Genomic DNA, 119,613 nt, shown 5'->3' with positions numbered 1-119,613 from the left:
ATGTAAGGGGCACTCTGATGTAAGGAGCACTCTGATGTAAGGAGCACTCTGATGTAAGGAGCACTCTGATGTAAGGGGTCTCTGATGTAAGGGGTCTCTGATGTAAGGGGTCTCCTGATGTAAGGAGCACTCTGATGTAAGGGGTCTCTGATGTAAGGGGACTCTGATGTAAGGGGAGATTCTGATGTAAGGGGGCTCTGATGTAAGGGGCACTCTGATGTAAGGGGCACTCTGATGTAAGGGGTCTCTGATGTAAGGGGTCTCCTGATGTAAGGAGCACTCTGATGTAAGGGGTCTCTGATGTAAGGGGACTCTGATGTAAGGGGAGATTCTGATGTAAGGGGGCTCTGATGTAAGGGGGCTCTGATGTAAGGGGCACTCTGATGTAAGGAGCACTCTGATGTAAGGAGCACTCTGATGTAAGGAGCACTCTGATGTAAGGGGTCTCTGATGTAAGGGGTCTCTGATGTAAGGGGGCTCTGATGTAAGGGGCACTCTGATGTAAGGAGCACTCTGATGTAAGGAGCACTCTGATGTAAGGAGCACTCTGATGTAAGGGGTCTCTGATGTAAGGGGTCTCTGATGTAGGGCACTCTGATGTAAGGGGGCACTCTGATGTAAGGAGCACTCTGATGTAAGGAGCACTCTGATGTAAGGAGCACTCTGATGTAAGGGGTCTCTGATGTAAGGGGTCTCTGATGTAAGGGGTCTCCTGATGTAAGGAGCACTCTGATGTAAGGGGTCTCTAATGTAAGGGGGCTCTGATGTAAGGGGGCTCTGATGTAAGGGGGCTCTGATGTAAGGGGAGACTCTGATGTAAGGGGTCTCTGATGTAAGGGGTCTCTGATGTAAGGGGAGATTCTGATGTATGGGGGCTCCTAAGGGACCTCAGATGAAAGGGGAGACTCTGATGTAAGAACCTGAAGATTATTTCAAGGGTTTCCCAGGGGTATAAAGGTAGAGAGGAGCCGCAATTATATATATATATATACAGTTGTGCTCAAAAGTTTGCATACCCTGGTAGAAATTGTGACATTTTGGCATTAATATTGAAAATATGACTGATAAAAAAACGGTCTTTTATTTAAGGATAACAATCACAGGAAGCCATTCATTATCACATCTTTTTTTGTATCCTTTTTAAATCATAATGATAACAGAAATCACCCAAATGGCCCTGATCAAAAGTTTACATACCCTGGAATGTTTGGCCTTGGTACAGATCTGCTGTGGGGGATTTTTCAGGATGTAGTGTGTCATTTAGCGGCCCCTTCCTTTTGTGAATGAACACAGCGAGTGATTGGTACCAAACTGTGTTTACTACGCTTCAGTTTATGAATGTCCAGGAAGCGGCTCAGCACAGAGCACTTCCCATTCATCCGCTGTCCGGTGGAGCTTACGCTGCAGAGAAAGGGACTGGGGAATCTCTGTCCTCAGTCCCAAAAGTGAGACATCAGGGGTCTTGTTAGACCCCTGATTTTTCACCAAAGCCCCCCAACGGGGCTTTTATTTATAAAAAAAAATATTTTTAAAAATAATAAAAATTAAAAACGACTGACACCATCCACTGCCCTACTGACACTGACCTCACCTCAAAGCGGAGTTCCACCCAAAAGTGGAAGCTCCGCTTATCTGTCTCCCCCCCGCACCATATTTTGAACCTGACCTTCGGGGGGGGAGCGGGGCGGGTACCTGTTCCCACTCCTATCGGACCTTGTAACAGCAAGGTACATCAAAAGCCTGGCCCCCCTCCTCCTTCCCCCTCATTGAACAATGATCTATAAAATACTGGGGGCCAGATTCTTGTACATCCGCGTATCTCTGCGGCGGCGTAACGTATCCGCTTTACGTTACGCCTCCGCAACTTACACGGGCAGGTGCTGTATTCTCAAAGCACTTGCTCCGTAAGTTGCGGCGGCGTAGCGTAAATCGGTCGGCGTAAGCCCGCCTAATTTAAATGTGGAACAGGGGGGCGTGTTTTATGTAAATGTTCTGTGACATTGACGTTTTTCAGGAACGGCGCATGCGCCGTCCGTGGAAATCTCCCAGTGTGCATTGCTCCTAATACGCCGCAAGGACGTATTGGTTTTGACGTGAACGTAAATTATGTCCAGCCCCATTCACGGACGAGTTACGCAAACGACGTAAAATTTTCAAATTTCGTCACGGGAACGACGGCCATACTTAACATTGGTCTGGTCTCCCCAGGACTCTGCATTCACTATATCTGGTCTCCCCAGGACTCTGCATTCACTATATCTGGTCTGGCCAGGACTCTGCACTCACTATATCTGGTCTCCCCAGGACTCTGCACTCACTATATCTGGTCTCCCCAGGACTCTGCATTCACTATATCTGGTCTCCCCAGGACTCTGCATTCACTATATCTGGTCTCGCCAGGACTCTGCATTCACTATATCTGGTCTCCCCAGGACTCTGCATTCACTATATCTGGTCTCCCCAGGACTCTGCATTCACTATATCTGGTCTCCCCAGCACTCTGCATTCACTATATCTGGTCTCCCCAGGACTCTGCATTCACTATATCTGGTCTCCCCAGGACTCTGCATTCACTATATCTGGACTCCCCAGGACTCTGCACTCACTATATCTGGTCTCCCCAGGACCCTGCACTCACTATATCTGGTCTCCCCAGGACCCTGCATTCATTATATCTGGTCTCCCCAGGACCCTGCATTCACTATATCTGGTCTCCCCAGGACTCTGCATTCACTATATCTGGTCTCCCCAGGACCCTGCATTCACTATATCTGGTCTCCCCAGGACTCTGCAGTCACTATATCTGGTCTCCCCAGGACCCTGCAATCACTATATCTAGTCTCCCCAGGACTCTGCATTCACGATATCTGGTCTCCCCAGGACCCTGCATTCACTATATCTGGTCTCCCCAGGACCCTGCACTCACTATATCTGGTCTCCCCAGGACCCTGCACTCACTATATCTGGTCTCCCCAGGACTCTGCATTCACTATATCTGGTCTCCCCAGGACTCTGCATTCACTATATCTGGTCTCCCCAGGACCCTGCACTCACTATATCTGGTCTCCCCAGGACCCTGCATTCATTATATCTGGTCTCCCCAGGACCCTGCATTCACTATATCTGGTCTCCCCAGGACTCTGCATTCACTATATCTGGTCTCCCCAGGACCCTGCATTCACTATATCTGGTCTCCCCAGGACTCTGCAGTCACTATATCTGGTCTCCCCAGGACCCTGCAATCACTATATCTAGTCTCCCCAGGACTCTGCATTCACGATATCTGGTCTCCCCAGGACCCTGCATTCACTATATCTGGTCTCCCCAGGACCCTGCACTCACTATATCTGGTCTCCCCAGGACCCTGCACTCACTATATCTGGTCTCCCCAGGACTCTGCATTCACTATATCTGGTCTCCCCAGGACTCTGCATTCACTATATCTGGTCTCCCTAGGACCCTGTATTCACTATATCTGGTCTCCCCAGGACTCTGCATTCACTATATCTGGTCTCCCCAGGACTCTGCATTCACTATATCTGGTCTCCCCAGGACCCTGCATCCACTATATCTGGTCTCCCCAGGACTCTGCATTCACTATATCTGGTCTCCCCAGGACCCTGCAGTCACTATACCTGGTCTCCCCAGGACTCTGCATTCACTATATCTGGTCTCCCCAGGACCCTGCATCCACTATATCTGGTCTCCCCAGGACTCTGCATTCACTATATCTGGTCTCCCCAGGACCCTGCATCCACTATATCTGGTCTCCCCAGGACTCTGCATTCACTATATCTGGTCTCCCCAGGACCCTGCAGTCACTATACCTGGTCTTCCCAGGACCCTGCATTCAATATATCTGGTCTCCCCAGGACTCTGCATTGACTATATCTGGTCTCCCCAGGACCCTGCATCCACTATATCTGGTCTCCCCAGGACTCTGCATTCACTATATCTGGTCTTCCCAGGACCCTGCAGTCACTATACCTGGTCTTCCCAGGACCCTGCATTCAATATATCTGGTCTCCCCAGGACTCTGCATTGACTATATCTGGTCTCCCCAGGACCCTGCATTCACTATATCTGGTCTCCCCAGGACCCTGCATCCACTATATCTGATCTCCCCAGGACCCTGCAGTCACTATACCTGGTCTTCCCAGGACCCTGCAGTCACTATACCTGGTCTTCCCAGGACTCTGCATTCACTATATCTGGTCTCCCCAGGACCCTGCATTCACTATATCTGGTCTCCCCAGGACTCTGCATTCACTATATCTGGTTTCCCAGGACCCTGCATTCACTATATCTGGTCTCCCTAGGACCCTGCATCCACTATATCTGGTCTCCCCAGGACTCTGCATTCACTATATCTGGTCTCCCCAGGACTCTGCATTCACTATATCTGGTCTCCCAGGACCCAGCATTCACTATATCTGGTCTCCCCAGGACCCTGCAGTCACTATACCTGGTCTCCCCAGGACTCTGCATTCACTATATCTGGTCTCCCCAGGACCCTGCATCCACTATATCTGATCTCCCCAGGACCCTGCACTCACTATATCTGGTCTCCTCAGGACCCTGCATTCACTATATCTGGTCTCCCCAGGACCCTGCATCCACTATATCTGGTCTCCTCAGGACCCTGCATTCACTATATCTGGTCTCCCCAGGACCCTGCATCCACTATATCTGGTCTCCCCAGGACCCTGCATTCACTATATATGGTCTCCCCAGGACTCTGCATCCACTATATTTGGTCTTCCCAGGAGCCTGAATCCACTATATCTGGTCTCCCCAGGAGCCTGCATTCACTATATCTGCTCTCCCCAGGACCCTGCATCCACTATATCTGGTCTCCCCAGGACCCTGCATTCACTATATCTGGTCTCCCCAGGACTCTGCATTCACTATATCTGCTCTCCCCAGGACTCTGCATTCACTATATCTGCTCTCCCACAGTACACAGAACATGGAAATGCAATTATTTTAGTAACTATAAACTGCTAAATACCTTTTCTCATCAGCAATATTTAGCAGTCGTGTGTCTTATATCAGTGTCTGGTTAAAGCTTGTCCTATGAGGCTGCAGGCTGCAGGCCCCCTGACCCTCTGTCTGGACAGTGCTTATTGGCCCTGTGCTGATCACATGCACCCTCCCAAGAAAAAAAAAAAAAATTCTCTAGCAATACACACCAAACTGAGCATGTGCAGAGTGCCCACAAGGCTCTGTCTTATCAGGAGATGGATTGGGGACTGTAGAATAAGGGGAGGATCAGAGAAGACAGGATCAAACAGCCTTTTTTACTCAATGTAGAGGATTAACCCCTTAGGTTCCACCGTGCTTATAACAAGCATGCTTTACTGCAGGGGTCTCAAACTGGTGACATGGACATTCACTGTGTTGTTCATTTAAGCACAAGAGACTCCATCTTTTTCACGCTGTTGAAATGAATCAATGACTTGTATAGCGCTACTAGCTGCATGCGTGTTCCAGGACAGTGGAGCCATATAGTCACTTTAAAACACAGAAAACAAATTCTCCTGCGCACGAGAGGATAATTCAAAAGTCAATTGCCCATAGGGATGATACCAACAACTGATGGGCTCTGATGAAGAGGCTTAGAGCTTCGAAACACGTCAGCCGGTGGTGACCCCCTTCACTTTCTCTACAATCGATTGGAGTATGGTTCGAGGTCATCTCTTTGCAGCTTATGTCGATTTAAGCTTTACTGCGATTTTTTCCACTACATTTGTGAGTAGGCCCTGTATATATTTTAATTTTATTAAAATCGTTTAACGGTAATACACTAGGCTGGTGCGCTTTTGTTTCCTTTTCTCTGAGCCATATTATCAGCATGACAGCCAGTCAACTAGCATTTTTAAATGTTTAGTTATTGCAATCCCTCTTTTTTTCTTAAAGCGGATGTGCCATGGGGAAAATAATATTAAAAGCCAGCAGCTACAAATACTGCAGCTGCTGACTTTTAATATAAGGACACTTACCTGTCCTGGAGTCCAGCGACGTCCGCAGCAGAGGACGAGCGATCGCTCGTCTCTCTGCTGCTCCCCCCGCCATCCACGCTGAAGGAAACCTGGAAGTGAAGCGCTGCGGCTTCACTGCCCGGTTCCCTACGGCGCATGCGCGAGTCGCGCCGCGCCCGCCGATTGGCTCCCGCTGTGTGCTGGGAGCCGAGTGTTCCCAGCACACAACGGGGGGGGGGGTGACGGGAAGTGACGGAATGCCCGTCTTTTGCCCGAGAATGCCGGGCCGGAAGTGGGTGAAGATACCTGTCTTTAGACAGGTATCTGCACCCCCCTCCCCCCTGAAAGGTGTCAAATGTGACACCGGAGGGGGGAGGGTTCCGATCAGCGGGACTCCACTTTAGGGTGGAGAACCGCTTTAATGCTGACTTTCTTGAAAACGAATGGGGAAAAGTGACTTGGCAGATTTTTACAGATGATTTATATATATATACCATGGATAGCATTTGTCTCTGTACAGCTGATCTGTGAATGCCAGTATAGCAGTATAGGGCTCCCTCTGCTGGCACAAGACTGCTATGACAACTGGATGACGTTTGAACAGAAACAATCACATTTTTGTTTTAGCTACAGTGGCCCAGATTCAGGTAGGGGCGCGCACTGGTACGGCGGGGCAGCGTACCGTTTTTACGTTACGCCTCCGTAAATGACTGGAGCTACGCTTCATTCACAAAGCATTTGCTCCGTAATTTGGGGCGGCGTTTCGTAAAAGGGGCCGGCGCAAACGCGCGTAATTGAAATGATCCCGTAGGGGGCGTGGATCATTTAAATTAGGCGCATTCCCGCGCCGAACGTACTGCGCATGCTCCGTCGGGAAAATTTCCCGACGTGCATTGCGGTAAATGACGTCGCAAGGACGTCATTTGCTTCGACGTGAACGTAAATGGCGTCCAGCGCCATTCACGATCCACTTACGCAAACGACGCAAATTTCGAAAATCGTGACGCGGGAACGACGTCTATACTTACCATTGGCTGCGCCTCCTAGTAGCAGGAGCAGCCTTACGACGGAAGCAACGTACGCAAACGACGTAAAACTCGAACGCCGGGCGCGCGTACGTTTGTGAATCGGCGTGAGTATGCAATTTGCATACTCTACGCTGACCACTACGGGAACGCCACCTAGCGGCCAGCGTCAGATTGCACCCTAAGATACGATGGCATAAGAGACTTATGCCAGTCGTATCTTAGGCTACAGTCGGCGTATCTAGCTTTCTGAATACAGAAAATAGATACGCCGGCGTAGCGTTTGAATTAAGTGGGGTATCTATGGATACACCTGCGTAATTCTTTAGTGAATCTACCCCAGTATTTCTTGTCATTCCCGTGACCCATCACCAACAACCAGGGGCGGACTGACCATTCGGGCTCTCGGGCACTGCCCGAGGGCCCCATGCCATTTGGGGGCCCCATCAGAGTTGCCAGCCTCAGTAAAACCAGGGACAGTATGCCAAATTTTGTGTTTTTTTTACATCTGTCCCTTACCGACATCCTTTTGGTCTAAAAATCCCAAGATTATAGCTGCCCCGCCTCTCCAGTACCTATTCTGTGTATATATACTGTGTGTATACTGTATGTGTGTGTTTGTATACTGTGTGGCCCCATAATCTATTGCCTGGGGGCCCCATAATCTCCTATTGCCTGGGAGGCCCATAATCTCCTATTGCCCGGGGGCCCATAATCTCCTATTGCCTGGGGGCCCCATAATCTCCTATTGCCTGGGGGCCCCATAATCTCCTATTGCCCAGGGGCCCCATAATCTCCTATTGCCTGGGGGCCCCATAAACTCCTATTGCCCAGGGGCCCATAATCTCCTATTGCCTGGGAGCCTCATAATCTCCTATTGCCTGGGAGCCCCATAATCTCCTATTGCCCGGGTGCCCCATAATCTCCTATTGCCCGGGTGCCCCATAATCTCCTATTGCCCAGGGGCCCCATAATCTCCTATTGCCCAGGGGCCCCATAATCTCCTATTGCCCGGGGGGCCCATAATCTCCTATTGCCCTGGGACCCCATAATCTCCTATTGCCTGGGGGCCCCATGAGTTATCAGTCCGCTCCTGCCAACAACCCAAAATTAAACGTATAAATAGCTGGATTCAGGTAGGGCGGCTCACTTTTGAGGTGGCGTAGCGTATCGCATATACGCTACGCCGCCGTAAGTAAGAGAGGCAAGTGCTGTATTCACAAAGCACTTGCCTCCTAAGTTACGGCGGCATAGTGTGAATGGGCCGGCATAAGTGCGCCTAATTCAAATAAGGGTGAGGGGGGCGTGTTTTATGTAAATTACTGGTGACCCGACGTGATTGACGTTTTTTTTACGAACGGCACATGCGACATATCCCAGTGTGCGCAAACAATGTAAAATTTTAAAATTTCGACGCGGGAACGACGGCCATACTTAACATTGACTAGGCCAGCTATTTGTTCGACTAACTTTACGCCTGAAAACTCCTTACGTAAACGGCGTATCTTTAATGCGACGGGCAAGCGTACGTTCGTGAATCGGCGTATCTCGCTGATTTACGCATTCTAGGCGTAAATCAGCGTTCACGCCCCTAGCGGCCGGCGAAACTAGACAGCTAAGATCCGACGGCGCAGGCCGGCGTATCTTAGCTAGGTTTAAGTGTATCTCAGTTTGAGAATACACTTAAACATACGACGGCGCAGATTCCGAGTTACGACGGCGTATATACTGATACGCCGGCGTAACTCTTTGTGAATCTAGCTAAAAGTATGTAAAAAAATATAAAGTATGTGCGTTGTTTGTTGCTTGTAGCAATTGGAAAATAATCTAAACTGCTAAATAAATATTAATGTGTGTTGGCGGCTTTTTCATTAATGCGGCATAAATAGTTCCCGTCCAATAGGATGAGGGATGCTGATCATTACAGAGGAACGGGCAGGAATGAGAATGACTGTGAAAAGGTCAGATTTGCTGTCACTGCCTCTTTATGTCTAATTAGAGCTCCCATAGAAGTGTCTCTGTAATCAGGGTGATGAATATGTATATGGCGTCGGAGTGGTGTGCAAAGGCACCGTACGTACTGGAGTCACAGGGACATGTCGGAGCTCGTATGCACAGGGGCCGATTGTTGTTACAACATCAAGTAGAAAATGTGGAGGATGCTGACAACCGATAAGTCAATAATCACCCCGAGGTCCTCATCCCATAATATACAGTTGTGCTCATAAGTTTACATACCCTGGCAGAATTTATGATTTCTTGGCCATTTTTCAGAGAATATGTCGCTTTAACTGACAATTGCGCGGTCGTGCGACGCTGTACCCAAACAAAATTGACGTCCTTTTTTTCCCACAAATAGAGCTTTCTTTAGGTGGTATTTGATCACCTTTGCAGTTTTTTTTTTTTGCGCTATAAACAAAAAAAAGGGCGACAATTTTGAAATAAAAGCAATATTTTTTACTTTTTGCTATAATAAATATCCCCCAAAAAATATAAAACAACTAATTTCCTTCTCAGTTTAGGACCATACGTATTCTTCTACATATTTTTGCTGAAAAAAATCACAATAAGCGTATAGTGATTGGTTTGCGCAAAAGTTATAGTGTCTACAAAATAGGGGATAGTTTTATGGCATTCTTCTTATTTTTTTTTTATTACTACTAATGGCGGCGATCTGCGATTTTTCTCGTGACTGCGACATTATGGCGGACACATCGGACACTTTTGATGCTATTTTGCGACCATTGTCATTTATACAGCGATCAGCGCTATAAAAATGCATTGATTACTGTGTAATCCACCGGACCGTATCCGCGGATAAATCCTCTGCGGATTTTAATCCAATAGAGTGTACACACCGTCGGATCGAAATCCGCGCCGAATTCCCATCACGGTAACGTGTCGCGCCGTCGCCGCGATGATGACGCGGCGACGTGCGCGACGCTGTCATATAAGGATCTCCACGCATGCGTCGAATCATTACGACGCATGCGAGGGATGGGTTCGGACTGAACGATCCGGTGAGTCTGTACAGACCACCGGATCGATCCGCTGGTGCCGATTCCAGCGGATAGATTTGTAAGCATGTCTACAAATTTTTATCTGCTGGAATTCGGAAATATCCGCGGATAAATATCCGCTGGAAAGTACACACCAGGGGATCTATCCGCTGAAACCGATCCGCTGAGATTTTTCAGCGGATGGATCCTCTCGTGTGTACGGGGCCTAACTGTGTGGGGGCTGGGCTACCTGTGACACGACAGTGATCACTGGTCCCGATGACAGGGAGCAGTAGATCAGTGTCCTGTCACTAGGCAGAACAGGGAGATGCCTTGTTTACACAGACATCCCCCTGTTCTGCAGCTCCATGAAACGATCGCGGGACACCAGCGGACATTGAGTCCACAGGTTCAGCGTGCATGGTCACGGAGCTTGCGGCGGGCGTGGGCGGGCGTGCTCGCACGGCGGGAAATTCAAAGCGACACACGGATACGTTGCTTTGCCCAGCCAAGCCATTCTGCCGATGTATATAGGCGCGAAGCGGTCGGCAAGTGGTTAACATCAATGACAGCTTGAAGTCTTTTGTGGTATTTTGGATGAGGCTCTTTATCTTCTCAGATGGTAAAGCTGCCCGTTCCTCTTGACAATAATCCTCCAGTTCCTGTAAATTCTTGGGCTGTCTTGCATGAACGGCACGTCTGAGATCTCCCCAGAGGGGCTCAATGATATTGAGGTCAGGAGACTGAGATGGCCACTCCAGAACCTTCACTTTATTCTGCTGTAACCAATGACAGGTGGACTTGGCCTTGTGTTTTGGATCATTACCATGTCGGAATGTCCAAGTCCGTCCCATGCGCAGCTTCCTGGCTGATGAATGCAAATGTTCCTCCAGTATTTTTTGATAACATTCTGCATTCATCTTGCCATCAATTTTGACCAAATTTCCTGCGCCTTTGTAGCTCACACATCCACAAACATCAGCGATCCACCTCCATGTTTCACAGTAAGAATGGTGTACCTTTCATCATAGGCCTTGTTGACTCTTCTCCAAATGTAACATTTATGGTTGTGGCCAAAAAGTTCAATTTTGGTCTCATCACTCCAAATGACTTTGTGCCAGAAGGATTGAGGCTGGTCTCTGTGCTGTACAGGTCCTCTTAAATATGAGATCTGGAGTCAAAAAGACCTCACATCTCATATTTAGAGACCACCATTATCGTTAACTGGACCGCCGCCTAAAGAGATGGAACCTAATGGCTGCTGCCATTACCGAGATATCCCTCTTCAAAGTGCCGACGTATATAGTCGTACGGCGGTCGCTAAGTGGTTAAAAAATCTCCATAAGTCACGCTTAAAGTTTTACAGGTTACCAGTTTAGAGTGACAGAGGATGTCTAGTGCTAGAATTGTTGCTCTCAAATGTGTAGTGCGATTTCTGTTTACATATGCGGGCGCAGCCTATGTATGCGTAGAGGACAGGGGCACTTTAACCACTTCCGGACCGCCGCATGTACATTTACGTCGGCAGAATGGCACGGACAGGCACATTGGCGTACCTGTACGTGCCTGCCTAGACGTGGGTCGGGGGTCCGATCGGGACCCCCCCCCCGTACATGCGGTGGTTCCCGTGGCTTCAGGAGCGATCTGGGATGAGGGGGCGGCTATTCGTTTCTAGCCGCCCCCTCGCGATCGCTCCCCGGAGCTGAAGAACGGGGAGAGCCGTATATAAACACGGCTTCCCCGTGCTTCACTGTGGCGGCGTATCGATCGAGTGATCCCTTTTATAGAGAGACTCGATCGATGACATCAGACCTACAGCCACACCCCCCTACAGTTGTAAACACACACTAGGTGAACCCTAACTCCTACAGCGCCACCCTGTGGTTAACTCCCAAACTGCAACTGTCATTTTCACAATAAACAATGCAATTTAAATGCTGTGAAAATGACAATGGTCCCAAAAATGTGTCAAAATTGTCCGAAGTGTCCGCCATAATGTCGCAGTCACGAAAAAAATCGCTGATCGCCGCCCATTAGTAGTAAAAAAAAAAAAACTATCCCCTATTTTGTAAACGCTATAAATTTTGCGCAAACCAATCGATAAACGCTTATTGCGATTTTTTTACCAAAAATAGGTAGAAGAATACGTATCGGCCTAAACTGAGGAAAAAACATTATTTTATATATGTTTTTGGGGGATATTTATTATAGCAAAAAGTAAAAAATATTGCATTTTTTTCAAAATTGACGCTCTATTTTTGTTTATAGCGCAAAAAATAAAAACCGCAGAGATTATCAAATACCACCAAAAGAAAGCTCTATTTGTGGGGAAAAAAGGACGCCAATTTTGTTTGAGAGCCACGTCGCACAACCGCGCAATCGTCTGTTAAAGCGACGCAGTGCCGAATTGTAAAAACCCCTTGGGTCATTTAGCAGCATATTGGTCCGGTCCTTAAGTGGTTAAAAAAATAAAATGTTTGAATTTTTTTTTTTTTTTTTAGCTCTTTTATTTATTTTACAAGAAAATCAAACATCCCTTGTAATAGGGACAAGGCATGACAGGTCCTCTTAAAGCATTTTTATAGTCTCATGGTTTTTCACCTTAATGCATTCTATGAATTAAAGGGGTTGTAAAGGTTTGTTTTTTATTTTCTAAATAGGTTCCTTTAAGCTTGTGCATTGTTGGTTCACTTTCCTTTTCCTTCTATTTCCCTTCTAAATGTTTTTTTTCTTTGTCTGAATTTCTCACTTCCTGTTCCTCCTCAGTAAGCTTGCCCCCATCATCCGAGCCGTTCTGGCTGGGGGTTAGTCAGTGGGCTCGCCTCCTCCCTTGGGACTACATAAACATTCACAGCGTCTCCCCGCATGAATGGTGTCCTAAGGGAGGGGGCGAGCACACTGACTAACCCCCAGCCAGAACGGCTCGGATGATGGGGGCAAGCTTACTGAGGAGGAACAGGAAGTGAGAAATTCAGACAAAGAAAATAATGAAAAAATACATTTAGAAGGGAAATGGAAGGAAAAGGTAAGTGAACCAACAATGCACTAGCTTAAAGGAACCTATTTAGAAAATAAAAAACAAACCTTTACAACCCCTTTAAGGTGAAAAACCTTCTGTGCTGCCGCTTCCCCCCAGAGCCCTCCCTTTACTTACATGAACCCGATTGTTCCAGTGATGAGCACGAGCACACCAGCCACTGTCTCTGTCGTCATTGGATAGCTTGATAGCAAATCAAATCCAGTGAGATGGGAGTCAGGGACAGAGCCGAGTCCTGCTGTCTGTGTCAATGGACGCAGCAGTAGGACTCGGGAGCGCGCCCGCACGAGTGCCCCCATGGAAAGCGGCTCTCCATAGGGGGGAAATCGATAAGAGGAGGAGCCAGGAGCGCCACCGGTGGACCCCAGAAGAGAAGCATCAGGGCTTCTCTGTGCAAGGGTTTTGTATGACATGTTTGTTATTTAACCACTTAAGGACTGAACCTCTTTCTGAGCTCCCAACCCCCAAACATTATATATTTTTTTTCTAACACCCTAGAGAATAAAATGGCGATCGTTGCAATACTTTATGTCACACAGTATTTGCGCAGCGGTCTTACAAGCGCACTTTTTTGGAGTTAAGAAAATAAGACAAAGAAATAATGATTATTTCAAATAGAATTATTAAAATGTTATTTTAATAAATAAAAATAATTAAAAAAAAAAAAATTATTTAAATAGTAACTGAAAATAATTAAATAAAAAAAAAAACAAGTGTTTATGTGCTGTAAACTTCAGTGGGGTAGATTCAGGTACCGTTGCGCACTTCTTACGGAGGCGCAGCGTACCGTTTTTACCCTGCGCCTACGCAAATTATCTGCGCTACGCTTCATTCATGAAGCAGTAGCTACGTAATTTGCGCGGGCGCTCCTTAAAACTGCCCGGCGTAAGGGCGCGTAATTTAAATGATCCTGTAGGGGGCCTGGATCATTTAAATTAGGCGCGTTCCCGCGCCGAACGTAGTGCGCATGCTCCGTTGGGAAACTTTCTCGACGTGCATTGCGGCAAATGACGTCGCAAAGACGTAATTTGCTTCAAAGTGAACGTAAATGGCGTCCAGCGCCATTCACGATTCACTTACGCAAACAACGTTAAATTTTAAATTTGCGACGCGGGAACGACGGGTATACGTAGCATTGGCTGCCCCTGCTAATAGCAGGAGCAGCCTTACGCGGAACCCGACGAACGGAAACGACGTAAACTGCGTACGCAGGGCTCGCGTAGGGTTGTGAATCGGCGTTAGTATGCAATTTGCATACTCTACGCTGACCACTACGGGAACGCCACCTAGCGGCCTGCGTAAGAATGCAGCCTACGATACGACGGCATAAGCCAGTCATATCTTAGGCTGCAGTCGGCGTATTGAGGTTCCTGAATCAGGAGCATTCGAAACGCCGGCGCAAGTAAGCAATTGCGCTGCGTAACTATGGTTACGCAGACGCAATTGCTTTCTGAATCCACCCCAGTGTATTTTTTACTTAAATTTCGGGCTCAAAAACCTTTGGCCAATAATCGTGTTACATAAGAATTAAACATCCCGCTATTTTATTCTCCGGTGCCTCTGCTTGAAGAAAGTTAATACTATTTGGGGGGGGGGGTTTAACAAATCTTCAGGCCCAAAATGGTTTTGTAAATGTGTGCAAAAAAATAAATAAACGCCAAAACGAAAAGACACCATGCAGCCATGCTGTTACTCTTAATATTTCATGATTTATTGACTTTATTTGTAATTAAATGACTATCACACTATAATTAACAATCTCTGTGTCTCCTCCTATCCCAGCACATGAGTCATTGTCACCCCACCCCCGCCCAGACTCCTCTCCCACACACACCTGACCCAACCAGCTTGCGGAATTCAACACAGTGCCAGTAACAAACATGGCCGCCATACAGACGTAAACCTGTCACATGAGCAGCGCAGGTACGGGGGCATCCATGTTGACTGTGGGCACCGGGTCTCCAATCCCTTGTTCTTTCTTTGTTACAGACACAGCTTTTCACATTCTGCGCCGTCATTCTGAGGGCTGACGCACACCGGTCCCCCTCCGGGGGACTGCATTCCTGGGTACACATCCCAGAGCTCGCCTTTCCCGTCGGACACAGCGGAAGAAACATGTTTCCGGGCACACGCGTCACTTCCGCTCAGCTGACGCACCTTTCATAACAACAACATCCCAGCCGGGAGCCCCGGAGAGATGTCCGCGGGGGCCGGAGGTGCTGGGCGCTGACAGGGGACAGCAAAACCTGGGGGGTGAGAAGAGGAGGGGGGGACAGTGTCATCAGAGCCTGCGGGGTGACAGAAGGAGGAGGGGAGAGTGTCATTAGAGCCTGGGGGGTGACAGGAGAGTGCTATCAGAGCCTGGGGGGTGACAAGAGGAGGAGGGGAGAGTGTCATCAGAGCCTGGGGGGTGACAGGAGAGTGTCATCAGAGGGGGTGACAAGAGGAGGAGGGGAGAGTGTTATCAGAGCCTGGGGGGTGACAGGAGAGTGTTATCAGAGCCTGGGGGGTGACAGGAGAGTGTTATCAGAGCCTGGGGGGTGACAGGAGGAGGAGGGGAGAGTATCATCGGAGCCTGGGGGGTGACAGGAGAGTGTTATCAGAGCCTGGGGGAGTGACAGGAGAGTGTTATCAGAGCCTGGGGGGTGACAGGAGGAGGAGGGGAGCGTGTCATCGGAGCCTGGGGGGTGACAGGAGGAGGAGGGAAGAGTGTCATCAGAGCCTGGGGGGTGACAGGAGGAGGAGGGAAGAGTGTTATCAGAGCCTGGGGGGTGACAGGAGGAGGAGGGAAGAGTGTTATCAGAGCCTGGGGGGTGACAGGAGGAGGAGGGAAGAGTGTCATCAGAGCCTGGGGGGTGACAGGAGGAGGAGGGAAGAGTGTCATCAGAGCCTGGTGGGTGACAGGAGGAGGAGGGGAGAGTGTCATCGGAGCCTGGGGGGTGACAGGAGGGGAGCGTGTCATCAGAGCCTGGGGGGTGACAGGAGGAGGAGGAGGGGAGAGTGTCATCAGAGGGGGTGACAGGAGGAGGGTAGAGTGTCATCAGAGGGGTGAGAAGGGGAGAGTGTCATCAGTGGTGGTGAGGAGGGGAGAGTGTCATCAGAGCCTGGGGGGTGACAGGAGAAGGGAAGAGTGTCATCAGTGGGGGGGAGAGTGTCATCAGAGCCTGGGGGGTGAGGAGGGGAGCGTGTCATCAGAGGGGGGGGGGTGTCATCAGAGCCTGGGGGTGACAGGAGGAGGGTAGAGTGTCATCAGAGGGGGTGAGGAGGGTAGAGTGTCATCAGAGGGGGTGAGAGGAGGAGGGCAGAGTGTCATCAGAGGGGGTGAGAGGAGGAGGGCAGAGTGTCATCAGAGGTGGTGAGGAGGGGAGAGTGTCATCAGAGGGGGTGAGGAGGGGAGAGTGTCATCAGAGGGGGTGAGGAGGGTAGAGTGTCACCGGAGGGGGTGAGGAGGGTAGAGTGTCATCAGAGGGGGTGAGGAGGGGAGAGTGTCATCGGAGGGATCAGTCGTAGAATATACTTTTGATGAAGGATCTGCTATAAGGAGACACTTAAGTCATCACTGGGAAGTCCATTGTCCAGGAATCTACACTATAGAAGTCTCTATAAAGGGGGTTTCTAATATCAGAAAGATTTGGTGTTAGGGGAGGGGCCACTCGTAAGGTATAGTATTGGGATAGGCTGGCTAAGGTGGGACCTCGTCGCAGAATAGGAGGTGTATATTGTGGGATCTGGTGATTGAGGATCTACTACCAGGATAGGTTTAGGTTTGGAGAAATCGGATGGTCTTCACTCATTGGGCAAAGTGAGGCCACGCTGGAGGTTTGCAGGGCTGCAGTGTCAGGAATATAAATTTTAGGAAGAGATCCGGGAACATCGTAGGCTGGGTAGGTTTTCGCTTTTATAATTATTACAGCCAAAAAAAAAAAGAGGTCATGTTCTGGCGTGCTCAGGGCATAGGCCGGGTGTAATTATAGGTGGATTAAGGAATAATTGTTGTCAGTTATTAGAACTGTCGCATGTAAAGTAAGGGAAGGATTAGAAAAAAATAGATTATTTGAGGCTGGTAGATAAAAGTAAGTTCTGAGCCGGGCATACACATTAGGTTCAAAGGGAGAAACGTAGTGAATAATTTACCAAGCCAAGTTGTGGAGGTGCCAGCTATCTATCTGAGGGGATCGTGCAAACTGAACGCCTGCAACATTCGTTGACTTTTTTTGCGCTTCTGCCGGATCCGTTGTCGGTAGATCCAGGGAATGTTGCGGAGAGACTCGGGAGGAACCTTGCTGTATCTGAGTGCCGACTGCGTACCTTGGCTTGCGGAGTTGGAGGAACTACTAAGCAAAGTTTGATTTACAATTAAAACCATGAGTGGCGGCAATGGAGAGTCCTCGGCTACTTCAGCAAGAAGGATGCCTAGGGAGGACGTCGTCGTGGCGGGAGATCCATCGCAGAATGAAGAGGAGGACATGAGATACCTAGAGGCCGACCTGCATTGTAGACTGAATGAATGGGGACCTGTACTTATTGCGGGGCAGCGACTTCTGGTGTGGGAGAGACCCCTGCCTAGCCTAATAACAGCTGCTGCTGTCCATGGAGTGTTTTGGTAAGACTCTGGGAACCATAGAGGACATTATTAAGTGGGGTATTGTCTTTATTATACAAATCTGGCAGGTATCAGATGTGCGGTATTCTTACAACCTTTTTATTGTAAGGGCTTGTTTACTGTTCCTTCAAAATGTGGCTTTGGGCACGCTTTTTTAACTACTTGCTGCCCATGCTATAGCCGAAAGATGGCTACAGCGCGGGCCTTAAAGGGGTGGTTCACCCTAAAAACTACTTTTTCTTATTACAATGGTCCCCCACATTACAATACGATTAAGGCTCTTATTATTTTTTTGAAGCTGTACATACCTTTGTACAGCATATTCACCCGTTGCGAGTCCCGCGGGAGTGGGCGTTCCTCACATGTCTGTGATTGACATTTTGACCAAAAACGAGCTCCCCCCTGTCGCGTAAGCCGTGTCACGGTTGGCGAAAGGAGCCGAACGGCGAGTCGGCGCTATACTGTGCATGCGCATCGCCGTTCGGCTCCTTTCGCCAACCAGGACGCGGCTTACACGACAGGGGGGGAGCTCGTTTTTGGTCAAAATGTCAATCACAGACATGTGAGGAACGCCCACTCCCGCGGGACTCGCAACGGGTGAATATGCTGTACAAAGGTATGTACAGCTTCAAAAAAATAATAAGAGCCTTAATCGTATTGTAATGTGGGGGACCATTGTAATAAGAAAAAGTAGTTTTTAGGGTGAACCACCCCTTTAATTGCCGGTATAGCGTCCATGGACGTCCTCCTGAGCAAGCGATGTCTGGGTGTCCATGCAGGTCGCACGCGGTGCACTCTGTGATCACCAAGTCTACGAGACTCGGGTGATCACAGAACAGAGTAAGGAGTCGATCTCGGCCCCTTACCATGTAAACAGAAGCTTGGTAATTGGTATTTTTTTTCCCCTCACGCTATTAGCATGAGGGGGAAAAAAAAGCAGATCGCCGGCTTCTGTCAGAGGGACATCAGTCCCTCACACAGAAAGCTACAGCTGCAATTTCTGTGCCCACCAGTGTCAGCTGCCAGTGCCCACTGTGTCACCCATCAATGCCCACCAGTGCTGCCCATCAGTATCTCATCAGTGTTGCCTATCAGTGTCGCTACCAGTGCTGCCATAATCAGTAGGGGTGCAACGGATCGTCACCGATCCGTGACGGATCGGCACACCACGCGATTCGCAGAGCGCTCCGGAGCCTCGGCCGTAGGAAAGTCCCGGCTTCGGCCTAGCTCCAGAGCGGCGGCCATCTTGCTCCACCCCAACCAATCACAGATCGGCTGTGATTGGTTGGATGGGATGTCCCGTCTCTGCACCTAATTGGCCCGCGTGAATGAGCGCCCTCTCTGATTGGAGGGCTGCCCGGATTGGCTGGCTGTCTTGGCGCGCTCTGGGAATCAGGATGAAAGTGTGGAGCTTGAGGGGGAAAAGTGAGCGCCGCTATGAAGGACGGGGACTCAGTGTTCTTTACTAGTGTGGGGGCAATGTTGGAGTGGTCTGGAACAGTGATGGTGATGACGAGTTGGGGACAATCGTGGACATTACAGTGCAAGTACAGTGAGTTGGATGTTGGACTGGCTATTATATTACAGTGATTACTGGTGGGGGCAATGTTAAACTGGCTATTATTACAGTGTTTACTAGTGTGGGGGCAATGTTGGACTGGAACAGTGATAGTGATGACGAGTGGGGGACAATGGTGGACATTACAGTGACGAGTGGGGGGCAATGGTGGACATTACCATATAGAGCCATTGGCCCAGCTAGAGCCCAGACTTGAATCAGACTTTTTTTCATAAATAATTTTTTTTTTTTGATCCGAAAATGATCGGATCCGTGACTCCTGATCCGAGGATCGATCCGATCCGTGAGTTTTTTGATCCGTTGCACCCCTAATAATCAGTCACCTATCAGTGCCACCCATCAGTGATCATCAGTGCTGCTTATCAGTGGCACCTATTAGTGCCATCTATCAGTGCCACCTATCAGTGCCCATTAGTGGCTCCTTATCAGTGCCTATCAGCGCAGCCTATCAGTGGAGCCTCATCAGTGCACATCAACGAAAGAGAAACATTTTCAGTCCTTTTTTTTTTTGCAAAAAATAAAAAACCCAGCAGCAATTAAATACCACCAAACGAAAGCTCTATTTGTGTAAAAAAAATTATAAAAATTTCATTTGGGTACAATGTAGCATGACCGCGCAATTGTCATTCAAAGAGTGACAGTGCTGAAAATTGGTCTGGGCAGAAAGGGGGTTTATGTGCTCAGTAAGCAAGTGGTTAAAGCACTCTGAATGCCAATCAAAGCACCTGTCACAAGAAAAATATACAGTCCTCTTTACAAGTTGTGTTTGCTTCAAATATTATACCCATAGTCGCTTTCTTGGTGCTTCAAAGCGTCTCCAAAGCCTCCTCTACGTGAGCGGGGGATCAGCAGAGGTGGGGGTTACTTCTGAGCGGGGGATCAGCAGAGCTTCAAGTTACTGCTAAGTGGGGGATCAGCAGAGTTAGGGGTTACTTCTGAGCAGGGAATCTGCATAGCTGGTGGTATTACTGAGCGGGGGATCTGCAGAGCTGGGGGTACTAATAAGCTGGGGATCTGCTGAACAAGGGTACTAATAAGCTGGGGTTCTACTTGTCCCCTTTAAAGCAAATGGAAAATCAACACACACACAGGGCATTTGTCAAGCTTCATTAAAGCTTAAAAGAAAGCATCACAGAAGCATCATAAACACATCAAAAAAGCATGTTGAAGAGGTAGTCGCTTTAATGTGTGTTAAAATTGAAGCAAGTGTAAATGAGCTCTTGCATGCGATTTTGCAATATTGATATGTTTAAAGTGGAATTCCAGCCTAAACCTTACCAGTCTTAAGAATCCCCCCCCCAACACCTATGTTGACTAACTTGTGTGAGAAAGATGTATATACTGTCCTAGTTTTGTCCCAAACAAACTAAGTCAAGTATATCAAAAGGTGAGAGTTCAGCTTTCAGTGAATATTTAGTGACCACAGACACACAATGGGATATAAGTCACATACTATAGGTATGATACAAGAGATGGTCAGAGACTGAACACAACACACGACATGGTCAGAGACTGCAGACATGATACAGGAGATGGTTGGAGACTGCAGACATGCTACAAGAGATGGTCAAAGAATGAACACAACACAAGAGACGGTCAGAGACTGCAGACATGACGCAGGAGACGGTCAGAGACTGCAGACATGACGCAGGAGACGGTCAGAGACTGCAGACATGACGCAGGAGACGGTCAGAGACTGCAGACATGACGCAGGAGACGGTCAGAGACTGCAGACATGACGCAGGAGACGGTCAGAGACTGCAGACATGACGCAGGAGATGGTCAGAGACTGAACACAACACACGAGATGGTCAGAGACTGCAGACAGGGTGCAAGAGAATACTATAGACATACTATAGGCATGATACAAGAGATGGTCAGAGACTGAACACAACACACGAGATGGTCAGAGACTGCAGACATGATACAGGAGATGGTTAGAGACTGCAGACATGCTACAAGAGATGGTCAAAGAATGAACACAACACAAGAGACGGTCTGAGACTGCAGACATGACGCAGGAGATGGTCTGAGACTGCAGACATGACGCAGGAGATGGTCAGAGACTGCAGACATGACGCAGGAGACGGTCAGAGACTGCAGACATGACGCAGGAGATGTGGGTGTAACCTAGGGTGGTCTGCCTGGATATACATCCTCCGTAGCATCGCCCACTCCTCCTGACTGACACACCCCCCCCCCCCCCCCATCATGACATTTTTATATTTGCAGAACTCCTCCCAAGAGCCAGCCCACTTCTTGCTTTAATACATTTAGATCTTGCTTGAGCTAAATTGTGACAGGTTCTCATTATTATCCAGTTGCCGTACTTCAATATATTTGTGCTGGTAAATGGACGGGGACGGATAGGTGTTGACTTTGGTTCTCTTGTAATTGCAGGTTGTTCTCATACTTGTCCCCGCGACCTGTATTTCTGGTCAGCTTCTTCCTCCTGTGTATCCTGGGGGTGCAGCACTGGAAGATCTGGCTACTTCAGTACTGTAAAGGTAACACACCTCTGTCTGATCTTATATAATATCGGCTCGGGTGGAGTGGTTTATTTATTTTTTATCGTCTTTTTAATAGAGAAGCGAGAATAATAGCTGCATTAACTCATATTTAAATCTACATCCTGCTTTCAGTTACAAAATATCGAAAAGTTGCATTCAGATGCAATATAAAATCTGTTTCTATAGCAACAAGAGCATAGATGGGGGCAATATCTAAAGAGAATGGTTGGGGGGTTTATTTATATACTGTTATATTCAGCACTAAAAAATAAAATTGATACATTTTATTTTTTTATTTTATTGGGTAAAAATGTAATATTCCATATGTATACAGTAGTACCTTGGATTACGAGCATAATTTGTTCCAGAAGCTTGCTTGTAATCCAAAGCACTCGTATAGCAAAGCGAGTTTCCCCATAGGAATCAATGGGAACTCGGATCATTCGTTCCAGTGTCACTGCTAGTGTATGCAGTACCACATGTGGCCAGAGGTGGCGGGCGCCAGAGACACTCTGAAACACTTGGAGACACTCAGAAACCGAGAAACCCCCCCCCCCACACCTATGGCCACATGCGGTACTACACACCCCAGAGGCTTGAATCCTACTCGTCTTGCGAGACAATGCTCGCAAAATCGAGTCAGCATTTAAAAAAAAAAAGCTTGTTTTGCGAAACGCGTTACTCACAATCCAAGGTTTTACTGTATTTCCTATTATACCTGTTTCCAGCCAGCGCGTGCTGCTGTAGCCTGCTTCTTGCACACTTATATGGCTATTCCTACCGGCTTTGCTAAAAACAATTGTTTATGGAGATCAATAGCTTAAGCTCAGGTTAGGCACACAGCTGAGTAAGTGATTTGTCACCTCTCCTTCTGCTCATTATTGTTCCATTAAGCCAACCATACATGGATCAAAATTCGGCTGGTTCAGCAAGAACTGGCCGAGATTCAATCCATCTATGGGCAGGCTGATTGCTCCCAAGTCGATCCATCGTTCATCTTGGATACAACCTGTCGGATTTTTTACATGCAGCTATAGTGGCAGCAGTGATCATTGTATTTTGCCAGCCCGGAAGGCTCCCTGAGCCCAGCCCCCCCGCTAGAAGTGGAAAAAATATAAGCTGCGCTGTTAAAGTGACACGTAATCAAATAAGTGAACACAAAACAATAATAGGTAGATTCACGTACGGCGGCTTAACTTTGTGCGGGCATAACGTATGTTATTTACGTTACACCGCCGCAAGTTAGAGAGGCATGTGCAGTATTCACAAAGCACTCGCTCCGTAAGTTGCGGCGGCGTAGCGTAAATTGCCCGGCGTAAGCCCGCCTAATTCAAATGTGGAAGAGGTGGGCGTGTTTTATGGAAATTATTCGTGACCTCACGTAAATGACGCTTCGAACGAACGGCGCATGCGCCGTCCGTGGACGTATCCCAGCGCGCATGCTCCAAATCACGTAGCAAAAAGTCAATGCTTTCGACGTGAACGTAACTATCGTCCAGCCCCATTCACGGACGAGTTACGCAAACGATGTAAAACGTAAAAAATTGACGGCTGTCCGACGTCCATACTTAACATTGGCTGCACCATCTTTTTGGTGGTTTATCTTTACGCCTGAAAACGCCTTACGTAAACGGCATATCTTTACTGCGACGGCCGTGCATACGTTCGTGAATAGGCGTATCTTGCTTATTTACATATTCTAGGTGTAAATCAGCGTACACGCCCCTAGCGGTCAGCGTAAATGGACAGCTAAGATATGACGGCGTAGGAGACTTACGCCGGTCGTATCTTAGCAATATTTAAGCGTATCTCAGTTTGAGCATACGCTTAAATATACGACGGCACGGATTCAGAGTTACGACGGCGTATCTACTGATACGCCGTTGTAACTGTACCTGAATCTGGCTATAAGTGAATAAGATAAAAAATGCAAAAAACATGCTTGAGGGAGTCCCAACTATGGAATCTGCGATTTATGCAAAATCCTCCAATGGCTCTTAAGGATTCTAATAATTCCTTCGAAGAGGAACGAATCAACAGCAAAATGTTCAATGCAAATCTCTTGAGTTATTTAAACTGAGAATCCACCACCACTCAGAATCCACGCTTACCAGCTGTTTAGACACTCGTGGCTTATACCCAGCCAGGGCCTTTTCCTCCAAAGATTTCAGATGTTGATCTGGTCAGCAGCGGGCGTAACAAACCATCCAGTCAGGAAAGTAATAGACGGTTCAACTGAAGTTGAGGCGATAATGGCTCAAAAGAAAAGGCCATAGGTCAAACCAGGTGGATGTTTATTCAAAAATAAATTGAAACATTATCGCTTAAAAAGCGTATACATCTGCAGTAAAAAGTTTCCATAAAAGTGCGGCCGGCCGGCAGCAATACAAACGCCCGTGCAAACGGGACATATAATGCAGCGACATCAGTACGCCGCTCCTCTCGACGTGTTTCGTCACTAATCTGACGTCGTCCTGGGGCCTAGAGAGCAGCGAAGAACGGGGAGCTAAAAAGCATACACAACTGCCGTAAAAAGTTTCCATAAAAGTGCGACCGGCTGGCAGCAATACAAACGCCCATGGAAATGGGACGTATAAAGCAGTGACGTCAGCATGTCGCCCCTAACCGATGCGTTTCGTCACTAATCTGACGTCCTGGGGCCTAGAGAGTAGCGAAGAATAGGGAGATAATTACAATAGGGAATAATGGTTTCACCCTGCTGGCTGTGCTGTCTGACAAAGGAGTATGAATCAAAAGACTGGCTGAACAAAACTGCAAATATGTTTGTAAGGAAAATGGTTCTCATTTCTGCATTGGCCTTTATGGCTGGATATCTGTGTGTTTTTATTTATTTTTGACTGAACCTTCTTGTTTTACAGTTCAGACTCGGGCAGAACCATCTGGTGACAGGTGAGCACAAGCAAAATGTTCTCTGCAAGATAATAATACCATGTTTGTCTATAAAAGCTGTCAGAGGGGGTGAGGAGGGGAAAGAGGGTGAGAGGAGGTTGGGAGTGTGTTATCAGAGGAATGGAGAGAGGGTGAGAGGAGGTGGGGAGAGTGTCATCAGAGGAGGTGAGGAGTGGATAGGGGGTGAGAGGAGGAGGGGAGAGTGTCATCAGAGGGGGTGAGGAGGGGAGATAGGGTGAGAGAAGGTGGGGAGAGTGTCATCAGAGGGGGTGAGGAGGGGAGAGAGGGTGAGAGAAGGTGGGGAGAGTGTCATCAGAGGGGGTGAGGAGGGGAGAGAGGGTGAGAGAAGGTGGGGAGAGTGTCATCAGAGGGGGTGAGGAGGGGAGAGAGGGTGAGAGAAGGTGGGGAGAGTGTCATCAGAGGGGGTGAGGAGGGGAGAGAGGGTGAGAGGAGGTGGGGAGAGTGTCATCAGAGGGGGTGAGGAGGGGAGAGAGGAGGAGGGGAGGTGGGGAGAGTGTCATCAGAGGAGGTGAGGAGGGGAGATAGGGTGAGAGAAGGTGGGGAGAGTGTCATCAGAGGGGGTGAGGAGGGGAGAGAGGGTGAGAGGAGGTGGGGAGAGTGTCATCAGAGGGGGTGAGGAGGGGAGAGAGGGTGAGAGGAGGTGGGGAGAGTGTCATCAGAGGGGGTGAGGAGGGGAGAGAGGAGGAGGGGAGGTGGGGAGAGTGTCATCAGAGGAGGTGAGGAGTGGAGAGAGGGTGAGAGGAGGTGGGGAGAGGGTGAGAGGAGGTGGGGAGAGTTTTATCAGAGGGTGTGAGGAGGGGAGAGAGGGTGAGAGGAGGTGGGGAGAGTGTCATTAGAGGGGGTGAGAGGAGGTGGGGAGAGTGTCATCAGAGGGGGTGAGGAGGGGAGAGAGGGTGAGAGGAGGTGGGGATGAGGAGGGGAGAGAGGGTGAGAGGAGGTGGGGAGAAGGTGAGAGGAGGTGGGGTGAGTGTCATCCGAGGGGGTGAGGAGGGTGAGAGGAGGTGGGGAGAGTTTTATCGGAGGGGAGAGAGGGTGAGAGGAGGAGGGGAGAGTGTCATCAGAGGGTGAGAGGAGGTGGGGAGAGTGTCATCAGAGGGGGTGAGGAGGGGAGAGTGTCATCAGAGGGGGTGAGGAGGTGGGGAGAGTGTCATCAGAGGGGGTGAGAAGGGGAGAGTGTCATCAGAGGGGGTGAGAAGGTGGGGAGAGGGTGAGAGGAGGTGGGGGGAGGGTGAGAGGAGGTGGGGAGAGTGTCATCAGAGGGGGTGAGAAGGTGGGGAGAGGGTGAGAGGAGGTGGGGGGAGGGTGAGAGGAGGTGGGGAGAGTGTCATCAGAGGGGGTGAGAAGGTGGGGAGAGGGTGAGAGGAGGTGGGGGGAGGGTGAGAGGAGGTGGGGAGAGTGTCATCAGAGGGGGTGAGAAGGTGGGGAGAGGGTGAGAGGAGGTGGGGGGAGGGTGAGAGGAGGTGGGGAGAGTGTCATCAGAGGGGGTGAGAAGGTGGGGAGAGGGTGAGAGGAGGTGGGGGGAGGGTGAGAGGAGGTGGGGAGAGTGTCATCAGAGGGTGAGAGGAGGTGGGGAGAGTGTCATCAGAGGGGGTGAGAAGGGGAGAGTGTGATCAGAGGGGGTGAGGAGGTGGGGAGAGTGTCATCAGAGGGGGTGAGAAGGTGGGGAGAGGGTGAGAGGAGGTGGGGGGAGGGTGAGAGGAGGAGGGGAGAGTGTCATCAGAGGGGGTGAGGAGGGGAGAGTGTCATCAGACGGGAAAATGGTACAAATAACTAGTACCTTGTGTAACCTTCCCTCCGCTGTGTATTTGTAGTGAGACGCTGGTTTCTGCAGGAGGCTCGAGTCAGCATCGGCTGCTGAGTGTGCGTGAGCTGTGCCATTACCTGGCTGAGACTTGGCTCACCTGCCAGCAGTACAACCAGGAACTGCTACTCTACAAAAAGCAGAACCCGGGGAAGGTGAGTCAGAATTGCGGGTTATTCACATTTGGTCGGGGGGGGGGGTTCCTTGACATGATTTTAAAAGATCGATATTTGTGTTGGGATTTGCTGTTTCTGTGGGTTGCCTTTGTTAAAGACATGGGTGGAATACATTTTGCATTTATCCTTTTTGCCCCCCTATTCCTGACATACACTAACCCACCCTCCTCCCTCCACAGACGCATACTTACCCTGATCTGACGTCTGTGGTTCAGGTGTTTGTTTACATCCAGCCGTACGTTTTTATGGCTTTGCTTGTGTATAGCAGCCCCACAGACTTCTATGGGACAGTCTCTGACCATCTCAGACAAAGTGAGACTGAGCCAGAAATGATCAGAGATGGTCCCATAGTCTGTCTCTGATGGATGTAAACAAACAGCGGAACCACGGATGTCAGATTGAGGTAAGAATGCATTTGTCGAGGGGGAGGGTGGGTTAGGTCAGGGAAGGGGAAGGACGCAAAAAAAGGATAAATGCACATTGTTTAAAGTGCACGTTTTTACCCAAAGGGATACTAGTTGGGTCATCTTTAATTCTTTGTTCCTACGCTAGGTCTTTTTTTATGTGACCCAGTTTATCTTGTATGCAGTGGAACAGTATGGGCTGGCTCACACCAGATGTGGTGGGACTGCATTGGGCATCTATTCCAGCGCAGTTCTTCTACATGGACAAGGCAAAATGTCTTGTCTGCTATGTGCCGGGTTCACACCACTGTGGTGTGCAGGCACAATGTGCTGGAAAAAAAGGACTGCATGCAGTATGAGGCAATCCACTGATGAGAGTTCAGGAAGGAGGAGATTTTCACTACAGCCTGTATACACGCTCACATGTGTGATGTCAATATCATGTTACCTGGCTAGCTCTGAGAACAAGTAACTGTTCTCTCCAGCATAAAAGACACAACTGAGCATGTGCAGGTCGGCTACTCTGCCTGTGTTAGATGGCCTTCCCCAGGTAGACAGTGCAGGAGGGGGAGGATCTGTGCATACAGGATAAAACAGCCTTTTTACACAGTGTCAAAGATTAACCCCTTAAGTTCCACAGTGAGTATAACAAGCATGCTATTCTGCATATACAGACTGATGTTACTTTAGTAACGCTTGAAGTTTACTCCTTAGGGCAAACCTATGCTTTGCCGATACAAAGCATTCCATTTTCTTAAACTCCACACTCCCCATTGCGTCACTGACCTTCCAGGAGGAGAGAAAATGCCCAGTACTTCTGTTTGAAAATGTGACAGCACTGGGCCAATTACCAAGCACCAGCACCGTCACATGGGTGAAATCTATAGCTCTGTGGAGGCTACGACTTAGCAACTTGAGCAGAGTGCTGCTTGGGCAATATTTAAAGTGGAGCTCCACCCAAGAGGGGAAGCTCTGCTTGTCTGCCGCCTCCTCCTTCTGCTGCCACATTTGGTATCTTTTGGGTAGGAGGGGAGAGCGGGTACCTGGTTTTGACAGATACCCGCTCCCACTTCCGGCTCGGTCCGCTGCAGCGAACTGAGCCAGAAGTTTGGCCCCCTGTCCCTCTTTCCGACCGGCTCTGGCACGTCACGCTTCTCCGTAAATAGCCGAAATAGGACTTGGCGCTTCACGGCGCCTGCGCATAGTCTGTGCGCAGGCGCCGTATAGCGCCGTGAAGAGCCGAGACCTGTTCCGGCTGTCTTCGGGGAGCGTGACGTGCCAGAGCCGGCCGTCAATCACCTTCCCTCTCCATAGGAACGCCCATTCCCCGCGGGGAGTCGAAAAAGTCGTACTTTTTTTCAGATAGGGGGGGGGGGGGCATAAATACTGTGCAGCCCTGACTAAAGTTGAATAACGATGCTCTGAGGAAGGAGGACAGTCCTTCGAAACACGTCAGCCATCTGGGGCCTACACCTATAGCAAGGACATTACTCAACTTTAGTCAAAGCTGCACAGTTTTTTTTTTTATCTACAGACACCCCTGATCTGCATAGGCCTTTTTTTTGGTAAAGATGAACCAACCCTTTAAAGAGGGGGTTCACCCTATTAATAAAAAAAAATTTTTTTTTCCTCTAGCATAAAATTTGGCATAGTAGCGCGAGCTACAGTATGCCTGTCTTTATTTTTTTAGCCCCGTACTCACTGTGCAATCGTAGAGACAAGATTCCGACTCCCCGCGGGGAATGGGCGTTCCTATGGAGAGGGAAGGCGATTGACGGCCGGCTCTGGAACGTCACGATTCTCCGTAAATAGCCGAAATAGGACTTGGCGCTTCACGGCGCCTGCGCATAGTCTGTGCCCAGGCGCCGTATAGCGCCGTGAAGAGCCGAGACCTGTTCCGGCTGTCTTCGGGGAGCATGACGTGCCATAGCCGGCCGTCAATCACCTTCCCTCTCCATAGGAACGCCCATTCCCCGCGGGGAGTCGAAATCTTGTCTCTACGATTACACAGTGAGTACGGGGATAAAAAAATAAAGACAGGCATACTGTAGCTCGCGCTACTATGCCAAATTTTATGCTAAAATGTTGTCATGGAGGGTGAACCGCCGTATTAAATCATCCAAAATGAATATTCCCGGATCATTGCTCTTCTGTCTTGGAGATGGGGGTAGTGCAAAGGGCACATGCTTCATTAACAAACAGGCATGTTCACCTACTTCAAGCAATGATGCATGTTAACACCACAACTGTTTTGCCGAGCAAGGCCGATCTTCTGGGCTCAATCTCACATCTAGGTTAGCCTAACCCTTCCTTTTCTGCACTGGGACCTAGGGGCTGGTAACTTCATCTTTTGCATATCCGGTGTATTCATTTTCTTTTCTCTCTGCCTCAGTTCTGTGCCATGGTGTGTTCGTGCTGTGCAGTGCTGGCTGTTGTCGGACATTATGTTCCGGGCATTATGATTTCCTACATAATACGTAAGATCTCCCATAATTGTTATATCATTTGGTATACACATACAGACCTATACCTGTGACCGCAGCACTCTTTGTCTCCCTTACAGTACTCAGCGTCCTCTTGTGGCCACTAGTGGTATACCGGGAGCTGATCCAGAGGCTGTACACCACTCTAGAACCTGTTCTGATGAAGATAGATTATACTATGAAGGGGGAGGACCTGCCTCGCTCACACAAGAGTAAGTGATCCTCTCTCCGAAGGGTTTAAAAGAGAAGTGTGGGGGTTTTGAACCACTTCAGCCCCCTGGAAGGATTTACCTCCTTCATGACCAGGCCATTTTTTGCAATACTGTGTTACTTTAAAGCGGTAGTTCACCCCCCCCCGACACATTTTACCATCGAGACAGGCATTGTAGCGCGAGCTACAGTATGCCTGTCCCGATTTTTTTAACCCCGGACTCACCTTGTAATCGGAGATCGTATTTTTCGGCTCCCGCGGGGAATGGGCGTGCCTATGGAGAGGGAGGATGATTGACGGCCGGCCCTGGCACGTCACTCTCCCCGAAGACAGCCGGAGTAGGTCTCGGCTCTTCACGGCGCCTGCGCACAGGCTATGCGCACGCGTCGTGAAGACCAAGCCTTTTTCGGCTATTTCCGGAGAAGCGTGACGCGCCAGAGCCGGCCGTCAATCATCCTCCGTCTCCATAGGCACGCCCATTCCCCGGTATCTTCGATGGACGACTACAAGGTGAGTACGGGGGTAAAAAATTCGGGACAGGCATACTGTAGCTCGCGCTACAATGCCTGATTTTAAGGTAAAAGAAAAAAAAATTTTTTTTTTTCGTCGATAGGGTGAACCCCCGCTTTAACTGGCAATTGTGCAGGCGTGCGACGCTGTACCCTAAAAAAAAAAAAAATGTTCACCCTCAATACCCTTACAAATATATATATATATATATATATATTTTTTTTTTTTTTGTGGTATTCGATCACCTTTGCCATTTTTTTTTTTTTTTGCACTATAAAAAAAATATATATTTTTTACTTTCTGCTATAATACATATCCAAAACAAAAAATTTAAAAAATGAATTTCTTCATCAATTTGTGTATTCTGCAATATTTTTGGTAAACAAAAAATCCCTACAAGAGTACAGTATATTGATTTGTCCAAAAGTTACTATGGGATAGATTTAGGGGCTTTTTTTTTTTTTTTTTGCAGGACTTCGTCGTTGCGGCGGACAAATCTGACGCTAATAGCTGGATTCAAAAAGACGCGCCTGTTAGGCAGGCGTAGCGTATCTCATATAACCTACGCCGCCCTAAGTTAGAGAGTCAAGTGCTGTATTCACAAAGCACTTGCGTCCTAAGTTACGGCGGCGTAGCCTAAATGTGCCGGCGTAAGCGCGCCTAATTCAAATTGTGAAGAGGTGGGCGTGTTTTATGGAAATAAAGCATGACCCCACGTAAATGACGTTTTTATCGAACGGCGCATGCGCCGTCCGTGGACGTATCCCAGTGCGCATGCTCCAAATTACGCCGCAAAGACTCATTGGTTTCGACGTGAACGTAAATTACACCCAGCCCCATTCACGGACAATTTACGCAAACAACGTAAAAATTTTAAAATTAGACGCGGGACCGACGTCCATACTTAACATTGGCTGGGCCAGCTTTTTGGTGGACTAACTTTACGCCTGAAAACGCCTTAGGTAAACGGCGTATCTTTACTGCGACGGGCAAGTGTACGTTCGTGAATAGGCGTATCTCGCTGATTTACGCATTCTAGGCGTAAATCAGCGTACACGACCCTAGTGGCCGGCCTAAATAGACAGCTAAGATACGACGGCGCCCGCCGTCGTATCTTAGCTAGATTTAAGTGTATCTTAATTTGAGAATACACTTAAATTTATGACTGCGCAGATTCAGAGTTACGACGGCGTATCTACTGATACGCCGGCGTAAACCTCTCTGAATCTGGCTAATAACTGACACTTTTTAGGGACCAGTGACACCAATACAGTAATCAGTGCTAAAAGAAATGCACTGATCACTGTATAAAGACACTGGCAGGGGAAGGGTTAACAGGGGCGATCAAAGAGTTAATTGTGTTCCCTGCTAGTGTTTTCTAACTGTGTGGGGGATGGACTGACAGGAAGGACACAGATCTCTGTTGCTGATTACTAGGAACAGAAGATCTCTGTTCTCCCCTGTCAGAATGGGGATCTGCCTTGTTTACATAGATCCCTGTTCTGCCTCTGTGGAGCAATCGCGGGTGGCCGGTGGACATCAGACCTGCTGAGCCCACAGATTGGCTCAACCTCTATGCAGCACGCACGCCCACAGTATCTAGTGCATGAAACGACGTACAGGTTGTTTCGCGCAATAGAGCCGGCCTGCCGCAATATATATGCAGTGGAGGGTCTTTAAGTAATTATAAAGATAAAGCTTTATATTCCCCCCCCACCCCACTTACACCAATGATGGGACACTATTCATCCCACTGACACCAATGATGGGACACTATTCATCCCACTGACACCAATGATGGTATGCTATTCATCCCACTGACACCAATGATGGGACGCTATTCATCCCACTGACGCCAATGATGGGACGCTATTCATCCCACTGACGCCAATGATGGGACGCTATTCATCCCACTGACGCCAATGATGGTATGCTATTCATCCCACTGACGCCAATGATGGGACGCTATTCATCCCACTGACGCCAATGATGGGACGCTATTCATCCCACTGACGCCAATGATGGGACGCTATTCATCCCACTGACGCCAATGATGGGACGCTATTCATCCCACTGACACCAATGATGGGACGCTATTCATCCCACTGACACCAATGATGGGACACTATTCATCCCACTGACGCCAATGATGGGACACTATTCATTCCACTGACACCAATGATGGGACGCTATTCATCCCACTGACACCAATGATGGGACACTATTCATCCCACTGACGCCAATGATGGGACGCTATTCATCCCACTGACGCCAATGATGGGACGCTATTCATCCCACTGACGCCAATAATGGGACGCTATTCATCCCACTGACGCCAATGATGGGACGCTATTCATCCCACTGACACCAATGATGGGACGCTATTCATTCCACTGACACCAATGATGGGACGCTATTCATCCCAATGACACCAATGATGGGACGCTATTCATCCCACTGACACCAATGATGGGACGCTATTCATCCCACTGACACCAATGATGGGACGCTATTCATTCCACTGACGCCAATGATGGGACGCTATTCATCCCACTGACGCCAATGATGGGACGCTATTGATCCCACTGACGCCAATGATGGGACGCTATTGATCCCACTGACGCCAATGATGGGACGCTATTGATCCCACTGACGCCAATGATGGGACGCTATTGATCCCACTGACGCCAATGATGGGACGCTATTGATCCCACTGACGCCAATGATGGGACGCTATTGATCCCACTGACGCCAATGATGGGACGCTATTGATCCCACTGACGCCAATGATGGGACGCTATTGATCCCACTGACGCCAATGATGGGACGCTATTGATCCCACTGACGCCAATGATGGGACGCTATTGATCCCACTGACGCCAATGATGGGACGCTATTGATCCCACTGACGCCAATGATGGGACGCTATTGATCCCACTGACGCCAATGATGGGACGCTATTGATCCCACTGACGCCAATGATGGGACGCTATTGATCCCACTGACGCCAATGATGGGACGCTATTGATCCCACTGACGCCAATGATGGGACGCTATTGATCCCACTGACGCCAATGATGGGACGCTATTGATCCCACTGACGCCAATGATGGGACGCTATTGATCCCACTGACGCCAATGATGGGACGCTATTGATCCCACTGACGCCAATGATGGGACGCTATTGATCCCACTGACGCCAATGATGGGACGCTATTGATCCCACTGACGCCAATGATGGGACGCTATTGATCCCACTGACGCCAATGATGGGACGCTATTGATCCCACTGACGCCAATGATGGGACGCTATTGATCCCACTGACGCCAATGATGGGACGCTATTGATCCCACTGACGCCAATGATGGGACGCTATTGATCCCACTGACGCCAATGATGGGACGCTATTGATCCCACTGACGCCAATGATGGGACGCTATTGATCCCACTGACGCCAATGATGGGACGCTATTGATCCCACTGACGCCAATGATGGGACGCTATTGATCCCACTGACGCCAATGATGGGACGCTATTGATCCCACTGACGCCAATGATGGGACGCTATTGATCCCACTGACGCCAATGACTGGGCACTATTCCTTCCACTAAAATAAAAAAATGGGGCATTCCGCTGATATAAATGATGGGGCACTATTCCTCCCAGAAACAGTAACCGGTGTTTAGCTCTTGCAGTGAATTCCAGAGTTCCTGCTTGGCATGCCATTTGCAGTCAGCCTTTGTGATTCAGCAATATTGCCCTCTCACTCTTTCTCTCTCTCTCCTCTCTTAGGGAGACAAGTAAAAAAGGAACAGGAAGAAGGAGCGGAGCCTACAGCAGAGACAGACAGTGAGAGTGAGATTGAGCTCTCCGGCTTCTCTCCAGAGGTAAGTGATCCCATCATGGATTCCTGCTGCAGACAATCAAACATGAATCGGCTCATCTAAAATGATGAATGTCCATTGTGGTGTTCTGTGAGGCCTCTGAAGAGAAAAACAAGAACCGCTTTAGCTGACTTGTATTTAAAGTGCAGGTTCCTGGGCTTGCATCTCTTTGATGGAAGCAAAATAAATTATGTGGGGTAGATTCAGAGAGCAATTACGCCGGCGTATCCATAGATACGCCGCGTAATTGCTAAGTTGCGCCGGCGTATCTACTTTCTGTATTCAGAAAGCTAGATACGCCGACTTTAGCCTAAGATACGACTGGCATAAGTCTCTTACGCCGTCGTATCTTAGGGTGCATTCTGACGCTGGCCGCTAGGTGGCGCTCCCATAGTTGTCAGCGTAGAGTATGCAAATGACATACTTACGCCGATTCACGAACGTACGTGCGCCCGGCGGTAGTTTTTTACTTCGTTTGCGTAAGTCGTTTTAGTCGTAACGTTGCTCCTGCTATTAGGAGGTGTAGCCAATGTTAAGTATGGACGTCGTTCCCGCGTGGCGATTTGAACATTTTACGTTGTTTGCGTAAGTCGTCCGTGAATGGCACTGGACGCCATTTACGTTCACGTCAAAACCAATGACGTCCTTGCGACGTCATTTACCGCAATGCACGTCGAGAAATTTTAGGGATTTCTCTTTTCCCTTTTTTTAGGGCTGAAAATACCCCTCTCGGCTTATCCTCAAGTCAGTGTACCTGAGGGGCTGCGGGCGTCCATTTTTTAAAACTAGCGGCTTCCTCCTGGTCCCGTCCCGTTCCGTGATGGGCGTTTGACACTACCTATCCTCGGACTCAGTTTCCAAGCAGACACTGTGTTCAGTGTTCTGCCTATCATGGACCTTCTCTTGTCCGCGTCGCGATTTGAACATTTTACGTCGTTTGCGTAAGTTGTCCGTGAATGGCACTGGACGCCATTTACGTTCACGTCGAAACCAATGACGTCCTTGCGACGTCATTTACCGCAACGCACGTCGAGAAATTTTAGGGACGGCGCATGCGCAGTACGTTCGGCGCGGGAGCGCGCCTAATTTAAATGATCCACGCCATCTACCGGATCATTTGAATTACGCGCGCTTACGCCTGCCCCTTTTACGCTACGCCACCGCAAATTACGGAGCAAGTGCTTTCTGAATACAGCACTTGCTCCTGTAAGTTGCGGAGGCGTAGCGTAAATACACTACGCTGCGCCGCCGTAACTTTAGGCGGAGATACCTGAATCTACCCCTCTGTTGATAACTTCCTGTTTTCCCTGCCTTTGCTGACTGTTATCAGTGCCATTGTTCCAAGCTATCTCTGTGGACTACAGTACTTGACTCCCCAGGTATGGCGAGGAGGAGATGTTCTGTAGTCCTGACACACTTAAGTTCGAGGTTTATGAAGAGATGGGGCTCGCAGACGGTACTAGCACAGTTTTTATGGGGAATTGCTTCTCATGCCTTCGTCCTTCATTGAGGAGGGTTATTTTTTGTAGACACTGTATGAGTTGCCTAATTGAAATGTTTCTTTCCAGATGGATGTGCGGCTCACAGCCTTGGCTCTTTCTATTACTGACTCTGAGCTGTCAGATGAAGAGGCCTCTATACTGGAGAGTGGAGGGTTCTCCGTATCCAGAGCTACTACACCACAGCTGACCGACGTGTCAGAAGGTGAGATACTACATCTTACATAAGGGACTGGGCAAGTTCATGTGGGGGGGGTTAAAAATGATATATCGTATATACTCGAGTATAAGCCGAGTTTTTCAGCCCTTTTTTTAGGGCTGAAAATACCCCTCTCGGCTTATCCTCGAGTCAGTGTACTTGAGGGGCTGCGGGCGTCCATTTTTGAAAACTAGTGGCTTCCTCCTGGTCCCGTGCTGTTCCGTGGTAGGCGTTTGACACTGCCTATCCTCGGACTCAGTTTCCCAGCAGACAGTGGGGCAGATTCAGAAAGAGATACGACGGTGTATCTCCTGATACGCCGTCGTATCTCTGAGTCCGGCCGGTCGTATCTATGCACCTGATTCATAGAATCAGTTACGCATAGATATCCCTAAGATCCGACAGGTGTAAGTGACTTACACCGTCGGATCTTAGGCTGCAATCTCACGCTGGCCGCTAGGTGGCGCTTCCGTTTGTATACGCGAGGAATATGCAAATGAGCATTTATGTCGATTCAGAAACGAACGACCGCCCGGCGCTTTTTTTTTACGTCGTTTGCGTTAGGCTTTTTCCGGCGTATAGTTACCCCTGCTATATGAGGGGTATGTGCGGCGTATCCTATGTTAAGTATGGCCGTCGTTCCCGCGCCGAGTTTTGAATTTTTTACGTCGTTTGCGTAAGTCGTTCCTGAATACGGATGGACGTCCACGTTCACTTCGAAACCAATGACGTCCTAGCGACGTCATTTAGAGCAATGCACGCTGGGAAATTTTACGGACAGCGCATGCGCAGTTCGTTCGGCGTGGGGACGCGCCTGATTTAAATTTTACACGCCCCCTAGCCGCGGAATTTGATTTCCGCCGGGGGATTTACGATACGCCGCCACAAGTTTACAGGCAAGTGCTTTCTGAATAAAGCACTTGCCTCAAAAACTTGCGGCGGCGGATTGTAAATCAGATAGGTTACGCGGATCTAAAGATCCGCTCACCTATCTGAATCTAGCCCACTGTATTCAGTGTTCCGCCTATGATGGACCTTCTCTTGTCCGAGGATGAAAGAACGTCCGTGATAGGTGGAACACTGAACACAGTGTCTGCTGGGAAACTGAGTCCGAGGATGAAAGACCGTCTGTGATAGGCAAAACACTGAACATAGTGTCAAACGCCTATCACGGGACGGGACCAGGGGGAAGCCGCGAGTTTTAAAAAATGGACGCTCGCAGCGCAGCCTGTCAAGAATTTCAGGTATGCTGCAATGGGCACAGTGAGGTTGTAATGGGCACAGTGAGGTTGTAATGAGCACAGTGATGTTGTAATGGGCACAGTGAGGCGTGCAAATGGGTATTGTTGACCCTCTTTTCTGCTTACAGTAGCTGCTGCATTTCTCACCCTAGGCTTATACTCGAGTCAATACGTTTTCCCAGTTTTTTGTGGTAAAATTGGGTGCCTTGGGTTGGCTTATACTCGAGTATATACACTGGGCTAGATTCAGGTACAATTGCGCTTTTTTTACGGAGGCGCAGGGCAACGTTTTTGCCCTGCGCCCCCGCAAATTTACTGCGCTGCCCTTGATTCACGGAGCAGTAGCTCCGTAAATTGCGTGGGCGCGCCGGCAAAATGCCCGGCGTAAGCGCGCGCAATTTAAATGATCCCGTAGGGGGCGTGAAGTTAATTTAAATTAGGAGCGTTCCCGCGCCGATCGTAGAGCGCATGCTCCGTCGGGAAACTTTCCCGACGTGCATTGCGGCAAATGACGTCGCAAGGACGTCATTTGCTTCAAAGTGAACTTGAATGGCGTCCAGCGCCATTCACGAATCACTTACGCAAACTACGTAAATTTGAAATTTCGCGACGCGGGAACGATGGGTATACGTAACATTGGCTACCCCTGCTAATAGCAGGGGCAGCCTTACGCGAAAAACGCCGTACGGAAACGATGTAAACTGCGTACGCAGGGCTCGCGTAACGTTGTGAATCGGCGTTAGTATGCAATTTGCATACTATACGCTGAGCACAACGGGAACGCCACCTAGCGGCCATCGCAAGAATGCAGCCTAAGATATGCGGGCATAAGAGCCTTATGCCGCGCATATCTTAGGCTGCAGTCGGCGTAACGAGGTTCCTGAATCAGGAGCATTCGTTACGCCGGGGCAAGTAAGCAATTGCGCTGTGTAACTATGGTTACACAGGCGCAATTGCTTCTTGAATCCAGCCCAATATATATATATTCTAAATGTAGCTAGTATTAATACCTGTAGTTTTAGCAGCGCTCAGAACCAATATCTCGAGCTGGCTGGTAATTTGCAAATGGACAGCTTGTTCATATATATGCTCCTTTTTTTTTTTTTTTTTTTTTTACAGAAATGTTTTTATTTATCAATAAAGCATATCATCATTTATCAGATTATCATGCAATGAAGCACAATAGACAGTAGTAGGCATATATACTTATTAGAAGACATCTTGGAGTGCCAGCTCTTAGGTAGATCTTCGATCTTTTTTTTTTTTTTTTTAGATTTTTTTTTTTTACCTCCTTCATGACCAGGGCATTTTTTTACTATTTTAACTGCCAATTGTGCGGTCATGCAACCCTGTAGCCACAATACATTTATATCTTTTTTTTATTTTTTTTCACAAAAATAGAGCTTTGTTTTGGTGGTATTTTATCACCACTGCTTTTTTTTTATATTATATAAACTAAAAAAGACCCAAAATGTTTAAAACGAAAAACCCATATTATCTACTTTCTGTCATAAAACAGATCCAATAAAATCAAATTTCTTCACTAATTTAGACCAAATTAGCCCCCCCCCCCCCCGTTTTACCTACCTGATCCCGTTCACCTGCTCGGCTCGTCCCCGGCGTCCTCTTCTCCACGGAGTCTCGGCATTGATTAGATAGTTTAAAAGCACTGCAGCCATTGGCTCCTGCTGCTGTCAATCAGATCCAGTGACACGGCCGCCAGGTGGCAGGACCGAGTCATACACTCAGTGGCTATGGACGCCGAGTATATGACACAGGAGCGCACCCGCAAGGTAACCACCTCAGTAGAGAGATTCCCAGAGGGGGTTAGCTATTGTGGGGAGGATCCCAGGCAGCCGCCGTGGAACCCCATAACAGGAGGATCGGGGGCCACTCTGTGCAAAACAAACTGCACAGTGGAGGTACGTATGATATGTTTGTTATTTAAGAAAAAAATGAACTTTTACAACCCCTTTAATGTATCTGAAACATTTATTGTTTTCTTTGCTTTTAGATTTGGACCAGCCGAGCGCTGTGCCCGAAGACACTGTTCCTGCCACTGGTGCCACTGGTTCTCCACGCTGGTTGGGACACCATACAGGAGACGGGAAACGCTTGCCAACTGCTGAGACCTCCCTTTTACCGACTCAAACTCTGTCCCTGAGCCTAGAAGAGTTGTTGCCCACGCTGACCTCCCCGCTTCACTTTGTCAACACTCATTTCAATGGAAAGGGCCAACCTGTAGGACTGGAGCTTGAATTCCAGGCCCGGAGCAAGGAAGACACCCTGCAGAGCCCAGTAGCACCTCATGGTCGTCCGGCACTGTCACGTCCCGAAAGTCAAGAATCCGGAGACGGGGAAGATTTCGAGCTCCTGGAGCAGGGAGAGTTGGATCTGCTGGAAGAGGAAGCAGAGGAAGCTGAAAAGCACCTAGCTGCCATTAGTTCCTCTTCACCAGCTTCTTCTCATCTACAGCCAGAAGACACGGCTTCTGGGCCAGAGAAGCACTAGAGAAAGCTTTGTCTTATTTCCTCGTATTCTTCTCTGGCACTCAAAGTTTATACACCGCTGTACATGCTGCCCCCTGTGGGATGAAAGCGGTGTTTACACACACCGGGCATTGGCTAAAAGCACAGAATATCACCAGTTTTCTCTAAGGAGGAATGGTTTCTAATCCAAACAATCCACCTCTGCCTTTTTAATTTAACCCCATGAATTTGCATATAGTGTTATTACATGCCTGTTACATATGATTGTTCTGTTTTTTTTTTTTTTTTTTTTTTACAAAACCCACAATAATCCAGCCAGCCGGCTTCGTGACTGGGAACCTCACCAACCCATCAATTTGGTGATCTGACTTGGTTTCACGGTAGAGTGTTGTGCTGGCTCCATTGGGTTTTATTCTGGCTATTGATTATCAAGTTCTGTAGGTAGTGTCCATAAATTAATTCTCATAAATATTCCTCCTGTATTCAACTATTTAATGAGAAAAGAGGCCAAAAAAAACATGACCGCTGCATCAATGTACGTTGGCACTTCTTTACCCTTTTCTTTGTATTGTTAACCCGCCATTGGAGAAAGTAGAAATGCAGCTTCATAGGGCTCTGTGTTATGACTCCTTTTTTAGGAATAGTACAAGCTTCATTTTAGGTGCATTTCTGTCACATCAGTGAACGGAGAAGAGATGAAAGTTGAATGCAAGGCGTTACGGATGTGTGAATTTTAGTGCATTTGTCATTAATTCAGAATGTAAAGCTGAACTGAAATCTGAAAAACTCCATTTGCAGTGAGACTTTAATGGTTAAAGCGGATGTGCCACTAAAAAAATATATTAAAAGCCAGCAGCTACAAATACTGCAGCTGCTGACTTTTAATATTAGGACACTTACCTGTCCTGGAGTCCAGCGGCGTCCGCAGCAGATGGCGAGCGATCGCTCATCACTCTGCTGCTCCCCTCTCCATCCACGGTGAGGGAACCAGGAAGTGAAGTGCTCGGCTTCACTGCCCGGTACCCTACGGCGCATGCGCGAGTCGCGCTGCGCCCGCCGATTGGCTCCCGCTGTGTGCTGGGAGCCGAGTGTTCCCAGCATACAACGGGCGACGGACGGGATGCCAGGAAAAAACCCGTCTTTTGCCCGTATCGTGTGGCCGGAAGTGGGTGCAAATACCTGTCTGCCGATCAGCGCGACTTCACTTTAGGGTGGAGATCCACTTTAAATACTTGTTTTTGCCTCGGGTATCATCAAAAAGCGCTATTACTTAAAGCGGAAGTAAACCCATCCATAAAACTGTTTTCATTTCCGGCACGTACCGGAAATGTAACGCTCCCATTGGTTGCGCTCGCAACCAAACTGTCAAACCATCCAATGACTGGTGTCATAACTGATCACATGTGCCGCGTCATGGCAGTTGTAGATTAAAGCGGAGCTCCGCTGAAAAAAAAATATTAAAAGCCAGCAGCTACAAATACTGCTATTAGGACACTTACCTGTCCTGGAGTCCAGCGCCGTCCGCAGCAGAGGACGAGCGATCGCTCGTCACTCTGCTGCCCCCCTGCCATCCTCGGTGAGGGAACCAGGAAGTGAAGCGCTGCGGCTTCACTGCCCGGTTCCCGACGGCGCATGCGCGAGTCGTGCTATGCCTGCCGATTGGCTCCCGCTGTGTGCTGGGAGCCGAGTGTTCCCAGAACACAATGGGGGGGAGGAGGTGACGTCATGCCCGCAGTCTGCTTGAGACTGTGTGCCCGGAAGTGGGTGCAAATACCTGTCTATAGATGGGTATCTGCACCCCCCTCCCCCCTGAAAGGTGTCAAATGTGACTCCGGGGACTCCCAAGTCACCAGAACTAGTGTCCCCATTGGAAGATTTCTCTTTCTATTACTTTTCTGGTGACAACCTAACATTTTCTTCTTTCAATAATAATGAGAAAACAGGACAAATGGAGAGGGGGAATCTCCCTAACGGAAAAACAGACCACAATAAAAACTGACAGGGGTTCTAATCCCTCTCCACTCTATCCAAAACAAAAAAATAAGTTTTGCCTTTAAATTAGAGCTCTATTATTTATTACAAAATTATATTTGGTTATCTAAATTAACTTAATCTATTTTTTATTTTAGTTTCGCAACTGCTGTACCCACTTTTAATTAGAGACTGAAAAGGATTTAGACAATGTATCGTGTGTACAGAGATCACCAGGGTCTTGGCTCCAAGACTGCTTTGAAGGAAAATTCCACCTTTGCAAAAGAAGATAATAAATGCACCATTGTTACAAACAAGCTAAAATGTGTGTGTGTATATATATATATATATATATATATATATATATATATATATATATATATATATATATATATATATAGGGCCAGATTCACTAAGGACTTACGACGTCGTATCTCCACGTATGCCGTCGTAAGTCCGAATGTTATCCGTCGTATCTATGCGCCTGATTCTTAGAATCAGTTACGCATAGATTTGGCCAAGATACGAGCGGCGTACGTCTCCTACGCCGTCGTATCTTGGGTGCATATTTACGCTGGCCGCAAGGGGCGCTTCCGTAGATTTATGCGTCGAATATGTAAATTAGGTAGATACGCCGATTCACGGACGTACTTGCGCCCGCTACGCCGTTTACGTTCGGCTTACGTCCGGCGTAAAGTTACCCCTGCTATATGAGGCGCAGCCAATGCAAAGTATGGACGTCGGCAAGCGTATCTTTTTACGTCGTTTACGTAAGTCGTACGTAAATGGGGTTGTGCGTAGGTTACGTTCACGTCACAGGCATTGGGCCTGGCGTATCTTATGGAGTAAATTCGACGTGATACTGAGCATGCGCCGTTCGTTAGGCGCGTCATTTACGCGGGGTCACGATTCATTTACATACAACACGCCCCCTAACAGCCTATTTTGAATTAGGCGGGCTTACGCTGGCCAATTTACGCTACGCCGCCGCAACTTACGGAGCAAGTGCTTTGTGAATACTGCACTTGCCTGTCCAAGTTGCGGAGGCGTAGCGTAAATAGGATATGCTACGCCCGCACAAAGATACGGCCAGATACGTGAATCTGGCCCAAAATATATATATAATATAATTTTTTTTTGCATTTGAGCCTACAAAGCATTGCAACCACGATCAGTACATTGCGGGTGCAATGCTCAGGCTTCTGCAGAATATTCTTCCAGCTCCAGGCTGTACATTGGACCCTCAGCTATGGAGCTGGATGAAGTATCAATGGTCTGCCAGTGCGGTGCTGTTTCTCACTTGTGCTCCATTAAGAATGATGGCAGATGGGAATTGTAGTCTTTTCACAACTCTCCAAATATGAATGACATGACTGTGTGGGCCGAATCATTCACAGCCACTTTCAATTAAAAATTTGACAGGAGCCATCAGGGAGAAGAGCCCCCTGATCTCTAAGGGCGAATGGGAGCTGCTGACTCCCTTGTTTCATGTTACACCCTAAATATACCTTCAGAAAGGTGGAGTTGGCTTTTAATGTTCACCTCCAACCAAACTATTTATTTTAAAACATAACTCCATTCTAGGTAAAAAAAAAATGAAAAACTTCACCCCTAGCTTTGCTGTTGGGAGCTGGTAGGAGGGGCTCCTGATTACATGACCACTGTGACAGCCAATCATATCATCGGCAAGCCCAGGAAACATCTCTGGTATTAAGATCCCCTAAATGGCCCACCAACATAAAGAGGGTGAAAGGCCCTCAAAATGAACCCCTAACATGGAACTAACCCTTTATAAAAAGCAGGGAGACACATTAGGCCCCGTACACACGGTCGGACCAAACCGATGAGACTGGCCCGTCGGACCGTTTTCATCGGTTCACCTCTGAAGTGGCCGTACGGCCTGATATGTGTACACACCATCGTTCCAAAATCCGATCGGGTCAGAACGCGGTGACGTCAAACACACGACGTGCTGAATAAAACGAAGTTCAATGCTTCCAAGCATGCGTCGACTTGATTCTGAGCATGCGTGGGTTTTGAACCGATGCTTTTCTGTACTAACCATCGGTTTGGTCCGATGGGGCAGTGGTCCATCGGTTCGGTTTTGAAGCATGTTTAGAAATTTTGGACCGAAGGAAACCAGACCGATAGCCTATACACACGGTCGGTTTGGTCCGATGAAAATGAACTTCGGTTCATTCTCATCGGACCAAACCGACCGTGTGTACGGGGCCTTAGGGGTTCATTTACAATATGCACATAGACTGTACACCCTACAAGTGCTGTTGCGCCAGACATTAGTAAATCGGATAAAGGTTCACTTTGTAAAGAATTACAATCACAGGAAAATAAAAAGCAGCATTTTTGCTTGCACTTGATTGGATGATGGAAGTCAGCAGAGCTTCCCCCTCAATTACTAAGCTCTGGAGCAACTGCTCTTGTAGAGTGCTCAGTCTATTTGCCTTTTAGTAAATCAATCCCTTTTTGAGCCATGTCATTGAAGCTACAGCAGTTTCCCTAGTAACTTGATATTCTGCTTTCTCATCATGACTGCTCCCAACAGTGGAATGTTTCTGTTTTGTGAAACCCAAGACGTCTGTAAAAAAAATTCCCTTCCGCAATTGCAGCAAATGAGAAATGTGAACAGCAGTGCCCCCCTAATCCATGTGCCCGGTCCCTAATCTACATGCAGGGAGCCGGACGCATGGATTCCAATGTTTTTTTTTTTGTTTGAAGCACGTGATTATAGCCTGAGACTCTAATTGGCTTAAAAAAGGATGGGCTCGGGGCGCATAATACTGCGCCCCGAGCCCACCCAGTTGTGTGATGATGGCAAATTAATATTCGCTTTTGTCTTCATGCTTCTCCTCCTGGCCAATCAGGAAGTGTGAAGGAGCACCATTGGCTGAGAGGAGAAGCGATCGTATTGGCCAGGATTGGGAGGATGTACAGGAAGATCCGGTACTCCCAGGGAAAATGCCACCCAGAGCGATCTCTCGACCGATTGAGAGCCCGACTGCGTGAGTACCACCTGGGGTGGGGGGGTTGTTTGCCCCCCACCTTCACCCTGGCTGGAGCACCAGCCGCCACTGGTGAACTGAGATGTATGTCATTCACCTGGGCACTTTTCTCATGTCTAGCTGCTGGGAAATGAAGAGGGAATGTGAGAAACTCTTCCACCTATAGAGGGCGCCACTAGAGACTGCATTCCCACCAATATCAAAGGAACGTCCTTATAGTGTGTGACAGGTGCACTTTATTCATTTTCTGGTTTGCCTTCTTTTTTTTTTCCTTCCTGGTTCATATAGCCTAAACTATTTGTGTAACGGAGCCATACTAATAGTCATTCAGTTTCTCCGGGAATCATTTTCAGCAATAGTTCCCTTATATATTCATTAGACTTTAGGCAATTTACCATGTAACATAAAATAAGGATGCAGGTCTTTTTTTTATTATTATTCTGTAAAGTAATGAAAGAAGCAAAATGTATCACTGACCACCTTCTATAACTCGCACGGGAAATGTGAGCCTTCGGCTTCAATGGAACTACAAGTCCCAGCATACCCATCTACCACCCTGCACACTGGCACTTGTAGTTTCCCACCAGCTGGGGATGTGTATTGCCTAATTTTGCTTTGATATGTGCTGTCCTGTGGGGGGGGGGGGGGTCCATGTATATATGGGGGTGTGAGTATGTGTGTGGTCATAGTACACTGTATATATGTGTTTGTAGAGGTGTGTCTAGTTGTATCTGTATGTGTGTAGGTGTGCTGGGATGGCCGTATACAGTTTATATGTGTGTACAGTGTATAATAATTAAACTAACCCAATAGTTGGAAAAAAAAAAAGAGACAGCAATGTACTTAGAGATCACTCATGTTACCCCCCAACTCATTAATAAACTTAAGTTGTTAAACAATTTCCTTGCCATGTGTCAGAGAATTCTTATTTATACGGATCATTACACATTACGCCGTCTGCTGCTACAGTCTAATAATGGGTACAAAAAAAAGCCATATGGTCAAAAAGTAAGTAAAGTTCACTGGTTTTACACAAAATGTGCATTGTATCTGGGCCACAGTGTGTAGAGGATATATATTAGGGTGACCAGACATCCCCAGTTTCAGGGGACAGTCCCATGATTGAGGACACTGTCCCCGGACCAAGCCTGTCCCTGGTTTTGTCCCCAGATTGGATTTAATAAGGGGCAGGGGCAATTTCAAAGACAATTAGTGCAGAATTAAAATAAAAAAATTAGAATTACACACCCCCGCTCCGCCGTGCCTACTAGCATAGGGGGGTTGTATTTTTCCCATTATCTGTGCCCCTTTCTGATGATCATGTGCTGGTCGGAGCGAAGGGAATATTTCTTCAGTTTCGGGCGCATGCCCATTCAGCTCCACTCGCATGTTCTTCTGCCTTGGCTCAAATCCTGGCCAGCCACCTGCCTATCTCCTTGCCTTCCCTGGCAGAGTGATCTTCCTCCGCTCCCCATCCAGTAGTAACCGGGGCCTGATGAGTAAGACTTGAGAGGTTGTGAGGCGGGCGGCGACGGGCAGAGGGTCGCTGATTGTTGCCATTACTAGTAAAGAAAAAATATGTCCCCAGATTTCATTTTAAAAATCTGGTCACCTTAATATATATACATCCCAGGTGTTGTACATATATTTATACACTGTATAGTTTAGCTAGATCAGTTCTTCCTAATTTACTGGCAGGCAGGTGATTGTGCTATTATTTCAAGAGTTCCTCCATGTTAAAAAAAAAAGTATTGAAAAGGCTGGCTGATATAGTGTCTTATTCTTATTCAGGAAAAAACTTTATTGTACCATTAGACAATACAGAAGTAGAGCGGTGCGACCATCAAATACTTCCCCTGATTCTTCACATGCTCTATATATGTATTTTGGATTCTGATTTGGATCCGTCTATACTATTATATAAGTTATGTAATGCTGACATGCCTGTTGCTGCAATAACTCCACATTTTGTGTCTGGCGGCTGCACCATCCTGATAAGGGAGGCCGAGGAAGGGGAGGACCGCCCAAGAAATGAGCCCCGTAAAGTCCTCTAAGAAGCTTCTGAAGTCCAAAAACTAGTTTCGGAATCTAGATTCGGGAGCCTCAGAGAAAGGAAAGGTGCGGCCAGCTTCAGCAGCCAATCGTTCCAGTGATTGTTCCGCATGTTAAAGTGGTTCTTTAGCAGTTCTTTAAAAAATAAAAAGCCAGCAACTAAAAATAATAAGGCTTATCTGTAGCCAGAGCTTTTTTTCTTAGAAAATAGGTGCAGGAACTCAACCACAAACCCGTTCAGATTTCAAAAACAGTAGAAGGGTCTTAAAGGGGCATTAAATACCAGGATTGCATTACATACAGAGTACAGAGTTCAGGGGGGTTACACACAGAGTGTAGAGCTGTGACTTATATACACAGAAACCAGACTTCTGTGTTTTACAAGTGATTGTGGTGAGCAGGCACCAAAGGGTCTGAGCCAAAGGTGGTGGAACTGAGTTCCCCCAAGTTCCCCCTGAAAAAAAGCCCTGTCTGTAGCTATCCTGGATATCTCCTAAACCTGTACGGTCATCGGCACATGCGCACTGAAGCAATGGCACGTTGTAAATTCGAAAATTCATAAATTCTGAATTCGGAAATTCTAAAATTTGGAAATTCAGGAAATTCAAAAACCTGTAAATTTGAAAATAAGAACGAAAATCCAAAAATTCTAAATAATAACTAACTAACTAACTAATAATAACTAACTATTCAATTATAGGTATTGGAATTTCCTTTCAAATGTGGCTGTTAGTGAACGTAACAAATATGAATTTATCTGAAGTTACGAATTATCCAAAATAAAGAATGCCGCATTGAAACAAATGGAATGAAACTTAATAATAATAAATAATAATAATAATACGTTTTTATTATTATTGTTGTCAGATAAATTCGTATTCGTTACGTTCACTATCAGCCAAATTTGAAAGGAAATTCTAATACCTATAATTTAATAGTTAGTTATAGTTAAGTTATTATTTCACATTTTCGGGTTTTTGAACTTTCAGATTTTTGTTCTTCTTTTCTGGTTTTCGTTCTTTTGAATTTTCGGATTTTCATTCTTATTTTTGAATTTCCACATTTTCGAATTCCTGCAATTTCGAATTTCAAATTTCTGAATTTTCGAATTACCAAAATTAAGAATTTTGGGATTTTCAAATTTCTGAATTTTCAAATTTCCGAATATTTGGAAAAATTTAGAAATTTGGGAAATTCGGATATTCGGAATTAAAGCAGAGGTTCACCCCTACAATATACTTTTTCCCCTTAGATTGATGCTCGTTTTGTCTAGGGGAATCGGCTAGTTGTTTTAAAATATGATCCGTACTTACCGTTTACGAGATGCATCTTCTCCGCCGCTTCCGGGTATGGGCTGCGGGACTGGGCGTTCCTATTTTGATTGACAGTCTTCCGAGAGGCTTCCGATGGTCGCATCCATCGCGTCACGATTTTCCGAAAGAAGCCGAACGTCGGTGCGCAGGCGCAGTATAGAGCCGCACCGACGTTCGGCTTCTTTCGGCTACGAGTGACGCGATGGATGCGACCGTCGGAAGCCTCTCGGAAGACTGTCAATCAAGAAGGAACGCCTGCTCCCGAAGACCCATACCCGGAAGCGGCGGAGAGGATGCATCTCGAAAACGGTAAGTACAGCTCATATTTTAAAACAACTAGCCGATTCCCCTAGACAAAACGAGCATCCATCTAAGGGGAAAAGGTCAAAAAATAAATAAATGGGTGAACTCCCGCTTTAAAGAATTTGTCTAGATTTGTTAAAAAAAATAATTTGGAACTAAACGAATTGCACATGTCTAGTGCTGTGTCAGGCACCGAAGCGTGGGCTTCGATTTCAGGTGAGTATTACATAATGAGCTAGTATGCTATGCATACTAGCTCATTATGCCTTTGTCTTGCAGGTGTTAGTTTTTTTTCCAAGTGGGTTTACAACCACTTTAAAGGGGGGGCAGACAGGTGGAACTACCCCGTTTTGGGTGAAGCCCTGCTTTAAAGAATATGATTGGATGCTGTGGACAACTATCCCATTTTCCAAATATCCTTACCATAATAGGAAATTTTATAGTGTTACCAGGGTGGATAAAAATCAATGCTTTTTTTTTTTTAAAGAATTCAAAAAAATCGGATTTTTTTATTTAAATCAGATTTTTTTTTTTTAATCAAATGCTTTTGGAGTAAAAATCTAAAGATAGGGGCAGATCCACAGAGATCTGCACCCGCGCAGCGTATCAGAGATACGCTACGCCGCTGTACCTTACCTGGCTTTAGTTTGAATCCTTAAAGATTTTGCGCCGTACGGTCGGCGTAGTCTTTCTCTGGCGGCGGAATTCAAATCAGCGATTAGGGGGTGTGTTTCATTTTAATGAAGCGCGTCCCCGCGCCGAATGAACTGCGCATGCGCCGTCCCGAAATTTCCCCCCGTGCATTGCGCTAAATGACGTCTCTAGGACGTAATTTTTTTTAACATAGACGTGAAATACGTCCATCAAATTAAACGCGGGAACGACGGCCATACTTAACATGGCAAGTTTAACTATACGCCGCAAAACACCAGCTTTAACTATACGCCGGAAAAAGGCGACTAGAGACGACGTAAAAGAATGCGACGGCCGCGCGTACGTTCGTGGATCGTCGGAAATAGCTAATTTGCATACCCGAAGCGGAAAACTACGCAAACTCCACCCAGCGGATGCAGAAGTATTGCATCTAAGATCCAAAGGCGTACAAAGCCGTACGCCTGTCGGATCTAACCCAGATGCCGTCGTATCTTGGTTTGAGGATTCAAACTAAAGATACGACGCGGGTAATTTGAAAGTACGCCGGCGTATCAGTAGATACGCCGGCGTACTCGCTCTGTGGATCTGCCCCATAGTTTTCTATTTAAGATACATTAATAATTTAGTTTATTCAGCATGAAATGGAGCTTAGTTATGTGGCAGGAGGCTGTATATTCTGCAACATTTACATTTTTGGGAAACTCATTTATTGAATCCAAGCTGAGATAACATGCACTGCATTGATGCATTCACACAATTTCACAGTAACCATGAGATAAACCAAAGTTCAGGAATATTCCTTTATCCCATTGCTGTGCAAATCTATGTACAAAACTGTATGATAGAATCGGTTCTGATATCACCGTTTTACTAACCTGACAGATTATTATTCTAAATAGGAAACCTTCATTTTATATATTAAGTATTACAATATTTAAGATTCTAACTACCAGCAAGAATAAGTCCTTACATTTAAAGAGTACCTGTCATTTCAGATCCATCATGGCAGCGCCCGTTAGCGGGCATCCACTCACCTGCTGCCGCCATGTCCCTTACCTTGTTGTGTCACTGCCGCATCACCAGCCGTCCCATTAAAGTGAATGGGACTCTCGGTGAGTCAACAGCGTGTCAGAGGAGGAGTCGCTGTGAGACAGAGATGACAGTTGCTCTTTAAAAATTAGTATATCAGGAGTCCAATCATAGCAGAGGACAAGATGAGAGGACGAGAGAAGACATTGAGGAGCGTGGAGGAAACCACCGCCGTGGCCCGCTGCCCCACCGGGGCACGGTAAGTGCCGGGCGGGGGATGCACACTGGCAGCATTTGATGGGCACACAGGCGGCAATTGATGGGCACACTGGCGGCAATTGATGGGCACACTGGCGGCAATTGATGGGCACAGTGGCGGCAATTGATGGGTACAGTAGCTGCGTTGGCCCACGAGACATGGTAAGTGCCAGGCGGGCGGGGGATGCACACTGGCAGCATTTGATGGGCGCAGTGGCGGCAAATGATGAGCACACTGGCAGCATTTGATGGGCACAGTGGTGGCAATTGATGGGCACACTGGCAGCATTTTCATGGGCACAGTGGCAGCAATTGATGGGCACAGTGGCAGCAATTGATGGGAACACGAGCAGCAATTGATGGGCACAGTGGCATCGCTTGATGGGCACAGTGGCGGCAATTTATGGGTACAGTAGCTGCGTTTGATGGCACAGTGGCAGCAATTTATGTGTACAAGGGCTGCGTTTGATGGGCACAGTGGCAGTTTTTGATGGGCACAATGGCTGCGATTGATGGGCACAGTGGCTGCGTTTGATGGGCACAGTGGTTCCGTTTGATGGCACAGTATCGGCAATCGATGGGCGCAGTAGCTGCGTTTGATGGGCACAGTGGTTCCGTTTGATGGCACAGTATCGGCAATCGATGGGCACAGTAACTGCGTTTGATGGGCACAGTGGCTGTGTTTGATGGACACAGTGGTTTCGTTTGATGGACACAGTAGCTGCGTTTGATGGGCACAGTGGCTGTGTTTGATGGGCACAGTGGCTGTGTTTGATGGGCACAGTGGCTGCTTTTGATGGACACAGTGGCTGCAATTGATGGGTAGTTTTTTTTTCAGTTTATTTGCGCCCCCAAAAAAAAAAAAATTTGAGCACCCGCCGCCACTGGTGGTCATGGTTGGCGATTTGAACCGGTGACCCCTAGTTCTGCTACTCGGAAGATGCTAACTGCTTAGCCACTGTGCTAAGGTGGCAGCAGATGCTGATCTGTGTCAGACATTTGTTAGCACAGCCAGAAAATTCTACCAGGATTTATTATGTCATATTCTGTATTGCCACAATAATTGTCTGTGTTCTCGTAGTGCGCTGAATGCGGGTGCCATACACATAAGATTTAAAACCCATTTTTCTGCTTTAAAGTGGCAACTTCCCCGGGAAGCGCTCTGGGCACAAAGCATGACCCAGCTCAATAACTGGCTTGTACCAGCACATTAATTGGTGATCAGCTCAATACTTGGCATGTACCAGGAGCTGGATCCATGATGGCTTTATTACTGAGCGCTTACTACCAGTCTGATTTGTGATTTTCCAATAGCTGGCAGACACCGGATCCTGATCTGTATCCGGCTCAATAGATAGCCGGTGATAAAACTGATTTGTGGTCAATTCTACACGAGGTAATAGAACTCAGATACTTTATTATTACTGCTTCTTAGTGGTAGCGTCCTGCTTGCTTGTGCTATAGACCCAATGAGGAGGAGAAGTGCTGTGTATGGGGACACAGGACCCGTCTTCAAGCTGAAATACTTTAAACGGGAACTTATCCTTTCATGGCCATGCTTCATCCCATGCATCCAGGGGCGTCGCGGGAGGGTCCCTGAAAAGCCCCAGTTCTCAGACATGCAGCATTCTATTGTTAGCGCAGAGCGGGGACCGATCTGATGCCAAGCGCTGCCGGGTGCAGCCAGGGCCGCCATCAGGAATTATGGGGCCCCTTACACAGCTTCGGGCATGGGCCCCCTGGAGAAGAGAACGGGGGGGGGGGGGGGTGCTGCCGCCCGAAATTGAGAAGCGGGGAGGCTGCCACGAATTGAGAAGCGGGGGGGGGGGGGCAAATATATATAAAAAAGGGGGCCCTGGGGACCTCTGGCTGGGCCCTTTAATATAAAGAAATATATATATATATATATATATAAAAAATATATATTTAAATGTTGGGGGGGGTTGCCATCTGGGGCCCTGGGGACCTCTGGGCTCTTTAATAAAAATACATAAATAAATATATATATATATATACACACAATTTTTTTTTTTAGAAAAATAAATTACAAAAAAAGGGGGGTTGCCATCCGGGACCTCTGGGCCCTTTAATAAAAAAAAAGGAAACCTCTGGGCCCTTTAATAAAAAATAAATAAATAAAAAAATATAAAAAAAATAAAAATAAACATTTATAAAAAAAAAGGGGGGGGGGGGTTGCCATCCAGGGCCCTGGGGACCTCTGGGCCCTTTAATAAAAAATAAATAAAAAAAAGGGGGTTTGCCACATGAGGCCCTGGGGACCTCTATTTACATAATATATATATATATATTATATATATTAGCAGACACCCTAGGGAATAAAATGGCGGTCATTGCAACTTTTTATCTCGCACAGTATTTGCGCAATAATTTAAATTTTTTTAATTTTGGGGGAAAAAAACGGTTTCATGAATTAAAAAATAACAAAAAATAACAAAACAGTAAAGTTAGCCCAATTTTTTTATATAATGTGAAAGATGATGTTACGCTGAGTAAATAGATACCTAACTTGTCACGATTTAAAATTGCGCACACTCATGGAATGGCGCCAAACTTCGGTACTTAAAAATCTCCGAGTTACAGAGGAGGTCTAGTGCTAGAATTGTTGTTACACACTCTAACGCACGCAGCGATACCTCACATGTGGGGTTTGAACGGCGTTTACATATGTGGGCGGGACTTACATGTGTGTTCGCTTCTGAGCGTGAGCTACCGTGGACAGGGGAGTTTTAAAAAAAACACATTTATTTATTTATTTTACATATTGTTTTTTATTTTTACACTTTTTTTACATTTTTTTTTTTTTGGATCACTTTTATTCCTATTACAAGGAATGTAAACATATTGTGACAGGTACTCTTTATGGAGAGAGGCGGGGTCAATAAGACCCCACATCTCTCCTCCAGGCTGGAAAGCATGAGATCGGGGAAAATAAATCACTGATCTCGTGCTTTCAGCCGCGATTGCGGCTTTGTTTACTTCCGGGTACCCGGGCTTGACGTCACAATGTCGTGCCCGGGCCTCCGACGGTCATAGAGATGACTGGTGACCATCTGGTCACCGTAAATCTCTATCGTCGTGAGAATGCCCAGGCCGATTTGTTCTCCGGGCCCCCGATGACACGGGAGAGCCCGGAGAAGCACCGGATGGCGGCGGGAGGGGGGAAAGTCCCCTCCCGCCGCCTATTAGTACGATCAAACACGTCTACTGTCACCAGTCAGTATCCCTGATCATCGCCACACCAGTCATATGATGGCGCTGTACCGCACTGGTGACAAAAACTTTATTTTATTTGTTTTCCCAAAACTTTGGACAACAAAATACTTAGGGATTTTTTTCCACCAAAAATATGTAGAAGAATACATATTGGCCTAAATTGATGAAGAAATTCGATTTTTACATTTTTTTATTGGATATGTATTATAGTAGAAAGTAAGAAATATAGGGCCAGATTCAGGTACAAATACGTTACGCTGCGGCGGCGTAACGTATCCCATTTACGTTACACCGCCGCAGGTTTACAGCGTAAGTGCCTGATTCACAAAGCTCTTACCTGTAAACTTGCGGCGGTGTAGCGTAAATCCGCTCGGCGCAAGCCCGCCTAATTCAAATCGGCGGGCACCATTTAAATTTGGCGCGTTCCCGCGCCGAACGTTCTGCGCATGCTCCATGTGAAAATTTCCCGACGTGCTTTGCGCGAAATTACGGCGCCCCGAAGTTTTTTTTGAACGGCGACGTGCGTTACGTCGTTTCGTTTTCCCGGACGTCTTACGAAAAAAAATAATTGAAATTCGACGCGGGAACGACGGCCATACTTTAACATGGCTGTTCTAAATATAAGCCATGAAAAAGCAGGCCTAAGTTTGCGACAGGAAAAACCGACTAGCGACGACGTAAGAGATTGCGACGAACGCGCGTATCTTCGTGGATCGCCGTAATCAGCTAATTTGCATACCCGACGCTGGAAAACGACGCGAACTCCACCCAGCGGCCGCCGGAAAATTACACCTAGGATCCGAAGGCGTACGAAGCCGTACGCCTGTCGGATCTTAGCCAAAAGCCGTCGTATCTTTTTTGTGAATGACAAATAAAGATACGACGCGGCAAATTTGAAAATACGCCGGAGTATCAGCAGATACTCCGGCGTATTTCCTCTGTGAATCTGGCCCATATTTTTTTTTTCACATTTTTTTTTCTCTTTTTTTGTTTTTTAATAGCGCAAAAAATAAAAATCGCAGAGGTGATCAAATACCACCAAAAGAAAGCTCTATTAGTGGGAGAAAAAGGACGCCAATTGTATTTGGGTACAGCGTCGCACGACCACGCAATTGTCAGTAAAAATAACACAGGGCCGTATCGCAAAACATGGCCTGGTCATGAAGGGGGGTAAACCTTCTGGGGCTGAAGTGGAAATTTAAAAAAATAAAATAATGGATTGCATTGTGTGAATTGTCTACAGTGAATGGGCCCCTTTTTTATATATATATATATATATATATATATATAATTTAAATATATTTTATACACATATTCCTACAAAACAATCCTGACACGGGGGGGGCTGTGATTGGTTCTGTGCCTGCAGGCTGCTCTAATGGAGGTCAGCCAGATATCATGAGCCAATCAGAATAGTAGGCAGTGCAGGGCTCCGCCCATCGAACAGAAGCCTGGCCGTGATTGGACTAAAGTGATCCAGTTGGAATTCGCTGAGTCACCCTGGCGGCTCCTCCGCTTGAGCGGAACTGCCGAGTCATTGAATGGCAATCAGCGGGCGCCTGGACCGCGGGGACACCGACTGCGGGGAGGGAGCATGAGACTGACAGGGGACACTGAGACTGCCCGACACAAGGCTTAGAGAGTGCAGAGAGCAGAGTGACAGCCCGAGATCCACGCTGAGCCGGGGATCAGAGTGACCGGGATCCCGGAGGGAGGTGTGTGCGGCAACAGAGAGGATGAGACTCCACTGACCCCCATCCTGGGAGAGGTGAGGAGACATCACACGTGACTCATGTAAACATTCTATAACTGCATATTGTTACATTGTATGTGTGTGTTGTATGGGATCTGTGTGTGTGTGTTGTTACATTGTATGGGATCTGTGTGTGTGTGTGTGTTGTTACATTGTATGGGATCTGTGTGTGTGTGTGTGTTGTTACATTGTATGGGATCTGTGTGTGTGTGTGTTGTTACATTGTATGGGATCTGTGTGTGTGTGTGTTGTATGGGATCTGTGTGTGTTGTTGTTGTTACATTGTATGGGATCTCTGTGTGTGTGTTGTTACATTGTATGGGATCTGTGTGTGTGTGTGTGTGTGTGTGTGTGTGTGTGTTGTTACATTGTATGGGATCTGTGTGTGTGTGTGTGTGTGTGTGTGTGTGTTGTTGTTGTTACATTGTATGGGATCTCTCTGTGTGTGTGTGTGTGTGTGTGTGTGTGTGTGTGTGTGTTGTTACATTGTATGGGATCTGTGTGTGGCGGCAACCAGGTGAGGAGTACAAAGACAAGTGTGTGTTGTATGGGATCTCTGTGTGTGTGTGTTGTTACATTGTATGGGATCTGTGTGTGTGTGTGTGTTGTTACATTGTATGGGATCTGTGTGTGTGTGTGTGTTGTTACATTGTATGGGATCTGTGTGTGTGTGTGTTGTTACATTGTATGGGATCTGTGTGTGTGTGTGTTGTATGGGATCTGTGTGTGTTGTTGTTGTTACATTGTATGGGATCTCTGTGTGTGTGTTGTTACATTGTATGGGATCTGTGTGTGTGTGTGTGTGTGTGTGTGTTGTTACATTGTATGGGATCTGTGTGTGTGTGTGTGTGTGTGTGTGTGTGTGTTGTTGTTGTTACATTGTATGGGATCTCTCTGTGTGTGTGTGTGTGTGTGTGTGTGTGTGTGTGTGTGTGTGTTGTTACATTGTATGGGATCTGTGTGTGGCGGCAACCAGGTGAGGAGTACAAAGACAAGTGTGTGTTGTATGGGATCTCTGTGTGTGTGTGTTGTTACATTGTATGGGATCTGTGTGTGTGTGTGTGTTGTTACATTGTATGGGATCTGTGTGTGTGTGTGTGTTGTTACATTGTATGGGATCTGTGTGTGTGTGTGTTGTTACATTGTATGGGATCTGTGTGTGTGTGTGTTGTATGGGATCTGTGTGTGTTGTTGTTGTTACATTGTATGGGATCTCTGTGTGTGTGTTGTTACATTGTATGGGATCTGTGTGTGTGTGTGTGTGTGTGTGTGTGTGTGTGTGTGTGTTGTTACATTGTATGGGATCTGTGTGTGTGTGTGTGTGTGTTGTTGTTGTTACATTGTATGGGATCTCTCTGTGTGTGTGTGTGTGTGTGTGTGTGTGTGTGTGTGTGTGTGTTGTTACATTGTATGGGATCTGTGTGTGGCGGCAACCAGGTGAGGAGTACAAAGACAAGTGTGTGTTGTATGGGATCTCTGTGTGTGTGTGTTGTTACATTGTATGGGATCTGTGTGTGTGTGTGTGTTGTTACATTGTATGGGATCTGTGTGTGGCGGCAACCAGGTGAGGAGTACAAAGACAAGTGTGTGTTGTATGGGATCTCTGTGTGTGTGTGTTGTTACATTGTATGGGATCTGTGTGTGTGTGTTGTTACATTGTATGGGATCTGTGTGTGTGTGTGTGTGTTGTTACATTGTATGGGATCTGTGTGTGTTGTTGCATTGTATGGGATCTCTCTGTGTGTGTTGTTACATTGTATGGGATCTGTGTGTGTGTGTGTGTGTGTGTGTGTGTTGTTACATTGTATGGGATCTCTGTGTGGCGGCAACCAGGTGAGGAGTACAAAGACAAGTGTGTGTGTGTGTGTTGCCTACAGTCAAGCATGGTGGTGGGAGTGTCCTGGTTTGGGGCTGCATGTGTTCTGACGAGAAATGCCCGCCCGGTACCGCGCATGTGCAGCGCTTGCGCACTACGGAGCCGCCGTACATCAGAATTTAAGATCAGCTGTAGACGGCGCCTGCGCACAAATAGCCGACATTGTGCCACACGCTCCTGATGCTCGTGCAAGGGGCGGATTTCTTCATGATGGGCGTGTGTGAGGGGCGGATGCCTACAGAAGGGGGAGTGTTTTGTAATGATGGGCAGTGCTTGTCTTAACCTCTTTCCCACCGCGCTATAGACAAAAGACGTCTACAGCGCGGTGGGGTTGTTCTGGGAGGACGTCCCTGCGACGTCCTCCCAGAATCCTCCTCTCGCGCGCCCCCGGAATCACCTGTGAGCGCCGGGTCTAGAAGACCTGGCGCATCACGGAATCGCGGTAAATTGCCGCTGATAGCTGGAGCGGCACAGCTGGGGTATCCTGTGTCTCTGTGCGCACCGCAAACGCGTTGGGCTGCGCCGGGCGGTAATTGCGGCCGTCTGCAGGCCTATGCTTCCTTCTGTGATCTGGTGCCATCTTGTGGTGGCCGTTGGTATGACGAGACAACCAGCAATGCTAATGGAGCTTCCCCTGTCTGTTTTCACTCCTTCCCTCTAATTAGAACCCCCAAACATATATATATATATATATATATATATATATATATATATATATATATATATATCTCTATCTATATCTATATCCCCTAGAGCAGTGATGGCAAACCTTGGCACCCCAGATGTTTTGGAACTACATTTCCCATGATGCTCATGCACTCAGCAGTGGAGATGAGCATCATGGGAAATGTAGTTTGAAAACATCTGGGGTGCCAAGGTTCGCCATCACTGGCCTAGAGAATAAAATGGCGGTCGTTGCAATACTTTCTGTTACACCGTATTTGCGCAGCGGTCTTACAAGCGCACTTTTTTGGGAAAAAATGCAATTTTTTTTAATTAAAAAAAAAAAATAAGACACTAGTAAAGTAAGCCCAATTTTTGTTTTTTTATATTGTGAAAGATAATGTTACGCCGAGTAAATTGATGCCCAACATGTCACGCTTCAAAATTGCACCCGCTCGTGGAATGGCGACAAACTTTTACTCTTTAAAATCTTCATAGGCGACGTTTAAAAAAAAATCTACAGGTTGCATGTTTTGAGTTAGAGGAGGTCTAGGGCTAGAATTATTGCTCTCGCTCTACCGATCGCGGCGATACCTCACGTGTGGTTTGAACACCGTTTACATATGCGGGCGCTGCTCACGTACTTACCTGTCCTGGAGTCCAGCACCGTCTGCAGCAGAGGACGAGCGATCGCTCGTCACTCTGCTGCTCCCCCCGCCATCCTCAGTGAGGGACCAGGAAGTGAAGCGCTCCGGCTTCACTACCCGGTTCCCTACGGCGCATGCGCGAGTTGCGCTGCGCCGCTGATTGGCTCCCGTTGTGCTCTGGGAGCCGAGTGTTCCCAGAGCACAACGGGGGGAGGACGGGAGGTGATGTCATGCCCGAGACTGTGTGGTCGGAAGTGGGTGCAAATACATGTCTTTAGACAGGTATCTGCACCCCCCTCCCCCTGAAAGGTGTCAAATGTGACACCGGAGGGGGGGGGGGTTCCGATCAGCGGGAGTTCCACTTTAGGGTGGAGCTCCGCTTTAACCCCTTCCCCGCCCCCTAGTGTTAACCCCTTCCCTGCCAGTGGCATTTTTATAGTAATCAACGCATTTTTATAGCACTGATTGCTATAAAAATGCCAATGGTCCCAAAAATGTGTCAAAAGTGTCCGATGTGTCCGCCATAATGTTGCAGTACCGAAAAAAAAAAACGCTGATTGCCGCCATTACTAGTAAAAAAATATATATATATTAATAAAAATGACATAAAACTACCCCCTATTTTGTAAACGCTATAACTTTTGCGCAAACCAATCAATAAACCGTTTATTGCGTTTTTTTTTTTTTTTACGAAAAATATGTAGAAGAATACGTATCGGCCTAAACTGAGGAAATTTTTTTTTGTTTTATATATATATTTTTTGGGGATATTTATTATAGCAAAAAGTAAAAAATATTCATTTTTTATTTTTTTACAAAATTGTCGCTCTATTGTTTTATAGCGCAAAAACTAAAAACCGCAGAGGTGATCAAATACCACAAAAGAAAGTTATATTTGTGGGGAAAAAAATTTGGTTTGGGAGCCACGTCGCACGACTGCGCAATTGTCAGTTAAAGCGACGCAGTGCCGAATCGCAAAAAGTGCTCTGGTCTTTGACCAGCAATGTGGTCCGGGGGTTAAGTGGTTAAAGGTTAAAACTTTTTTTTTTTTTATTGTGGTGACATAACATCTCCTCGCTGCCTGTCAAACACTCTCTGAAGAGTGATGCACCATGGATCACTTTTCAGAGGGCTTAACACAAGTGTAAAAAAGCCCTTGGGATAATTTGGTAAAAAGTTTAGATAAGTTGCCAAACACAAAATAAAACTGTGTGGGACGTCTCCCTGCACTGTAAACCGGCGCCCAACAATGTTTGCTGGTAACAAAAACAACCTGCACTTCGTTCCCGCTGAGGGTTTTGGATACAACTGACAGAACTGGTTGGACATATAAGGAAAGGTTATAGCGAACTAGTCAGAAGGTGCAAGTGTGGGATGACAGTGCACATGTGATTGTGGGATGACATAAGAATACAACGCCAGTACAATTAGTGGTTAGTTTTTAGGGCGCATGCAGTAAACACAAAATGTGTTTTAAAAAAAATATATCAGGGTTTGACAAATTTGCCCTGAATCTAGGAGCCAGCTAAAAAAGTTAGGAGCCAGAAAACGCGCCCCGTCCCGACGAGCTTGCGCGCAGAAGCGAACACATACGTGAGCAGCACCCGCATATGTAAACGGTGTTCAAACCACACATGTGAGGTATCGCCGCGATTGGTAGAGCGAGAGCAATAATTCCAGACCTAGACCTACTCTGTAACTCAAAACATGCAACCTGTAGATTTTTTTTTTTTTAAACGTCGCCTATGAAGATTTTAAAGGGTAAAAGTTTGACGCCATGCCACGAGCGGGCGCAATTTTTAAGCGTGACATGTTGGGTATCATTTTACTCGGCGTAACATTATCTTTCACAATATATAAAAAAATTGGGCCAAATTTATTGTTGTCTTATTTTTTCATTTAAAAAAGTGAATTTTTTCCAAAAAAAGTGCGCTTGTAAGACCGCTGCGCAAATACGGTGTGACAAAAAGTATTGCAATGACTTCCATTTTATTCTCTAGGGTGTTAGAAAAAAATATATATATAATGTTTGGGGGTTTTAAGTAATTTTCTAGCAAAAAAAAATGGTTTTGTCTCGTAAACACCGACTCTGAAAAACAGGCCCGGGGCTAAAGTGGTTAAAGGGAAGAAGATGGCAGTAAAAAATAGTGAAAAATTACATTAGAATTGCTGTTTAACTTGTAATGCTTAACTTGTAATACCAACGGCCACCACCAGATGGCGCCAGCTCACAAAAAAATTTTTTTTTTTTTGCCCACCTTCCAAGCCAAGTCGCCAGGACACTATTTCTAGTCGCCATGGCGACCGGGATTTGTTGAGCCCTGATCTATATAAAAGATGAGATTGCACCCTTGGCCCCTGCCAAGTGCCCCCAGAGCTTTGCCTCGGGGCATCTCTCTCTCTCTCTCTCTTTCCCCCCCCCCCCCCCCCCTATTTTGTGGGCGCTATAACTTTTTTTTTTTTTAACCAAAAATATTCAGAAGAATACGTATCGGCCTAAACTGAGAATTTTTTTTTTTTTTTTTTGGGATATTTTTATAACAAGTAAAAAAAATATTGTGTTTTTTTTTTTTTTTTTTTTTTTTTTTTTTTTTTTATTTTTTTTTTATTTTTTTTCAAAAAGGGTGATCAACTACCACCAAAATAAAGCTCTATTTGTGGGGAAAAAATGATAAAAATATAATTTGGGTACAGTGTTGTATGACCGCGCAATTGTCATTCAAAATGTGTCAGCACTGAAAGCTGAAAATTGGTCTGGGCAGGAAGGGGGTTTAAGTGCCCAGTAAGGAAATGGTTAAACTGTTGGTCATTGTACTTTGTTTTGGCTCTTCTGAGCGTGTCTGTAATACTCTCATAGGAACTGCATGTTAGGGGTTAATGTACATGACTCGGTATATTTGCCTAGAAGGTGTATTTTTACTGTGTACAAACGAATGTGTGTGTCATGTGCTGCGCTGTGCGAAGTGTTTACAATATGTCTGTTGTTCGTTTTTAATAAACGTTTTTTCGGATTTAAAAAAAAAAAAACTTTTCCATTGCAGTCTATGGCACTCAAGTCACATCAAAGCAGTGCAGGAACCTTTTTAATGTTGCTATGACTTAAAGTCGCATAGATTTGAACGGCTTCCATTGAAACGCATGGGCTGCAACTTGTCATGCCACTTTATGTGTCCAAAGTCACCTGACAAGTCACACAAGTGTGAACGGAGCTTAATGCTGAACTCTAGGAAAAATAAATGTTACGCAAATACAGGCAGCATGTGTAGCGTTGTTGCACGGTCATGCAACACTGTACCCATGTGACATTTTTGATCATAATATATTTTTTATTTTTTAGACAGAGAGCTTTCTTTTGGTGGTATTTATTTTTTGCTAAGCAAATATAAAAAGACCGAAAAAAAAAAAAATGTTTTCTGTTTTTTACAATTTAGCAAATATGTAATTTTTCTTATTCGCTGGTGGGCACTGGTGATGGGCTGCGCTGGTGGGCACTGGTGATGGGCTGCGCTGGTGGGCACTGGTGATGGGCTGCGCTGGTGGGGGTGGTGAACTCTAGGCAAAATAAATGTTACACAAATACAGGCAGCATGTGTAGCGTTGTTGCGCGGTCATGCAACACTGTACCCATGTGACATTTTTGATCATAATATATTTTTTAGACAGAGAGCTTTCTTTTGGTGGTATTTATTTTTTGCTAAGCAATATAAAAAGACCGAAAAAAAAAATGTTTTCTGTTTTTTACAATTTAGCAAATATGTAATTTTTCTTATTCGCTGGTGGGCACTGGTGATGGGGCCTGCGCTGGTGGGCACTGGTGATGGGGCCTGCGCTGGTGGGCACTGGTGATGGGGCCTGCGCTGGTGGGCACTGGTGATGGGGCCTGCGCTGGTGGGCACTGGTGATGGGGCCTGCGCTGGTGGGCACTGGTGATGGGGCCTGCGCTGGTGTGGGCACTGGTGATGGGGCCTGCGCTGGTGTGGGCACTGGTGATGGGCTGCGCTGGTGTGGGCACTGGTGATGGGGCCTGCGCTGGTGGGCACTGGTGATGGGGCCTGCGCTGGTGGGCACTGGTGATGGGGCCTGCGCTGGTGGGCACTGGTGATGGGGCCTGCGCTGGTGTGGGCACTGGTGATGGGGCCTGCGCTGGTGTGGGCACTGGTGATGGGCTGCGCTGGTGTGGGCACTGGTGATGGGGCCTGCGCTGGTGTGGGCACTGGTGATGGGCTGCGCTGGTGTGGGCACTGGTGATGGGGCCTGCGCTGGTGGGCACTGGTGATGGGGCCTGCGCTGGTGGGCACTGGTGATGGGGCCTGCGCTGGTGGGCACTGGTGATGGGGCCTGCGCTGGTGGGCACTGGTGATGGGGCCTGCGCTGGTGGGCACTGGTGATGGGGCCTGCGCTGGTGGGCACTGGTGATGGGGCCTGCGCTGGTGGGCACTGGTGATGGGGCCTGCGCTGGTGGGCACTGGTGATGGGGCCTGCGCTGGTGGGCACTGGTGATGGGGCCTGCGCTGGTGGGCACTGGTGATGGGGCCTGCGCTGGTGGGCACTGGTGATGGGGCCTGCGCTGGTGTGGGCACTGGTGATGGGGCCTGCGCTGGTGTGGGCACTGGTGATGGGGCCTGCGCTGGTGTGGGCACTGGTGATGGGGCCTGCGCTGGTGTGGGCACTGGTGATGGGGCCTGCGCTGGTGTGGGCACTGGTGATGGGGCCTGCGCTGGTGTGGGCACTGGTGATGGGGCCTGCGCTGGTGTGGGCACTGGTGATGGGGCCTGCGCTGGTGTGGGCACTGGTGATGGGGCCTGCGCTGGTGTGGGCACTGGTGATGGGGCCTGCGCTGGTGTGGGCACTGGTGATGGGGCCTGCGCTGGTGGGCACTGGTGATGGGGCCTGCGCTGGTGTGGGCACTGGTGATGGGCTGCGCTGGTGTGGGCACTGGTGATGGGGCCTGCGCTGGTGGGCACTGGTGATGGGCCTGCGCTGGTGATCAGTGTAAATGTCCCCTGTAACTGGAAAGCCGGTTATCGGCTGTCCTTTTCTCAGACACTGACAGCGCTGAGGAAAGGAAATGCCAATAACTGCCATTTGTTTAATGCCAATAACTGGCAATGCCGTTCACGGTAAAGAGCCGATGATGCCTACCCTTTGCCGTGTGATTAGCTATGTCCAATCGCAGCTGATTCCATGGGATCGGCTGTGATTGGACACAGCTGATCACACGGCAAAGGGCCTACATCATTGGCTCTTTACCGTGATGCGCTGTGTCTGAGGAGCAGAGCTCACCACAGATCGCCGCGCTGCCCACCCCCGGGGGTACCCCCATGAAGGACATCGTAATCGTATGATATGCAGTCAGGATGGTAAGGCCACCGCTCAGCCATCATTCTGCTGTAGGCCGGGCAGGCAGGTGTTAAAAAATCCTTCTATGCTCTCCCTACTTTGTAAAGTTTAGTTGGGGACTGGGGAGTAATGTTTAACATATTTACCTTGTCTGTACTGTGCTGGCAGTTCTTCATTATCAGCTGTAAACTAGATTTGAACACTGTCAGTCCTAAAAGAGGATTAGAAAGCTAGAAACTGCCCTCCTGCATTATATGTTAATGAGGGACAAAGACACTGTAAGACTGTCCAGAGGTCCTTTTGATTCAGCCATGACACTTTCTGTTCACTCCTGGACTGACTGGTTCCTGAATTCTGTTTTGTATGTAAACCACAATCTTACAGAATGTGCTAATGGTGTCTTTTTTTTTTCCCCACAGGTGCAGTACTGTGAGTTGAGAGAATGGTGGTGCTGCAGAGCTACTGCGAGCAAAATGGCAGCGTGTCCCAGGCCTGGCTGGACAGCGGCCTCTCGCCATGCTTTTATTTCACCCTGGTCCCGTCTGTGTTGCTCAGCTTCTCTATCCTCCTGGGAACGGTGCAGTCGGCCTGCTATGCCCAGCACAGTCGGACGATGGAGCCCAAGTACATCCCCAAGTCTCGCCTGTACCGCCTGCAGTTGGCACTGTCCGTGGTGCTGATCCTACAGGCTCTGGGAGGTCTGATCTGGCAGGCCGCGGGTGGCGATGAGCTATACGGGTACATGATTGTGTACGGCTGTCTCTATGCGGGCGCCTGGGCGTTCAGCCTTTGGCTCCTTCACTTGGAGCGGACGAGGGCCTTGGATCGAGAGAGGAGCAGGGGCCACGGGGCCGTTCTCCTGCTGTTCTGGGCCCTGGCGTTCGCTGCTGAGAACTTGGCATTCATATCTTGGCAAAGCCCTCGCTGGTGGTGGAAGTCCATGGACACTTCTGACCAGAAAGTAAGTTTTTCATTTGTTTTCTAGGAAACTGACAGTAAAGTTGGCCTCATTTAAAAAAAAAAAAACATATCAAAGGGAAATGCCTGTGCAGGTAAAGGGCATCTGTAGATCAAAGCAAACTGTGCAGCTCTGATTGAAGTTGGATAATGCCCTTGCCATGGGTGAAGGCCATTTATATTCTTTATGAAACCATAGCGAAACATTCCCCCAAATTTTTTAAGGAGACTTTTTGGTCTGTAGGAGGAGTATCTTTAATTAGGGGCATTTATTTGTAGGCGTGGCCAAGTAGGAGCGTAAAAATGTGACACACAAAGCGCGCCACTGTGAAAAATGGGCGTGGTTTAAACTATGCTAAATATTGGGTGAGGCTTAAAGGGGGTGTGGACAGAGAGAGTTAGAGTGAGTGTTGGAGAGAGTTTTTCCCAAAAAATTGCATTTTAAACACCGCTGCACAAATTCAGTATGACATAAAATATTTAAATGACCGCCATTTTATTCTCTAGGGCAGTGATGGTGAACCTCATCACCCCAGATTTGCAGAGTGCATGAGCATCATGGGAAATGTAGTTCCAAAACATCTGGGGTGCCAAGGTTCACCATCACTGCTCTAGGGTCTGTGTGTGTGTATGTATGTGTGTGTGTGTGTGTGTGTGTGTGTGTGTGTGTGTGTGTGTGTGTATATATATATATATATATATATATATATATATATATATATATATATATATATATATATATACATACATACATACATACATACATACATACATACATACATACATACATACATACATACATACATACATACATATTTTTTTTTTTTTAGAAAAATAAATTACAAAAAAAGGGGGGTTGCCATCCGGGACCTCTGGGCCCTTTAATTAAAAAAAAAAAAAAAAAAAACCTCTGGGCTCTTTAATAAAAAATAAATAAAAAAAATAAATATAAAAAAAATTAAAATAAACATTTAAAAAAAAATTATATATATATAATTTATTAAAGGGCTCAGAGGGCCCCATGTGGCAAACCCCCTTTTTATTTTTTTATTTTTTTTTATTAAAGGGCCCAGAGGTCCCCAGGGCCCTGGATGGCAACCCCCCTTTAATTTTTTTTTAAATGTTTATTTTAATTTTTTTTATATTTTTTTTTTTTTATTAAAGAGTCCAGAGTTTTTTTTTTTTTTTTTTTTTTTAATTAAGGGGCCCAGAGGTCCCGGATGGCAACCCCCCTTTTTTTGTAATTTATTTTTCTAAAAAAAAAAAATGTATATGTATGTGTATGTGTATGTGTATATATGTGTATATATATATATATATATATATATATATATATATATATATATATATATATATATATATATATATATATATATATAATTTTATTATAGGGCCCAGATGGCAACCCCCCTTTTTTTAAAATAAATACATTTAAATATATATTTTTATATATATATTTATTTTTAAAAAGGGGGGTTGCCATCTGGGGGGTATATATATATATATATATATAATATATATATTTTTTATTATTATCCTTGTAAACCACAAGTGTCCGAAAAAGGCCTGGACCTTAAAGCAGAGTTCCACCCAAAAATGGAACTTCCGTTTTAACAGAAGGTGACCCCCCTGACATGCCACATTTGGCATGCTCGGCGTGTACCCGGTTGTGAAGCCACAGCCGGGTGCCCACAGTGACAATGCCAGTGATGCCGAGAGGAGGGGGAGACGAGCGGGGCTTTGTACGCCCGCATCGTTGGACCCTGGGACAGGTGAGGGCCTGATTATTAAAAGTCAGCAGCTGCAGTATTTGTAGCTGCTGACTTTTAATATTTTAGTCTGAACTCCACTTTAAAGCGAGGTCTGTCTAAAAATATATATATATATATATATATATAATATTAAAAGCCAGCAGCTACAAATACTGCAGCTGCTGACTTTTAATAATCAGGCCCTCACCTGTCCCAGGGTCCAACGATGTGGGCGTATGAAGCCCCGCTCGTCTCCCTCTCCTCTCGGTGGCACTGGCATTGTCACTGTGGGCACCCGGCTGTGGCTTCACTTACCTGTCCTGGGCGCCCACGATGTCGGCTCTCGACTTCCACCGCTGCCATCCTCGATGAGGGAATCAGGAAGTGAAGCCTTGCGGCTTCACAGCCTGGTTCCCTACTGCGCATGCGCGAGTCACTCTGCGTGTCTTTGCCGGTCCCCGCTGTCTTCTGGGACCTGTGTGTTTCCCAGAAAACAGCGGGGGGAGGACAGAGTAGGTATCTTCCCCCCCCCGAAAGGTGCCAAATGTGACACCGGAAGGGGGGAGGATTCCAAAAAGTGTAAGTTCAATTTTTGGGTGGAACTCCACTTTTAAGTGGTGAATATCACTTCAATTAGAAAAATTACAGCTACAGTGTGATTGGTTGCCTCAAGCAACATGCGCCTTCCGGGTATTTTTAAGTTTGTTGGCATGATGGTCAATATGGCACAAGCAACTGTGGCAGTTCTCTTTGACGGCATGTTTTTTTAAAGAAACTGTTACATTGATGTTTTTTTTTTATCCACTTAAAAATGAAAGTCTGTGTTCAATATCTAAGAATTGACAGGAAGTCTAATTTTGAAATGAATCTTTAATTAGATTCACGAGATATCATGTCCTTGCCTGCCATCGGGGCCTCATTCCAAAGCCCCTCCCCCCCATGTGTATTCCATGCTTGATGTGGTATAGGTGCATTTTCTAATTTTCTAACTGACCTTGTCCACATAGGTGCAGTTTTCTCTGTGGACTCTGCGCTACATCTGCACGCTGTTCCTCTTCACCCTGGGAATTCTCGCCCCTGGACGCCCACGCAAACCGTACATCATCCTTATCAATGAAGATGAGAGGGACGTTGAGAATACACAGGTGAGAGGTGTCATCAATCTTAAACGAACTGTGCACACTTATTTAACTTTTTATATATTTTTTATTTTTTTCAGTACAAAAAAAAAAAATTATAATAAAAAAAAATAATATATATATATATATATATATATATATATATATATATATATATATATATATATATATATATATATATATATATATATATATATATATATATATTATTTTATTATAGTTGTGTTTTTTTTTTTTTTTTTTTTTTGTACTGAACAAAGGGCCATATCCTCAAAAGAGATACGACGGCGTATCTACTGATACGCCATCGTATCGTATCCCTGTTTCTATCTTTGGAACTGATCCACAGAATCAGTTTCCAAGAGATAGACAGAAGATCCGACATGTGTGACTTACACTGCCGGATCTTAGGATGCAGTGCCGCATCCGCCGCTGGGGGCATTTCGCGTCTAAATGCCGCCTCGGGTATGCAAATTAGCACTTACGGAGATCCACAAAGCTTTTCAGCTTCGTTTTTTCTCCGTAAGTATTAAGTTGCATGTGTAAAATTAGGGCTGCTTTTACAAAGTGTAAACTGTTTACACCTTGTAAAAACAGACCTTTCTGTCCAGCGACGCATTTTTTTTTTTTTTTTCGCCGTATCTTTTTTTTTCCCGACGCAACTTTATTGACCCGTCGCGATCCACAAAGCTCGGCGTAACGTAATTTCGCGATATGCACGTCGGGAAAATGACGTCACGAGCATGCACAGTACGGCCGGCGCGGGAGCGCGCCTAACTTAAATGGGAATCGCCCCCATTTGAAGAGGAACGCCTTGCGCCGGCCGGATTTAAGTTACACCGCTCTAGGTAAGTGCTTTGTGGATCGGGCACTTAGTTAGAGATTTTGCGGCGGTGTAACTTAAATGGCAAAAGTTACGTTGCGCCGGGTTTTTGAGGATTAGGCCCAAAGTGTCCGAAAAAGGCCCTGGACCCAGACACACACACACACAAAATACAGTGCCTTGAAAAAGTATTCATACCCTATAAAAATTTTCCACATTTTGTCATGTTACAACCAAAAATGTTAATGTATTTTATGTGATAGACCAACAGAAAGTGGCACATAATTGTGAAGTGGAAGGAAAATGATAAATGATTTTCAACATTTTTGACAAATATGTGAAATGTGTGGGGGGGGGGGCATTTGTATTCAGCCCCCTTTACTCTGATACCCCTAACTAAAATCTAGTGGAACCAATTGCCTTCAGAAGTCGCCTAATTAGTAAGCAGAGTACATCTGTGTGTAATTTAATCACGGTATAAAAACAGCTGTTCTGTCAAACCCTCAAAGATCTGTTATGCCTCGTACACACGGTCGGACTTTTTTTTTATTTCAATCGTTTTTTATTGATATTTTTCAATCAAACAAAATAATGCATTACAATAGCATATAGTACACAATGCATCGTAACAATAGGAGACAAAGTAATACTCATTATCTAACATACAGATATGTGTTGGCTAAGCAATATAATACTACCAATCATCATAAGAAAAAATGTAGAGTATTTTCTGTAGAATATTTTCTCAATAGTATCAAGTCAATAAGAGATCAAATCACAATATCAAAGGAAAAAGAAAGAAATACATTAGCAAACAAATAAAATAAAGGAACTAGCTTTCCCGAACACCCCATATGGGAATCATAGTGTTCGAGAGCTATCTCCTCTCATATTTCCTATCTGAATAGTAAACAACGTGTCAGAGGAAATAAGGTAAACAGAATTATGTCCTGTTTTTGAACCAGACGTTCCAGAGGTCCCATTGGATTGAGTATTTATGAAGAGAGCCCAAGGATGACGCTAAAATCCTTTCATAGGAATTATGTAAATCCAAGAGGTCAATAGCGTCATCAGGGGAAGGCGGATCGGGATCTTTCCACTTTCTTGTAATCGACAATCTAGCTGCCAAGAGTAGATGGGTTATCGTTCTACGAAGATTAAATGAAAACCTGTCTATTCCTAATGATAAAATAGCCAATGCTGGATCAGGAGCCACTCGTGTTTGAGTCAGGTCAGATATTATATTGAAGATTCCTGCCCAATAGACTGTGAGCTTTGGACAACTCCATAATATATGGAATATGTCTCCTCTGACTGAAGTTGGGCAACGTCTCCAACAAGCTGCAGGGGTTTGGGGGTCAAATTTAGACACTATTACCGGAGTAAGGTACCAACGCAAAGTGATTTTGATAGATAACTCCCACAAGGAGGTGCAACGAGTGGCAGATTGATTGGCCTTACAGGCCAAGCGCCATTGGTCATTCGTGAAAGAGCATTTAAGATCTTTTTCCCAAAGAAGATGGGAGGCAGATTTATTAAAAACTCGTTTTTGTTGCATTAATTGATAAAATAAAGAAATGCCCTTATTTTGTCGTATTGGCGAAGAAAAATAGGTCCAAGCTGAAGCATTAACTTGTTTGGAAATATTGCCAAGTTTATATAGACAATGCATTAATTGAGTATATTGAAACTCGTTGGTGTGAGGGAGGTCATATTCCGATTGGATAGAAGAAAAGGTCTTGATGTATCCATTCGAATAAAAGTCGTCCAGATACCTAATACCTTTCTGGTTCCAAAAGGAAATCGGCATCCTGTTAGTAACAAAGTATAATGTTTGGATGGGAATTCTAACTTCGACTCCGGGCCCTGCTAGACCAGTGGAGCTTATACATTTTTGCCAAGTTCGTATGGATGCAAGCATCGTAGGAGGTAAGTGTATTGGGGTCTTAACACCCAATAGAGAACCAAACAACCAGAGGTTGGTAGAACCATACGTACAGTAACTAGCCTCTATCAGCCCCCATTGAGTAGTAGGAGTATGATAGAACCACTCCTTCAGTTGGGACAAGATGGAGGAATGATAATAGTCCTGGAAATCAATATATCCAGTTCCACCGCTCATTCTATGTTTAATTAACCTATCATGAGTACACCTGGATTTCTTCCCATTCCAGACAAATTTAGACAAGAGAGATTGCATGGACTTAAAAAACATAACAGGAACAGGAATGGGCAAAGTCCTGAAAAAATATAAAACTTGTGGAAGATGTACCATTTTGAAGGCTGATAATCTACCCCACCAAGAAAATTCGAATTTGCTCAAAATCTGAAGGTCAGTTTGTAGTTTACTTCTAAGGGCAAGGTAGTTGTGTTCATATAATTTTTCGGTGGTCCTTGTGAGATGAACACCCAAATATGGGATGGTGGAATCCGCCCAAACATAGGGGAATTGATGTTGCAACAAATTTTTATTAACAGCATCAACTCCAATGTCTAAGATGAGTGACTTCAAGGCATTAGCCTTGTAAAATGAAACCTCGCCAAACCAGGATAGAAGCTTTTGGATTTCGGGTAAGGAGGAGAATGGATTAGTTATCATTAAGATGACATCATCCGCAAACAAGCTTATTTTATGTACTTGATTGCCAATATTAATTCCTGAAATTTTAGAATTAGTTCTAACATGTTCTGCCAGGGGTTCAATCAGCATGTTGAAAATTAGGGGAGAAAGTGGACACCCCTGTCGAGTTCCATTGGAAATATCAAAAGGTTTAGATAAAAGACCTGAGGTAAAGACTCTGGCTGTAGGAGTAGTATACAGAGCCAGTATTGCTTCAAGGATAGGCCCAGCAAATCCAAATTTCCGAAGAGTCAAGTTCAAGTAGTCCCAATTAACCCTGTCGAACGCCTTCTCTGCGTCCAGAGAAAGAAGCAGAGAAGGCGTTCCCATCAGTCCCACATTGTGAATCACATTCACCATTCTCCTAGTAGCATCTGAAGCCTGGCGGCCTCTCATAAAACCCGCTTGGTCAGTGTGGATTAGGTCTGGGAGAATTTGATTCAATCTGCTGGCTATCAACTTGGCATATATTTTCAAATCAACGTTAAGTAAGGAAATTGGCCTAAAATTAGAAGGAGAGTTGGGTTCTTTACCAGGTTTGGGTAGAGTAACTATAATGGCCGACAACATTTCTCTTGGAAAAGCGGAGGTAGAAATCGAGTGGTTGTACAGTGTTGTTAAGTGAGGGGAAACTAAATCCTTAAATAACTTGAAATATTCCCCAGTATACCCATCAGGGCCCGGAGACTTAGAGGAAGGCAGACCATCAATGGTTTTACTGATTTCATTTATAGTGATAGGGGCATTCAATTGCTCAAGATGTTTAGCAGATAATTTAGGTAAAGTGATTTGATCGAGGAAAGACCCAATCTCCTCACTAGTTGGTTGATGGGTGCTAGCATCCAATTTGAGGTTATACAAATTATCATAATAAATGCCAAAGGCATCGGCAATGGATTGTGGATTGATGAGCTTTTCACCAGAAGTCGGGTGATAAAGGTAGGGGATTTTAGTTTTAAGTCTAAGACCTCTGATGCGACTAGCCATTAGCTTCCCTGACTTATTATTAGCAGTGTAGGAGGTTGCTTTAAGTTTCCTCAAATTAAGTTCATAGGATTCAAGTAGTAGGGACCGTAATTCGTGTCTCAGCTCAAATAGTTGGGACCGAAGGTGAGGCGACGGAGTCGATTTATTTCTGAAATCAACCTCCTCTATCTTTTTGGATAATTCATCGAGTTTCTTAGTTCTTAATTTCTTAACTCGCGATCCGAGTTGAATGAAGAAACCTCGCATATAAGATTTGTGGGCATTCCACAGTACCGCCGGGTCGGACACCGAACCTACGTTGTTGGAGAAAAATTCCGTCAATTTTTGTTTAAGAAATTCCTCGTGAGTAGGGTTTTGGAGTAGATAATTATTAACACGCCACAGGTACGAGTGCTGTTTAGAATTCTTATTAGCTATTTTAATACTGATTGGTGCGTGGTCCGACCAGGTGATAGAGTGGATGCGAGAGTCAATAACATTCTGTAGTAGCCATTTGTCAGAGATGAACATGTCAATCCTGGAATAAGTGTTGTGACGCGAGGAGAGAAACGTATAGTCCCTCTCCTCCGCATGACAACACCTCCATATGTCAAAAAGATCATTCTCTCTAAAAAAGGTGGATAGAGGGGAAGAAATCCTCTTGGGACCGGAAGAAACATCCATAGTGACATCTGGAACAATATTAAAATCCCCACATAACAGCAGATGACCTTCCTGTACTTTTCGAACCTTCTCAAGCACGGATCTATGAAACTTCAATTGACCGTGGTTCGGGGCATACAAGTTTGCAATAGTATACAAAACATTGTCTAATTTACAAACTAATATAACAAACCTTCCATTCGGATCAGTAGTGCAGGATATTAACTGAAAAGAAATAGTGTCACGGATGGCAATCAAGACACCCCTTTGTTTTCTAGAAAAGTCAGCCTTAAAAACATAGGGAAAGGATCTATTGTTACATTGGGGGGTCGCCCCTTGAGCAAAGTGCGTTTCCTGCACGCAAAGTACATCGCATTTGTGGGAGATAGCAGTTCTCCAAAGCGAAGAACGTTTTGCTGGGTGGTTCAGTCCCTTCACATTAAGTGAAAGAAAATTGATAGACATTGTGAATAGCGTGTAGAAGCTGCTGGAATGTGCCGATGAAGTTCAAATTTTGGGAGTAGTGTGCAGAAAATAACTACCTAGTACACTATATACTAGAATGATAAGGGGAAAAGAAAAAGAAAAACACAAAAACACAGGGCAAAACAAAACAAACAAACAAAAAAAAAAAGGCATATAAATATAATAAAAAATAGGTATCAGTGAGTTGCTCAATCAGAACAGGACCAAGGAAGTAGGATATTCAAGGCAAGATATGCTTAAACAGAAATATATCCTACAAACTTGGATAGAGCAATACCAGAACAAAAGTGTCAAATGCAACTAATGTCGGGTGATATTAGTAACCCGACACTATAACAGGGTAATGTTCAAACAGCAAAGCATGTAAAGACTGGCATCCAGGGAACATTGTTGCAGTGAAAAATAACATCAACAAATACTTCTTCAATGTATTACTTTGCAGCAGGGATGTGATGAGCTGTGTTGCTTCCTTTACCAAGATGTATACCGTCCATAGCCCGTCTTTCCTCATCAGATAGTTTAGGGAGAATGCCCCACGAGTGCAGCAAGCGAAGTCCATCCAGAGGCTTGGATATGATGATGGTTTTCCCGTTAGATGTTATCAGCAATGTAGCAGGATGTCTCCACTTATATGGGATATTATGGTTGTTTAAAGCTTTTGTGACAGTTTTCAGCTGCCTTCTCATATTGAGAGTATATTTTGACAAATCAGCGTACATATGAACCTCCTTATAAGGAGCAGGGAGTTCAGGTTGGGATCGAGCTCTGGTCAGCAATTTCTCTTTAGTAGGGAAAAAATGTATTTTCATGAGAACATCGCGTGGGACGGATGCGTCCAGGTGTTTCGGTTTAGGAATGCGGTGTATACGGTCAATCATTCTTTCTATTGGGGATATGTCCGGTAACAAGGCCATTATCATGTCTCCCGCATACTTTTGTAGATCTGCCTGAGCAATAGATTCAGGAACTCCCCTCAGTTTAATGTTTTCCCTCCTAGAGCGATCTTCCAAATCCGCGATTTTAGCACGCATCCAATCTGCATCATCCATTTGATCTCTATATGCGTTAACCAAATTGTTCACAGTTTTTGATTGTTTCTCAATCTTATTTTCTACATGGAGGACCCTCTCTCCCAAACCTTTCATTTCAATAGAAAAGTTATTGAGCATAGCAGATATATTCACCATAAGTGACGATTGAAGGGATAAAAGCATATCCTTCATGGTAGTATCAAGGACCGGTTGGCCTGAGGTAGGATAACAGGCTATTGATGATGCCACTTTAAGGCCTACCTGGTCCTGGCTTGATGATGTCGCAGGAATTACAGGGGATTGCTCTGAATGGTCATATTTCATCCGCGTTTTAGCCGGGCTTTTAGAGGATGGACTATGAGGGGGAGACACCTCCGGGTTAAATACATGAGAGTCTGGATCCCAGTTGTCCTGTATCTCATCAGGGAGATCAGTATAATAGGAGGATGGCATTACCTCAGATCTGTGGGGGCCATTTTGAAGCTGATCCTCTGCTGCAGCTGACATATCAGACATGTCAGTCAGCTTTCTAAAGCGAGTTTCTTTAATCCGCTTGCGTGACTGCATCGAGTGTGGTCTCCCCTCACAGAATATCAGTCTCAGGCGATTCACAGAGCGATATTTTGATGGATTGGCCGAGAAATCCCCAGATGCCAGTCAGAGCTGTTGGCTCAGGCATCCATCACGATGCATGCAGGCCACGCCCCCCACGGTCGGACTTTTGACCATGCAAAAGTCCGCCGTGAGTCTGTCAGAAGTCAGACGGAAAGATAGAGAGCGGGTTCCATATCTAGGGTCCGGCAAAGAGTCAGATGGAGGCTACACACGGCCGGACTTTCCGAGGGGGGAGTAAAAAGCCCATCTGACTTCTTTTCTCGTAAAGTCTGGTCGTGTGTACGAGGCATTAGAGATCCTTAGTGAACAAACACCATCGTGAAGGCCAAGGAACACACCAGACAGGTCAGGGATAAAGTTGTGGAGAAGTATAAAGCAGGGTTAGGTTATAAAAAAAAAAAAAAAAAAATATCCCAAGCTTTGAACATCTCACAGAGCTCTGTTCAATCCATCATCTGAAAATGGAAAGCGTATGCCACAACTGCAAACCTACCAAGACATGGTCGTCCACCTAAACTGACAGGCCGGGCAAGGAGAGCATTCATCAGAGAAGCGGCCAAGAGGCCCATGGTAACTCTGGAGGAGCTGCAGAGATCCACAGCTCAGGTGGGATAATCTGTCCACAGGACAACTATTAGTCGTCTCTCCACAAATCTGCCCTTTATGGAAAAGTGACCAAAAGAAAACTAAAAAAGCAAAATGATACGTGTGGCAGAAAACCAACACTGCACATCACCCTGAACACACCGTGAAACATGGGGATCCTTTTCTTCAGCAGGGACAGGGAAGCTGGTCAGAGTTGATGGGAAGATGGATGGAGCCAAATACAGGGCAATCTTAGAAGAAAACCTGTTAGGCCCCGTACACACCATAGAATCCATCCGCTGAAAAATCACAGCAGATGGGTTTCAGCGGACAGATTCTATGGTGTGTACACTCCAGCGGATCTGTTTCCGCGGATATTTCTCCCCTGGGATGGATTTCCAGCAGATCGAATATTTGATGACATGCTATCAAATCTCTCCGCTGGAATCCATCCCAACGGATGGATCCGCTGGTCTGTATAGACTCACCGGATCCATCCGTCCGAAGGGATCCCCCGCATGCGTCGTAATGATTCGACGCATGCGTGGAATTCCTTATATGACAGCGTCGCGCGCGTCGCCGTGTCATAATCGCGGCGACGGCGCGACACGTCATCGCCAGAGGATTTCGGCGCGGATTTCAATGCGATGGTGAGTACACTCCATCGCATGGAAATCCGCACAAATCCTCGAAAGGATTTATCCGCGGAAACGGTCCGCTGGACCGTATTCGCGGATAAATTCTCTCGTGTGTATGGGGCCTTAGAGTCTGCAAAAGACTTGAGACTGGGGGAGGTTCACCTTCCAGCAGGACAACGACCCTAAACATACAGCCAGAACTACAATGGCATGGTTTAGATCAAAGCACATTCATGTGTTAGAATGGCCCAGTCACAGTCCAGACCTAAATCCCATTGAGAATCTGTGGCAAGACTTGAAAATTGCTGATCACAGACGCTCTCCATCCAATCTGACAGAGCTTGAGATATTTTACAAAGAAGAATGGGCAGAAATGTCCCTCTCTAGATGTGCAAAGCTGGTAGAGACATCCCCAAAAAGACTTGCAGCTGTAATTGCAGTGAAAGGAGGGGGGGCACCATACAAATGTACCCCCCACACTTTTTACATATTTATTTGTAAAAAGTTTGGAAAACCATTTATCATTTTTCTTCCACTTCACAATTATGTGGCACTTTGTGTTGGTCCATCACATAAAATCCCAATAAAATACTATTTTATGTTTTTGATTGTAACATGAGAAAATTTTAAAAAGTCAAGGGGTATGAATACTTGTGTGTGTATGTGTATATGTGTATATATGTGTGTATGTATATGTGTATATATATATATATATATATATATATATATATATATATATATATATATATATATTTGTGTGTGTATGTGTATATATATATATATATATATATATATATATATATATATATATATATATATATATATATATATTTTATACCAGTCCCAGCATGCATCACAGGATTGTCTCCCGGAGATGTTTTGTACTTTTCAGCCTCAGTTTGCTGAGTAAGCGGTCGGCTATTGTAGCGTCTCTGTAGCACCAGACTGACCTGTCTATACTGAGAGCTCGGGGCCTATAGGACATGGTAATGTTTAATCTGTGATTTCTTATTTGGCATCTATACATGTATGCAGTCACACAGATTCAGACAGATTCCATAGGCTGACATGTTTCAGAGATTGGATTTCAGTAAAAGGTGACTTGATTGGGCACTCGGATTTCTTGCACACTGAGATGTATACGTCCCAAATTGTCCCAAATTGTTCTGCAGCACACGTGCCCCTAGGTGACTGCCTAGTGGGAGCGCTGGCCCTGGCCGTCCCTCCTGCCCACCCCATGTCCCAGCCCTGGCAGGCAGCATGGTGCAGCGGCTCCGCTCCGATTCCTCTCCTCCATGGCAGCTTCCAGCGAACTAGGCAGTCGCCTAGGGCGCGCAGCCACTGCCATTGGAACCCCTCCAAAGGATCGGTTCCCCCACTAATGGGTGGTGGCTAGTGCGGAGTGTAGCGGGAGGCAGCTCCATATGGCTGGCTGCAGAGTGGCTCGACGGGAAGAAAGAGCAGGCAGATCTTCCCCCTTCCTCAGACTAAGCCAGGGGTGACCATGCTGATGTCCAGCAGCAGCAGCCGTGGGTGTCAGCTGAGCTCTCTGCCCGCCCCGCCTCCCTCTCTGGGTAATGTGCAGCCATTGGAGGAGCAGGGCAGGTGGCATTGTGCATAGAGACAGCCAGGATGGATCCACCCAGGCCCAGACTGGCCACAGGACACACGCCGGGCCACTTGTCCTGGAGGAACGAGGAGCCCAAAGCAAGGCTGCTCCTGCAGCTTACCCAGCTTCTCCGCGGCCAGCCGTCGGAGCCCAGGGGTGGAACCGAATGATCAGCTGAATGGGGGAGGAGCTGGAGGAGGTCTCCTGTACGTGACTGGTGACACTAATTGCTGACCGCTGCCTGGCATGTGGAGGGAGCTGAAAGAAGTGTCCTAAGGTAAGAAGGTGGTGGGGAAAGCGCTGGGATGAGGGCTTGCCTGCACCTCCCCTCTCCTGTCCACCTGGCTGCACCTCCCCCTCTCCTGTCCACCTGGCTGCACCTCCCCTCTCCTGTCCACCTGGCTGCACCTCCCCTCTCCTGTCCACCTGGCTGCACCTCCCCTCTCCTGTCCACCTGGCTGCACCTCCCCTCTCCTGTCCACCTGGCTGCACCTCCCCTCTCCTGTCCACCTGGCTCCATCCCCCCCCCCCCCCACCTGGCTGCACCTCCCCTCTCCTGTCCACCTGGCTCCATCCTTCCCCCCCAACTGGCTGCACCTCCCCTCTCCTGTCCACCTGGCTCCATCCTTCCCCCCCCAACTGGCTGCACCTCCCCTCTCCTGTCCACCTGGCTCCATCCTTCCCCCACCTGGCTGCACCTCCCCTCTCCTGGCTGCACCCCCTCTCCTGTCCACCTGGCTCCATCCCTCCAACTGGCTGCACCCCTCTCCTGTCCACCTGGCTATATCCTCCCTCCAACTGGCTGCACCCCTCTCCTGTCCACCTGGCTATATCCTCCCTCCACCTGGCTGCACCCCCTGTCCTGTCCACCTGGCTGCACCCCCGCTCCTGTCCAACTGGATCAGTTCTGGTGCTAAAATTATTGAATTAATTTAGATTTTTGGGGGGGGGGGCGCAAGTAGCTGTTCTCGCCTAGGGTGCAAAATAGTCTAGCACCGGCCCTGGGGACGGCTGCCCCTGGTGCAATAGTTTATTGCAGGGAAGTGATGCCACCCTAACCCTAAGGGGAGTGCAATTTGGCATCATTGCCCTGGGCACTTGAGGACTTTGTCCCGGCACTGCTGCCTGCCCCCCGCCACGATGAGGTAAGTGCCGGACCAACCGGCAAACAGCGCGCATGGGGGGGAGAAAGATCAGATCCTCCTCTTCTCGGGTCTTTCTTCTGTGCTCCTGGCCCCTCCCTCCTGCCGAGTTGCCCCACGGCAAGCGGCTTACCGTGGGGGCACCTGAGCCGAGTCATGGCTCTGCGTGTCCATTCAGTCCCAGAGCTGCGGCCCTCCCCCTCTCTCCTCACTGACTTTGATTGACAGCAGGAGCAAATGGCGCCTACTACTGTCTAATCCAATGAGAAGGGAGAGTCCCGGACAGCCAAGGCTCTCATGCAACATAACTGGATCAAGATGGGGCGGCTCAGGTAAGTATTAGGGGGGCTGCTGCACACAGAAGGCTTTTTATCAAGATGAAACAAACTCCTGCGTTTAGAACTGCTTTAAACTGCGCATGGTGCAATCCAAACAAAGCAGGCGTAGGGGAGAGGGCGGAGTTTTCTTTTCAGCAGAGCAGCTAAGAATACACATTTATTTTCATGAGTGTTCTCCGTGCTGGATTGGCCATCACCTGCCATAGAGTGCTTAAGGTTTTATTCCCCCTTTTTCTATCCTCTTAGCCTCTTTTGAGGAATGAGAACCAGTCGACATGGCAGGGTTTCTGGAAGAAGGTGCGCCTCCTCGTTCCGTACCTGTGGCCGCGGAAGAATGTATTCCTGCAGCTTCTGGTCGTCCTCTGCATGGGGCTGATGGGTCTGGAGCGAGCCATCAACGTCTTTGTCCCCATCTTTTATAAGAAAATAGGTGAGTCCGGGCCGCAAGCCTTGCTTTCTCTTGTTTCCTTTTAAAAGTGAAAGTTTTGGGTTTTGATGAGTTTTTGTAAAATTTTATTTTATTATCAGATTATACATTTTACATGAGAAAATAAGATCTACCTGTACAGATTACAGTGTTTTTTTTTTGGTCTGTTTTATTTAATTGTATTTAAAGTTGTATTAAACCCAAAAGCAAACCTTTTATTATATTGCAGCTTACCGATTCTTGGATGTGATGGCTGCATTAGTTTTATTTTTTAGGTTTCCGTTTTTATGTTCTGGTAATCCAGCCAGCAAGTCTGTTGCAGTGGTGTCACTATGGGGGTGCCCGGGTGACACCAGGCCCGGACTGGCACCGGGCGCCGCATTGAGAGGGGTGCCGAGGCTCCCTTCTCTTCTGGGATCTCCTTAATGTGTGGGGAGGGTGGGGGAGGAGGGAGTGAGGCAGAGACAGAGTGCCGGGGTCCAAATGTCCCACACACTCCCCACACGGCGCAATCGCATTTCTCTCCCCACCGGCTGCACTCAATGCAGACCGCCTCCTCCTCGGCTCTGACGTTTCAAGTGCATAGGCCAGGAGGAAGAGCTGAGGAGGAGAGACACTGCGATACAGCATCTGTCCACGGCTAAGGTCTGGAATAACGGGAGTCTTGCACAGGAGGGGGGCATGGGGATTAGGGGGTGGGGGGGGGGGGGGGGGGCGGGTAACAATTCTGCTGCCAGGAGTGATTTTAGGGAGGGGGTTGGGGTTAGAGGATATGTGCTAGGAGGGTGCTTTGTCTTGGACTAGAGAGGACTTGTGCCAGAAGGAGGGGGGCATATTTGAAGTTTGACCACCCTCCCCCCAGCACAATTCCTCTCCCCTCCCAAAGCACCCCCCAATACATATCCTCTAACCCCCCAAAATCAAAGATCCCACTCCAGATCCACCCCCCTGGATCCCACTCCAGTTCCATCCATACATCCACCCCCCTGGATCCCACTCCAGTTCCATCCACCCCCCTGGATCCCACTCCAGTTCCATCCACCCCCCTGGATCCCACTCCAGTTCCATCCACCCCCCTGGATCCCACTCCAGTTCCATCCACCCCCCTGGATCCCACTCCAGTTCCATCCACCCCCCTGGATCCCACTCCAGTTCCATCCACCCCCCTGGATCCCACTCCAGTTCCATCCACCCCCCTGGATCCCACTCCAGTTCATCCATCCCCCTGGATCCCACTCCAGTTCATCCATCCATCCCCCTGGATCCCGCTCCAGTTCCATCCATCCATCCCCCTGGATCCCACTCCAGTTCCATCCATCCATCCCCCTGGATCCCACTCCAGTTCCATCCATCCCCCTGGATCCCACTCCAGTTCCATCCATCCATCCCCCTGGATCCCACTCCAGTTCCATCCATCCCCCTGGATCCCACTCCAGTTCCATCCATCCATCCCCCTGGATCCCACTCCAGTTCCATCCATCCCCCCTGGATCCCACTCCAGTTCCATCCATCCATCCCCCCTGGATCCCACTCCAGTTCCATCCATCCATCCCCCTGGATCCCACTCCAGTTCCATCCATCCATCCCCCTGGATCCCACTCCAGTTCCATCCATCCATCCCCCTGGATCCCACTCCAGTTCCATCCATCCCCCTGGATCCCACTCCAGTTCCATCCATCCCCCTGGATCCCACTCCAGTTCCATCCATCCATCCCCCTGGATCCCACTCCAGTTCCATCCATCCATCCCCCCTGGATCCCACTCCAGTTCCATCCATCCATCCATCCCCCCTGGATCCCACTCCAGTTCCATCCATCCATCCATCCCCCCTGGATCCCACTCCAGTTCCATCCATCCATCCCCCTGGATCCCACTCCAGTTCCATCCATCCATCCCCCTGGATCCCACTCCAGTTCCATCCATCCATCCATCCCCCCTGGATCCCACTCCAGTTCCATCCATCCATCCATCCCCCCTGGATCCCACTCCAGTTCATCCATCCCCCTGCATCCCACTCCAGTTCATCCATCCCCCTGGATCCCACTCCAGTTCCATCCATCCATCCCCCTGGATCCCACTCCAGTTCCATCCATCCATCCATCCCCCCTGGATCCCACTCCAGTTCCATCCATCCATCCCCCCTGGATCCCACTCCAGTTCCATACATCCATCCATCCCCCTGGATCCCACTCCAGTTCCATCCATCCATCCATCCATCCCCCTGGATCCCACTCCAGTTCCATCCATCCATCCATCCCCCTGGATCCCACTCCAGTTCCATACATCCATCCATCCCCCTGGATCCCACTCCAGTTCCATCCATCCATTCCCCTGGATCCCAATCCAGTTCCATCCATCCCCCTGCATCCCACTCAGTTCATCCATCCCCCTGCATCCCACTCCAGTTCATCCATCCCCCTGCATCCCACTCCAGTTCATCCATCCCCCTGGATCCCACTCCAGTTCCATCCATCCATCCCCCTGCATCCCACTCCAGTTCATCCATCCCCCTGCATCCCACTCCAGTTCATCCATCCCCCCTGCATCCCACTCCAGTTCATCCATCCCCCTGCATCCCACTCCAGTTCCATCCATCCCCCTGCATCCCACTCCAGTTCATCCATCCCCCCTGCATCCCACTCCAGTTCATCCATCCCCCCTGCATCCCACTCCAGTTCATCCATCCCCCTGCATCCCACTCCAGTTCATCCATCCCCCTGCATCCCACTCCAGTTCATCCATCCCCCTGCATCCCACTCCAGTTCATCCATCCCCCCTGCATCCCACTCCAGTTCATCCATCCCCCTGCATCCCACTCCAGTTCATCCATCCCCCTGCATCCCACTCCAGATCCATCCATCCCCCCCCCCCCTGAATCCCACTCCAGTTCCATCCACCCCCCCCCCCCTGAATCCCACTCCAGTTCCATACCTCCATCCATCCCCCCTGGATCCCACTCCAGATTCATCCACCCCCCCCCCCCCCCCCCTGGATGGATCCCACTCCAGATCCATCCATCCACCCCCCCCCCCCCCCCCTGGATCCCACTCCAGTTCCACACATCCATCAATCCCTCCCACTCAAGATCCACCGCCCCCCTGGCCATGTTTTTTGCTACACCAACCCTAGTGATGCCAGCAGTCTGTTTTTCACAAGCTCTCCAGCAGAATATATCAGTTTGCATAGATGAGACAAACCACTTAAGTGGAGGGGGTGCTCAGCTTTTATTTATTCATGTAAAACCTTTATCCCAAAAGGAAAAAAAACATGTTGGCAGCAGTTTGGCTTCATTTTTTATTTAGTGTCCTTAACCATTTCAATACCAGCACTTTCACTAAAAGTGTACCGAATGGAAATGTTGGTGCCAATCAGATGTGGACTTGTTTGTCATGTGACTATGTGTTGTCTCCATCACAGTGGACCAGCTGACGGAGGGATCGGTCTGGCACACGTTGGCTCTCACCGTCTGCATATACGTACTGCTCAAGCTGCTGCAAGGAGGAGGAGCGGGTAAGTACAGGAGGGACCCCACCATTGGGGGAGGTTCTGTCCGGTCCATGTGGCTGTTTGCTGTGAGATTTTTTGTTTTGTGCCTTTCAGGTGCAACAGGGTTTGTGAGTAACTTAAGAACCTTCCTATGGATCCGGGTCCAGCAGTTCACAAACCGCGAGGTGCAGATCCGCCTGTTCGCCCACCTGCACTCGCTGTCCTTGCGCTGGCATCTTGGACGCAAGACGGGGGAGGTGTTGCGTAGTGTGGACAGAGGGACGAGCAGCATCAACAGTCTACTGAGGTACGACTGATATTACAGGCCAACAACAGAATGAATTAATTATTATTTTTTATTGCGCTATAAACAAAAAACCAGACTATTTTGAGAAAAAAAAACTTTTTTTATTTTTTTTTTTTATTTTTTTTTTTCTGCTATAAAACATATACAATAAAAAAAAAAATGTAAAAAATCCAATTTCTTCATCCAATTTAGGCCAATATGCATTCTGCTACATATTTTTGGTAAGAAAATTCCCAATAAGCGTATATTGATTGGTTTGCGCAAAAGTTATAGCGTCTACAGACCGTGGGATATTTTTGCCCAAGCCAATTTTCAGCGCAGTCGCACTTTGAATGAAAATTGCGCGGTCATGCTACACTGTACCTAAAACAATTTTTGTTTTTATAATTTTGTTCCCACAAATAGATCTTTTCTTTTGTTGGTATTTGATCACCTCTGCAATTTTTATTTCTTATTTTTTGCGCAACAACTAAAAAAAGACCGAAAATTTTGAAAATAACGTTTTTATTTTTTTCTGTAAATTTTTATTTTTTTTTGTAAATAAGTACGTTTTCTTCTTCAATTACAGACACCGACGAGGTGACACTGTTGGGCACTGATAGGCGGCGCTGGTATGCAGCACTGATGGGCACTCATAGGCGACATTAATGGGCGGTACTTATGGGTGGCACTGATGGGTACTTATGGGTGGCACAGATGGCATCAATTGTTTATCCCATATTGTGCCAGTCAGTGCCCATGTTGCCAGTCAGTGCCCATTTGTGGGCACTGATTGGCATCTATTCTTATTATTATTATTATTATTATTATAATTTTTTTTTTTTTTTCATTGTTGCCCCCTTCCCTGGTGGTCCAGTGTGGGCATCCGAGGGGGGCTGCGCTAATAAACAATCAGCGCGAACCCCCCCTGTCAAGAGAGCCGCCGATCGGCTCTCCTCTACACACGTCTGTCAGACGTGAGTGAGGAAGAGCCGATCAACGGCTCTTCCTGTTTACATCGTGATCAGCTGTGATTGGACACGGCTGATCATGTGGTAAACGGCCCCTGCCGGAGGCTCTTTACCGAGATCGGAGATGCAGGGTTTCAGACTGACATGCCGCATGGGGGTGCGCGCCAACATGTTATCCTGCTGGACGTCAATAGACGTCCAGTCAGGATAACACGACAACTTCCTGGATGTCATAATACTATTGACCGGGCGGGAAGTGGTTAAGGAATAATGGCATTGCAAAAGCGTTCCGCATTTTGCCACGGTTCTGTAATCGCGGACAGAATCGCAGCCATTCTGCCCGCGATCCAAATTGCTCAGGCAAGAATGGAGCCTTATGTTTATCAACACTGCTCAGACATAAAATGGAGAGATACAAAGTAATGTTACTTTTGTATCTACTTTTTCATTCATGCAGAAACTCTCACTAATCGGCCTTACAGTAATTAATTTCTTCTCCCTTTAACTATTAGTTCCTTCCGTTTTTATTTCTATTTTATTAGCCATTATTATCTAAACCTTTTTTATTTTATGTTTTTTTTTTTTTTTTAAACATTTGTTCTTCTTCTTCTTTCTTCTCCTCCTCTTCTTCTTCTTTTTTTTTTTTTAAACGTATGTATATATATGTGTGTGTGTGTGTGTGTGTGTATATATGTATGTGTATATATATATATATATATATATATATATATATATATATATATATATATATATAAAATATATACCGTGTTTCCCGGAAAATAAGACCGGGTCTTATATTAATTTTGTCTACAAAAAACACACTAGGGCTTATTTTCAGGGGATGTCTTATTTATTTATGGTATGTACAAAAAAGTTTCTCCCCCTGTCAGCTCTGGAGTCAGCATTGTGAAATTCTGTAATCCCAAAAATAAACCTTTGTTTAAAGACCTTATAAAATGATGTAATCTGTTCTGTAAAAAGATAATATCATGTGCAGTGTGTCTCCTTGTGTAACATTATTGTGGAAAAAACCTTATTTACAGTGCCGCTTGCCGCTCACGTGACCCGCTGGAGCTCTTCTTCCCTACTCCAAATACTGCAGAGGGAGGGGCCAAGATCCTCAATGACGTCAGCCCCACTCTGAGTACTGCAGTGGGTAGGGGCTTAATAAAGTTTTATTGAAAAAAAAACAGCTGACATCAGCTGGGAGGAGAGGAGAAGAGCTCCGGCGGTTCACATGAGCGCCCAGCAGTGCTGTAAATAAGGTATTTTCCACAATAAAGTCACAAAAGGGAGACACACTGCACATTATATAATCTTTTTACAGAACGGATTATATGTTTTTACAAGGACTTTAACTAGGGCATATTTTTGGGGTAGGGCTTATATTGCAGCCATCCCAGAAACTCACGCTAGGTCTTATTTTCAGGGTAGGGCTTATTTTCGGAGAAACAGGGTGTGTGTGTATATGTATGTGTATATAATATATATATATATATATATATATATATAATATAATATATATATATATATATATATATATATATATATATATATATATATATATATATATATATATATATATATATATATATATATATATATATATAAATTTTTTTTTTAAAAGTGAATTAATTTGTTGCAATGCTTTGTACCAGAATCATAATGTTGGTGTCATTTTAAATGGGGCATATAATAGAATAACATTTTATAGTTTTAGGGCCCTTTTACACGGGGCTGTCCGTGTGTGAGCTCTGCTTTGCTCAGCGGGGGTCGCTCGGTCGACAATATTATAAAAAGAAAGTATTTGTTTTATCCATTAAAAAAAAAAAAAAAAATAATATAGTATGTTCTACTTTATCTTTAAATAATGACAATATTATTGCCGCATAAATAGGTCCATAGAAATGCAAAAACTTCTCTGATCCAAAGGAGGTGAGAGGGCGATGGTTACAGGTTCTCTTTGATGATGCAATGTTCATATTCCTGGCACAGCTTGGCACTGATCAATCCTTCTCTTTTTTTTTTTTTTTTCCTTCCAGTTATATAGTGTTCAGTATACTTCCCACCATTGCCGATATTATCATTGGGATCATCTATTTCACGTCTTCCTTCAATGCCTGGTTTGGGTTGATCATTTTCGTCTGTATGACTTTATATCTCAGTAAGTACTAAGAGAAGGTGCAGGAAGTTTTATGTGTAAAGGCCGCTGTTGGCTTTGTTGTAATAATACTATAATGAAATGGCATGCTTAAAGCTGACCTTCACCCTCCTTGTAAATATCCTCCCCCTCCCCCTCCTCAACTGTCCGCAAATAGGGTGTTCTGACAAAATGTCGAACTCGGCAGAAAATCGAACCACGTCACTTCCGCTTTCTTCAAACCATCAGAAATTGCTCATTTGGACGCATTGGTGTTTGGAACAGTGGCGGTGTGTCCATAAAAGGCGCACGGGCACCGCCCCCTCTCTCCTGCCACCCCTCTATTACCATAGATTCATGCATTGCACAAATCTATTTACGTTCGCCGCTGCCACCCCCTATTGAGGCGCCGACCCCTTTTCGGGCACCGGGATCCTGAATTGCAGCGGCGGGGTATTTTTTGGAAGCACCTGGCTAGAGCCATAGGCATCCAAAAAGGTGAACAGCGGGCGCCATGCTGTTCGCAGTTCACTCGGCCTTGTGTTAGGAAAGCGAATGAATATTCGCTTTCCTAACACTGAACCGCCTCTCTACTTTGATCATATTTCATGTCTGAGGTTTAGGCTCCATTCACATCTAGGCAGACAAATTCGCGGCGTTTTGTCCCGCGAATTGTGGCGGCAAATAGCGTTTTGTACCGCGATTGTGCCCCTCTATGGAGATGGTTCCCGAACGCCGAAAGCCGCCTGAAAAAAAGGTCCGGGGACCTTTTTTCAGGCGGCAGGCGTTCGGCGTGGAGATGTGAACCATCTCCATAGAGGGCAATGTCTTTTCATCCCTCTGGCGGCAGCGGCGTCGCACTACAGGCGACAAAACGCCTAGATGTGAATGGGGACTAAAGTATTCAAAGTGATCAGTTTACTGGCTTTTCACGCAATTAGATTAATTAAATGAATGCTTATACTTTTTTTTATTTTATTTTTTCCAGTGAAGATTCTCTTGTTTGAATATCTTGTGTTTTCATAAGGCATAACAAAAGTCATAATAGTGCCATTCATATTTGTACAATACAATGAAAAGTTGGTGAAGATTCCCAACTTCTTTATTAAATTAGCCATAAACTCTCAGCTTAGATTCTGTTGGGTCCTCGTTATGATTGGCGCGTGATCTGCGGTCTGGGGGGGAAAGTCCTCTAACAATCTTATTCCTGATTCGCAGCTCTCACCATCATTATCACTGAATGGAGAACGAAATACCGCCGGGATATGAACACCAGAGACAATGAAGCCAAATCCCGGGCTGTAGACTCTCTGCTCAACTTCGAAACGGTGACCCTTTTTTTTTTTTTTATTATTCTTTATATTTTTTTTTGTAAACTGACGAGCCCTGATGTGTGACACTTATATGGTTTGTGTGTTTTTTACTTTGGTTGTGAATATTATTTTTGAATTAAGATGGGGTCCTGCTGACCTGCAGCATGGCGATCTCCCATTCTGAGCCCCAGTATAGCTGCCTCCAATGCTTAGAAATCCCCGGAGCTTAATCTCCTAAATGTACCCCACCAGGAGGTGCATATAGGAGCATTCCAACTGGTCGGCGCCATCACACGGTCAATGCCGATTAATCAGAACCCGCGTAGCCCATCCTCTCAGCGGGAAGAAGAAGAGAGAAATCCCTGCGGCTTTTAAAGTCCCAACCCCTGTAAAGGTGAACTTGCACTTTAAAGTGTGTTTTTTCCAAATTTATTGCATTTGAAAAACCACGGAGCAAATACAGTGTGACATAAAATATTGCAACAACCACCATTTTATTCTCTAGGGTCACTGCTAAAAAAGTGTGTGTGTGTGTGTGTATATGTGTGTGTGTATATGTATATATATATAAAATATATATATATATATATATATATATATATATATAATATATATATATATATTCAGGTAGGGGCGTGCATCTTTAAGGCAGCATAGCGTATCGTATTTACGCTACGCCGCCGTAAGTCAGAGAGGCAAGTGCTGTATTCACAAATCACTTGCCTCCTAAGTTGCGGCCTAGCGTAAATCGGCCGGCGTAAGCGCGCCTAATTCAAATGAGGATGTGGGCGGCGTGTTTTATGTAAATTACTTGTGACCCGACGTGATTGACGTTTTTTACGAACGGCTCCAAAGTACGCCGCAAGGACGTATTGGTTTTGACGTGAACGTAAATTACGTCCAGCCCTATTCACGGACGACTTGCGCAAACAACGTAAAATTTTCAAATTTCGATGTGGGAACGACGGCCATACTTGACATTGACTAGTCCAGCTATTTGATGGAATAACTTTACGCCGGGAATCGCCTTACGTAAACGGCGTACCTTTACTGCGATGGGCGCACGTACGTTCGTTCATCTGCGTATCTAGTCATTTACATATTCTACGCCGAACTCAACGGAAGCGCCACCTAGCGGCCAGCCTAAATATTGCACCCTAAGATACGACGGCGCAGGCTGTCGTATCTTAGCTAGGTTTAAGTGTATCTCAGTTACGACGGCGCAGATTCAGAGTTACGTTGGCGTATCTACTCATACGCCGGCGTAAATCTTTCTGAATATAGCTAATAATGTTTGGGAGTTCTAAGTAATTTTCTAGCAAAAATTACTGTTTTAAACTTGTAAGGAACAAATGTTTAGTTTTTTTAAGTGGTTAAACTGACCTCATTTACAGACCAAAGTTCATCATTTTGAAATGAAAGAACTAAATGTTACAATGTTTCTCTTCATCTGCCTGAGCACTTCACTAGCTTAGAATCGCATAAGGAAAGGGAAATCCTGTGCAAGTGTGCAGAGACAGGCGCACAACCCTACATGCACAGTGCTTCCATCCCTGCACAGAAAAGAAAAATAAGCGCCCGCGGGGCCGGGTAAAAAATGAGACTGAGCCCCTAATGCTAACAACGTATTTCTGTCTGTCGCATTTCAGGTGAAATATTATAATGCTGAAGACTATGAGGTGAACAGATTCAATGATGCCATCCTGAAATACCAGGTCAGTGCATAGACACCTTGTTCCAGGGTTACTTTTACTTTGTTTGGGATTCTGTCCAAGTAAGATAATGGCCTCATGCACACCAGTGTTCATTTTCATGTCAAATTTCGATTTTGGTTTTAGTTCTTGTCTTGACTAAAATGCAATTTTTAGTTTTAGGCCCCCTTCACACATACAGGGTCCGTTCGTCCGTTTTACATCCATCCGTTGATGGATGAAAGACGGACATCAATGCGTGTCTAGGTAAAAACAGATAACGGACGATCATCTATTTTCATCCGCTTCCATCAACATACGTTTGATCCCGTGAAATCCCTATTTTTTCTAAATGGCTGTTATTTATAATATTCTGGAGCTCTACCTGTTTCCTCCGCCTGGGCGATTATGTCATTAGGCTCCTCCCATGGACTCCTGGGACATCGGTATCCTGTATCCCAGGAGTCCTTGGGAGTTGTCTAATACCAAAATCTTGCGCTATTTTCCCGTCCAGGAAATTACGCGATTGGGAGGAGTTTGTCACCATTTTCAAGGAGGAGCATCTACAGGTAGGAAGTAAGGCCGCTCGTTTCCGAAGAACGACTATAATTTTCATTAAGAAGTGATGCGGGCACTGAAAATCTAGATCCAGCAGAATATCTTTATCATAAAAATGAGATTATGATGGGGGACAGGTTGCTGTTACAACCTGGTGCGGGAACTTCTGCCTCCGCTGCTATGGCTACGTGCCGGCTGTAACGGGCGCCGCACAATGGCCTTACTGCGCAAGTGCGAGATTGAGAGGTGCATGCTGGATAACCAGCTGCACCAATTCCCAAAAATTAGATACAGGAGGGCTTCAAATGCCCACAGTGGAGATGGACCCTGCCTGCTTCCGAGATAATAAGCGGTCATGTTAGTAAAGCGGCGATTATCGGAACCAATTCAATCATACAGTTTGATAAAAGATCAGGAGATATCTATTACCATTTACCACCAAATGAAAGCCCAATTTATCCTCAATAAAAACATGGTATAATCCAACTGGATCAGTGGCGTAGCGTGGGGGGCGCGAGGGGTGCCGTGGCCCTGGGCGCAACATTTAGGGGGGCGAAATCCCGTGCCTGTGTGTGTGTGTGTCCGGCTCCGTCGTCCTAATTTTTATTTCCAGTGCCTCTCTGCGCTTCGGCCGCCATGTTCCGCTGCAGGATGGACCCTGGCGCCCTGTGATTGGGAGAATTGAGTCCTGTGCAGCGGCGGAGCTGGCCTGTCCTCTATCGCTGGTGAGCGGGGCTGGCATGCGCTTGGCTGTGAGTCGCCGCTGTCTCCTCCTCCTCCTCCTCCCTTCCGGAATCTGGACCAGATCCCAGATTGTTTCCCCGTTGTGGCAGGCAGTTTGACAGACCGCAGAGCAGATCATGGAAGAAAAGAAGATGAGTGAGAGACTCCCTTGTGAGTCGTGTTGCTGGCCTGCTGGGGGAGTGGACATGGTCTGGGGAGAGGGAGCAGCCAGTAAGTCAGTTTAGTGGTTAGTGTGGTGTAGGAATCAGGTAGGCCAGTGTAGGAATCGGGTAGGTCGGTGTAGTGGCCAGTGTAGGAATCGGGTAGGTCAGTGTAGTGGTCAGTGTAGGAATCGGGTAGGTCGGTGTAGTGGCCAGTGTAGGAATCGGGTAGGTCAGTGTAGGAATCGGGTAGGTTGGTGTAGTGGCCAGTCTAGTGGTCAGTGTAGGAATCGGGTAGGTCAGTGTAGGAATCGGGTAGGTCAGTACTATTGTAGGAATGTAAGGGACTTAGAGTGCGAAAAGTTCACTGGTTGGGGGGGGGGGGGGGCAAATTACTTGCCTTGCCCCCAGGCGCTGACAACCCACGCTACGCCACTGACCTGGATGCACAAAGTAGTTTACTAACACATGTCAAAGTTGCAAAATTGGGCTTGGGCATGAAGATTTGTTTTACCCTTAGGTGCCAAGGGGTTAATATTGTCTTATATTGACTTGTCAGTTAGCACTGATGAAGGGGGGAGTTGTGAATGCCAGAAACGTGTTGTCTTTATCTTCTTATCTTTCACCAAGAATAATAAAGCCCGCGTCCATCTGTTTTCTTCATTGAACTGTAAGTTCTTCAGTGGTTTTCTCTCTCCTTTAGGTGTCGGAGTGGAAGGTTAATGCTACGCTGGCCTTTTTAAATCAGACCCAGAACCTTATCATAGGGCTGGGGCTGTTGGCTGGCTCGTTGCTGTGCGCCTACTTCGTCACTGAAAACAAGTTTAAAGTAAGTTAAAATACCTTACCGTGTCCCTGTGCCCTACCTGTGTGTGTGTGTGTGTGTGTGTGTGTGTACAGATGGATCTCCTCTCTCTGACTTCTTCTTTCTTGCATCCGCAGGTTGGTGACTATGTGCTTTTCGGCACCTATATCATCCAACTTTACACACCGCTCAACTGGTTTGGTACCTACTACAGGTAAGTTGTGCTGAGAAGCCACGAGATAAGGATCAAATGATTTATTGTATCATTGATGAAGTGGAACCTTGGATTACGAGCATAATCCGTTCCAGGAGAATGCTTGTAATCCAAAGCACTCGCATATTAAAGCAAGTTTCCCCATAGAAGTCAATGTAAACTAAAATAATTTGTTCCGCATTGACTTCTATGGTGTGGGGGAGGGGCACTGGAGAGCCTTGGAAAGACTCAGAAAGGCTCGGGGACAGCTCAGCTGAACTCAGGAAAACCTCAGGCTCGGGAATGGAGTATTTCCGAACGGCCTCGATCGGTTTCGGTAAACTTGCACAGTGACAGTACCGGCACATATGCTCTGAAGGTCTGGCATACAGTGCCGGACCTTCAGAGCCCATGCCATCAACAGCGGCTCGTGACATCATCGCACCCCCAGCCACTCGTAGCAAGAGGATGTGAACCTGGAAGCAAGACCAGGATAAGGTTTAAACCCTCTCAGCAGTGGCATTGGAGGGCTTCGTTCTAAGGTAAGTCTCTCATAATGTGCTAGTATGCGATGCATATTAGCACGGTCAGGGGCAGACTGGCAACTCATGGGGCCCCTGGGCTTACAGATGGCCACCACGCTAGGAGGCAGAACAGAGGCAGGGCAGCTAAAGTCTCAGGATTTTCATATCAAAAGCATATCAATGTCGGTTTCAGACATATCAGGGACAGATGTAAAATAAACACAGATTTTTACATACTGTCCCTGGTTTTACTGAGCCTGGCAACCCTGATGGAACCCCCTAGTGGCATGGGGCCCTCGGGCAGTGCCCGAGAGCCTCAATGGTCAGTCTGCCCCTGAGCATGGTATGATATTGCCTTGCAGGGGATTTTTTATTTTTTTCCCATCAACTGCAGTTTACCACTGCTTTTAACACCTACTTCTAATCATGTGGGGGACTGCCCACTCACAGCCCTTGACCACTGTATTAAATACCATTTGAGTTGCATGCAGTAACTCAAATAAGGGTATCTTTGTGACCTCAGGACATTGTGCGGGACACAGCATCGTCGGGACTGAGATCCAAGATGCAGGACTGTGGAGCTAGGACATTGGTAAAAGAAATAAGGGCTTGGTACTGATGAGAGTTAAATGGTTGGACCAAGTTTTGGAAGCTTGAGGAGCAACCAATTCAACCCTAGCATAAATTTTAAGTTGTGGGTTTGATTTGGTTTACTGGGCTTATGGGTAAACCTATCAGCCATAACTCTGGTATTTTTTATATATTTTTTCTCAGCAAGCAATTCTGTTTCTGGTAAAAGCGTTCTGAGTGGCTGATTAGCCGATGGATCGCTTTTAAAAGCAGCAGGTAGGGGTCGCGCCCCCTCAAAATAACTTGACACACAGCCATTAAACCGATGGCAACAAAAGTGAGTACACACCTGAGTGAAAATGTCCAAAGTGTCAATATTTTGTGTGGCCACCATTATTTTCCAGCACTGCCTTAACCCTCTTTGGCATGGAGTTCAGCAGAGCTTCACAGGTTGTCACTGGAGTCTCTTCTACTCCTCCATGACGACATCACAGAGCTGGTGGATGTTAGAGACCTTTCGCTCCTCCACCTTCCGTTTGAGGATGTCCCACAGATGCTCAGTAGGGTTTAGGTCTGGAGACGTGCTTGGTCAGTTCATGAACTTTACACTCAGCTCCTTTAGCAAAGCAGTGGTCGTCTTGAAGGTGTGTTTGGGGTTGTTATGTTAGAATACTACCCTGCGGCCCAGTGAAGCCCTCAGATGTTTGTTAGAGAACCTTGGTGTATAAACCGCATCATGAAGGCCAAGAAACACAACAGACAGTTCAGGGATATTGTTGTGGAAACGTTTAAAGCAGGGTTATGTTATTTAAAAAAATTAATAAATAACCCAATTGCTTACTGAGCAATGTTTAATCCACCATCCGAAAATGGAAGGAGTATGGCACAGCTGCAAACTTACCAAGAGAAGCAGCCATGGTAACTCTGGAGGAGCTACAGAGATCCACAGCTCAGGTGGGAGAATCTGTCCACAGGACAACTATTAGTCGTCTCTCCACATATCTGCCCTTTATGGAAGAGTGACGAGAAGAAAGTCATTGATGAAAGAAAGCCGTGAGAAGTCCTGCTTGCAGTTTGTGAGAAGCCATGTGGGGGAGGGGACACTGCAAACATGTGGAAGAAGGTGCACTGGTCAGATGAGACCAAAATTTTACTTCTTAGCCTTTTAAAGCCTTTATGGAGGAGTGGCAAGATGAAAGCCATTGTTGAAAAAGCAAAACGCTATGTGTGGCGGAAAACTAACATTGCACATCACCCTGAACACACCATCCCCACTGTGAAACACGGTGGTGGCAGCATCATGTTGTGGGGATTTTCTTCAGCAGGGACAGGGAAGCTGGTCAGAGTTGATGGGAAGATGGATGGAGCCAAAAACAGGGCAATCTTAGAAAAAAACCTGTTAGAGTCTGCAAAAGACTTGAGACAGGGTGGAGGTTCACCTTCCAGCAGGACAACGACCTTAAACATACAGCCAGAGCTACAATGGAATGGTTTAGCTCGGGGATCTCCAAACTACAGCCCTCCAGCTGTTGAGGAACTACACGTCCCATGATCCACTCTGACATTCACAGACACGACTAGGTATTATGGAAATTGTAGTTCCTGGAAAAACTGGAGGGCCATAGTTTGGAGTCCCCTGGTTTAGATCAAAGCATATTCGTGTGTTAGAATGGCCCAGTCAAAGTCCAGACCTAAATCACATTGAGAATCTGTGGCAAGACTTGAAAATTGATTGGAGATTCTATGTGAAGTTTGTGTTGCTCAAAATGTTTATCTGTCTGTTACAGGATGATTCAGAATTCATTCATTGATATGGAGAACATGTTTGATCTCTTCAGTGAAGAGGAGGAGGTGAGCAGCCTTTTATGTATCTGTTGTACAAGATCTATAGATCCACCAATAACGATCTAGTACCAGGGTCTGCATGATTGGATATGACTCGGATCGTCTGAGACTACTCAGACGATCCGAGTTAGAGTTAGAGTTTTGTTAGAGTTTTGATTGTACAATTGGATTGTAATGTGTATTGCCATCTTTAGGGCTCATTCATACCGACGGGGATGTGCTGTGCTCCATTTAACGCCCCCTGGTGGTGTGTGTTGTAGAAGGACCGTGCAATACGATGTTATAATGTATTGTACTTCTTTTTACTTTACTTTTTTTATTTTTATTTTCAATTCAGCTCTATGCACCACAGTGGGTTGCAATGCATTGCGATGTGCTGCATAAAAAACTATTTTATGCTGCATTTTAACACAACACTATACACACAACGGCCACATTATTGGGTACACCTTGCTAGTCCCGTGTTGGACCCCCTTTTGCCTTCATTCTTGGTAGGGTTGTCCCGATACCGATACTAGTATCGGTATCGGGACCGATTCCGAGTATTTGCGGGAGTACTCATACTCCCGCAAATACCCCCGATACCGAAATAGAATACTCCCCCATGCCCCTCGCCGCCGACGCATCCCGCCGCTACGCCGCATCCCCGCTTGGTTAATACGGGCGGGGAACATTACAGCTTTCATTTGAATAGCTGTAGTGTTTCCCGCCGCGAATAGACACTCCCCCTTGCTCGGGTGAACTGTCCAATCCCGAGCAAGGGGGAGTGTCTATACGCAGCGCGGCGCGAAAGACTACAGCTATTCAAATGAAAGCTGTAATGTTCCCCGCCCGTATTAACCAAGCGGCGGCACGGCGCTGCAGCATGTACGGTAAGGGGGACATGGGTGCATATATGGGGGGACATGGGTGCATATATGGGGGGACATGGGTGCATATATGGGGGGACATGGGTGCATATATGGGGGGACATGGGTGCATATATGGGGGGACATGGCTGCATATGGGGGGACATGGCTGGATATGGGGGGGGGGGCATGGCTGGATATGGGGGGGACATGGCTGCATATGGGGGAGACATGGCTGGATATGGGGGGAGACATGGCTGGATATGGGGGGGGACATGGCTGGATATGGGGGGGGACATGGCTGGATATGGGGGGGGACATGGCTGGATATGTGGGGGGACATGGCTGGATATGTGGGGGGACATGGCTGGATATGTGGGGGGACATGGCTGCATTTGGGGACACATTTAAAAAAAAGTATCGGTATTCGGTATCGGCGAGTACTTGAAAAAAAGTATCGGTACTCGTACTCAGTCCTAAAAAAGTGGTATCGGGACAACCCTAATTCTTGGTGGCATAGATACAACAAGGTGTTGGAAACATTCCTCTGAGGTTTTGGTCCACAATGACATGATGGCATCACACAGTTTCTGCCGATTTGTTGGCTGCCCATCCATGATGGGAATCCCATTCCACCACAACCCAAAGGGTCTCTATTGGATGAGATCCGGTGAGTGTGGAGGCCATTGGAGTACAGGGACCTCATTGTCCAGTGGTGAGATGATTGGAGCTTTGTGACTAAACGGAAAACGTGATATGCATTTTAAAAAAAACGAATATCGCATTTTACAACGCACAGAAGTGAACGGGCCCTCAAAGTTTAGCCTGGATACGGTTGATCGCCCTGGCTAATCATTTTCTTGTTTTGTCTGGACTCCGCAGGTAAAGGATTTGCCGAATGCCGACCAGCTGAGGTTCCGCACTGGAAAAATAGAGTTTGAAAATGTCTATTTCAGCTATACAGACGGGTACGGGTCCAACATATATATCTCAGTATCAGGATAAAGCACACATCTTTATGTATTGCACTGTCTATACTAGGGGAAGGAATGGCTTTTTTCACACTTTATCTGCTCAGCGAGCTGAAGGGACCTGACATACTGGGGGGGGGGGGGTTATTTACTAAAACTGGGGGGGGGGTGTTTAATTACTAAAACTGGGGAGTGGGAATCTGGTTTACCGCTGTATAGAAATTCTAATCGACTGGTTTACCATGTTTACTGTTGAGAGCCGGCTGTTACTCCTTGCGGCTTCACTTCCGGCTTCCTACTGCACCCGTGCGAACTGTGCTATGCTTTGTGATTGGTCCTGCAGCCTTCTGAGACCTGTGACGTGTCCCAGAAGTTTGCGGGGGGGCGGACTTCTGAGGGTAAGTTTCACTTTAAGGGCGTGCCAGGGCAGCTTGTGTTGCCCATTACCCCAAACAAAGGTATTAAAGTCTGTGAGCTTAAAGCGGAGGTTCACCCAAAAAACCAAGTATATAACATTACATTCAGTATACCTCAAACATGTACAGTATGTCGTTTATTTTTTTATTTTTTTGGGGCCCCTAATGGACGGGCCGAAGGTGCCCCATCTCCCTCTCTGGGTTATGGGTAGAATAGATCTTATCAAAATGATTTTACTCCCCAAAATAGAATATATTCTCTGGCATTCACCCACGTATCTACTACTCAATTTTCTTCAGAGGTTCACCCAAAAAACAAGTATATAACATTACATTCAGTATACCTCAAACATGTACAGTATGCCGTTTTTTTGGGGGGTAACATACGATATTATCGGTATTTTCCTCCCGGCTTCCGGGTACTCCCGCGGGACTGGGCGTTCCTGTGCAGTGCCGCAATGTCATCTGGGACTTCGCCCATATGATTGACGTGCCTGAGAAAAACTCCCACCGGCTGATAAGGCGCATCACGACTTTCCGAAAGTAGCCGAACCGCGAGTCGGCTCTATACGGCGCCTGCGCAGTCAGCTCTACACGACTCCTAGTCGGTGCGCAGGCGCCGTATAGAGCTGACTCGCAGTTCGGCTACTTTTGGAAAGTCGTGACGCGCCTTATCAGCCGGGGGGGAGTTTTTCTCAGGCACGTCAATCATATGGGCGAAGTCCCAGATGACATTGCGGCACTGCACAGGAACGCCCACTCCCGCGGGAGCGAGTACCCGGAAGCCGGGAGGAAAATACCGATAATATCGTATGTTACCCCCCAAAAAAACGGCATACTGTACATGTTTGAGGTATACTGAATGTAATGTTGTATACTTGTTTTTTGGGTGAACCTCTGCTTTAAGAAAATTGAGTAGTAGATACGTGGGTGAATGCCAGAGAATATATTCTATTTTGGGGAGTAAAATCATTTTGATAAGATCTATTCTACCCATAACCCAGAGAGGGAGACGGCAACCTTCGGCCCGTCCATTAGGGGCGCTAGGCGCCGCCCCCTTCAATGCAATGGATAGATTCACGCAAAGCATGAATCTATCCATGGCTGCGGCGGCCACCTGCTATTCATGTGTCCGGCCCCTTTCAGGGCACCGGGAGCATGAATTACAGCGGCCAGGTTTTTCTTAAGCACCTGATTAGAGCCAGAGGCTTCAAGTGCCTGTGGACCAACTGGCAGACAGCAGTGTTTTCCACCCCCCCCCCCCCCCCAACAAAAATAACACTAGCCGCCACTGGAGACGGGTTATGATTTCTTAGGCTCGGTTGACATATATGTGAATCGGACAGTTTTTTTTAACCACATCCGATATAACATGAACCGGACTGGCTTTAAATAGCGCCGGTTCACACGGCTAGGAAGGCCGCGGCCAATTTTTGAAAAGAAAAATCCTGCGCGATTTTGGGTCTGATCCAAGCAAAAATTTGTACATGAACCGGTAAACAAAACCGCACCTGACTGCAAAAACGATGGGGGTGTGTGGGCTCCAGAGCATTTTTCGCAATGTAAAAAATGGCCATTAAAAATTTAGAACATGCTCTATACATTTTTGCGTCGTTTTTAACGTCGTGAAAATGGTCGTGTGTGGGCTTTAACGACGTGAAGAAAACGTGCATGCTCAGAAGCAAGTTATGAGACGGGAGCGTTCTTTCTGGTAAAACTACCATTCATAATGGAGTAAGCACATTCATCACGCTGTAACAGACTGAAAAGCGCAAATCGTCTTTTACTAACACGGAATCAGCAAAAGCAGCCCCAAGGGTGGCGCCATCCGCATTGGAACTTCCCCCTTTATAGTGCCGTCGTACGCGTTGTACGTCACCGCGCTTTGCTAGAGCATTTTTTTTTTTTTTTTTTCACGATCGTGTGTAGGCAAGGTATGCGTAACAATAATCGGGTTGAAAAAAAACTAGACCATTAAAAACGGTCGTGTGTACGCGGCATTACAGTTATTTCACCTCATTTTCCTGAGGCCTTTTGGTGAACCCTGACATAAAATTCATGATCTGATTTAACAATGTTTAACTGTTTTTCTCTTTGCACCACCATAGACGTGAGATCCTGCGAGATGTCTCTTTCACTGTGATGCCGGGGCAGACTGTGGCACTGGTGAGTTTTATTGCATGTATGACACAGTCCATTGTGTAAATCAAGGGCCAGATTCTCGTAGGAGCACGCATCTTTGTGCAGGCGTAACGTATCCTATATACGTTACGCCTCCGCAACTTAGACGGGCAAGTGCAGTATTCTTAAAGCACTTGCTCCGTAAGTTGCGGTGGCGTAGCGTAAATAGGCCGGCGTAAGCCCGCCTAATTCAAATGTGTAAAGATGTGGGCATGTGTTATGTAAATGTTATGTGACCCCCACGTAAATGACGCTTTTTACGTACGGCGCATGCGCCGTCCGTGGACATATCCCAGTGTGCATTGCTCCAAAGTACGCCGCAAGGACGTATTTGTTTCGACGTGAACGTAAGTTACGTCCAGCCCCATTCACGAACGATTTACGCAAACAACGTAAAATTTCCTAAATTCGACGGAGGAACGACGTCCATACTTAACATTGGTACACCGCATGTACGCCTCGTATAGCAGGGGTAACTTTACGCCGGGAAAAGCCGAACGTAAATGGCGTATCTGTACTGCGTCGGCCGGGCGTACGTTCGTGAATTCGCGTATCTAGCTGATTTACATATTTCTACACGTAAATCAGCGTACATGCCCCTAGCGGCCAGCGTAAATATGCAGTTAAGATCCGACGGCCGGATCTAATACTAATCTATGCACAACTGATTCTAAGAATCAGGCGCATAGATACGCCGTGGTTGAGAATCTGGGCCCAAGAGTCTACACAGGGGTGCTCAACCCGTGGCTGGCGAAAACCCTCTGATGTGGCCCACAACCTCAAGCAAGGGAAGCGCATGCTCATGCTCTGGGCTGGTGGGTCGGCAAGCCCAGATCGCGATCACTGGGTTACTGACCTGCCCTCCCAAAGCATCAGAGTGCATGGAGGGAGCAGGAGGCACATAAGCCGATGTTTCCTCTGTAGCGCCGGCTCCTGTCCCAGGTGGAGTGATACCAATTGCACTTTACCTGGGTCCTTTCTAGCAGCCTGGAGGGTGATATCAGCAGAAGCTTGTTTTGAAGGGTGTAGATCGCACTGGACTGACTTGATCGGTCACTGGTTATGATTGGGAGGTCAGAAGGGCAGATAGGAAAGGTTTCCTTCCAAGAATTGGTGCCCTGCTTTATATGGAGAGAAGGTGAGCCCTGTTGTGGGCGGCCCTCGGAGGCATCATCCCAAGCGTCAGCTTACATCGGGAAAATCATAGATCTGATACAGAGAAACCATCAGGATCGTTTCCAATAACATTTAGCAGCAGGGCTGGCCTGGGACAAGAATTTGGCCCTGGACTTCATCCAGACCGGCCCACTTTGACAGGTCTCTCCCATGGTGGCCGGACAACTCCCGCCCCCCCCCCCCCCGACCACCCAAGCCCCCTCTCCCCCTTCACTAGCCACTAGCCATTCTACTTTATTAGAGTAGAACGGCTGGTACTGGTACTTTTATAGGCAGTACCAGTGAGGAAGCTAGACGTTATTTCACCCGGGGCAAAAAATCAGTTCCCCCACCCCCCCCTTATGGGACAAGATTCAGCTATCTGTCCCCTCCCCCATGCTCCTCTGTTGTCCCCCCTGATCCTCTGGTCCTCTCCCTGCTTCTTTGTTCCCCCCTGGGTGAGCGATGCAGGGAGGGAGAGGAGGTGAGTGCTGCGGGAAGGGAGAGACAGAGGAGCGGAGGAGGGGGGGGCGGCGGTCCGCTGTCACTGAAGCCGGCCCACTGAGCCACCAGCCCACCGGGAAACTCCCTGTAGCCCCAATGGCCAGTCCATCCCTGGCCCTGAGGAAGGAGGAGTCCTCTGTCCCCTGAAACGCAGACTTTGGGCCAGATTCACGTACAGCGGCGTATCTTTGAGCGGGCGTAGCGCATCTCATATGCGCTACGCCGGCGTAACATAGAGAGGCAAGACCAGTATTCACAAAGCACTTGCTCCTTGGGTTACGGCGGCGTAGCGTAAATGGTCTGGCGTAAGCCCGCCTAATTCAAATTAGGAAGGTAGTGGGCGTGTTGTATTAAAATTAACCGTGACCCCATGTAAATGAATGGCCGAACGAACGGCGCATGCTCGCGCATGCTCAGAATCACGTTGCATATACTCCCTAAGAAACGACGGCTCAATGCCTACGACGTGAACGTAACCTACGCCCAGCCCCATTCACGTACGACTTACGTAAACGACGTAAAATACGATGGCTGTTCCGACGTCCATACCCTAACATGACTTACCCCTGCTTTAGGTGGGATAACTTTACGCCGGACGTACGCCTTACGTAAACGGCGTAGCTTACTGCGACGGGCGCAAGTACGTTCGTGAATCGGCGTATCTAGGTCATTTACATATTCAACGTGTAAATCAATGGAAGCGCCCCTAGCGGCCAGCGTAAATATGCACCCGAGATACAACGGCGTAGGAGACTTGCGTCGGCCGGATGGAGCCATAATTCAGGCGTATCTTGTTTCAAGAATAAGGCGCATCCTAGAACTTGCGCGGCGTATCAGAAGATACATCGGCGTAAGTCGTACGTGAATCCATAATCCATAATTTCTAGCATCTGTGCTTCCAATAAAGCGTTTTTATAATCGCGTCTATTGTACATTTGACCGTTTTTTTACACTCGCCTCCCTTTGGTCAGCAGAAGCTGCACTTTTGCAATGGGCATTTTAGCACTTTTATAAAAAAAGCTACTAGGCTGCTTTCACACTGATCCACGGGTGCAGCGCAGTGCACCTGTGGATTGCCTGTGGTTAGCTGCACTGAGCCATAGACTTCTATTATATCCTGCGGGTTTGGTGGGCTTTCAGAAAATGCACCACTCCTGCAAGATGTAATGGAAAGTCTATGGCTCAGTGCAGCTCACCGCAGGAAAATCAATGCAAAAAGAGACCAATGCTCCTGCGCTCAAAAGATTGGCGTTGGGTGAATTGGAAAAGGAAGGAAGGAAATCTTCATCATTGCATCGGCTGTGCTGCCCCTCTCAACAGGTTGTGGGGAACCCAGGACAATTTCTAAAAAAAAAACGAGGACAGAGGTAGACATGTGCACTGGCAAAAGTTTTTTTTTTTTTATTTATTTTCTTTCTTTTTTTTTCGGAAATTCGGGAAATTACCATTTTTGAATTTTAGATTTTTGAACTTTAGATTTTTGAATTGTTACAATTTTGAAATGTCAATTTTTTTTAATTTTTCGTATTCCGAATTTTAAAAATTCAGGTTTTTTCGAATTTGTCATTTTCGAATTTTCTAAATTCGAAATTTTCTAAATTCTGAATTTTCGATTTTTTGGAAATACGAAAAATGTTTAATTCCAAAATTCGGAATTTCTAAAATTCTAAAATAAAAAAAATCGAAAATTCCACAATTTCGAAAATTCGGAATTTCGAAAGTTCAGTTAATTTTCACATTTTTCAATTTTCGCAATATTTAACTTTCTAATTTCGAATTTGAATCTTCAAATTATTTAATTTTCAAAAATGAATAATTTGTAGATTCGGAAAAAAATAATTTCGAAAATGGAAAAAATCCGAAAAATAAAAAAATCGAAAATTCAAAATATTTGTTTTGTTTTTTTATTTCCGATATATTTTATTTATTTTTTTCAAAAATGAAAAATTTGAAAATGAACAATTGTTTAATTCAGAATTCCAAAAATTTGAAAATTCTGAAATAAAAAAAATAAAAAAAAAACGAAATTTGGAAATACGAAAATTTGGAAATTCTAATTTTCGGAAATTCGAAATTTTCGGAAGTCCGAAAATTCGGAAATAAAAAAATTTGTTAATACGAAGATTCGGAATTAACGAATTTCCAAATTTTCGTTAAACAAATTAGAAACTAAACAAATTGCACATGTCTAGACAGAGGACACACCAGCCTTGCGCATTACCTTTGCAACACTGAAATTGATTAAAATAGAGATGATATACTCACAAACAAGTGATAAAATCTGGCAAATAATACAAAGTCCATCATAGACCTCATTAAGGAGGATCTGCCGGCCAGTAGACTTAGGTGAGATGAAAAACGTCCAAAGTAAGCTGACGCATTTTGAGGGTCACCCCTCTTCCTCAGAGCATCCCACCTAAAGCCTTGTACACACAATCGGATTTTCCACAGACAAAGCTTTGGACTTTTGTCCGAAGGGAGTTGGCCAGGAATTTGTCTTGCATACAAACGGCACACAATTTTCGGCCGAAAAAACACAAACGTAGTTGCTTACTATGTGGAATTTCAGCTCTTGAGCGCCACCCTTTGGTCACCTTCTGCTAATGTCATGTTTGAGCATGCGTGTTTGGACTTTTGGAAAATCCTAAGCCGATCCGTCCTTTGGCTCTCGTGTGCTGCTGCTGCCGCCATCTTTGGTAAGGGAATCAAGAAGTGAAGCCTTGTGGCTTCACTTCCTGGTTCCCTACTGCGCATCCACCACTCACGCTGCGCATTCTCACTGGTCCTTCTGGGATCTGTGTGTCTCCCAGAAGACAGCAGCAGGGGACAAAGGAAGTGGCGTAGATACCCACGGGTGGCTTGGGTATATCTGCCCGGAAGTGGAAGATTTAGAGAGCAATCTTCTCTGCCGCTTCCGGGTATGGGCTGCGGGACTGGGCATTCCTATTTGATTGACAGGCTTCCGACGGTCGCATACATCGCGTCACGATTTTTCAAAAGTAGCCAAACGTCGGTGCGCAGACGCTGTATAGAGCCGCACCGACTTCTGGCTACTCATGACGCAATGTATGTGACCGTCTGAAGCCTGTCAATCAAATAGGAACGCCCAGTCCCGCAGCCCATACCCGGAAGCGGCGGAGAAGATCGCTCTCTAAAAACGGTAAGTACTGCTTCTGTTTAAAAAAAAAAACACCCGATTTCCAGGTCCTAGACAAAATGAGCATCAATCTAATGTTAAAAAAAAAATTTCGGGTGAACTCCCGCTTTAAGGTGCTCAGCACCACAAGGGGGGTTGTAGGGGGGCTAACACTTGACCACATGTATAATTTTTTTTAATAATCTTTCTTCTTCTTCTCCTCCTTCCAGGTGGGACCCTCAGGGTCGGGAAAAAGCACAATTATTCGTCTTCTTTTCCGCTTTTATGATGTGAAAGGAGGAAGCATCCGGATCGATGGGCAGGATATTACCACAGTGAGTGTGCCAAGCAGAGCCGAATCCCTGGAGCTATCTCTATAATGTGCACTGTGCTTGTTCCACAGGCAGTATACATAAAACTAACTGATAAGCGGAAGAGGTGTGTTTGGCAGAAGGTGTCATGCCGCGTACACACGATCGGAAATTCCGTCAAAAAAACAGTGATCCCGCCCCGGAGCTGAAGAACGGGGAGAGCCGTGTGTAAACACAGCTTCCCTGTTCTTCACTGTGGCGCTGTCATCGATTGTGTGTTGCCTAATATAGGGAACCACAATCAATGACGTCAGACCTACAGCCCCGCCCCCCTACAGTTGTAAACACAGATGAGGTTACACTTAACCCCTTCAGCGCCCCCCTTGTGGTTAACTCCCAAACTGCAATTGTCATTTTCACAGTAAACAATACATTTTAAATGCATTTTTTGCTCTAAAAATGACAATGGTCCCAAAAATGTGTCAAAATTGTGCAAAGTGTCCGCCATAATGTCGCAGTCACGAAAAAAATCGCTGATCGCCGCCATTAGTAAAAAAATAATTAATAAAAATGCAATAAAACTATCCCCTATTTTGTAAACGCTATAAATTTTGCGCAAACCAATTGATAAACGCTTATTGCGATTTTTTTTTTTTTTTTTTACCCAAAATAGGTAGAAGAATACGTATCGGCCTAAACTGAGGAAGAAATTTTTTTTATATGTTTTTTTGGGGATATTTATTATAGCAAAAAGTAAAAAATATTGAATTTTTTTCAAAATTGTCGCTCTATTTTTGTTTATAGCGCAAAAAATAAAAACCACAGAGGTGATCAAATACCACCAAAAGAAAGCTCTATTTGTGGGAAAAAAAGGACGCCAATTTTGTTTGGGAGCCACGTCGCACGACCGCACAATTGTCAGTTAAAGCGACGCAGTGCCGAATCGCAAAAAGAGGCCTGGTCCTTTAACTGCATTTTTGTCCGGGTCTTAAGTGGTTAAATTGGCACTGAACTCAAAAAGTGAAGTTTTGCTATAAGAAAAGTCTAGAACTGTCCCAAATTACCCAGAATGGCCTTTTTGTCTAGAATTCCTCCTGACAATTTGCAGTGTACTTCCTGGTATGTGAGTTTGCCTAGTTGCATATCTGCAGTGTGGGATCACCTAAAGCACTGTTGTCTCTGATTGCTGCTCTCACCAGATTTTGAGAGATTTGCTGTTTGCTTTGCTTTGAGGCTCAAAGGGAGGGAACAAAGGAAATGCCCAGTAGGGATGCCAAAATACCCAGCACCTCTAGATATGGAGGATCTCTTGACTTATTGGCTTTTCTGTCTTATGACAGCTCTTGCTTAGTTGAGAGAAGTCTGGGGAGAAAGGTGAGAAAGTGGAGGGAAATTTTAAGTTGTTTTACCCTGAATGAGCAAATCACAGATTTACTTTTAACCGCCTGCCGACCAGTCGCCATCTTTGTACTGCGGCAGGTTGTCACGGCTGCGCAAACAGCTGTAGATGTACGTCGGACACTTTAAAGTGGAGGTTCACCCTAAAACAATTGTATAACATTACATCCAGCATACTGCCGACATGAACAGTACACTGGTATTTTTTTTTTCTCCGTACATACCGTTATATTGTCATTTTCCCCCCCGGCTTCCGGGTTCTGATTCCCGCGGGACTGGGCGTTCCTATTCAGGAGGTAGATGATTGACGTCTGGTGAAAAACTTCCCGAGATGCATAAAGCGCGTCACCAGTTTTCCGTAGATAGCCGACCTGCGAGTCGACTCTATACGGCGCCTGCGCCCGCCGTGTAGAGCTAACTGCACAGGCGCCATATAGAGCCGACTCGCAGGTCGGCAATTTACAGAAAACTGGTGACGCGCCTTATGCGCCTTGGGAAGTTTTTCACCAGACGTCAATCATCTACCTCCTGAATAGGAACGCCCAGTCCCGCGGGAATCAGAACCCGGGGGGAAAATGACGACAATATAATGGTATGTGCGGAGAAAAAAAAAAAAATACCAGCATACTGTTCATGTCGGCAGTATGCTGGATGCAATGTTAGAAAAATGTTTTTAGGGTGAACCCCCGCTTTAAGAGCTATAGGGTCAGTCAATGTAAACAGACAGATCCCCATTCTGTCAGGGAAGTAGAGAGATCTGTTGTTCCTAGTGATCAGGAACAGCAATCTCTCTCCTCCTGTCATTAAACTCCCCCAACAGTTCGAAAGTGGTTAAATCCTTCCGGTCATTAAGTGGTTAAGTAAAAATGAAGGGCTAGATTCACGTACCTCGGCGCATAGTTTTGCCGGCATAGCGTATCGAATATACGCTACGCCGACGGGCGCAGAGAGAGCCCAGAGCAGTATTCGCAAAGCACTCGCCCCGTACGTTGCGGCGGCGTAGCGTAATATGGTCGGCGTAAGCCCGCCTAATTCAAAGTTGGCTGGTAGTGAGTGTTCTATTGAAAAGATTCGTGACCCCATGTAAATGAAGCGCCGTACGAACGGCGCATGCGCGCGCATGCTCAGAATCACGTTGCATATACTACCTAAGATACGTTGGCTCAATGCTTTCGATGAGAACGTAGCCTACGCACAGCCCCATTCCCGTACGTCTTGCGTAAACGACGTAAAATTCAACGGCTGTTCCGACGTCCATACCTTAACATTGGCTGCGCCTCATAAAGCAGGGATAACTTTACGCCGGTCTTACGCCTTACGTAAACAGCGTGTATTGATGTGCCGGCTGTATATACGTTAGTGAATCGGCGTATCTAGCTCATTTACATATTCTACGCGTAAATTTAGGAAGCACCCCTAGCGGCCAGCGTAAATATGCACCCTAGGTACTAAGACTTACGTCGGTCGGATGAAGCAGAAATTCAGGCGTATCTTGTTCCCTGAAAACCGCGCATAGATACGACGGCGCATCCTTTAACTTACGCGGCGTATCAATAGATATGCAAGCGTAAAAGCTTTCTGAATCTAGCCTGAAGTCTCCAGAAGTGGGTAAAGTGGAGCAGAGAACTATCTCTATCTCTTTAATTAACCAGTAGCCACTCGCCATATATAGAGAATAATGTTCCCTTGCAGGCTTCGCCATCCTCCCCAACCACCCAGCATTGGGAGCACAGCGGTTAAAATGCCGCAGCATCCCTTTCTCTGGTATTCCTGGAACTGATGAATGTCACATGGTTTTGTTTACAATTTCTCATTATTTTAATGGTTCCCCTCTTAGGTTCTGCAAGCCTCTCTTCGCTCCCACATCGGGGTGGTGCCTCAGGACACAGTGCTGTTTAATGATACCATTCGGAATAATATCCGCTATGGACGCGTCAGCGCCAGCGATGAAGAAGTGGAGCATGCGGCAGCTGCGGCTGATATTCATGAACGGATACTCTCCTTCCCTGATGGTGGGTGAATGACAGGTTACCATAAATAGGTTTAAGAAAAGGCTCTGTGTCTTTCTAAAATGCATAGAACTGCAATGCAAATGCAATGATTTCTGGAACGATTGGGGAGCTAGTAATATGTTTTAGGGACTATTTATTGTGATTCATTTTAGCTTGCAAAAAATGTAAAATGATGCCCGGAACCCCGCTTTAAGTGGGTCATTAGTGGGTTTTAGAAGGGCTACTAGATTACAAAATTGTTCCTACAGCAGCAGTGCATATACTTTACGTTGGGAATCAAATCATCAACTCGCCCCTTTTTCTGTTGCTCTTCAATTTCAGATATAGATCTGCAGAGAATTACACAGGGGTATATTGATACAGGTAAAACTGTTGTATTGGCTCTAGCAATTCTATCACTAGGGGCAAATCCCCAGCACCAGGATCAATAAATACATCACTGGCTCTGCAGAATCGGGCTGGCCGGTGACAGAGCAATGCTATAGGAACAGATGGGCCTTGTAGTGTTTCTCTCCATTGGACCGCACTCACTCACTGATTTGGTTTTAGTATCCCAAGAGACGGGTGCAGATTCTGGGGAAAAAGTGTTTTTTGATTTCTTTATTTTTCTGTCTGCAGGATATGACACACAAGTCGGGGAACGGGGTCTGAAGTTGAGCGGTGGAGAGAAGCAACGAGTCGCCATTGCACGAACCATTCTGAAGTCACCACAGATTGTCCTTCTAGATGAGGTGATTCTGAGCTAATGTCACATACCGTCCTCATCCGTGGGTGGTTGGGCATTCTTTGAGTACCTGAAGTGTGAGACTTCAGCCAGAGCCTGTGTACTCACTTTTGTTGCCAGCGTTTTAGACCTTAATGGCTGTGTGTTGAGTTATTTTGAGGGGACAGCAAATTTACACTGTTGGGGCCCTTTCACATGGATGTGTCCCTGTATAGGCTCCGCTTTTGCTCAGTGGGGGTCGCTCCATTGATCCCCGCTGGGCAGGGCCATCTTAATCGCATCATGGGCCCCTGGGCAAAGTAATGCTCTGGCCCCTCTGCACCCCGGATATCCCCCCAGCACTCTGACCCCTCTGCACCCCAGATATCCCCCCAGCACTCTGACCCCTCTGCACCCCAGATGTCCCCCCAGCACTCTGACCCCTCTGCACCCCAGATGTCCCCCCAGCACTCTGACCCCTCTGCACCCCAGATATCCCCCCAGCGCTCTGACCCCTCTACACCCCAGATATCCCCTCAGCACTCTGACCCCTCTACACCCCAGATATCCCCCCAGCGCTCTGACCCCTCTACACCCCAGATATCCCCCCAGCACTCTGACCCCCTCTGCACCCCAGATATCCCCCCAGCGCTCTGACCCCTCTGCACCCCAGATATCCCCCCAGCGCTCTGACCCCTCTACACCCCAGATATCCCCCCAGCACTGTAACCATATACCATAAGATACCCCTTGTATTGTGACCTCACTACATCCCTGATACCTCTAGCACTATAGCTACCCCAAGCATTGCTTTGGGGAAAGTGCAGGGGCCCCTCATGCAGCTGGGGCCCCTGGGCAGTGCCCAGGTGTGCCCTCTCATTAAGACAGCCCTGCCGCTGGGCAGGCAGATGACGGCTCCATCTCTGCACACTGTGCAGGGACCGACCTGTCAGAGCGCTGCTCTTTTCTAAGGGGGATCGGATGAAAACGGACCGTAGAGTTAGGTTTTATCCGTTCTGATCCGCCAGACAGCTGGAAAATAGGTTTTTATCCATCACACTTTTAGCGGAGCGGGTTGGATGTTGGCGGACATGCTGACATTTGTCCCTCTATAGACTGGCATGGAGCATTCCATTCAGGTCCAACTAAAAAAACTGCCAGGCGGACCTAAACGGTCCGCCCTTGTGAATGGGGCCTATTACAAGCTGTACACGTGTTACTTTAAATTTGTAGCAAAGTGTAATTTCTTCAGTGTTCTCACATGAAGATCTAAAAAAATTACAAAAAATGTGAGGGGGGGTGTACTTGCCTGTACTTCAGGTTCTTCAATTAAGCTTTGGCAATAAATCCTGAAAGCTGGAAAGAGGGAAGAGGGTTGTCGGGGCAATAACCCTTAAATCCTGGAAGCCGATTGGTTTCTATGCAGATCTGCACCAGATTTTGCACTCTCCTATTTGAGTAAATCAACCCTTTAAGCCCTGTACACACGATCGGTTTGTCTGATGATTTTTTCCCATCGGTGAAAACAAATAGAACCTGTTTTAAATTTCTCCTATGGATAAAAAAACGATAGAAAAAAAACGATCGTCTGTGGGGAAGTCCATCGGTCAAAAATCCACTCCTGCTCAGAATCAAGTCGACGCATGCTCGGAAGCATTGAACTTCATTTTTCTCAGCACGTCGTATTGTTTTACGTCACCGCATTTGGACACGATCGGATTTTTAACCAATGGTGTGTAGGCAAGACTGATGAAAGTCAGCTTCATCGGATATCTGATGAAAAAATCCATCGGATTAGATTCCATCAGATATCCCATCGTGTGTACAGGGCTTCAGAGTTTAAAAACGAATTTCTGAAAAGGACACCCCTTTGGAACTTGTCCAGTCATCAGCCATGTTATGTTGTTACAGCAGCTGCTTCCCAGACGTCTATATTGGCAGTAACACCCGGTGCCCCCTGTACTGTGCTCCTCCTCCTCGATTTTCTGACGCTTATTCTCACCTGTGTTTTTTTTTTTTTTTTTTTTTTTTTAGGCCACGTCAGCCCTGGATACTGAAACGGAACGCAACATCCAAGCTTCTTTGGCCAAAGTTTGTGCCAATCGCACTACAGTTGTTGTTGCTCATCGGTGAGAATTGATCTGTTCCTCTTTCTGTGACATTTTTAGATGGGAGTTTATAAAAACAGCTTGGCAGTCTGCTGTTTGTGGTTTGACTGGTTTTTATTCCTAAATATTTTTACGCCTTTGTTTCCAGACTCTCCACCGTGATCAGTGCAGATCAGATCCTGGTTGTGAAAGAAGGACAAATTCTAGAGCGAGGAAGGTAAGGGCAGCACTCTGGGCAACCTGGCTAATAAAAATAGAACCGTTATTAAAGATAATTCACCACATACTGAAAAACATTAAATTTAGGGTGGAGCATGTTCCTAACTCCATCCGGTCAGCCCTAAATCTTAACGCCAAAAGTGTCTCATTGGTTTTCCGATCTGTGCTTGATTAGCTACATTGGTGGACAGGGGAGACATTGGGTGTCTAGTAGACCCTGACGTCTCTAAATGCAAACCTGTTACCTGCCCTTTACTACACACAAACACAATTTAATACCCAATTGTTTGGTAAAATATAAAAGATGAGGTTGTGTCAAGTATATAACCTAACAAGCCCCCTATGTGGTACAAATAAGTTAGAAAAATAATTAAATGGTGTAAAAATATTAATTTAACCACTTGCCAACCGCCTTACGTATTTTAACGGCGGCACTTTAAAGATTGATATCTCTGTAACGGCAGCAGCTGCTGCCACAACCGAGGTATCCATCTTTAGTGCCAACGGTCCTGTAAACGATAACGGCGGTCTCCGCGGTAGATTCGCCGCTAGATCGCCGTTATCGGTGGCGGGAGAGGGGCCGACGATGTGGGGATGCGACTGAGGGAAAAATCGCCCCCACCCGTCCCCATATCTCTGCTGGGCGGAAGTGACGTCAAAACGTCAGTCCCGCCCAGTGTCTTAAAGCAACATTTTTTTTTCTGTCATTTGAAAAAATGACAGTTAAATTTTTTTTTTCTTTTTTTGCATTTAAGCCTAAATATGAGATCTGAGGTCTTTTTGACCCCAGATCTCATATTTAAGAGGACCTGTCATGCTTTTTTCTATTACAAGGGATGTTTACATTCCTTGTAATAGGAATAAAAGTGATATTTTTTATTTTTTTTTATTTCAGTGTAAAAAATTATACAAATAAATAAAAATAAATAAGAAAACAAAAACATTTTTTTTTAAAAACGCCCCGTCCCGACGAGCTCGCGCACAGAAGCGAACGCATACGCGAGTAGCGCCCGCATATGAAAACGGTGTTCAAACCACACAAGTGATGTATCGCCGCGATCGTTAGAGCGAGAGCAATAATTCTAGCCCTAGACCTACTCTGTAGCTCAAAAAATGCAACCTGTAGAATTTTTTAAACGTCGCCTATCGAGATTTTTAAGGGTAAAAGTTTGACGCCATGCCACGAGCGGGCACAATTTTTAAGCGTGTCATGTTGGGTATCATTTTACTCGGCGTAACATTATCTTTCACAATATATAAAAAAATTGGGCAAAAATTATTGTTGTCTTATTTTTTAATTAAAAAAAATGAATTTTTCACAAAAAAAGTGCGCTTGTAAGACCGCTGCGCAAATACGGTGTGACAAAAAGTATTGCAATGACTGCCATTTTATTCCCTAGGATGTCTGCTAAAAAAAAATATATAATGTTTGGGGGTTCTGATTAATTTTCTAGCAAAAAAATTGTGATTTTTACATGAAGGAGAGAAGTGCCAAAATAGGCCTGGTGATTAAGTGGTTAATAAAATTAAAAGCACCACCCCCTTCAGTTATGAAAAAGTTTAGGTACCGTAGTTTTTTGCTATTTCACGAGCACATGCAATTTTGAATCTTGACCTGTTTGGTATCTATATACTCGCCGCAACCTTATCTTCTTCTTTTTTTTTTTTTTTTTTTTTATCCCTTTCAGAACGGCCTTTTTCTGATATTTGGTGTTTACGAGTCAAAATCCGTATTTTTTGCTAGGAAATTACTTAGAACCCCCCCAAACTTATAATATAATATGTGTTGCAATATTTTATGTCACATGGTATTTGTGCAGCGGTGTTTTAAATGCAACTTTTTTGGAAAAATACACTTTCATCCATTTAAAAAAAAGAAACAGTAAAGTTAGACCTATTTTTTTTTTTTTTTGTATAATGTGAAAGATGATGTTACGCCGAGTAAAAAAGATACCAAACATGTCATGCTTTATAATTGCACGCACTTGTGGAATGGCGACAAACTACTGTACCTAAAAATCTCCATAGGCAACGCTTTAATTTTTCTTTTACGGTTACCAGGTTAGAGTTAGAGGAGGTCTAGTGGTAGAATTGTTGCTCTCGCTCTAACGCACGCGGCGATACCTCACATGTGTGGTTTGAACACCGTTTACATATGCGGTTGCGACTTCCGTATAAGTTTCTTTGCTGCACAAGCTTGCAGGGACAAGGGACGCTTTATTTATTTTATTTATTTTTTACATGATTAAATTGTGTTTTAAAAAAATAAATAAAAAATGTGATCACTTTTATTGCTGTCACAAGGAATGTAAACATCCCTTGTGACGGGTACGTTTTATGGAGGGATCGGAGGTCTAGAAGACCCCAAATCCCTCCTTTTACACTTCAAAGTATTCAGATCGCAGAAACCGGCGATTCTAAATACTGTATAATTGTTTTTTTTTTATTTTTATTTTTTAAATCCGGTGCCATTGGCAGCCGAATAAACCGGAAGTGACGTTGTGACATTGCTTCCGTGTTTACATTCAGGAGACTGGAACGAAGCCGTTTACGGCTTCGTTCCAGTCTGTCACAAGGCCCCTTAAGTGCCGGATCGCGGATCGGGTCTCCTGGTGGGACGGGAGGCCCGGTCAAAGCGGCGGGAGGTGGGGGATGTCCCCTCCCGCTCCTCCGGGATAAAAAACAATGGCTTTTAGTAGCATCTGTTGTAATGCCTGGAAAGCTGATTGCCTGCTCTAAACAATGGTACCGGGACGATGCCTACAGCTGCGGGAATCTTCCCGGTATAGCCCCAGAAAGCCGAGGACGCATATATGCGTACACTCTGTGGGAAGGGGTTATATTTTGCCAAAAGATTGGGTATTATTCTATTGTGTTTTTTCCTGAAAATATGCATTGGATAAACCTGTGTAGCGCCTGTGTACTTTCAAGTACCGGTGCTATTCTAAATTTAAGGGGGATGAGAGAGTTAGTTAGCTCTCATCCAGTTGATTTGTTCAAATTGGGTCTCTGCTTTAGCTGGGCTGTGCTGTGGGCTCATTCTGTTGTTGCTGGGGTGCTATACCACCCCGGAGCGACAGGTGGAGTCCAGGCTAGGGTGCCTCTTGCCAGCAGCCAATCGGGAGGGAGTTTCCCTCGCGGGGCATGCTGGGGAGGGTACTTCTGGAGCAGCCATGAGGCGGGGGTCTTGTTCCTGGTGTGGCGCCCACCTTCAGGGTGACCACACATCACGGCTCCCCAGCGAGATGGCCTACCAGGCCGGGGTGCGCGTGCCGCGCGGTGTTCCTGCTTCCGGGACCATGTTGGCCCAGAACATTTAAAGCTGTGGCGGGGCCCCAGTGTTCGACTGGGTCCCTAATTATGATAAGATCCCAAGCAAGTTAGCTGTTCGGTGGAGAGTCCGCCTGAGGGGAGCCAAGAGAGGCTGGCGATCCAACAGGGCCTAGACAATTCATCGGGGATCAAGGTAACCGGACACTGAAAGTTTGGAGGTTAGCCACCTGTCAGTCGGTGACCTAACTAAGACTACCTGAGGAAGATTCGGGCGCAAATTCTGCCAAGGAGGATTGTCTCCATGACCCAAGTTCTAGGGAGGGTCTGTGGCAGAGATCTTTTCCCTCAAAGTTCCGAGTGATATTCTGGCTGCCAGGTCGGTGTGAGAGGCCTGTCCAGGTACACTATACCCACTCAGGCTGGAGTGGCGACGAAAGTAAAGTATCGTTGGAAGCAGGGCTGCTTCCATTCTGTTAGGCCTGAATCTGCTATTTCTTCTCCTCATACATCTTTGCTATCTACCTCAAGTTTTACTGTTTACCGTGTTTGGTAAAATAAAAGCACAAGAGAAAGACACCTGCTACTGTGTGGACATTCCCTTGCTTTGGGCTCTCATCAACTACCCTAGACGGCGGAGTCATAGAGGTAACATGCCACCCAATCTATAACCAGCGGCTCCTTCGGGGGTGAGCGCTACACCTAAAATAACCACCATTTTATTCTCAAATGTCTCTGCTTTCGGGAAAAAAAACTGTGTGTTTTTTTTTTTTTTACATACGTGTGAAAAAAATTCAAGAATTGCCCTAGACAGTAAGTGATTAGATGATTATTTTGTGTCCATGTATTGAAGCGTTAAGATGTGGTTGGCTGAAAAAGGTAAATGGTGATCTTTGCTTACCTTTTGATCAATAAATCCTTTCATCTCTGTTCTCTTTTGCTTTTAGACACGAGGAGCTCCTCTCTAAAGGCGGCATCTACGCGGGAATGTGGCAGAAGCAGCAGAGCAATAATGAGTGCTCCTCGGACTCCGATTCCGAGAGGAAAGACAAAATCTCGGAGAAGCTACAACAGCCCAAGCCAGCCCTAAGGAAACCTCACTAGACGGCAGCGTAATGCCGCTTTGTGCTGCACGGCAAGCTGTGGACAATGTTGGGTAGAGAAGATTGTCCTCCTCGGCATTCTGTAGGAAGTGAGAGGATTAATGGCAGTGATCACATCTCCTCCTATTAGCAGAGGCAGGAAAGGGCCGTGCTGGAACAAAGCTTCTTTCATATAACCCATGTTGGGAAAACGCTGCAGGAACCATTTTTTCACATTTAGGATCTTGCAGGTTTGCCAAACGTGAACTTGGTGTAGCTCTTACAACCATACCTTCTAGAATCTGCAAATCGGCCCAAACACTGGCACCTTTGTGCTCATTGGCCCATTGTGGTGAATGAGGCTGCACAGGGTACTGATATTTCAATTTTTGGTGGGCGTGGGCACTAAAACTGGTTTCTGGAATCTGACAGACCGGAGATTCCACTAGTGATATTTCCATGCAGTAAAATGTGTTTCTTCAAGTACATCCTCCAAAGAACTTGACCATCAGCTGGCTTCGAATGAACATGTGCTGCAGGGCAAAGTAATAGGTTCACTTAAATGCCCAACCGATCCCCATCCCTTGCCTAGTTGCTTATACCCATTTTTCCGTCACTGTCCCATTGCTATATTTTCACAGTGGAGAAAAGAGAAGAGACGCTTTGTAATTTAAGTTGGGGTTTGCGGGGAAAAAATAAATCAACATCTCTATGCTGCGGCTGTCCCACATCCGCTCTGTGACCGAGAGCTGAGCAATCACATGGTTGCTGATTGCTCAACTCTGTCTGATCGAGCAGAGCGCAGTTAGTGTTGGTCACCGCTCTCCTCCTCCAGCGCTCACTGGCGTACCCGGCTACAGAAGCGGCGGGAGCAGATGACTTTGGCTCTCAGCCACGTGTCAGTAAGGCAGCGACTCTGCTCTGTCAGCTGATAGCAGCCAATGGCTTTGGCCGTACTTCTCTTTTTAAAGTGGTTGTAAAGGTACCCGTTAAAAAAAAAACAAAAAAAACATGTCATACTTCCACTCCACTGTGCAGTTCGTTTTGCACAAGTGGTCCCGATCCTCCTGTTCTGGGGTCTCTCTCGGCTCCTCCCTGTATTAGATAACCCCCTTTGGGAATCTCTCCCAAGGGGGTTACCTTGTGGGCGCGCTCCCGTGTCGTACACTCGGCGTCCATAGCCACCGAGTGTAGATGTTGTTTCTACCCCCCGGCGCCTGCGTCATTGGATTTGATTGACAGCAGCGCGAGCCAATGGCTGTGCTGCTATGAATCTATCCAATGAAGAGCCGAGAAGCCGTGGAGAGAGCGACGAGGGGTCGTGCCCACGGAAGTTCGGGGCTCTGGTAAGTAAAACGGGGGGGCCGGACACTGCAAGGTATTTTTTCACCTTGATGCATTAAGGTGTGTAAAACACAAAGGTTTACCACCCATTTAAGTCAATCTAGTTGTAGCTTACACAGGGCTGGAGACTCTCTCCCCGCCCCTGAGGGCTCTGTACCCACCCCCAAACAGTCAGCACTACATCCAAGAGGAACGGGTGAGTTTGATGCTCCGCAGTACTGACATTTTTTATTTATTTTTGCTCCAGGTAACTTCACAAAGTTGCAGGATAGTAAAGAGAAGGAAATATTTATGTGGAGGAGGTGCGAGTGGGCATTTAGGTAGACCTGTTACTTTTATATATTCAAAGCACATGTTCTTCTTTTTTTTTTTTTCTTTTTTTTTTTTTTTTTCATATTGTACACTAAATGACCAACGTTTGTGGATACCTGAGCATCACTACTGCTATATGGCCAAATGTATGTGGATATCCCTCAAAATTATTGCTTGCAGGTATTTCTGTTGAAGGGCATTGGTAATGCTACAGACATTTCAGACTATACTTTCTTAACCAGGGCTCCCTGGAACACTAGCTTTCCTCCAGGGGTTCCCAAAACAATGAGCAATGGTTCTTTCAGATATCTGTAAGAGGCATTTTTTCCACTGACCCCCAGTGTATACAGACTACCAATCTAAGGGGATCCCTCCTCACTCCCTATTAATGGAATACTTTAAGGACCACCAACATAATGGAATACTATTTTCACAGTTTGTGTTTCACTTCTGGCCATTACTATTTGTTTTATTATTATTGCCAAAAATAACTTTATTTTAAGAGCAGCCCTGAGTTTCAAATATGTATAACATATCCTCAATGTACTTTTCACATTAATGTCCAGTGAGTGGTAGATATAATAATTATTGACATGGCTTCCCTGGGACCTGAATGTTACTTCAAAGGTTCCTCCATGTTATAAAGGTTGAGAAAGGCTGTTTTAGACAATTGTGGGCTTTCAACTTTGTGGGAAAAGTTTGAGAAAGGTTTCCTGTTCCAGCAAGACCTTGCTTCTGTGTACAAAGTCGGCTCCATTAAGACATGGCGTTATGAGTTTGGTGTGGAAGAACTCAATTGGCCTTCACAGAGCCTTGACCTCAACCCTACTGAATACCTTTGGGGTGTATTGGACTAAACAAGGTCTTCTCAACCAACATCTCCATAAAGACATGGGCCCGGATTCAGGTAGATTTGCCCCTTTCTTGCGGAGGTTTTTTTTTTGCCCTGCGCCCCCGCAAATTTACTGCGCTACCCGCGATTCACGGAGCAGTAGCTCCGTAAATTGCGTGTGCGCTGTGTAAATTTGCCCTGCGTAAGGGCGCCTAATGTAAATGATCCCGTAGGGGGCGGGAATCATTTAAATTAGGCGCGGAGAGCGTAGAGCGAGCGTAGAGCGCATGCTCCGTCGGGGAAAATTTCCGTAGAGCGAGCGTAGAGCGAGCGTAGAGCGCATGCTCCGTCGGGGAAAATTTCCCGACGTGCATTGCGGCAAATGACGTCGCAAGGACGTCATTTGCTTCAAAGTGAACGTGAATGGCGTCCAGCGCCATTCACGAATCACTTACGCAAATTACGTAAAAATCGAACGTCGCAACACGGGAACGTCGGGTATACTTTAGCGTAAGGCTGCCCCTTCTAATAGCAGGGGCAGCCAATGCTAAACACGCCGTACGGAAACGACGTAAATTGCGTACGCAGGGCTTGCGCAACATTGTGAATCGGTGTTGGTATGCAATTTGCATACTATACACTGAGCACAATGGGAGCGCCCCCTAGCGGCCATCACAAGAATGCAGCCTAATATATGCGTGGCATAAGAGCCTTATGCCACGCAGATTTTAGACTGCAGTCGGCGTTACGATGTTCCTGAATCGGGAGCATTCGTAACGCCGGGGCAAGTAAGCAATTGCGCTGTGTAACCTATGGTTACGCAGGCGCAATTGCTTCTTGAATCCGGGCCATGGTTTTCTGTGGAGGACCTCAACCCTACTGAACACCTTTGGGGTGTATTGGACTAAACAAGGTCTTCTCAACCAACATCTCCATAAAGACATGGTTTTCTGTGGAGGACCTCAACCTTACTAAACACCTTTTTGGATGAATTATAATGAGCACTGTCTTCTCAACCAGCATCTGCCTAAAGACATGGTTTGATGAGTTGCGCCCATCTGTCTGAATGGGCGCAATTTCCTCCGAAATCTTGTCAAAAGCTTTCCCAGAAGAGCTGGGGGATGTAAACCATATTGTAGCCCATGGGTTTGGAATGGGATGTCCAAAACGTTCATATAGGTGTCTACAAACTTTGCGCAATATAGTGTATATGGCCGCTGTACAGGACAGGAAATCATGGTGGCCAAGGTTTACCACTGGAATCTCTAAAGTCTATGAAGATATGATTCAGCCAGGAACCACAGAAAACTGAAAAATCAGTTTTAGACGTCCTTTCATTTTTCATGAAAGGCTGCTATAAGGTGCAGAGGTCCTTGCACGACAACTTTTCTACAGTCTACTTAAGCTGGCCATACACCTATAGATTAACTGCAGATTTTCTATGGTTAGATGGAAAAGGTGCAACAGATTTTTCCATGTACGCTAAACTGTGTGGATGGAGGAATCTTCCACTGGGCCAAGCATCCGTATCTTGCTAGTTGGCCCCGCCGCCGACTAGCAAGATATGTATACTTGGGCCAGTGGGAGATTCTTCCATCTACACAGTTTAGCTTAGATGGAGGAATCTGTTCCACTTTTTGCATCTGATCATAGAAAATCTGCAGATAATCTATAGGTGTATGGCCAGTCCTAAATCCGTTTTTTTTCTTTTTTTTCTTGCTTGGATTTGATCTGTCAGATTAGGAAAATTTAGACAGTTGAGTATTGTGAGGGCACACCTGCTTATATTTCAATGAATTGTGTTGACAGGCCTCCACACTACATATGATACAGAATCTGCCTGGGAGCTGCCGGTTTTGGGTTTCATGTAGATGGGTGCTGTTGCCGAATGCTGTTGCAATAGAGTGTGACATTGCTCAAATGTGAGAGTGCAAAACTCTGCGAAGGTTGCGCTCAACCTGCTTTGAATTTGATGTGCATTTCAAACACGAGAAACAAACTCACATGGGTGTCCATGTGCAAAAGCCTCTGTGACCTCAGGGTGGAAAATTTTAGCTCGCTCTTTTTTTAATTCAGGA

General features: G+C 46.5%; 2 protein-coding genes across 2 annotated transcripts; both read left to right on the top strand.

Moving 5' to 3' along the window:
• Positions 1-16,505: 16,505 nt before the first annotated feature.
• On the top strand, positions 16,506-40,081 carry RETREG2 (reticulophagy regulator family member 2). Its single transcript, XM_040358121.1, has 9 exons — positions 16,506-17,645; positions 21,625-21,731; positions 24,614-24,644; positions 26,477-26,621; positions 29,439-29,523; positions 29,610-29,741; positions 34,045-34,139; positions 35,705-35,840; positions 39,090-40,081. Exons 1-9 carry the CDS (start codon positions 17,407-17,409, stop codon positions 39,584-39,586), a joined length of 1,467 nt encoding a protein of 488 aa, XP_040214055.1. The 5' UTR covers positions 16,506-17,406; the 3' UTR covers positions 39,587-40,081.
• A 14,880-nt stretch (positions 40,082-54,961) lies between these two features.
• On the top strand, positions 54,962-116,075 carry ABCB6 (ATP binding cassette subfamily B member 6 (Langereis blood group)). Its single transcript, XM_040358120.1, has 20 exons — positions 54,962-55,167; positions 64,093-64,638; positions 67,393-67,530; positions 79,287-79,470; positions 82,885-82,977; positions 83,068-83,260; positions 86,253-86,374; positions 87,569-87,678; positions 89,313-89,378; positions 91,500-91,625; positions 91,739-91,815; positions 94,676-94,739; positions 96,464-96,549; positions 99,077-99,134; positions 104,175-104,279; positions 107,491-107,665; positions 108,284-108,396; positions 110,403-110,497; positions 110,625-110,693; positions 114,913-116,075. The coding sequence occupies exons 2-20, from the start codon at positions 64,120-64,122 to the stop codon at positions 115,067-115,069; spliced, it is 2,550 nt and encodes an 849-aa protein (XP_040214054.1). The 5' UTR covers positions 54,962-55,167; positions 64,093-64,119; the 3' UTR covers positions 115,070-116,075.
• The last annotated feature ends 3,538 nt before the right edge of the window (positions 116,076-119,613 follow it).

The sequence above is a fragment of the Rana temporaria genome, chromosome 6 (genome assembly GCF_905171775.1).
Source record: "Rana temporaria chromosome 6, aRanTem1.1, whole genome shotgun sequence".
NCBI lineage: Eukaryota > Metazoa > Chordata > Amphibia > Anura > Ranidae > Rana > Rana temporaria.
The sequence above is the reverse complement of the archived record's forward strand: the minus strand, read 5'-3'. Positions and strand labels throughout refer to the sequence as shown.

Excerpts from the sequence above, each read along its gene's own strand:
- ABCB6 (XM_040358120.1), top strand. The coding sequence starts at position 64,120 with ATGGTGGTGCTGCAGAGCTACTGCGAGCAAAATGGCAGCGTGTCCCAG. Across the intron at positions 64,639-67,392 it reads TGGACACTTCTGACCAGAAA|GTGCAGTTTTCTCTGTGGAC; the intron begins GTAAGTTTTTCA and ends TTGTCCACATAG. Across the intron at positions 79,471-82,884 it reads CATCTTTTATAAGAAAATAG|TGGACCAGCTGACGGAGGGA; the intron begins GTGAGTCCGGGC and ends TCTCCATCACAG.
- RETREG2 (XM_040358121.1), top strand. The coding sequence starts at position 17,407 with ATGAGTGGCGGCAATGGAGAGTCCTCGGCTACTTCAGCAAGAAGGATG. Across the intron at positions 17,646-21,624 it reads GCTGTCCATGGAGTGTTTTG|GTTGTTCTCATACTTGTCCC; the intron begins GTAAGACTCTGG and ends TTGTAATTGCAG. Across the intron at positions 35,841-39,089 it reads GCTGACCGACGTGTCAGAAG|ATTTGGACCAGCCGAGCGCT; the intron begins GTGAGATACTAC and ends CTTTGCTTTTAG.